This window comes from Rana temporaria, chromosome 1 (genome assembly GCF_905171775.1).
Source record: "Rana temporaria chromosome 1, aRanTem1.1, whole genome shotgun sequence".
Taxonomy (NCBI): domain Eukaryota; kingdom Metazoa; phylum Chordata; class Amphibia; order Anura; family Ranidae; genus Rana; species Rana temporaria.
In genome coordinates this window covers 10,724,813-10,865,880 of record NC_053489.1, presented here as the reverse complement: position 1 = coordinate 10,865,880, position 141,068 = coordinate 10,724,813, and the positions used below count along the sequence as shown (strand labels likewise).

At 47.7% G+C, this 141,068-nt stretch overlaps 2 protein-coding genes across 2 annotated transcripts; one reads left to right on the top strand and one right to left on the bottom strand.

The window, feature by feature from the left end:
- Positions 1–38,149: 38,149 nt before the first annotated feature.
- LOC120924779 (olfactory receptor 1009-like) lies at positions 38,150–39,109 on the top strand. Its single transcript, XM_040335797.1, has one exon. It carries the CDS (start codon positions 38,150–38,152, stop codon positions 39,089–39,091), a length of 942 nt encoding a protein of 313 aa, XP_040191731.1. The 3' UTR covers positions 39,092–39,109.
- Positions 39,110–46,559: 7,450 nt separating this feature from the next.
- LOC120924706 (disintegrin and metalloproteinase domain-containing protein 10-like) lies at positions 46,560–101,424 on the bottom strand. Its single transcript, XM_040335723.1, has 16 exons — positions 101,270–101,424; positions 98,448–98,598; positions 94,741–94,859; positions 91,688–91,834; positions 87,663–87,748; positions 86,084–86,206; positions 74,121–74,213; positions 71,147–71,315; positions 70,039–70,205; positions 68,868–69,039; positions 67,413–67,557; positions 66,133–66,316; positions 63,157–63,256; positions 61,541–61,758; positions 54,938–55,034; positions 46,560–47,189 (listed from the first exon to the last, which is right to left on the bottom strand). Exons 1-16 carry the CDS (start codon positions 101,418–101,420, stop codon positions 47,056–47,058), a joined length of 2,256 nt encoding a protein of 751 aa, XP_040191657.1. The 5' UTR covers positions 101,421–101,424; the 3' UTR covers positions 46,560–47,055.
- Between the last annotated feature and the right edge of the window lie 39,644 nt (positions 101,425–141,068).

The following is a 141,068-nucleotide window of genomic DNA, read 5'->3' as shown; positions in this document are numbered from 1 at the left end:
AAGTGTCCTTCATCCTCTGGAATCCCCCTGATCACATTGTAGCAGGAAGTGTTCCTCATCCTCCGGGACCCCCTGGTCACATTGTAGCAGGAAGTGTTCCTCATCCTCCGGGACCCCCTGATCACATTGTAGCAGGAAGTGTTCCTCATCCTCCGGGACCCCCTGGTCACATTGTAGCAGGAAGTGTCCTTCATCCTCCGGAACCCCCCTGGTCACATTGTAGCAGGAAGTGTTCCTCATCCTCTGGGACCCCCTGGTCACATTGTAGCAGGAAGTGTTCCTCATCCTCCGGGACCCCCCTGGTCACATTGTAGCAGGAAGTGTTCCTCATCCTCCGGGACCCCCTGGTCACAATGTAGCAGGAAGTGTTCTTCATCCTCCGGAACCCCCCTGGTCACATTGTAGCAGGAAGTGTTCCTCATCCTCCGGGACCCCCTGGTCACATTGTAGCAGGAAGTGTTCCTCATCCTCCGGGACCCCCTGGTCACAATGTAGCAGGAAGTGTTCTTCATCCTCCGGAACCCCCCTGGTCACATTGTAGCAGGAAGTGTTCCTCATCCTCCGGGACCCCCTGGTCACATTGTAGCAGGAAGTGTTCCTCATCCTCCGGGACCCCCTGGTCACATTGTAGCAGGAAGTGTTCCTCATCCTCCGGGACCCCCTGGTCACATTGTAGCAGGAAGTGTTCCTCATCCTCCGGGATCCCCTGGTCACATTGTAGCAGGAAGTGTTCTTCATCCTCCGGGACACCCTAGTCACATTGTAGCAGGAAGTGTTCCTCATCCTCCGGGATCCCCTGGTCACATTGTAGCAGGAAGTGTTCCTCATCCTCCGGGATCCCCTGGTTACATTGTAGCAGGAAGTGTTCCTCATCCTCCGGGATCCCCTGGTCACATTGCTGGCACAGTCTCCTCTCCCTGGGCTTGTAGGTCTGTCTGTATTTCCAGGCTGTGGGCGCTCAGTCTGTACGGCTCATTGTCTGTCTTTGGGGTCTTGTAGCACATCCAGGTACGGGGCCAGTTTGTAGTCTCTCTGCAGTGACTGGTTTGTTATTTCGTGTCTCCATTCTCCAACATGTTTTTCTTTGGAGTTATAAATTATGATTTTTATTTGAGATTTTGTCAGGCCGCATTGTTGAGAGTTTGGGATAGACAAGGTGTTGATGAGTTGTTGCAGGCCACACGGCTTAAACTGGTTCTTACTGTCCAGTAAGGCAGGGTTCGACTAATTCCGGGCGCCAGGTCGCCGTTGCGCCTAGAATTAGCGACCTGGTGCCTGGGTCAGCACAGCCAAATTAATCTTAGATCGTCGGCCGCACTGGCCGGTAATTGAGGCCGCGGCTTTGGAGCCTGCTGGAGCGAGATGCACTGGCGCCCTCTTGTTGTGGCTGATGCTGCGACAAGCAAGACTTGCAAGACACACCCCTAGCTATTTCCCGCCGATACGTGACGCTACGGTGGAGTCCCGACACACCTTCCACCATCCACAGTGTACAAGGCATCGGAGCGACCCCAGCACTGCACCCCCTCCATTACCAGACACACCAGGGGCCGGGATGCAAGGTGGCAATGTCCCCCCAGGCCGTCCTACTCAAGCGCCCTGTGATTGGCCGACCAGGGTCATGTTCGGCCACACGCTATCATACCTCCAACTTTTCAACTTCAGAATGAGGGACAAATGAGCATACCCCCCCAAACGAAGTTGTTGAGCGGGGGGAGGGGTCCGCGGATCAAAGTTGTTGAGCGGGGGGGGGCGGTCCGCGGATCAAAATTGTTGAGCGGGGGGGGGGTCCAAGGATCAGAGTTGTTGAGCGGGGGGGTTACCGCGAATCGCAGGACCACGGGATTTGGCGCAAATCACGGGGGGCGGGAAAATACCACTGCTCGCGGGACCACGGGATTTACCGTGATTCGCGGGACATTCCCGCGAAATCCGGGACGGTTGGGAGGTATGCGCTATGGCATTCTGGCAAGGCCGATCCGCCCTATAGGCTCACTATGCAAGCCGCTTAGGGCCCCGCAAAGCTGTGGAGGGCCCCCCAAATTATTAGAGGTCCCGCCTGGTGAGAAGTATTTTTCGGACCCTCACCCCCACTTCTCAACTCGCTGGCTGCATGGGAGAAGAGGTAAGAAGTCAGCACCCCCTCACTTTACTGTAAGATGTAATTCCCGACAGCAGAACACCCCCCCCCCTTCTCAACTTTATTCTTTAATGTGACATGTGCATGTCACTGCTGTCGCAGCGCCCCTCCCCCACTTGTCAACTTTAATGTGACATGTCATTTTTGGCAGCCCCCCCGCTGCTTAGGGCCCCAGGGAGGTCAGGATCGGCACTGCATTCTGGGATTTGGAGTTCACACGAGCGGCGCGCCCTGCGATTGGCTCGGCCGAGCTTGTCATGTGTGGATGCGGCCAGGCGGGGCCGGTCTTGCAGGAGAAATGAAGAAGGGAAGGGACAGTCTGAATGGAGAAGAGAGAGACATGGGAGGATACAGAAGATCTGAGAGGAGAAGGAAATTACATAGGAGGTGATGGGCAATCTGAGAGAAGATACAAGAGATGATGGAGAATGGATAGATACACGCCTGTCCCTCTGTCCACCCATCCCTCTCTGCCCGCCTGTCCCTCTGTCCACCCATCCCTCTCTGCCCGCCTGTCCCTCTGTCCACCCATCCCTCTCTGCCCGCCTGTCCCTCTGTCCACCCATCCCTCTCTGCCCGCCTGTCCCTCTGTCCACCCATCCCTCTCTGCCCGCCTGTCTCTCTGTCCACCCATCCCTCTCTGCCCGCCTGTCCCTCTCTGTCCACCAATCCCTCTCTGTCCACCAATCCCTCTGTCCGCCCATCCCTCTCTGCCCGCCTGTCCCTCTGTCCACCCATCCCTCTCTGCCCGCCTGTCCCTCTGTCCACCCATCCCTCTCTGCCCGCCTGTCTCTCTGTCCACCCATCCCTCTCTGCCCGCCTGTCCCTCTCTGTCCACCAATCCCTCTCTGTCCACCAATCCCTCTGTCCGCCCATCCCTCTCTGCCCGCCTGTCCCTCTGTCCACCCATCCCTCTCTGCCCGCCTGTCCCTCTGTCCACCCATCCCTCTCTGCCCGCCTGTCTCTCTGTCCACCCATCCCTCTCTGCCCGCCTGTCCCTCTCTGTCCACCAATCCCTCTCTGTCCACCAATCCCTCTGTCCGCCCATCCCTCTCTGCCCGCCTGTCCCTCTGTCCGCCCATCCCTCTCTGCCCGCCTGTCCCTCTGTCCGCCCATCCCTCTGTCCGCCAGTCCCTCTATCAACCCTCTCAGCATTCACCACAATACACAGCCTGGGATGGGGACTAGAAGTCCCAGCATTCACCACAATACACAGCCTGGGATGGGGACTAAAAGTCCCAGCATTCACCACAATTCACAGCCTGGGATGGGGAATACAAATCCCAGCATTCACTGCAATACACAGCCTGAGGTCATGGGGGACTACAAGTCCAGACATAGCCAGCTGTATACTGAGGACCTGTCATCCACCTGCTCAGCTTTATTGTACATTTTCATGTGACAACAAAAACATGTTGTGTACCATGCAGGATTGTTTATACTGAATAAAGAAATTATTTACAATAATAAAGTTGAATACATTTGTGTGTTTCTTTATGATGATGATAAACAAAATGTATTTTTTTCTATGTGATTTGTCTTTTTTTTCATATTCACAGACGCTGTAAGTGAAGGTGCCTCGTGTGTGACATTATGAACGGATGATGTCATAACGGGATCTACATGTCTCCACCATTTGCACAACCCTAAGGCCCCTTTCACGCGGTCGGACCGCTCAGGCCCACCTGTCAGTTTTGTCGGCGGACCTGAACGGCTGCTCCATGCATCTCTATGGAGCGTCAGATGTCACCCGACCCGATCTGCTAAAATCAGACGGAAGGGCGATACGTCCCCAATCCGTCCAGATCGGATCGGGTGAGACGCTGTCCGTTTTCGTCGGGTGACATGCTCTCCATAGGAAACAGCGGGGGGCTCGACTAGCCCCTCTCCTGCTCAGTGAGCGGAGAGGGACCTATCCGCCGGCTTAGCGGAGATCAACGGACCGATCTCCTGCTGAGGTGGTGGACTCCGTAGCGACGTGCCTTGTGTGGAAGGGGACGAAGAGTACTTTCGCACTGGGTGCGTCGGCGGTAAAGTGCCGCTATTTTTAGCGGTGCTTTACCGTAGTTTTTGCTGCGATTTTGGGCTGCTAGCGGGCCACTTTTAATCCCCCGCTAGTGGCCGAAAAAGGGTTAAAACCGCCCGCAATACGCCGCTGCGCGCCCATTGATTTCAATGGGCAGGGGGCGCTTTAGGAGCGGTGTATTCGCCGCTCCTACAGCGTCTCAAAGATGCGGCTGGCAGGACTTTTTTTACCGTCCTGGCAGCGCACCGCTCCAGTAGGGCTTTATTTTTTTAACACCTGAAAGGCATAATGAGCTAGTATGCACCGCATACTAGCTCATTATGAAATACTTACCTTGGAATGAGGCGTAGGGAACTTACCTGGTCCACGCCGAGGGACATGTCATCATGCCTCGTCGTGTCTTCCGGGTATCGCCGCTCCAGCGCTGTGATTGGCTGGAGCGGCGATGTCGTCACTCCAGCGCTGTGATTGGCTGGAGCGGCGTTGTCGTCACTCCAGCGCATGCGCGTGGGAGACTTTATTCCGGCAAAGTCCGGCGGCTGCCGGCCCATTAGCCGAGGATCCCCGCTGCGCAGGTTTAGGAGATATTCTTTATACCTACAGGTAAGCCTTATTATAGGCTTACCTGTAGGTAAAAGTGGTAGTAAAGACTTTACTACCCCTTCCATACCGGGCATTTTCACCCCCTTCCTGCCCAGACCAATTTTTAGTTTTCAGCGCTGTCACATTTTGAATGGCAATTGCGCGGTCGTGCGACGTGGCTCCCAAACAAAATTGACGTCCTTTTTTTCCTACAAATAGAGCTTTCTTTTGGTGGTATTTGATCACCTCTGCGGTTTTTATTTTTTGCGCTATAAACAAAAAAAGAGCGACAATTTTGAAAAAAAAACACAAAATCTTTTACTTTTTGATTTAATATCATAATTTTTTTTAAAAAAAACTTTTTTTTTTCCTCAGTTTAGGCCGACTTCTACATATTTTTGGTAAAAAAATCGCAATAAGCGTATTTGATTGGTTTGCGCAAAAGTTCTAGCGTCTACAAAATAGGGGATAGATTTATGGCATTTTTATTTATTTTAATTTTTTTACTAGTAATGGCGGCGATCTGCGATTTTTATTGTGACCGTGACATTGCGGCGGACACATCGGACACTTTTGACACATTTTTGGGGCCATTCACATTTACACAGCGATTAGTGCTATAAAAATGCACTGATTACTGTGTAAATGTGACTGGCAGGGAAGGGGTTAACACTAGGGGGCGCTGAAGGGGTTAATATGTTCCCTAATGTGTGTTCTAACTGTAGGGGGAGGGGGACTCACAAGGGGAGGAGACCGATGTGTCTTCCTCTGTACTGGGAACACACATTGGTCTCCTCACCGCTGACAGGACATGGTTCTGGGTGTTTACACACACAGATCCATGGTCCTGCCGTGATTGCGGTAAATCGCGGGTGCCCGGCGGACATCGCGGCCGCCGGGCACGCGCGCCGGGTCCCGAGGAATGTGGCGGGAAGCTTTCGTCCTTCAGACTGGACGTTAAATGACCTCCTTGCTTTTCTGGCCGCTGGGCCGGAAAAGCAAGGACGTCATATGACGTCCAGTCTCGAAGGACGAAAGGTTCCCGCCGACGTCATTTTACTATGACTCGGTAGGGAAGAGGTTAAAGGTTACATATATATATCAAAAAAGAACTAGCTCCTTCATAGTGAACCGTCTGGTTCCCATTCTTATACATAACCTGACCACTAGGGGGCAAAAAGGTTATTCTGTGGGATGGGAACTAGCCTGTTCACACTGAGCAAGCTAGTTCCCATCCTCAGAATTGACTAGGTTCATCTGGAAGATGGGAACTAGTCGCAACCCACTCTTCTCCTTCACACAGCCCGTGTCCTCTTCCCTAAGGGCCCTTTCACACTGGTGCGTTTTTGCGTTAAAAATAGCGCTATTAAAACGCTCCCCATACCCCTCTCCATTGAAATAAAGTAAAAACGCGGTGTTTTACCGCGATTTTGACGCTCCGTTTTTACAGCGGTTTTTAATTCATTTCAATGGAGGGGGCATGGGGAGCGTTTTAATAGCGCTATTTTTTTCAGCGAAAACGCGACAAAAACGCACCAGTGTAAAAGGGCACTAATTATTATTTCGTACTGTCCTCACATTACAAGCCATTTTGCCTAAGCTCTCTCCATAGACTTTAGTTCATGTTTGGTCTTCAGAAACATGGCCGCCAAACCCCCCCCCCCCCACCCATTCATTGGTTATGGAGAGCCCGCAAAATCGCCGACACAATGGCTCCGTGGCTGAAGACAATCTTAGAGGCCAAAGCGAGGGTTGACGCTGGAGTCTCCCCGTCGGTGCGCGGCCCCCCTCTGCCGGTCGGATGTATTTATTACACTTATCGATAAGTGATGTTTGATTTTAGAGCACGGTTATAAGAATGATATTATTACCCGTTACAGTTTTTTTTCTCAGTCACACCGGGAATGAAGAGGTGACAGAAACACCCAGAAAAAATAAATGACATTCTCTGGTGATCCCACCGGGACGTTACTGAACTTTACAGAGGGCCAGATTCAGAAAGGAGATACGCCGTTGTATCTCCGGATACGCCGTGGTATCTCTGCGTGTGCGGCGTTGTATCTATGCGCCTGATTCATAGAATCAGTTACGCATAGATTTCCCTAAGATCCGACAGGTGTAAGTGACTTACACCGTCGTATCTTAGGCTTCATATTTACGCGAGGAATATGCTAATTAGGTAGATACAGCGATTCAGAAATGTACGTCCGCCCTGCGCATTTTTTAGGCTTTTTCCGGCGTAAAGTTACCCCTGCTATATGAGGCGTATCCTATGTTAAGTATGGACGTCGTTCCCGTGTCGAGTTTTGAAAATTTTACGTCGTTTGCGTCAGTCGTTCGCGAATAGGGCTGTACGTAAGTTACATTCACGTCTAAAGCAATGAGGATTTGCGGCGTAATTTGGAGCATGTGCCGTTCGTAAAATACATTAAATATGTGGGGTCACAGTGAATTTAAATAAAACACGCCCACATCAAACACATTTGAATTAGGCGGGCTTACGCCAGACGACACATGTTACGCCGCCGTAACATAGGACGCAAGTTCTTTCTGAATACGGAACTTTCGCCCTAATTTACGGCGGCGTAACGTATCTGAGAGACGTTACGCTGGCACATAGCTACACAATTGTATCTGAATCTAGCCCAGAGTGTTTATTTGTGCTGCTGTAATTATACAAAGTAGCCACTAGATGGAGACATTGTACCACTTATTATTACTGCACTGTAAAGGCTTTTTATTTTTTTTTAATTATAAAGCAGCTTTTTGTGATAATTATTTATATTGAACATCCATAACAACCAATGCAGTCTGCTGAAGATATATATATATTTTTTTAATTAAATGTGTTTTTTTTGTGTGTGTGTATATATATATATATACACAATAAATAAATAAAAACATTTAATTAAAAAAAATTATATATATATATAAAAACAAATAATCTTTTAATAAATAAAAAAAAAAAAAGAGCTCTGCTGTTAGACCCAATAACCTGGTTTGGGGCCAAACATGTGCTGAAGTGGTCCTGAAGCTGAGGCTGCCCGGTCTGGAGGAAGCTGTGCCAAGGAGCATGCTCACAGTGTTGCCTGGTCTGCTTAAAGTTTCTGACACTGTGAAGCTGGACATTGATCTGGGTCTGGAGAGCCTGTAAGTGATCTGCCATTGTATCTGGGACTCCCTCCCCCCCCCCCCCCAACCCTTATCTCCTTAGGCCCCATGCACACGGGACGCTGTTAAACTCGCGTTCAGAGCCAGTTGGACACTTTTTTTTTCCACTTCCCCCGGAACTCATTCAGCGTTATCCTATGTGACCATGTACACTGCCTCGTTTATTGCCATTTATATGCAGTTGTGTTTAACCTCGTTTTTCTGAAAGCAAAAAAAAAAAATGAGTTTAGCCGCGTTTGCATTCATAAGCATTTTTAAAGGTGACCATTTTTTTTTACATCGGAAATCTCAAAAAATGATGGCAAATGATGAAAAAACATTAAAAAAAAAATATAGAAAAAAAAACCTGTAATTGCTTGCATTGCATTGTGGACAATTCACAACTTGTGGCAGGTGACGTAGCCAGGTGATGGCAAATGATGAAAAAACATTAAAAAATATATAAATAAAACCTGTAATTGCTTGCATTGCATTGTGGACAATTCACAACTTGTGGCAGGTGACATGGCAAGGTGATGTGGCCAGGTGGACAATCAACAACTTGTGGCAGGTGACGTGGCCAGGGGGCAATCCACAACTTGTGGCAGGTGACGTGGCCAGGGGGCAATCCACAACTTGTGGCAGGTGACGTGGCAAGTGGACAATCCACAACTTGTGGCAGGTGACGTGGCCAGGGGGCAATCCACAACTTGTGGCAGGTGACGTGCTAAATACAAGTACACTGCTGCTCTCTCAGCTGCTACTCACTCTGGTCTCACAAACTGTCTGAAATGGTTAAATAATACTGTTTTTTGAGCTTAGGGAAGGTCTTATGATTTTTCTTAACTAAACGCTTATAAACGCAAACGCGGTAAAACGCCGCCACTCCTATTAGCCTACTAGCTTAGTGGGGAGTATTTTTTCTCAAGTCCCGGCCAGCCGCCTGCCTGCTTATCTCCATTCCTTCCCTGGCGGGTTGATCTTCCACCGCTCCCCACCCAGTAGTAGCCGGGGCCCGGAGAGTGAGATTTGACACGCTGTGAGGCGCGGGGCAGAGAGTTGCTGATTGCCGCCATTACTAGTAAAAAAAAACAAAAATATGTCCCCGGATTTCATTTTAAAAATCTGGTCGCCTTTTTTATTATTCATTGAAGGGCACAGCCAGATCATTAGAACAACCATAGGGTATGGCGCCACCTGCAGTGAGTAGGATGCTTGGTATAATGAAAAAAATAGAACACAACCTAGGGGTGGCGCCCTGTTTTTTGCCTAGTGCTCAGGAGTTAGGGCCCAGAATTTTATTTGTATTTTTTATTCTGTTGCTTATTTTTTTTTTTCTGTTCCTGTCATTTGGATTTTTGCTGTCAGTCAACTGCAGTGATGGGTGACAGGCCAGACATATAGGGCCAGATTCTTGTAGATTCCGCGGCGGCGTAGCGTAAGCCATTTACACTACGCCGCAGCAAATTACTGGAGCAAGTGCCGTATTCTTCAAGCACTTGCTCCGTAATTTGCGGTGGCGTAGTGTAAATGGCCCGGCGTAAGGCCGCGTAATTCAAAGGGGGCGGCTTGTATTTAAATTAAGCACGCCCCGCGCCGATCGAACTGCGCATGCGCCGGGCGGAAAAATAGCCCAGTGCGCATGCTCCAGCTCACGGCGGAAAACGTCAATAACGCCGATGTGAGCGTCATTGACGTAAAGTCGTATTCGCGGACGACTTAGGAAAACGACGGAAAAAGCTGACGCTGACCCGACGCCATACTTAACATGGCATATGACGGACCTTCGTAAACTTGCCCCTCATATAGCAGGGGCAAGTTTACGCTTACGGAAACGTCGTAAATTCACTGCGTCGTCCGCGCGTACGTTCGGGAATCTTGCGTAAATAGCTCATTTGCATAGACGACGGGGAAAACGACGAGGCGACACCTAGCGGCGGGAAAAAAATTGCATTTAAGATCTGACAGCGTAAGAGCCTTACGCCTGTCAGATCTAAGGGATATCTATGCGTAACTGATTCTAAGAATCAGTCACATTGATACGACGGCCCAGATTAGGACTTACGACGCCGTCATAAGCCCTTAGAGAATCTGGGCCATAGATTTTGGTAGCCCCTCCATCACTGCCATCAAACGCATAAAGGACCGGCTGCGACATCTCTGCGTGGAGTGCCGAGAAGGTATTTACCCTTGGTGGGAATGTACGATGGATCCAACCTAGGTTCTCACAAGTGGGTAAGAGATGTCTGGATCTCTATCGAGAGGTCATCGCAAACCCTGGAGACACCAGATGTCATAGGATCCTGTGGAACTCTTATAATCATGGGCATCCGCAGGTAAGGGCAAGTGCCCCGCCCCCCCCCCCTCCCCTGGAATCAGGCATCAGAAAGGTGTCCGCCATAGGGGTGTGCATGGGTTGTGCCCGGACACACCCTAATCACCTGAGCGCCTGGAATCTGCACCCTGTACATGGCACACGCCTGGAATCTGCACCCTGTACATAGCACGCGCCTGGATTCTGCACCCTGTACATGGCACGCGCCTGGAATCTGCACCCTGTACATGGCACACACCTGGAATCTGCATTCTGTACATGGCACATGCCTGGAATCTGCACCCTGTACATGGCACATGCCTGGAATCTGCACCCTGTACATGGCACACGCCTGGAATCTGCATCCTGTACATGGCACATGCCTGGAATCTGCACCCTGTACATAGCACATGCCTGGAATCTGCACCCTGTACATAGCACATGCCTGGAATCTGCACCCTGTACATGGCACATGCCTAGAATCTGCACCCTGTAAATGGCACATGCCTGGAATCTGCACCCTGTACATAGCACATGCCTGGAATCTGCACCCTGTACATGGCACATGCCTGGAATCTGCACCCTGTACATGGCACATGCCTGGAATCTGCACCCTGTACATGGCACATGCCTGGAATCTGCACCCTGTACATGGCATATGCAAATGAGCCGATACGCCGATTCCCGAAAGTTTTTGCGCCGCTTTGCCGTAGTTTACGTCGTTTCTGTAAGCGTAAGGTTACCCCTGCTATATGAGGGGTAACCTGACGTCGGTCCGCCGTATGCCATGTTAAGTATGGTCGTTTACGTAACTCGTCGCGAATAGGGCTGTGCGTTAATTACATTCACGTCGCAACCAATGTATTTGTGGCGTACTACGGAGCATGCGCAGTGGCCTACGTTTAAGGCCGGCGCATGCGCAATTCATTCGGCACGGGGGCGCGCTTAATATAAATACAAGCCGCCCCCTTTGAATTACGCGGGGATACGCCGGGCCATTTACACCACGCCGCTGCAAATTACGGAGCAAGTGCTTGGAGAATACGGCACTTGCTCCAGTAAGTTGCGGTGGCGTAGTGTAAATAGCTTACGCTACGCCGCAATGTACGAGAATCTGGCCCCCATAACTGTACTGCGTCGGCCGGGCGTACGTTCGTGAATTTGCGTATCTAGCTGATTTACATATTTCTAGGCGTAAATCAGCGTACAGGCCCCTAGCGGCCAGCGTAAATATGCAGTTAAGATACGACGGCGTAAGAGACTTACGCCGGTCGGATCTAATAGAAATCTATGCATAACTGATTCTAAGAATCAGGCGCATAGATACGACCGGCCGGACTCAGAGATTTCAGGGGGGGCATCATTTTAACCACTTCCATACCAGGCACTTACGCCCCTTCTTGCCCAGGCCAATTTTCAGCTTTCTGCGCTGTCGCTGTTTTAAATGACAATTTGCGCGGTCGTGCTACACTGCACCCAAACAGAATTTTTATCATTTTGCTCCCACAAATAGAGATTTCTTTGGTGGTATTTGATCACCTCTGCGATTTTTATTTTGTGCTATACAAATAAAAAAAAAATTGATGGGCATTAATAGGCGGCACTGATAGGCACTCATGGGTGGCACTGATAGGCGACACTGATGGGCACTGAAAGGCTGCAATGGTGGGTACTTATGGGTGGCATTGATAGGCGGCACTGATGGGCACTAATTGGCATCGATGGGCACTGATATTCAGCACTGATGGGTATCCCTGGTGGCACTGACAGGGATTTTGAATGGGCACTGGTTGGCAGCTGCCTGGGCATTGATTGGCAGCTGCCTTGGCACCGATTGGCATTCCCTGGTGGTCTAGGGGGCATACCTGGTAGTCCAGTGTGGATGCCCATCCCTGGTGGTCCTAGGTGGCATGCTGGTGGTCCTGTGTGGTGATTCGAGGGGGGGCTGCGCTGATAAACTATCAGCACAGACCCCCCCTGTCAGAAGAGCAGCCGATCGGCACTCCTCTACTCTCGTCTATCAGACGCGAGTGAGGAAAAGCCGATCTGCGGCTTTTCCTGTTTACATTGTGATCAGCCGTGATTGGACACGGCTGATCACGTGGTAAAGAGCCTCCCCCAGAGGCTCTTTACCGAGATCAGTGTAGCGGTGTGTCAGACTGACACACCGCATCACCGATCGCCGCAATGCATGCCCCCCCCCCCCCCCCGGCATGCGGCGGCTGTTGTACAGGGTGCAGATTCCAGACGTGTGCTATGTACAGGGTGTAGAATACAGGCGTGTGCTATGTACAGGGTGCAGAATCCAGGTGTGTGCTATGTACAGGGTGCAGATTCCAGGTGTGTGCTATGTACAGGGTGTAGAATACAGGCGTGTGCTATGTACAGGGTGCAGAATCCAGGTGTGTGCTATGTACAGGGTGCAGATTCCAGGTGTGTGCCATGTACAGGGTGCAGATTCCAGGCGTGTGCTATGTACAGGGTGCAGATTCCAGGCGTGTGCTATGTACAGGGTGCAGATTCCAGACGTGTGCTATGTACAGTGTGTAGAATACAGGCGTGTGCTATGTACAGGGTGCAGATTCCAGGCGTGTGCTATGTACAGGGTGCAGATTCCAGGCATGTGCCATGTACAGGGTGCAGATTCCAGGCATGCGCCATGTACAGGGTGCAGATTCCAGGCATGTGCCATGTACAGGGTGCAGATTCCAGGCATGTGCTATGTACAGGGTGCAGTTTCCAGGCATGTGCCATGTACAGGGTGCAGATTCCAGACGTGTGCTATGTACAGTGTGTAGAATACAGGCGTGTGCTATGTACAGGGTGCAGATTCCAGGCGTGTGCTATGTACAGGGTGCAGATTCCAGGCGCGTGCTATGTACAGGGTGCAGATTCCAGGCGTGTGCTATGTACAGGGTGCAGATTCCAGGCGTGTGCTATGTACAGGGTGCAGATTCCAGGCGTGTGCTATGTACAGGGTGCAGATTCCAGGCATGTGCCATGTACAGGGTGCAGATTCCAGGCATGTGCCATGTACAGGGTGCAGATTCCAGGCGTGTGCTATGTACAGGGTGCAGATTCCAGGCGTGTGCTATGTACAGGGTGCAGATTCCAGGCATGTGCTATGTACAGGGTGCAGATTCCAGGCATGTGCCATGTACAGGGTGCAGATTCCAGGCATGTGCCATGTACAGGGTGCAGATTTCAGGCATGTGCTATGTACAGGGTGCAGATTCTAGGCATGTGCGGATCAATCCCAGCGGATAGATCCGGTCGTGTGTACGGGGCCTAGGAGTCGTCGTCACTTTCTTCAAGGCGGTAGCTTATGTGAAACATCACTCCAGAACATGACCGCCACATTTACATCGGCAGAATGGCACGGCTGGGCACATGCACGTATAGGTACGTCCTGTGCTAGTGCCCAGCCGTGGGTCGCGGGCACGCACACGCGAGACCCGGTCCGAAGCTCCGGGACCCGATCACCGCCGGAGTCCCGCGATTGGTCCCCGGAGCTGAAGAACGGGGAGAGGTGTGTGTAAACACGACTTCCCCGTTCTTCACTGTGGCGGCTGCATCGATCGTGTGTTCCCTTTTTTAAGGGATACACAATCGATGACGTCACACCTACAGCCACACCCCCCTACTGTTAGAAACACAGATTATGTCACACATAACCCCTTCAGCGCCCCCTTGTGGTCAACTCCCAAACTGCAATTGTCATTTTCACAGTAAACAGTGCATTTTTAACACATTTTTTGCTGTGAAAATGACGATGGTCCCAAAAATGTGTCAAAATTGTCCGTAGTGTATTCCCCTTAGATCCGGCGCAGATGGGCTGCCAGGGGAGATGGAGACAGAGGGGGAGAGACACCCCAAAAACAAAAACAAAAAAAAAGGAGAGGGGAAACCCTAGTGAGTTGGGGAGAAGCGGGTAAGACAATATACAAGATGAATAGAATAAATATCACCTCCTATAATGTCAAGGGGTTAAATATCCCAGAAAAAAAGATCTAAAACAGTAATGGAACTAAGGAGGCTTAAATCACAAATTATTTTCCTACAAGAAACCCATTTTAAAAAAGATAAAATCCCAAGGTTAAAGAGTCTGGGATTTCCCGTGGTGTATCATGGTGCCTCCCACACCTCAAAAGCAAACGGAGTAGCAATACTATTGGCTAAAAAGTTAGTATGGAAGGAATCCAAAGTAATAACAGACGATGAGGGACGTTTTCTCCTGGTAAAGGGGACATTGAATGGAAACAAGGCCACCCTAGTAAATATATACCTCCCAAATGAAGACCCTGTCCCCACACTGGAGAGGTATCTGGACTTGGTAAATCAAAACAAAGAAGGGGCGTTGATTCTGGGGGGGGGGGGATCTGAATATGGTATTGGAACCTTGTTCAGACTCCTCCAAGGGATTGTATCATATATCTAACATAAAACTACGGAGAGCTAGGAAAATCTTACAATAGTTACAGTTAACAGATAGCTGGAGGACTTCACATGTACATGAGAGGGATTATAGTTTTTACTCAGGAAAACATAAAACATATACAAGAATTGACTATATATTTTTAGATCAAAACATATTGTTAAACTTACGAGAAGCATCAATGGGTTCATTTACTATATCGGATCATGCGCCAGTGACTTGTACCATTGAATGGGGGGAACCAGGCCCAAGGGAGTGGAATTGGAAGATCAATGAAACGTTAATCAGAGATCCAGAATACGAGGATAAGATAGCACAAGAAATAGAATCCTTTTTTCTAATAAACGACTTTGACGGTACAACGCAGCTATGTAAATGGGAGACACACAAATGTTACATGAGGGGAATTCTTATCTCACTAGGAGCTCATCGAAAACGTGCCCTGACGGCAAAGTTAGATGGCCTTCTGGGGGAGATCCATATATTAGAGAATAAACATAAGAAAGCGCAAAGAGCAGATATTGAAAAAAGGCTAATGAGCTTAAGAGATGAACTGAACTTGTTATTGATGGATAAGGCAAAGGCCAAACTAAGCCGCTGCAGGAGGGCGTACTACGAATATGGGAATAAGCCAAGCAGGATGTTGGCAAACGCATTAAGAGAGACGAGAGCAAAGAACCATATTGAAAAAAAAAAAATTCAAGGGGATAACATAGTTAGCTCGTCACAGCAAATAGCGAAAGCTTTTAGAGATTTTTATAGCAGATTGTATCAACTAGAGAAGCAACCAGTAACAGGGATGAGACAGAGCAGAGAAGAACAAATAAATGAATATATAATGGACTCAGGGATACCCAAGATCTCAGAAGAAAGTATTGGGAGTATAGAGGAACCAATTACAGCTGAGGAATTATTAGAAGCCATTAAAGCAATGAAACCGGGCAAATCCCCGGGACCAGATGGATATACTCTACTTTACTATAAAAATTTCTATGAAAAGTTGGCACCAAAATTTTTGACTGCATTTAACTCATTAAGAGAAGGTCAACCGATGCTAAGGGAAACACTAATGGCCCATATAGCAGTAATCCCTAAAGAGGGGAAAGACCCCTCCCAGTGCACTAGTTATCGTCCAATTTCCCTGTTGAATGTTGACCTGAAGATTTTCTCAAAAATACTTGCTAATAGACTAGTGTCATATATTCCTTCCTTAATACATCCCGACCAAGTAGGGTTTACGCCCGACAGAGAGGGGAGGGAAAATACACAAAGAGTGCTGAGTTCTATCTATCTATCCCAACTTCACCAAAATCCACTAGTGTTAGTATCGACTGACGCAGAGAAAGCTTTTGATAGAGTTGATTGGGGATTCCTGAGAGCCATTCTACAACATATAGGCCTGGGGGAAGGGATGCAAAATTGGATCACAAGCCTGTATTCATGCCCAACGACCAGAGTAAAGGTAAATGAAGTAATGTCCGATCCCTTCCCAATAAGGAACGGAACAAGGCAGGGATGCCCACTCTCTCCGTTAATCTTTACTCTTGTTCTTGAACCATTCCTGAGAACTATATGAGCAAATACGGATATTAGAGGCATCCGGATAAAAGGAGAAGAATATAAGGTTGCTGCATTTGCAGATGACTTACTGTTCTCATTAAAGCGGATCTCCACCCTCAATTCAACTGCAGCTCCATATTCCTACCGCTCCAAAATAATGATGAATTGGCTAGTTTCATATAATTTAGTAATTGTGTACCTTATTAATCAGCCAGGCTTCCGGTCTGCCCCCCCTTGGGTTTCCGACGGGTTTTCTCCAGTTTCCTGTGCCGCGCTGTGTGTGCTGGGAGCCAGTGTCAGAGCTCCCTAATTATAATATTCCACTCTGTTGCCAAACATCGCGCGACTTCGTTACATCTGAGGGGACTGGAACGCCAGCCGTTGTTAGGGGAACAGAGACGCTGACGCCGCCGCTCCCTGCTAAGAGTGCGCATGCGCGAGATCGCGCGGTGCATGCTGGGGTTACAGCGTCAGCGAAAGCAGGAAGTCGCTGCTGGTGGGATTCTAATGCCCACAGTGAAGATGGCAACGGCGCAGACAGATGAATATAACTAATTCTTGCAGACTGAAAACTAAAGGAGCAGACGTTTAAACAGCAAAACGTGAGTTTATTTAACCCTTCCTAATATCCGTTTAACTACCCCCCCAAAAAAAAAAACATTTTGGCATGGGAGATCCGCTTTAACGTCCTCGGGGCTATCTTTACCAGCGTTGTTGAAGGAAATAAGAGACTATGGCAGCCTGTCCAATTTTAAGGTGAACTATAGTAAATCAGAGGCGATGGGGGTCGAGGTAAACGAACACACGCAGCAGTTACTGGCTGTAAATTTCCCTTTTAAATGGACGGGCTCTCATATATCTTATTTGGGAACGAAAATATCAAAAAATTTGAATAGAACCTTTGAACTAAATTTTATACCACTGAGGAGATCGATTAAAGTGGATTTCCAACGATGGGATAGGGAGGTTTTCACATGGTTCGGAAGAATCAATATTATTAAAATGAACGTGATGCCGAGACTTCTTTACTTATTCCAGACTTTACCGATAAGGATCCCTTTGGGTTTCCTGAGAGATCTGAGATCTAGATTTACTAAGTTTATTTGGGCAGGAAAATCAGCGAGAATAAGGAGGGAAGTCTTGACATTACCGAAAGAGAAGGGAGGAGTGGGTTTTCCAGACCCAATGAGCTACCATGATGCCACTCATATGGCCCGGGTGGCAGAGTGGTGTATATCCATCAAAAGGAAAAACCATGGATTCAAATAGAACAAAAGATAACGAACATTCCCTTAGAGGGTATGGCGTGGATCTTAGATGTGGATATTCCACAAGAAGTGAAAAAACACCCTACAGTGGGAGCTACGATAAGAGCTATAAAAAGGCTATTTAGGAAGACGAAAATTTGTAAATACCCAAGTCCATTGTCACCGGTCCTTGGGAATCCGAGCTTTGAACCAGGCCTAACAGACCTGTACTTTAACAAGGTAAGACGATTGGGAATGAGTAGACTCATACACTTTAGGAAGGATACTCAAAGAACAAACAGTGGAGAAAGTGAAGAGAGAATCAGGAGGGAATTAGACCCGATGAGACAATTACAATAAAAGGATGCTATTCGAACAATGAGTTTACAAGGGGAAGTGAACCGAGAACTGTCAGATTTTGAGGGAATATGTCATAAGGGAGAACCAGTGAGACATGGTCTATCAAGGATGTATAGTCTCTTAGTAGAATCAGAAGCCCCTCAAGACCTGACATTTATTCAAGCATGGGAAAGAGATCTGGGGACTACATTCTCGGAGATTCAAAAAACCAAAATTTTTGGATTTATACATAAAGCCTCGTTGGCCACTAGATATCAGGAAGCTGGGTACAAAATCCTAACTAGATGGTATAGGACCCCGGTAGCGTTGAAGCGAATATTTCCCCAGGTGTCAGACCTATGCTGGAGATGCGGGGAAGTGGAGGGCACCATGATACATCTATTTTGGGAGTGCTCGAGACTTAGGGATTTTTGGAAAATGGTAGTCAATACAATAAAATAAATTACTGGGGTGAATTTGGGAGATGATCCGGCAGCACTTCTGCTAAACGTGTTTCCAATCTCTATGGTAAACTATAAAAACTCATTGATTAGACATTTACTTACAGCAGCAAAAGCTTGTATACCAATTTTGTGGAAAAGCACGAGTTCTCCGACAAGACAACAATGGCTGGGCAGGGTAACTGAAATACAGCAGATGGAAAACCTGACAATGGGAATGAGAGAGCAGGAAGAGAAATACAGACAGGTCTGGGCGCCATATATCGGTTACAGGGAGCAGAACTCCTGAGGCGAGGGGGGGGGGTGGAGGGGGAGGGGAGGAGACAATAGGTTCCTTTTTTTTTTTTCTCTTTTTTTTTCTTTTTTTTTTTTTTTTTTGGTTTGATTTTTGTTAGGTTTGTCGTAGGTTTATTTTGTGGTAATTCAGGTTTGAGCCCGGTGGTAGGGGAATTGGGTAGCTACTATGGTATGGTATGGTAAATAATACATGTTGAATTAAGGTTTTCTCTTTTTTTTTTTTTGGGGTAATCAAAGGAAGGAAAATTGTATAGTTAAAATTAAGAACAAGATAGTTGGAATGTTAATACATTCCAACTATCTTGTTCTACAGTATAATTACTGTACCTGTTTGTTTTTCTATGTATGATATATGGAGAAGTGGAAGAAAAAGTATATAAAATAAAGAATTATAAAAAAAAAAAAAATTGTCCGTAGTGTCCGCCATAATGTCGCAGTCACGAAAAAAAACGCTGATCGCCGCAATTAGTAGTAAAAAAAAAAAAATGCAATAAAACTATCCCCTATTTTGTAAACACTATGGGCTAGATTCAGAAAGATTTTACGTTGGCGTATCTATTGATACGCCGCGTAAATTCAAAGCTGCGCCGGCGTATCTTCTTTCTGTATTCAGAAAGCAAGATACGCCGAAATTAGGCTAAGATCCAACTGGCGTTTGTCTGTTACGCCGTCGTATCTTAGTGCATATTTACGCTGGCCGCTAAGTGGCGCTTCCGTCGATTTCAGCGTAGAATATGCAAATGAGCTGGATACACCGATTCAGAAACGTGCGTGCGCCCGGCCGATTTTTTTACGTCGTTTGCGTAAGGCTATTTCCGGCGTAACGTTGCTCATGCTATATGAGGCATAGCCAATGTTAAGTATGGACGTCGGGACAGCGTCGAATTTTGCGTCGTTTGCGTAAGTCGTTCGCGAATAGGGCTTTGCGTAAATTACGCTACGTCAAAAGCATTGACTATTTGCGACGTGAATAGGAGCATGCGCACTGGGATACGTTCACGGCCGGCGCATGCGCCGTTCGTGAGAAATGTCATTTACGTGGGGTCATGTTTTATTAACATAAAACACGCCCACCTCTTGACAATTTGAATTCGGCGCGCTTACGCCGGCAGATTTACGCTACGCCGCCGCAACTTACGGAGCAAGTGCTTTGTGAATACTGCACTTGCCTCTCTAAATTGCGGCGGCCTAGCGTCAATAACATACGCTACGCCCGCACAAATTTTTTTTTTTTTTAACAGAAGGAATATTTATTCAAGAAAATCAAACGGTTACATGCTCATATCATTCAAATAATACAAAGAGGGCCGCAAGGCCCAACCATTGGTTACAGACAGTGCAGGAAAAAACAAATGCATTTAGAGGACATCATGAAAACTTATCCAGACCGGAGAGGAGGGCAGGAAGGGGGAGAGGTAGGGGGAGAGGGGAGAGGTAGGGGGGGGGGGGGGCCCATATCCCATCCAGCAAGCCATATGAGGTGACCATACCGCATAACACACCGTGCACCCACTGCGTCTCCCAAGCATATCACCCCCACCAAAGAACCCAATCGTGGGGGCTCCGCCAACCCAAATCACGGACCCAGGAGGGGTAAGCGCCCGCACAAATTTACGTCGCCCTACCTGAATCTAGCCCTATAAATTTTGCGCAAACCAATCGATAAACGCTTATTGCGATTTTTTTTTACCAAAAATAGGTAGAAGAATACGTATCGGCCTAAACTGAGGAAAAAAAATAATGTTTTATATATTTTTGGGGGATATTTATTATAGCAAAAAGGAAAAAATATTGCATTTTTTTCAAAATTGTTGCTCTATTTTTGTTTATAGCGCAAAAACTAAAAACTGCAGAGGTGATCAAATACCACCAAAAGAAAGGTCTATTTGTGGGGAAAAAAAGGGCGCCAATTTTGTTTGGAAGCCACGTCGCACGACCGCGCAATTGTCTGTTAAAGCGACGCAGTGCAGAATCGCAAAACCTGGCCGGGTCCTTTAGCTGCCTAAAGGTCCAGGTCTTAAGTGGTTAAATAACTTTATACACATTTCCAATACTTGGTGGTCTAGAAGACCACCCCTCTCAACTTGGACACGGGGACAACAATTATTACCTTGGCCTCAGTCGCAAGACACCGACTGAGAGGCAGTATAACCGTCCGCAGTGACCTAACATTTTAACCCCTTCCTGGTTAACCCTCGTTAACCGAAAGGTACCCAATAACCCCCATACCACCTATGGGTACAACCTTTTTCCTACCCCAACTTCCCGCCATTTCCTTGTCTTCCATAGACCCAACACGGCCCACAGAAAGCCTAAAACCAGGGAGGGTGGGTGGGCAGCTTATCTATCTGCTACAAATGGAAACGTCACTTCCTCCGCGCCAACAGCCTCTGCCGCCCCCGCCCACTAACAGGCTACCCCTTCCCTTCCACCAACAGGAGCCTATCTCCTACGGCCAGTCCCACCCTGTCATGTCGTCCCTCCCCCAACTTCGTTTTCTCCGTGACTCCCTCTACAGAGGGAGATTCTGACTAAATAAAACAAGCTTTGGAATTCTTTGGACGGGATTATTCGATTCTTCTAATGCCGCGTACACGCGATCGGAAATTCCGACAAGAAATCCGTGGATTTTTTTTTACGACTGAATTTTGGCTCAAACTTGTCTTGCATACACACGGTCACACAAAATTCTGACCGTCAAGAACGCGGTGACGTACAACACTACGACGACAAGTTCAATAGGCGGTGCGGCTCTTCTGCTTGATTCCGAGCATGCGTGGATTTTTGTGTGCGTCGGAATTGCATACATTTTTGTTGTTTGAAATTCCGACAGAAAAAATCCGATGGAGCCTCGACACGGACAGAATTTCCGTCCAAAAGCTCACATCGGGCTTTTCTTGTCGGAACTTCCGATCGTGTGTACGCAGGATAAGAAGCGGGTGGATACACTGCCCCCTTATGTTGGGTGGACAATCCTTTCTCTCCCTCAGTTGGAAGATCCTCACCAGAAATACAAATGTCTAATCAGCTCTTCATCAACCTTTTAGAACTCCGAGCAATTAATCTCTCTCTCTGTGTTTCACTGGATGTTCCTTCTTGCCAGATTGAGGTACAATCGTAAATTGTGGCCCAGTGTTGCCAACCGTCCATATTTTTACGGACAGTCCGTAAAAACTGGCATTTTTCCCCCCGTTCGTAAATGTCTGTGGTTTACTGTGCCAGTAAAAATAGCAGAGATCGGTTCGGCTTGGAACTGCGCATGGAGATTGAATGCAGGGGGTGATGGTGGCTGCGGTGGCACCACAGAGGGGGATGGAGGCAGGGGGTGTTAGTGGCAGGGGGTGATTGGAGGCAGGGGGGTGTTAGTGGCACCGCAGAGGGGGATGGTGGCACCGCAGAGGGTGAGGGATGGAGACAGGGGTTGTTGGTGGCACCGCAGAGGGGGGTGGAGGCAGGGGGTGATTGGAGGCAGGGGGCCTGGGGGAGATTGGAGGCAGGGGTAGATTGGAGGCAGGGGGTGTTAGTGGCACCGCAGAGGGGGATGGTGGCACCGCAGAGGGTGAGGGATGGAGACAGGGGTTGTTGGTGGCACCGCAGAGGGGGATGGTGGCAGGGGGTGATTGGAGACAGGGGGCCTGGGGGAGATTGGAGGCAGGGGGTGTTAGTGGCACTGCAGAGGGGGATGGTGGCACCGCAGAGGGTGAGGGATGGAGACAGGGGTTGTTGGTAGCACCGCAGAGGGGGATGGAGGCAGGGGGTGATTGGAGGCAGGGGGCCTGGGGTAGATTGGAGGCAGGGGGTGTTAGTGGCACCGCAGAGGGGGGTGGCACCGCAGAGGGTGAGGGATGGAAACAGGGGTTGTTGGTGGCACCGCAGAGGGGGATGGTGGCAGGGGGTGATTGGAGGCAGGGGGCCTGGGGGAGATTGGAGGCAGGGGGTGTTAGTGGCACTGCAGAGGGGGATGGTGGCACCGCAGAGGGTGAGGGATGGAGACAGGGGTTGTTGGTGGCACCGCAGAGGGGGATGGAGGCAGGGGGTGATTGGAGGCAGGGGGCCTGGGGTAGATTGGAGGCAGGTGGTGTTAGTGGCACCGCAGAGGGGGGGTGGCACCGCAGAGGGTGAGGGATGGAGACAGGGGTTGTTGGTGGCACCGCAGAGGGGGATGGTGGCAGGGGGTGATTGGAGGCAGGGGGCCTGGGGGAGATTGAAGGCAGGGGGTGTTAGTGGCACCGCAGAGGGTGAGGGATGGAGACAGGGGTTGTTGGTGGCACCGCAGAGGGGGATGGTGGCAGGGGGTGATTGGAGACAGGGGGCCTGGGGGAGATTGGAGGCAGGGGGTGTTAGTGGCACTGCAGAGGGGGATGGTGGCACCGCAGAGGGTGAGGGATGGAGACAGGGGTTGTTGGTAGCACCGCAGAGGGGGATGGAGGCAGGGGGTGATTGGAGGCAGGGGGCCTGGGGTAGATTGGAGGCAGGGGGTGTTAGTGGCACCGCAGAGGGGGGGTGGCACCGCAGAGGGTGAGGGATGGAGACAGGGGTTGTTGGTGGCACCGCAGAGGGGGATGGTGGCAGGGGGTGATTGGAGGCAGGGGGCCTGGGGGAGATTGGAGGCAGGGGGTGTTAGTGGCACTGCAGAGGGGGATGGTGGCACCGCAGAGGGTGAGGGATGGAGACAGGGGTTGTTGGTGGCACCGCAGAGGGGGATGGAGGCAGGGGGTGATTGGAGGCAGGGGGCCTGGGGTAGATTGGAGGCAGGTGGTGTTAGTGGCACCGCAGAGGGGGCGTGGCACCGCAGAGGGTGAGGGATGGAGACAGGGGTTGTTGGTGGCACCGCAGAGGGGGATGGAGGCAGGGGGCCTGGGGTAGATTGGAGGCAGGGGGTGTTAGTGGCACTGCAGAGGGTGAGGGATGGAGACAGGGGTTGTTGGTGGCACCGCAAAGGGGGATGGAGGCAGGGAGTGATTGGAGGCAGGGGGCCTGGGGTAGATTGGAGGCAGGGGGTGTTAGTGGCACCGCAGAGGGGGGTGGTGGCACCGCAGAGGGTGGGGGATGGAGACAGGGGTTGTTGGTGGCACCGCAGAGGGGAATGGAGGCAGGGGGTGCACCATAGAGGTAACATGACACCCAGAAATAACCAGCAGCTCCTCCGTGGGGGCTCGTCCGGGATAGGCTCTTAAAGCGGAGTTCCAACCACAATTAGCATTTTTTAAATGTATGTCCTTTCATCCTGCATTTATATAATATAAATCCGGTCACTTACTATTTTACAATCCGCTGCCGATCCGCATAGATATTCAAAAAAGATAGTTTATAAAACTATATCTACACCGTTGTCATTTTGCTTGTGGGCATTGTGAAGCCTACAGGCACTTACTTCCTGGAAGTCTTGGATGGGGAGTGATAATTGGACAGCGCACTGCATCCTGGGAAATGATGACACACATTTCCCAGGAGCATTAGAGGGAGATGATGTCAGAATCCTAGGTGCTTTCAAAGACAGATTTTGTAGGACCGCATAGCAACAGGCATTTCCAGATGAGTAAAAAAAAATATTTTTTTTTTTTCTTTTTTAGGTGTAAGCTACAGTTTAAAGCAAAATTGTTTTTTTGATGGAACCTCCACTTTAACTTTAGCTACGGAATTGGAATATATTACGTTTATTGAGAGTCTGAACTTTTAAACTGTGTTCGCGAAAAGAGGGGGTTAAGGTCAGGTTGCTTGGCGGAGACGTCGGTTACACGTGGAGCGACGTGCCAAAAAAAGCGGAGTCCCCCCCCCCTCCATGGGTGAGACGCGTGTGTTTTCAACTGAGAAAACTGACAATTTTTGGGAAAAATAAGGTTGTTTGGAAATTGATGGCAGCAACATGCCTCAAAAAAGTTGGAATAAGGCTATGTTTACGACGGCGTAGCATCCCTTCTTCCATCGAGAGAGCAATGTTGTCCCATTCTTGCCTGTGCATATGCTGCTCTAAAATCTGGATCTATCTTTTAGTGTTAGTAGCTGCTTTCCAAATGTACAAGCTGCCCATTCCATACCATCAGAGATGCCAACTTTAAAACTGAGCGCTGGTAACAAGCCAGAAAGGTCCCCCTCCTCTTTAGTCGGCGTCCATCCATGGTTGTTAAAAAGAATGTCATATTTGGATTCATCTGACCACAGAACAGTTTTCCACTTTGCAACAGACTTTTTTAAATGAGCTTTGGCCCAGAGAAGAAGGTGTTGTTTCTGGATCATGTTCAGATAGGGCTTCTTCTTCTTTCCATGACAGAGCTTTACTGTTCACAGACAGTGGGGTAGATTCAGGTAGCTTTGCGCAGTTTTTACAGAGGCGCAGGGCATCGTTTTTGCCCTGCGCCCCCGCAAATTATCTGCGCTACCCTTGATTCACGGAGCAGTAGCTCCGTAAATTGCGTGGGCGCTCCAGCAAAATGCCCGGCGTAAGCGCGCGCAATTTAAATGATCCCGTAGGGGGGGGGGAATCATTTAAATTAGGCGCGTTCCCGCGCCGAGCGTAGGGCGCATGCTCCGTCGGGAAACTTTCCCGACGTGCATTGCGGCAAATGACGTCGCAAGGACGTCATTTGCTTCAAAGTGAACGTGAATGGCGTCCAGCGCCATTCACGATTCACTTACGCAAACGACGTAAATTTCAAACTTCGCGATGCGGGAACGACGGGTATACGTAGCATTGGCTGCCCCTGCTATTAGCAGGGGCAGCCTTACGCAAAAACCGATGTACGCAAACGACGTAAACTGCGTACGCAGGGCTCGCGTAGGGTTGTAAATCGGTGTTAGTATGCAATTTGCATACTATACGCTGAGCACAACGGGAACGCCACCTAGCGGCCTGCGTAAGAATGCAGCCTAAGATATGCGGGCATAAGAGCCTTATGCCAGTCATTTCTTAGGCTGCAGTCGGCGTATCGAGGTTCCTGAATCAGGAGCATTCGTAACGCCGGGGCAAATAAGCAATTGCGCTGCGTAACTATGGTTACGCAGACGCAATTGCTCTTTGAATCTACCCCAGTGATTTCTGCTACTATTCCTGAGCCCATGCAGCGATGTCCATCACAGAATCACGCCTATTTATCTTACGTTTATTGACGGGCACAGCTCTTCTGAATCTTGACCATCAGGTTATATCGCCACCTACTAGAGTAGGATACAGGGCCGATCCTAGGGTCACAGATGCCTGGGTGCAGAAATATTTCTGGCGCCCCCACATGGTCAGAGACTGCAGACATAGTACAGGAGATGGTCAGAGACTGCAGACACAGTACAGGAGATGGTCAGAGACTGCAGACATAGTACAGGAGATGGTCAGAGACAGCAGACACAGTACAGGAGATGGTCAGAGACTGCATATATAGTACAGGAGATGGTCAGAGACTGCAGACATACTACAGGAGATGGTCAGAGACTGCAGATATACTACAGGAGATGGTCAGAGACTGCAGATATACTACAGGAGATGGTCAGAGACTGCAGATATACTACAGGAGATGGTCAGAGACTGCAGATATACTACAGGAGATGGTCAGAGACTGCAGATATAATACATGATATGGTCAGAGACTGCAGACATACTACAGGAGATGCTCAGAAACTGCAGATATAATTCAGGAGATGCTCAGAGACTGCCGCTGTGGTCTTCCGGCTTCTTCACTCTCCTCCTCTGGCAGGGGGAGGGAGGGAGGGAGGATGGACTTGGGCAGGAAACACAGTGGCTGCAGGTCCTTCTCTGATCTGCTCCAGTCAGTTGCTGGCGGAGAGAGCTGCCTCTGGACACAGACAAGAAAAGGAGGAGGAGGCAGAAGGGGAGCACTCTGGCTTTTCAGTGCCCCCACCTCTGTGGCGCCTGGGTGCGCTGCACCCCGTGCACCTGCCCAGGATCGGCCCTGGTAGGACACTAGGCAGAAAAGAACTCGGCAGTGCCCATGGCAAAAAAAAACCCTCTCTCTGCGATTGGCAGTCCAGTATTTTTCTGCCTAGTGTAAGGAGTAGGAACCAACGCCCCACTGGGACCTCAGATTCCCTTTTTCTGGGATCTTTTCCTGCAGGAGTCTTCAATCAACAGCCAGGCTGGGCGTTGGCTGCATAATTTAGATCCAGTGGTCACCCAAGTCTGGTCAACAAGCGCACGCAGACCCTTAGCTAAGCGCTGGGTAGGCCACATCATGCCGACCTTGCCCTACAGCGGGAGTGCGCTGGGCGTGATCACGAGAGGACGTCATATAATGGGCTCCCAGAGGAGTGTCCTTATTATCAGTGGGGTGGATTCAGGTAGGGGCGCGTACTACTACGGAGGCGCAGCGTACCGTTTTTACGCTACGCCTCCGTAAATTACTTGAGCTACGCTTCATTCACGAAGCATTTGCTCCGTAATTTGCGGGGGCGTTGCGTAAAAGTGGCCGGCGTAAGCGCGCGTAATTGAAATGATCCCGTAGGGGGCGTGGATCATTTAAATTAGGCGCGTTCCCGCGCCGAACGTAGTGCGCATTCTCCGTCGGGAAACTTTCCCGACGTGCATTGCGGTAAATGACGTCGCAAGGACGTCATTTGCTTCGACGGGAACGTAAATGGCGTCCAGCGCCATTCACGATCCACTTACGCAAACAACGCAAATTTCGAAAAACGCGGCGCGGGAACGACGTCCATACTTAGCATTGGCTGCGCCTCCTAATAGCAGGAGCAGCCTTACGACGGAAGCGCCGTACGCAAACGACGTAAAACTCGAACGCCGGGCGCGCGTACGTTTGTGAATCGGCGTGAGTATGCAATTTGCATACTCTACGCTGACCACTACGGGAACACCACCTAGCGGCCAGAGTCAGAATTCAGCCTAAGATACGACGGCATAAGAGACTTATGCCAGACTGCCAGTCGTATCTTAGGCTACAGTCGGCGTATCGAGCTTTCTGAATACAGAAAAGTCGATACGCCGGCGCTACTTAGCAATTACGCTGCGTATCTATGGATACGCAGGCGTAATTGCTACCTGAATCTACCCCAGTGTAGATGTCCCTTTTACAAAAGATGATTATCTGCTCTCTTCTCCGTTCCTCATGCTGACAACACGAGGAAAGGAGTGCCAATGACTGGCTTTTGTCTACATTCGTGATCAGCTGTAATTGGACACAGCTAATCACATGTGACGTTATATGACGTCCTCTCGTGATCACGCCCAGCGCACGCCCGCTGTAGGGCGAGGGCGGCACACTCTGTGATCACAGTGTCCTCTGGACACAGCTAACCACAGATTGAGGTAAAGAGCCAATCAACCAGTGATCAGCTGTGTCCTGAGGACACTGTGATCACAGAGTGTGCCGCCCTCGCCCTACAGCGGGCGTGCGCTGGGCGTGATCACGAGAGGACGTCATATAACGACCTCCCAGAACTAGCCGTCTGAGCTGTAGCCGTCATACGGTTGTAGTGCGGTCGGCAAGTGGTTAAAAATGTGTTATGTTTTCTATTGTGAATAAATATCTTTGCTTATGAGACTTTCATATAATTGCATTTTATTTTTATGTACAGTTTTTTTTTTTGGAATTGGGGTTGTGTATGATTAACCACTTCAGCCCCGGACCATTTTGCAGCTAAAGGACCAGGCCACTTTTTGCGAATTCGGCACTGCGTCGCTTTAACTGACAATTGCGCGGTCGTGCGACGTGGCTCCCAAACAAAATTGGCATATTTTTTCCTCCACAAATAGAGCTTTCTTTTGGTGGTATTCAGGGCTGGACTGGGACAAAAATTTGGCCCTGGACGTTATCCAGACTTGCCCACTTTGACAGGTCTCTCCCATGGCGGCCGGACAACTCCCACCCCCCCCCCCGGCCACCCAAGCCCCCCTCTCCCCCTTCACTAGCCACTAGCCGTTCTACTTTATTACAGTAGAACGGCTGGAACTGGTACTCTTATAGGCAATACCAGTGGGGAAGCTAGACATTATTTCACCCGGGCAAGGAATCAGTTTGGTGCCCCCCCTTATGGGACAAGATTAGGCAGAAGTGAGAAACTCCCAGACCATAGCTGTTGAGTCTGCTGTCTGTCCCCTCCCCCATGCTCCTCCGTCATCGTCCCTGCTCCTCTGGTCCTCCCCCTGCTTCTCTGTTCCCCCCAGGTGAGCGCTGTGGGGAGGGAGAGACAGAGGCGCGGAGGGGGGCAGCGGTCCGCTGTCACTGAAGCCGGCCCACTGAGCCATCGGCCCACCGGGAAACTCCCTGTAGTCCCAATGGCCAGTCCATCCCTGGTGGTATTTGATCACCTCTGCGGTTTTTATTTTTTGCGCTATAAACAAAAATAGAGCGACAATTTTGAAAAAAAATTCAATATTTTTTACTTTTTTACTATAATAAATATCTCCCAAAAATATATATAAACTATTTTTTTTTCCTCAGTTTAGGCCGATACGTATTCTTCTACCTATCATTGATTAAAAAAATCGCAATAAGCGTTTATTAATTGGTTTGCGCAAAAGTTATAGCGTCTACAAAATAGGGGATAGTTTTATGGCATTTTTATTAATAATTTTTTTTTTTTTTTACTACTAATGGCGGCGATCTGCGATTTTTATTGTGACTGCGACATTATGGCGGACATATCAGACACTTTTGGCACTATTTTGGGACCATAGTTATTTATAAAGCTATAAGTGCTATAAAATGCACTGATTACTGTGTAAATGACACTGTCAGGGAAGGGGTTAAGTGTGTCCCAGGGAGTGATTCTAACTGTGTGGGGGGGTTCGCTACCAGTGACACAACATGGTTACTGTGAAAATGACACTGGCAGTGAAGGGGTTAACCACTAGGTGGCGCTGTAGGGGGTTAAATGTTCCCTATTGAGTATTTGTTACTGTAGGGGGGATGGGCTGTGTGTCACATGACACTGATCTCCGCTCCGAGTACACAGAGCGGAGATCGGTGTCATTGTCACTAATCACTATACCTCCGTGAGAGGATCGCGGGGATGCCCCACGGCGATCGAGTCCGCGGGACCCGCTATCCGACTCACGGGGAAGGCAGCAGGGTACGTGACCACACGGCGGCATCTTAAAGGCGACGTACCTGTACGTGCCTTTGCCTGTCCGTGCCATTCTGCCAACGTATATCTAAAGGGGCCGGTTCTTAAGTGGTAAAGTGCCAGTTCACACTACAGCGACTTGAGATCCGACTTGTCAGACCCCAAGTTGCCCCAAGTCGCGTGACATGAGAAATTCAGTTGAAGTGAATGAGAGCGGTCTTATTGTACACTACTGGAGTCGCTCCAACTTCAGAAAAGGTTCCTGTACTACTTTAAGGCGACTTGTACCCATTGATTTTAATGGAAGTCGCCTCCAAAGTCGGATCTCCATCTTAACTGAAGCAACTTTACAGGAAAAAGAAAATAGTTTACCCAGGCAAACCCCTCCCACAGAGCTCATTATTCTGTGATTGGCCACAGCCAAAGTCGCCTGTCCTGAAGGCAACTTCAAGTTGCGTTGTAAGTTGCTCAAGGTCAGATGGTCAGCGCTCATGTCCGGCCATCTGAATAACGGCAGCTGGTTGGCTGTACGGAAGTCTTTTCCAGGTACAGCCCTCGGGTCCCGGAAGCTTATACATGGAACGCACTAAGGATGCGCTCCTTGGATAAGACTGACAGGCGTCTCAGCCAATCAGGTTGGCCGATTCTGGCTACCGGTAACTTGATTGGCTGAGACGCCTGTCAGTCATCGAGGGCGGTAGAAGACATCGAGGGATGTGGATGGCTGACTCCAGTAAAGGTAAGTGCCGGGCAGGGGGGGGGGGAAGGGGCACTTTACAGGGCACAGCGGCGACGAAGGGCAAGTCAGTGACATCAATGGGCACAGTGGCGACAATTAAAGGGCACAGCGGGGACAATTAAAGGGCACAATGGTGACAATTGATGGCACAGTGGCTGTGTTTGATGGCATGACACAGTGGCTGCGTTTGATGGCATGGCACAGTGGTGACAATTGATGGCACAGTGGCTGCATTTGATGGGCACAGTGAGGCTGCAATTTTTTTTTTCGTTTGCGCCCCCCCCAAAAAATTTGAGCACCAGCCGCCACTGCTGCAAGGACTGCGCAGGCGCCACTTTCCTTAAATTCCACGTCGCCCTGGATGCCGGCCGAGGTTCGGAGATTTCCGTCGGCAAGGATTGCGCCTGCGCAGTCCTTACAGGAACTATCTCGTTAGCCGGAAACCATATTGGCACTCAGCCATGATACAACATACATATACCGCACATACATTGTACATGACAATATTACATAACACACGCTTCGCCGGTGTGAAATTCATTTCTTGTAAAAACGGTTAAACTCGGGAGTCCCTCTGGAGGAGTCATAATTGTTGGGACACAAATAACATTTTTATGATGATGCTCCGGGGATTAGGGATGTGGAGACAAGATAATAAGCCAATTAGTTGATGAAAGACATCAGACATGATTCACAGCCGAGTATAATTACAAGGTCTGTTCTTCCCTGTCCCCCGATTCCTCAGTAAAGCGCCGCGCAGCGCGCTGGTAAAGATTTCCCGCTTAGCTGATATCCACTTATTATTATCCTTCATGATAATCTGCAATAGAGGAAAGAACAACGAGCACAGGAAGACATAATAGAGGGTCGGGGGTCCATAGCGGAGTCCAGGGGCGTTGCTAGGAGGCAAAAAGACCAGGGGCTTCAGCCCGAAGTCCAAGCCTGGGAACCGGGGGGGGGGGGGGGGGGGGGGTTTGTATGTCACGTGGGCTTTTTTTGGGCTAGCAGGTGACCTACATACACTGACCTACTTACACTGACCTACATACACTGACCTACTTACACTGACCTACATACACTGACCTACCCGACCTACATACACTGACCTACATACACTGACCTACATACACTGACCTGCATACACTGACCTACATACACTGACCTACATACACTGACCTACCCGACCTACATACACTGACCTACATACACTGACCTACATACACTGACCTACATACACTGACCTACATACACTGACCTGCATACACTGACCTACATACACTGACCTACATACACTGACCTACCCGACCTACATACACTGACCTACATACACTGACCTACATACACTGACCTACATACACTGACCTACCCGACCTACATACACTGACCTACATACACTGACCTACCCGACCTACATACACTGACCTACCTGGCCTACAAACACTGACCTACATACACTGACCTACATACACTGACCTACCCGACCTACATACACTGACCTACCTGGCCTACAAACACTGACCTACATACACTGACCTACATACACTGACCTACATACACTGACCTACCCGACCTACATACACTGACCTACCCGACCTACATACACTGACGGTAGTGACCTACATACACTGACCTACATACACTGACGGTAGTGACCTACATACACTGACCTACCTACATACACTGGCCCAGATTCAGATAGGAGATACGCTGTCGTATCTCTGAGTGCGGTCGGTCGGATCTATACGACTGATTCATAGAATCAGTTACGCATAGATATGCCTAAGATCCGACAGATGTAAGTGACTTACACCGTCGGATCTTAGGCTGCAATCCCAGGCCGGCCGCTAGGTGGCGCTTCCGTGTCTTTTACGCGTCGAATATGCTAATGAGCATGTACGCCGATTCAGAAACGAACGCCCGCCCGTCGCTTTTTTTTTTACGTCGCTTGCGTTGGGCTTTTTCCGGCGTATAGTTACCCCTGCTATGTGAGGCGTATCCTATGTTAAGTATGGCCGTCGTTCCCGCGACGAGTTTTGAATTTTTACATCGTTTGCGTAAGTCGATTCAGAATACGGCCTGACGCAAGTTACGCTCACGCCGAAACCAATGACGTCCTAGCGACGTCATTTGGAGCAATGCACGCTGGGAAATTTAGCCGGCGGCGCATGAGCAGTTAAATCGGCGTGGGGACGCGCCTGATTTAAATCGTACACTCCCCTTAGCTGCGGAATTTTAATACCGCCAGGGGATTTACGATAGCCCGCCGCAAGTTTTGAGGTAAGTGCTTTCTGAATACAGCACTAGCCTTTAAAACTTGCTTCGGCGGATCGTAAATCAGATAGATTACGCGGATCTAGAGATCCGCTAATCTATCTGAATCTACCCCACTGACCTACATACACTGACCTAACATACACTGACCTAACATACACTGACCTACCTGACATACACTGACCTACATACACTGACCTACCTGACATACACTGACCTACATACACTGACCTACCTGACATACACTGACCTACATACACTGACCTACCTGACATACACTGACCTACCCGACTTACATACACTGACCTACATACACTGACCTACCCGACTTACATACACTGACCTACATACACTGACCTACCTGCACTGACGTTAGTTACTAACATACACTGACCTACTGACACTGATCTACCTACACTGGCCTACCTGACATACACTGACCTACCTGACATACACTGACCTACCTGACATACACTGACATTTACATACACATTATTACACTGTCTGACGGTTCTGACCTACCTCAGCTCAGCGGTGTCACAGCAGCAGGCAGTCATGGCCGGACCCCATACTTAGCACACATATAGCCCCTTTCCTCTACAAATGCGCAAAGTTTGTTGCCCGGGGAACCTACGGCCGGGGAGCTCCGATTTTTCAAAGTTGGGCACCCCTTCCATAGACTCCCATGTTAAACTGTAACTTCTCAGATAAATTTGGGTACCTGGTGCCGACCGTAGGTCCCCTGGACCCGAAACTTGGCACACATGTAGCCCCACTCTTCCTCTACAAGTGTGCAAAGTTTGTTGTCCAGAGGACCTACGGCCGGGGAGCGCTGATTTTTCAAAGTCGGGCACCCCTTCCATAGACTCCCATGTTAAATGGTAATTTCTCCAGTAAATTTGGGGACCTGGTACCTGCCGGCCGTAGGTCCCCTGGACCTCATACATAGCACACATATAGCCACACTTTTCCTCTATAAGTGTGCAAAGTTTGTTGTCCGGGGAACCTACGGCTGGGGAGTACCGATTTTTCAAAGCCGGGCACCCCTTCCATAGACTCCCATGCATGGGCGTCCGCTCCATAGGGCAAGGGGGGTCAGTTGACCCCCCCTGGAAAATCGAGAAGGTATTGAAGAGTTTTGCGGCCACGGGCTGTCTGAGCGGTCCCGGGTTGGATGTCACACAGGCACAGCGAGCAGAGTGAAGTCACCCCCCCTCCAGTGTTTATGTGTACACAGTGGGAGGGAACCTGCTGTGCCTGCACTGCACTGATGGCTGATCTGAGGTACTGAATAGGATGGGAGAGGGGGGTTTGTGCTGAATGGGGGGTTCATCTGTGCTGAAGGGGGGGTCTGTACTGAAGGGGGGTATGTGCTGAAGGGGGTCTGTGCTTAAAGGGGGTCCATTTGTGCTGAAGGGGGATCTGTGCTGAATGGAGGGGTCTGTCCGGAATGGGGGGTATGTGCTGAAGGGGGGTCCATCTGTGCAGAATGGGGGGTATGTGCTGAAGGGGGGTCCATCTGTGCTGAATGGAGACAGGCATGGACACAGTGAGGCATGGGCACAGTGAGGCATGGACACAGTGAGGCATGCACATGGACACAGTGAGGCATGCACATGGACACAGTAAGGCACAGTGATGCATGCAGATGGACACCCTAGGCTTATACTTGACCCATTTTTTTTCCAATTTTTTTTGTGGTAAAATTAGGTGCCTCGGCTTATATTTGGGTCGGCTTATACTCGAGTATATACGGGTAATTGAATGTCAGTATTGCCAAAAGAAAGCTTTGCGTGTCCCCAAATAAAATTGATATTTTTATTAAATCTTCACCGCAAGTAATGAAAAAGTTACTGCTGAATCAGTAGGCTCATATCTGAAGACTTGTAGCTAGATTCAGGATGGCGAGCGCATACTTGCTAAGTTACGGCGGCGTAGCCTAAAGCGGGCGGGCGTAAGGGCGCCTAATTCAAATTTGTCTGAGGGGGGCGTGTTTTATGATAATGAGGCTTGACCCGACGTGATTGACGTTTTTTTTTTCAACTGCGCAGGCGCCTACATTTCCCAGTGTGCATTGCGGCTAAGTCCGCCGCACGGGCCTATTGATTTCGATGTGGACGTAAACTACGTAAATCCCTATTCACGGACGACTTACGCAAACGACGTAAAATTTTTGAAATTTCGACGCGGGAACGGCGGCCATACTTAACATTACTATTCCAGCTATTTGATGGAATAACTTTAGGCCTGATAATGCGTTACGTAAACGGCGTATCTGTACTGCGTCGGCCGGGTGTACGTTCGTGAATAGGCATATCTACTGATTTACATATTCTATGCCGACCGCAATGGAAGCGCCACCTAGCGGTCAGCCTAAAAATGTCACTTTAGGATACGAGGGTGTAAGACACTTACGCCGCTCGTATCTGAGCCTAATTTAAGCGTATCTGGTTACCAGAATACGCTGAAATTAGCGCCGACGCAAATTCTGACTTAGGCTGGCGTATCTACTGATACGCCAGCCTAAGTCTCTCTGAATCCGGCTATTGATCTCTTCAACTCTCCATGTTTTAGGCTTTACCATAAGGAAAAAAAAAAAAAGGAGAGGATCAAACCCTCAAAACATTTTGGTTGCACATATTGGAGTAAAATGAGGTTCCCGGAAAGAAGAAGAGCCACGGGTTGGAATCAGGCCCGGATTTCCCACAAAGCCACTGAGGGGTTCGGTTGGCGGGGAGGGGGTGCATTGTGGAACCTGGCCTTGGGGCGGCAGGGAGAGAAAATCCGGCCCTGGTTGGAATACAGATTTCCTGGAGCCTTCCATGGCAGCATACATATGGTTGGTTACTCCGCCCCTAACCAACCCACAGGACCAATTAGAACTCTTTAAAAGAGTGTCAACCCCCCCCCCCCCCCCCATACACCATTTATTATTCTGTCCTTAAACCTGCAGGGTCATGGATCACCTGGATCAGCCCTTACTATGCCGTTATATGGCGCAACCATTCCAGGTTCATGCTCTCCTCCTGTATATGGAGTCCCATGACTGAGGCTGCTAAAGGCGCCAAAAAGTTTGGGAATCCATTTTTCTGTGGATCTTTTCTGCTTGTCTTATCCCCTTCTGAGGCAAAGTCGTGTGTCGGAGACGTGACGTCATCGGGAGCATGCGCGGTAGCTTCAGGAGGCCGGTGGCGGCCATCTTGGTACACCCCGGAGAGCTTCTGTATAAATGAAGCTGAGTGCCTTCATTGTGGCGGCAGCATTTATCAGAGGAACACCTCCTATATTATTATTTTTTTGTATTCTCTTTAGGAAGGAAATGCATTAGCTGACATTTCTTCATATTCCGGGACCCACATTCTATAGCAAAACCACCTTCATTAACCACTTGCTTACCGGGCACAGTATGACACTGGATGGTGTCAGTCAGTAGAGCAGAGGTTGGTGTCAGCAGGGCAGAAGTTGGTGGAAGTAGGACAATTTTGGTTTGTCAGTAGGGCAGAGGTTGGTATCAGTAGGGCAGAGGCAGGTGTCAGTATGGCAGAGGCTGGTATCGGTAGGGCAGAGGTTGGTGTCAGTAGGGCAGAGGTTGGTGTCAGTAGGGCAGAGGTTGGTGACAGCAGGGCAGAGGCAGGTGTCAGTAGGGCAGAGGCAGGTGTCAGTAGGGCAGAGGCAGGTGTCAGTAGGGCAGAGGCTGGTATCGTAGGGCAGAGGTTGGTGTCAGTAGGGCAGAGGTTGGTGTCAGTAGGGCAGAGGCTGGTATCAGTAGGGCAGAGGCTGGTATCGGTAGGGCAGAGGCTGGTATCGGTAGGGCAGAGGTTGGTGTCAGTAGGGCAGAGGTTGGTGACAGTAGGGCAGAGGCTGGTATCGGTAGGGCAGAGGCTGGTATCAGTAGGGCAGAGGTTGGTGTCAGTAGGGCAGAGGTTGGTGACAGCAGGGCAGAGGCTGGTGTCAGTAGGGCAGAGGCTGGTATCGGTAGGGCAGAGGTTGGTGTCAGTAGGGCAGAGGTTGGTGACAGTAGGGCAGAGGCTGGTATCAGTAGGACAGAGGCTGGTATCGGTAGGGCAGAGGTTGGTGTCAGTAGGGCAGAGGCTGGTATCGGTAGGGCAGAGGCTGGTATCGGTAGGGAAAAGGTTGGTGTCAGTAGGGCAGAGGTTGGTGACAGTAGGGCAGAGGCTGGTATCAGTAGGGCAGAGGCTGGTATCGGTAGGGCAGAGGTTGGTGTCAGTAGAGCAGAGGTTGGTGACAGTAGGGCAGAGGCTGGTGTCAGTAGGGCAGAGGTTGGTGACAGCAGGGCAGAGGCAGGTGTCAGTAGGGCAGAGGCAGGTGTCAGTAGGGCAGAGGCAGGTGTCAGTAGGGCAGAGGCTGGTATCGTAGGGCAGAGGTTGGTGTCAGTAGGGCAGAGGTTGGTGTCAGTAGGGCAGAGGCTGGTATCAGTAGGGCAGAGGCTGGTATCGGTAGGGCAGAGGCTGGTATCGGTAGGGCAGAGGTTGGTGTCAGTAGGGCAGAGGTTGGTGACAGTAGGGCAGAGGCTGGTATCGGTAGGGCAGAGGCTGGTATCAGTAGGGCAGAGGTTGGTGTCAGTAGGGCAGAGGTTGGTGACAGCAGGGCAGAGGCTGGTGTCAGTAGGGCAGAGGCTGGTATCGGTAAGGCAGAGGTTGGTGTCCGTAGGGCAGAGGTTGGTGACAGTAGGGCAGAGGCTGGTATCAGTAGGACAGAGGCTGGTATCTGTAGGGCAGAGGTTGGTGTCAGTAGGGCAGAGGCTGGTATCGGTAGGGCAGAGGCTGGTATCGGTAGGGAAAAGGTTGGTGTCAGTAGGGCAGAGGTTGGTGACAGTAGGGCAGAGGCTGGTATCAGTAGGGCAGAGGCTGGTATCGGTAGGGCAGAGGTTGGTGTCAGTAGAGCAGAGGTTGGTGACAGTAGGGCAGAGGCTGGTATCAGTAGGGCAGAGGTTGGTGACAGTAGGGCAGAGGCTGGTATCAGTAGGGCAGAGGTTGGTATCGGTAGGGCAGAGGTTGGTCCCAGTAGAGCAGAGGTTGGTGACAGTAGGGAAGAGGCTGGTATCAGTAGGGCAGAGGCTGGTATCAGTAGGGCAGAGGTTGGTGACAGTAGGGCAGAGGCTGGTATCAGTAGGGCAGAGGTTGGTGACAGTAGGGCAGAGGTTAGTGTGAGTCAGCAGAGCAGTACACGTGTCAGAAGCACAAGGGATGGGTCAGTAGCACAGTGGGTGGTGACAGTAGGGCGGAGGCTGATGTCAGTAGAGCAATGAACAGTGTCAGTAGGGCCATGGATGGTGTTCATAGTTTTTTTTATTTATCTTATTTTTTACAATATTTTTTTTTTTCCTGGGGGTTGGCAGGGAAAAATTTACGGTCTATTCGTCACCTGCCCGTTATTGATGGGTAGATTATGATCAATGGGTTTTTGAGCCAAGGGAGTGCCCAGGCACACCCGACGAACCCTGTGTTCCTTTAAAGAAACCCTATGGTTCTTTTATAGAAAGCTCAACACAATTAAAACAATATTTTTTTTTACATTTTTACACTTGTTTTTCAGCAAAATGAATGACCTCAACCAGACGGTAGTTGCCGAATTCGTGCTGATCGGCTTTCAGAGCCTTCACAAGCTCAGAATCGTTCTTTTCACCAGTTTACTCTTAATTTACATTGTCATTTTCAATGGAAATGTTTTCATCTTTAGTTTGGTGCCGGCGGTTAGTCACCTCCACACGCCCATGTATTTCTTTCTAAGCAACCTCTCTTTATCGGATGTGCTAATAACTTCCGACCTTGTACCCAACATGCTCCGAATACTGTGGACGACGCGGGGAAATATCGCCGTCTCCAGCTGTATCCTTCAGTTCTACGTATTTGGTTCTCTGACCGCGTTGCAGTGCTTGCTTCTGACCGCCATGTCTTACGACCGTTATCTCGCTATTTGCCAACCTTTAAGATATCCTTCCATCATGACCTCTGAACTTTGCCGAAACCTCATCATTTTCTCCTGGATAGTCGGTTTTACTCCCACATTCCCAGTGGCGACTTGCCTATCCAAGCTCCGCTTCTGCCACCTGAACGCCATTGACCACTTCTTCTGCGATCTGGCTCCCTTCCTGGACTTGGCCTGCTCAGACGTTTCTACGGTCAAACTGTTGGCCTTCTCCTTCTCGTTCCTCGTCACCTTCTTCCCGTTTCTCTTCATCGTGGTGTCCTACACTTCTATCATTCGAAGCATCCTCGGGATAAAGTCGGAGAACGGTAGGCAGAAGGCCTTCTCAACCTGTAGCTCCCACCTGGCCGTGGTGTCCTTGTACTACGGAACTCTCTTCATTCTGTACGGTGTCCCCTCGAAGAAACGGTCTCTAAATGTTAACAAGATTTTATCTCTCTTATACACCGTTGTGACGCCAGTCCTGAATCCAGTGATCTATTCCCTTAAGAACCAGGAGATTGGCAGAGCGGTTGCAAAAGTTCTAAGAAGAAGAAGAAGAACACCCAAGTGACCTATGACCCCTCCGATCAATTAGCCTTCAACCAAATGGTGTTCAGTCCAAATAAAAACAGATACAATAAAAACATCATTTAATTGAATTTTATATTGATTAAAATATATTATTTAATTTTTTTAAATGCAGTTTGCCTTTTGTCTTTAACCACTTCCTTACTGGGTACATAGGGCCAGATTCACGTAGAATCGCGGCGATAAGTTACACCGCCGCAATTTTTCATCGCAAGTGCCTGATTCACCAAGCACTTGCGATGAAAACCCTACGCCCGCGGCCTCCGGCGCAAGGCGGGCCAATTCAAATGGGCGTGTGCCATTTAAATTAGGCGCGCTCCCGCGCCGGACCTACTGCGCATGCTCCGTTTCCTAACTCCCGCCGTGCTTTGCGCGCCGTGACGTCATTATTTTGAACGGCGACGCGCGTAGCGTACTTCCGTATTCCCGGACGGCTTACGCAAACGACGTTGATTTTTAAATTTCGACGCGGGAACGACGGCCATACTTTAGACAGCAATACACTTGCTGACTAAAGTTAAGGCACCAAAAAAAAAGTGTAACTATGCGACGGGAAAATATACTAGCGGCGACGTAGCGAACGCAAAAAACCGTCGTGGATCGGCCGTAACTCCTAATTTGCATACCCGACGCTGGTTTACGACGCGAACTCCCCCCAGCGGCGGCCGCGGTACTACATCCTAAGATCCGACAGTGTAAAACAATTACACCTGTTGGATCTTATATCAATGCGTAACTGATTCTATGAATCAGCCGCATAGATAGAAACAGAGATACGACGGAGTATCAGGAGAAACGCCGTCGTATCTCATTTGTGAATCTGGCCCTTAAACCCCCCTTTCAGCACTGACGCAATTTGAATGACAATTGGGCAGTCATGCAACACTGTACCCAAATTTTTATAATTTTTTTCCACAAATAGAGCTTTCTTTCAGTGGTATTTGATTACCGTATTTATCGGGGTATACCGCGCGCCGGCGTATAGCGCGCACCCCAAACTTAGCAAGGTATTTTTAGGGGAAAAAAAACTTGAATTTTTTTCCTGCGTCCATCGGCGGCCTTGTCCGGCATCCGTCTGTGGCCTTGCGCGGGGTCCGTCCAGCCTTGTGGGTGTCCGTCTGCGGCTTCCTTGCGCGGGGTCCGTCCAGCCTTGTGGGTGTCCGTCTGCGGCTTCCTTGCGCGGGGTCCGTCCAGCCTTGTGGGTGTCCGTCTGCGGCTTTGGAGGTGTCCGTCTGCGGCTTCCTTGCGGGGTCCGTCCAGTCCATCCGCAGCTTGCCCGGGGTTGCAGTGGTTTGTTTTTGGACTTGGCGCCGAGAGGAGCCGGATTTCCTGTGTGTTCGGCTCCTCTCGCGTGGCTGCGGGCGGAGTACAGAGTACACTCGGCTTGGTCTATTTCGGCGGCGCCCGGGAACAGCAGTATCGGCGTATATCGTGCACCCATGATTTTCCCCTGATTTTAAGGGGGAAAAAGTGCGCGGTATACGCCGATAAATACGGTACCTCTGCAGTTTTAATTTTTTGTTAAAAAAAGACAGATTTAAAAAATACAAAACCGTTTTATATTTTACTAGCTGAATACCCGGCCTTCCTATCTTAACCTTTTGGGGAGGAAAATCATAGTAATATAAATATACCCATCTTTTATATAAGGGTGTAGGTAAGGGTTAATGTAACTGTCATATATTTTTATTTGGCATATAAGTAATATGTATAGCAGGTATTATTGAAATATCTCCAGGCGTACAGAAGTTATGTGGGAACATACATTTCCCATTGATTTGCATGGGACTTTAAACAAAAACCCCGACCCTCACAAATGGGGGCAGTTAAGGGATAAATTAACTATCCTATAGTTTAAGTGGACATATAAGTAACATGTGACCAAGTGTTATGGAAATATCTACAGCCGTTTGGAAGTTATGAAGTAACATGTATTTCCCATAGAGTTGAATGGGACTTTAAAGGAAAACCCCGACCATGGCAAATAGGGGTGGGTAAGGGTTAAACCACCTATCCTATGTTTGTTGCTGACATATAAGTAACATGTGTGCCAAGTTTCATGTTAATATCTTTAGCCGTTTGGACGTGATGCTGGAACATACATACATACATACATACATACATACATACATACATACACACACACACGTTGAGTTTTATATATATACAGGCATACCCCACTTTTAAGTACACAACGGGACCAGAGCATGTATGTAAAACGAAAATGTACTTAAAGTGAAACAATACCCTTTTTCACTTCTAGGGTGTAGTGGGGGGTCAGGGGCTGTATTTGGGGTGTCAAGAGCTGTAGTTGAGGTCTCAGGGGCTGTAGTGGGGGTGTCAGGGGCACACTGGAACAGGGCGGGCTATACTCTCGGAGCTTCAACTCCTTCGAACGCGGGTGCAAAATGTCTGTACAGTGCTTGTAAGGCACTTTACATACACTCGGGGGTATGTCCTTACTCGCGAGTGTATGTAAAGTGAGTGTACTTAAAGCGGGGTATGCCTGTAGATTATAAAAATTTGCAAACGGGTAATTTTTCTCCTTCATTGATGTACACTGATGAGGCTGCACTGATGGGCACTGATAGGCGGCACTGATGGGCACCGATGGGCTGAACTGATAGGCGGCACTGGTGGGCACCAATGGGCTGCACTGATGGGCAGCACTGGTGGGCACCAATGGGCTGCACTGATGGGCACTGATAGGCGGCACTGATAGGCGACACTGGGAGGCGGCATTGGTGGGCACTGAGAGGTGACACTGAAAGGTGGCACTGAAGGACATTGATAGGTGGCACTGGTAGGCACTAATAGTTGGCACAGATGGTTGGCAATGATGGGCACTGATCAGCACTGGTAGGTGAGACTGACAGGCAGCACTGCTAGGTGGCACTAACTGGCACCACTGGCGGGCATTGATAGGTGGCACTCGTGGGCATTCATAGGTGGCACTTTATTGCACTGGTGGTCACTGGCAGGGGGCACTAGCAGGCGGTACTGGTGGGCACTAATGAGGCTGATGTGCCTCTTCCACTGGGTACCGATGTCCCTTACACAAGAGCTGGTGATCGGCTTTTTGCTGTCAGCGTGAGGAGAAAGAAAACACGATTACGAGCTTTGTTTACATCACGTAATCAGCTGTCATTGGCTGACAGCTGATCATGTGGTAAGGGGCCTGGACCGGCCCCTTACACGGATCCGTGATCACCCGAGTCTCAGTGATCACAACAGGGGGTGGGGCGCACGGGGCATGTGCAAAGGGGAGGACTTCTATTGGCTGCCTCCTGACAATTGAGGTCCGCGCTGTAGCCGTCATTTGACTATAGCGCTGACGCCTAGTGGTTAAAGCGGGAGTTCACCCGAAAAACAATTTTTAACATTAGATTGAGGCTCATTTTGTGAAGGGGAATCGGGTGTTTTTTTTTTTAATCAAAGCTGTACTTACCGTTTTAGAGATCGATCTTCTCCGCCGCTTCCGGGTATGGTCTTCGGGACTGGCCATTCCTATTTGATTGACAGGCTTCCGACGGTCGCATACATCGCGTCACGAGTAGCCGAAAGAAGCCGAACGTCGGTGCGGCTCTATACGGCGCCTGCGCACCGACGTTCGGCTACTTTCGGAAAATCGTGACGCGATGTATGCGACCGTCGGAAGCTTGTCCATCAAATAGGAACGCCCAGTCCCGCAGCCCATACCCGGAAGCGGCGGAGAAGATCTATCTCTAAAACGGTAAGTACTGCTTCAATTTTAAAAAACCACCCGATTGTGCTTCACAAAATGAGCCTCAATCTAATGTTAAAAATTGAGTTTTTGGGTGAACCTCCACTTTAATTTAGCTTCCTGTATTGCAAGACCCCAAATGGGAAATCGAGGAGCAGTACACCGAGTCTATCAGGCTTTACTTCATTGCAGTGATGTAAGCACACTTAAAGCAATGATTTATCAAGTCCATTCAGGAGAGTGGGGAAAGGTCCTTGACCACGTTGTACTGTGTTGGAGATCAGGCGCCTGGCTGGGGAACGTGGGGGGGGACACGCACTTCCGGCATCTCTAGCACTGAAGTTGCTAAGGGGCGTCTTATATATATTGCTGGGGGGTCAGTTGTTGCTTGGAGGGATCTGGAGAGAGGTCTATTGTTGCATGCTGCTGGAGGATCTGTTGTTGCTCCTGGAGTGGATCTATGGTTGCTGAGATGGTATTTTGTAACAGGAGCCCATTGTTGCTGGCAGGGTATCATTTTGTGTGACTGATCTATTGTTGCAGGGGGATCTATTGTTGTTGGGTGGATCTGTTGTTTCTGGAGTGGGGTCTTTTGTTGCTAGGTGGATTAATTGTTGCTGGGGGGATCTATTGTTGATGGGGTGTGGTCTGTTGTTGCTGGGGTGGGGTCTATTGTCCCTGGGTGGATCTGTTATTGCTTGGGATGTTTTAGTGTGGCTGAGATGGGATCTATTGTTGCTGGGGTGGTGTCTATTATTGCTGCCTGCTGGGGGATCTACGTTACTGCTTCTTTTGTTATCATTAACAAATTGCATACAAATTACTGAACACCACACAGTAATACTTGGTTCTGTATTCTTTAAAATGGGTGGTACTGGGAGGTGGGTAGGAGGTGGAACCAAGGGATGGTACTCGGAGGTGGGTAGGGGGCGGAGACAAGGGGTGGTACTTGGAGGTGGGCAGAAGGTGGAACCAAGGTATGGTACTCAGAGGTGGGTAGGGAGTGGAACCAAGGGATGGTACTCAGAGATGGGTAGGGGGTGGAACCAAGGGATGGTACTCGGAGGTGGGTAGGGGGTGGAACCAAGGGATGGTACTCGGAGGTGGTAGGGGGTGGAACAAAGGAATGGTACTCAGAGGTGTGTAACCAAGGGATGGTACTCGGAGGTGGGTAGGGGGTGGAACCAAGGGATGGTACTCGTAGGTGGGTAGGGGGTGGAACCAAGAGATGGTACTCGTAGGTGGGTAGGGGGTGGAATCAAGGGATGGTACTCGGAGGTGGGTAGGGGGTGGAACCAAGGGATGGTACTCGGAGGTGGGTAGGGGGTGGAACCAAGGGATGGTACTCGGAGGTGGGTAGGGGGTGGAACCAAGGGATGGTACTCGGAGGTGTGTAGGGGGTGGAACCAAGGGATGATACTCGGAGGTGGGTAGGGGGTGGAACCAAGGGATGGTACTCGGAGGTGGGTAGGGGGTGGAACCTAGGGATGGTACTCGGAGGTGTGTAGGGGGTGGAACCAAGGGATGATACTCGGAGGTGGGTAGGGGGAGGAACCGAGGCATAGTACTCGGAGGTGGGTAGGGGGTGGAACCTAGGGATGGTACTCGGAGGTGGGTAGGGGGTGGAACAAAGGGATGGTACTCGGAGGTGTGTAGGGGGTGGAACCAAGGGATGGTACTAGGAGCTGGGTAGGGGGGCAGATTTCCTCCGGCCCTGATGAGATCTACCTGGAGGAAATCAAAGATCCCCTCATCTAGGTCCCAGCTATGCTAAGCTGGGGGGCTTATTTCTAAGCTAAAGAAGGGGAGTTGCACCTGCTATCCGGTCTGGAGAGTCCACTAATGAAATGTCTGCCTGACACTGGAAGGAGGAATTCAAATTCTCAAGGACTTGTGAGTACAGACCTGAGTGTGGGATCTGGGTGACTGTTGCTGCCTGCGGTCTGGCTCTCTTCCTGGACTTGTCTTGCTCAGATGTTTCCATAATAAAAATTGTTGGTGTTTTCTTTAAACATCCTGGTCTCCTTCTTCTCGTTTCTTATCATCATGGTGTCTTACACTTCCATAATTCACACTATCCTCAAAATAAAGTCAGAGGAAGGCAGACAGAAGGCCTTCTCAACTTGCAGCTCCCATTTGACTATGACCCCTTTTTGGAAAGTAGACAGTCCAAGGTATTTAGTAAGAGGCATGGAGAGTTTTTTGACATTTTTATTTTTTTTGTCAAAGTTTTTGAAAAATTAAGAAATTCCAGTTCCCAACCAAACAATAGCCAAAAGACGTCCACAGCGCGGTAGACCAGTTCTGGGAGGACGTCCAAGGATGTCCACCCCCCCCCCTGCACAATTCATCGGGCATGTACCTGGCACGCTCTGTGGACGCTGTATCCTTCCAACACAGCTGATCGTAAATTTGAGAATTCATAAATTCATAATTCGTAAATTTGAACATTCGTAATTCGTAAATTAAAAAATTCTGAATTTGTAAATTTGAAAATTCGGAATTCATAAATTTGAAAATTCGTAAATTCTAAAACTCAAATTCGTAAATTTGAAAATTCGTAATTCGTAAATTTATAAATTCGAAAATTGAAAATTCGGAATTCAGAAATTCTAAAATTCGTAAATTTGAACATTTGGAATTCGTAAATTTGAAAATTCTGAAATTCTAAAATTCTAAAACTCAAAAATTTGAAAATTTGGAATTCGTAAATCCGTAAATACGTAAATTCTGAATTCGTAAATTTGAACATTCGTAAATTTGAAAATTCTAATAGGTGGATTCAGAGACAGCGCCGCAACTTTAAGGCGGCGTAGCGTATCGTATTTACGCTACGCCGCCTTAAGTCAGAGAGGCAAGTACTGTATTCACAAAGTACTTGCCTCCTAACTTACGGCGGCGTAGCCTAAATGGAGTCGGCGTAAGCGCGCCTAATTCAAATTAGGCTGAGGGGGGCGTGTTTTATGTTAATGGGGGGTGACCCGACGTGATTGACGTTTTTTACGAACGGCGCATGCGCCGTCCGTGTACATATCCCAGTGTGCATTGCTCCAAAGTACGCCGCAAGGACGTATTGGTTTCGACGTGAACGTAAATTACGTCCAGCCCTATTCACGGACGACTAACGCAAACGACGTAAAATTTTAAAATTTCGACGCGGGAACCACGGCCATACTTAACATTGACTAGTCCAGCTATTTGATGGAATAACTTTATGCCTGAAAACGCCTTACGTAAACGGCGTATCTTTATTGCGACGGGCGCACGTACGTTCGTGAATAGGCGTATCTAGTCATTTACATATTCTACGCCGAACTCAACAGAAGCGCCACCTAGCGGCCAGCCTAAATATTGCACCCTAAGATACGACGGAGCAGGCTGACGTATCTTAGCTATGTTTAAGTGTATCTCAGTTTGAGAATACACTTAAACTTACGACGGCGCAGATTCAGAGTTACGTCGGCGTATCTACTGATACGCCGGCGTAACTCTCTCTGAATCTGGCCACATATTTGTAAATTTGTAAATTTGAAAATTCTGAATTCGTACATTCGTAAATTGGAAATTCGGAAATTCGAAAATACAGAAATTCGAAAATCCGAAAATAAAGGAAAATTAGAAAGAACGGAAATCTAAAAATTCGATATAATAACTAACTAATCATAACTAACTATTAAATTATAGGTTTTGGAATTTCCTCTCAAATTTGTCTGTTAGTTAACGTAACGAATACAAATTTATCTGAAGTTTATCCAAAATAAAGAATGGACCGAAACAAAATAATAATTTTTGGATTTTCGTTCTAATTTTTGGATATCCAAATCTCCGAATTTACGAATCTCCAAATTTACGAATTCTAAATTTCTGAAATTTAGAATTTTCGGATTTCGGAAATTTTGACATCTTCTGAGATTCGATTTTCCGAATTTCAAATTTCTGAAGTTACAAATTTTAGAAAATTTGGAAAAATTAAAAAAATTAGGATATTAATTATAAAAATTCGAAATTTGGAATTAACAAATTTGTCTAAATTTGTTGAAAAACGTATTTTGAACTAAAGGAATTGCACATGTCAAGCCAGTAATGCCCTTTTCCTGAACAAATCTTGCAACGTCATCCATGATCGCAGATTTCATCATCACCCGAGATCTGGTGGTGATCCCCCCCTCCCCGGGGTCTCTACTTCTTTGGGTGATCTCTCGGAGTCAGGATCCTTCTGGATGTCACAGCCGTGTCTCGCTCAGCCCATACGCTGCTGTCATAGAGAACTCTTCTTTTTCCCAGTAGACGACTTCTCTGCGACGGGCACTGGGTCGGTTTTGTTTTACTTTTACTGATGTCTTATTTTCTTTTATCGCTGGAAGAGATAATATATTACGGTCTTATTTGGGCAGCCTACGTCCATACATGTCACAAGAAGCATTGTCAAACATAATGAAAAAGTATTCATACCCCTTGAAATTTCCCAAATTTTCTCATGTTACAACCAAAGACGTAAAGATATTTTATTGGGATTTTATGTGATAGACCAACACATGGTGTCACATAATTGTGAAGTGGAAGGAAAATGAAAAATGGTTTGCAATTTTTTTACAAATAAATATATGAAAAGTGTTGGGGGGGGGGGGGGCATTTGTATGGCGCCCCCCTTTACTCCGATACCCCCAACTAATATATGTAGAGGAACCAATTGCCTTCAAAAGTCACCTAATTAGTAAATAGAGTCCACCTGTGTGTAATTTAATCTCAGTATAAATGTAGCTGTTCTGTGAAGCCCTCAGAGGTTTGTTAGAGAATCTTAGTGAACATCATGAAGACCAAGGAACACACCAGACAGGTCAGGGATAAAGTTGTGGAGATGTATAAAGCAGGGTTAGGTTATAAAAAAAATCTCCCAAGCTTTGAACATCTCACGGAGCTTCTGTTCAATCCATCATCCGGAAATGGAAAGAGTATGGCACGACTGCAAACCTACCAAGACATGGCCGTCCACCTAAACTGACCGGGCCGGGCGAGGAGAACATTCATCAGAGAAGCAGCCAAGAGGTTCATGGTAACTCTGGAGGAGCTGCAGAGATCCACAGCTCAGGGGGGGGGGGGGGGGAATCTGTCCACAGGACAACTATTAGTAGTCTCTCCACAGATCTGCCCTTTATGGAAGAGTGACAAGAAGAAAGACATTGGAGAGAGAAATACATAAGAAGTCCTGTTTGCGGTTTGTGAGAAGCCATGTGGGGGAGGGGACACAGCAAACATGTGGAAGAAGGTGCTCTGGTCACATGACACCAAGATTTCACATTTAAACACTATTAGGTAGATTCAGGTACAATCGTGTAAAGTTACGGCGGCGTAGCTTAGCCTGTTTAGGCTACGCCGCCGTAAATTAGCGAGGCTAGTAATGATTCTCAATATACTTGCCTGCTAATCTATGGTGGCGTAGCCTTAAAGCGGGCGGGCGTAAGGGCGCCAAATTCAAATGACTTGGAGGGGGGCGTGTTTCATGGTAATGAGGCTTGACCTCACGTTTTTGACGTTTTTTCTCACTGCGCATGCGCCGGGCGCCTACACTTCCCAGTGCGCATTGCGGCTAAGTACGCCGTACGGGCCTATTGATTTAGACGTGGACGTAAGCAACGTAAATCCCGATTCACTGACGACTTACGCAAACGACGTAAAAATTTCAAATTTTGCGGTGGGAACGGCGGCCATACTTGTCATTACTACCTACTGCCTACTGATAAGCCGGCCTAACTCTTTGTGAATCTACCTATATGTGTGGCGGAAAACTAACACTGCACATCACCCTGAACACACCATCCCCACTGTGAAACATGGTGGTGGCAGCATCATGTGGTGGGGATGCTTTTCTTCAGCAGGGACAGGGAAGCTGGTCAGAGTTGATGGGAAGATGGATGGAGACAAATACAGGGCTATCTTAGAAGAAAACCCTTTAAGAGTCTGCAAAAGACTTGAGACTGGGGGGGGGGGGGTTCACCTTCCATCAGGACAACGACCCTAAACATACAGCCAGAGCTACAATGGAATGGTTTAGATCAAAGCATATTCATGTGTTAGAATGGCCCAGTCACAGTCCAGACCTAAATCCCATTGAGAATCTGTGGCAAGACTTGAAAATTGATTGTAACATGACAAAATGTGGAAAATTTCAAGGGGTATGAATACTTTTTTTTTCAAGGCACTGTATATACCGTAACCACTAACAATGAACTTCACTTTTTGGTCCCTTTTGACCTTTTATAGATACCATTGAAAACGTTCTTTAACATTTATCACTTTTGGAGAGTGTCATTTACCACACACCCCTCTCACCCCAACTAATGACATCAGAGCCCCTCCCAGCCAGTGTTATTAGTACAGTGACAGTGTACAGTATTATCACTGATCACCGTTCTAGTGTCACTATGACATCAGAGCCCCTCCCAGCCAGTGTTATTAGTACAGTGACAGTGTACAGTATTATCACTGATCACCATTCTAGTGTCACTATGACATCAGAGCCCCTCCCAGCCAGTGTTATTAGTACAGTGACAGTGTACAGTATTATCACTGATCACCATTCTAGTGTCACTATGACATCAGAGCCCCTCCCAGCCAGTGTTATTAGTACAGTGACAGTGTACAGTATTATCACTGATCACCATTCTAGTGTCACTATGACATCAGAGCCCCTCCCAGCCAGTGTTATTAGTACAGTGACAGTGTACAGTATTATCACTGATCACCATTCTAGTGTCACTATGACATCAGAGCCCCTCCCAGCCAGTGTTATTAGTGTTGGCTGGTGCAGATGATGCAAAGAATAATCAGACATATATGGATGGCTGCAGTTTACTTGGATTCATTTGTATTGAAGAGACATACAGCAGAGAGCATGGTGCTCATGTTAGCACACAAGATATAGAAAAACAACAACCATAGATAACAGGAAAAATGCAGTAACAGATAGTTAACACATAGAACATTATGATAGAGTATCTGTGTATAGTGACATCTAGTGGTCATACTCCAAATACACAGGGAAATAAACCAAGCAATGTATAACATAGCATGAAACAATGTTCAGTCTCCAACACCCCTTCTCATTGTGAAGTGCTTAATTAGACAAACCGATTCTTCTTGTTAGATCCATATGTCTCTTTGCAGGCAAAGGCTTAGTAAGGATGTCTGCTAACATTTCCTCAGTGGGACAGTATTGTAGATCCATCTGTCCTTGCTCTTGTAAGTCTCTTAAGAAGTGATATCTCACGTCTATGTGTTTGGTTCTCGGGTTTATCCGCTCTGTCTGTGCGAGTGCTATACATCCTTGATTGTCCTCATAGATTGGCGTGGACTCTTTCTGGTTCTGATCTAGATCTTCCAGTAATTGTCTCAACCAGATTACCTCTTGCCCTGCTTGTGATGCGGCCACGTATTCTGCTTCGGTGGAGGACAGTGTCACTGTGGACTGTTTTCTGGTGGTCCAGCTGATCAGGCCGTCTTTAAATAGAAACAGGTGTCCACTGGTGGATTTCCGATCACTGGGGTCACCTGCCCAGTCTGCATCCACATATCCAGTCAGACCACTCTTCCCTGTTGATGAAAGTTTCAGTTTAAAGTCTATTGTTCCCTTCAAATAGCGTATGATCCTTTTTGCTGCGTTCCAGTCCATCTGGGTTGGCTGGGATACTTTTCTGCATAAGAATCCCACTGCTGTAGCTATGTCAGGCCTTGCCACTGTAGCAATGTATAGTAACTTCCCCATTGCCCTTCTGAATTGTGAGTCATTTTGCAAGGGGTTAATTGAGTTGTTTAATTCTTTAAGATAATTTGTCTCCATAGGCGAGTTGACTGGTTTGGCATCATTGAGCCCATAAGTTTCAATTACTTCCTGTATTTTGTGACTCTGGTTAATAAGAAAACTACCATCTTCTTCTCTTTCTATCTGCATTCCTAGGAAGTGTTTGACATCACCTAGATCTTTTGTTTCAAAGTCCATGTTTAAGACCTCCAGCAGTCTGGAACAATCCCCTTCTTGCTCATAACATACTAACAGATCATCTACATAAATGAGTACAAAGATCCACCTACCATTTAGTTTCTTGGTGTATAGGCAGGGATCGGCCTTGCTCCTCTGAAAGGAATCTCTCAAAAGCGCCTCATTAATCTTCATGTTCCATGCTCTGGCTGCTTGCTTGAGCCCGTAGATCCCCTTCTTAAGTTTACACACCTGTTCTGGCTTTTGTGGGTCTACAAAGCCCTCTGGTTGCTCCATGTAGATGTCTTCTGTTAAGTCACTGTGTAGGAAAGCGGTTTTTACATCAAAGTGCTTTACTAGCATTTGTTTTGTAGTTGCAACTGTGAGTAGAGCTCTGATTGTGGTATGTTTGACGACTGGGGCAAATGTCTCATCGTAGTCTTCTCCATATTTTTGGGAGTATCCTTTGGCTACGAGTCTCGCTTTATATCTCTCAACTGTGCCATCAGTGTTGTACTTGACCTTGAAAGTCCATTTACACCCAATTGCCCTCTTTTTGGCCGGCAGTTGCGTTAGTACCCAAGCCTGCGTGTCCTGTAGTGAGATGATTTCTTCCTCAGCTGCCTTTATCCATCTCTTGGCTTCCCTCTCTGGGAGTTGTGTTATGTCTTTCCAACAAGTGGGTTCTCTTACGCAGGATGTTTCTACTTTGTACGAGAGTCTGTTGGGGGGTTTACCTCTGTTTTCCCTCATTGAGCGTCTTGGTTCAGCGTCATTAGCTGGTTCAGTTTGTTCCGGTCTTTTCTGTGACACAGTATCACTTTCGGGGGTTCGTTCCATAGGAAAGAAAACCTGATCAGCGTTATTTGGTTCTTCTGCTCTTGGCATGGCTGGCTCCGTTACTTCATTTCTCGGGTCCTCGATAAATGTTACGCTGCTGCTGATTGTCACTTTATCGGTCTTCGGGTCTATGATTCTGTATCCTTTGGTGTTGTCGGCATAACCAACAAAGACACCTTCAATTGCTCGATTCTGGAGCTTGCTGCGCTTTTCTCCCGGAATGTAAGCAAAAGCTTTGCTTCCAAATACCTTGAGGTGTCCTATGCTTGGTTTTCGACTGTGCCATAGCTCGTATGGAGTTTTGGTTGTTGCCTTGGAGTGTAATCTGTTTTGTAAGTAGGTGGCCGTTTGTGCTGCTTCTCCCCAATATTTTTCAGGGAGTCCAGAATCAGTCAACATGCATCTGATCATTTCAGTCAGGGATCTGTTTTTCCTCTCTGCTACCCCGTTCTGCTCTGGAGTATATGGGACAGTCTTTTGATGTTCTATTCCTAGTTCCCTGAGTGTATTCTCAACTTGAAACCCGGTGTACTCCCCACCATTATCACTTCTGAGTACTAATGGTTTTCTGTGAAATTTATTGCTTACTTTGGTAACATAGTCCTTCAGCTTGTCGAATACTTCTGACTTATTCTTCATTAGGTATGTCACTGTAAACCTTGAGTAGTCGTCTATAAAAGTTAATATGTATTTATTTCCTCCTGGGGTGGTTGTTCTCATAGGCCCGCATACATCTGTGTGTATTAGGTCGATCGATCTTGTTGCTCTGCTTTCACTTGCCTTTGGTGGGGTTACTCTGGTGGCTTTGGCCTTGATGCAGCATTCACACCTTAGCGTGTTTGGGCAGCCTGTTAACTTGAAGCCTTTCGTTAAATCCCGTCTGGCCAGCTCCTGTATGCTGTCAGGGTGCCTGTGGCCCAGACGTCTGTGCCATAAATGAATACAGTTCTTGTGTTTATGTGTGCAGAGCTTTGTTTCTTGCTCAACAACATCAAGTTCATAAAGGTGCTTGCCCGCTTTAGCTGTTGCTATCACTCTTTCCCCATCTTGGATAGTGCATTGGTCACCTTTAAACGTTGTGGTTAGTCCTTTGCTTGCCAGTCGCCTGACTGATATAAGGCCGCCATTGAGTCCGGGAACATACAATACATCCGTCATTGGTATTTTTAACACTTGTCCATCCTCATTTTTACAAGTGACTATTCCATGTCCTGTTCCTTCAGCAGTTGTGCAACTCCCGTCTGCAAGATATATGGCTTCTTTCTTGTCTGGATTGAGCTCTACAAAGAATTCTCTGTCGTTAGTCATGTGACTTGTTGCTCCAGAATCTATATACCATTTATGGTTGGTGACGGCATCTGTCACTTTAAAAGTTCCGTGCCACGCTGCTTGGTCGTTGTTTTTCATCATGGTTATGAGTGCCTGATTGGGATCTTTTTCCCTCTGCTCATTCCTCCACAATGGACAGTCGCGCTTGAAATGCCCAGCCCTGTTACACCGGAAACATCGTTTGGCCTTCCAGTTTGGCATCTTAGTGTCTGTTGCTTTAAGTGCTGCTCCTGTATCGCTCTCTTGCCTGTGAGAAGTTTGCTCCTTTCTGCGCTTGTATTCATCTGAAAGTCGAGATTTCACTAACTGTAATGTGAGTTCTGCTTCAGATCTTGTCTCTAATGCATTAATCAGAGGGTTGTATGACTCTGGCAGGCTGCATAAAAGTATTGCTGTCACATGGTTATCTTTGATCTCCTCTCCGAGGTCCCTGAGTTGTGCAACAATCTCCAGCACGCTTCTTATATGTTCTTGCATATCCCCTTCTGGAGTCAGTTTGGACTGGTACAGCTTCCTTAGTAAATATAACTTGTTGTTTAAGCTAGAGCTCTCATGTAATCTACGGAGTGCATTCCACATACCTTTGGCAGTATCTTCCCCTTTTATGTGGATAAGCTGTTCATCTTCTACCAGTAGGGCTATTGTGGCTCTTGCCTGTCTGTTTTTCTTATCCCACTCCTGGTTGTCTACATCCGGCCTGTCTGTGGTGAGGACATCCCATGTGTCATCTTTGCTCAGCAACATCTCCATCTTGAACTTCCACATCTGGTAGTTGTCACTATTTAGCTTAGTGATCCCCAGTTTAAGATCCCCGCTGCTAGCCATGATTAATGTACCTTGCTCGTATTCCAAGCGCCTGGATACCTCAGAGCAGATTTCCTCCGCAGCTTGATCAAAGATGGTGTGCAGGTGAAGACTAGGCCTCTGTTCCAGCTGTCTGATGATTCACGTTGTCTGGGCCCATAACCTTTGTTGGCTGGTGCAGATGATGCAAAGAATAATCAGACATATATGGATGGCTGCAGTTTACTTGGATTCATTTGTATTGAAGAGACATACAGCAGAGAGCATGGTGCTCATGTTAGCACACAAGATATAGAAAAACAACAACCATAGATAACAGGAAAAATGCAGTAACAGATAGTTAACACATAGAACATTATGATAGAGTATCTGTGTATAGTGACATCTAGTGGTCATACTCCAAATACACAGGGAAATAAACCAAGCAATGTATAACATAGCATGAAACAATGTTCAGTCTCCAACAATTAGTACAGTGACAGTGTACAGTATTATCACTGATCACCATTCTAGTGTCACTATGACATCAGAGCCCCTCCCAGCCAGTGTTATTAGTACAGTGACAGTGTACAGTATTATCACTGATCACCGTTCTAGTGTCACTATGACATCAGAGCCCCTCCCAGCCAGTGTTATTAGTACAGTGACAGTGTACAGTATTATCACTGATCACCGTTCTAGTGTCACTATGACATCAGAGCCCCTCCCAGCCACTGTTCTACTGTCACTATGACATCAGAGCCCCTCCCAGCCAGTGTTATTAGTACAGTGACAGTGTACAGTATTATCACTGATCACTGTTCTAATGTCACTATGACATCAGAGCCCCTCCCAGCCAGTGTCATTAGTACTGTCACAGTGTTCAGTATTATCACTGTTCTATTGTCACTATGACATCATAGCCCCTCCCAGCCAGTGTTATTAGTACAGTGACAGTGTACAGTATTATCATTGATCACTGTTCTAGTGTCACTATGACATCAGAGCCCCTCCCAGCCAGTGTCTGTTAGCATCACATTGTCCGCCACACTAGTATATGTTTTCTCTTTCAGAAAGTGGATAAGGGTGGGGGTGGCCATGACGAAATCCATAGGGGTATGCAGGCAGATTGTTGTATGTATGTGCAGCTTCTTTGTTTTAAAAAAATATATATATACCTATTTTGGAGTCAAGTGTCCTGCCAAAAATCAGAATGGTTCCAGACATCAAAGCCGCCATGGATAATATAATTAGGAGTATGGCCCACCAGCGTGTCTGTGAAAAGAATTACATGTCAAGGGTTTGTTTTCTGATTTGTGTACAGATATCAGCAAACCTGTCCAGTCCACCATACAAGGCAAAAACAACAGGTTCTCTTTAACCCAACCAACCAACCCTCCAACACCACCACCACCACCACCAGCAGCATTATTCTTCTGCACATATTCACCCCCCCCCCCCCCTCCACTCCATTCAGCCCCAGAATCCGAAGGAATTAGCTGGTACTTATGAGTATGGAGGAACCATGTGACTTAATCCATGTGGCAGCATTGGACCAATCAGCGATCTCACACGGGTCATCTAAACCCCTGTGTAAGCTTTTTTTTTTACCTTATCCCTCACTGCCCAGCAGAAGGCGCTCTCTTCTTTCTTTCCTTCCCTCTGGGTTGTAGACGCGCGCCCTTGGCTTCCTTACTCACAATGCAGGACTGCTGGTCCTGCACTGTACATGGTGATGTCAGAGTGTGAACAATGGAGTATCAGAATTTTCGGATTTCCGAAATTTCTCATTTCCGAAACGTCTCATTTCCGAAACGTCTCATTTCCGAAACGTCTCATTTCCGAAACGTCTCATTTCCGAAACCTTCTCATTTCTGAAACCTTCTCATTTCTGAAACCTTTCATTTCCGAAACGTCTCATTTCCGAAACCTTCTCATTTCCGAATGTCTCATTTCCGAAACGTCTCATTTCCGAAACCTTCTCATTTCCGAAACCTTCTCATTTCTGAAACCTTCTCATTTCCGAAACCTTCTCATTTCTGAAACCTTTCATTTCCGAAACGTCTCATTTCCGAAACCTTCTCATTTCCGAATGTCTCATTTCCGAAACGTCTCATTTCCGAAACCTTCTCATTTCCGAAACCTTCTCATTTCTGAAACCTTCTCATTTCCGAAACCTTCTCATTTCTGAAACCTTTCATTTCCGAAACGTCTCATTTCCGAAACCTTCTCATTTCCGAATGTCTCATTTCCGAAACGTCTCATTTCTGAAACTTCTCATTTCTGAAACTGCTCATTTCCGAAGAGAAGCTGCTATTGGGGGGGGGGGGGGGGGGGTTCACAGAAAGGAGGAGCCTGGGGGGAGCGAGGGATAAGGTGGGTAACACTGCTTTTTTAATGGTGCCCCAGGCAAAAACTGAGCATTTAATCCTTGCAGTGCAGGGGACACCCCAATGCAAAGGGTGAGATGAATAAGGGGTACCACAGGCAAGGCCGTCTTTAACACAGGGCAAAAGGGGAAGCTGCCCTAGGCCCATTCGTTGTTGTGGGGCCCAAAGCAGATGCCCCTTGAGCCCGCACAATAGTTGGTAAGTGGATTCGGGGGGGGGAAGGGCAAGAAAATGTTTGTCAAGGGTCCAATCATTATTAAAGATGTCCTGTACGGGGCCCGGGTCAGCAGGGAGGCCCAGATAGCAGGAGGAATCAAATGAGGGCAGGGTTGGACATCAGCGCCATACAGGATTCCCCTGTATGGTTCTCTCTACTGCAGCTTAAATCCGGCTTCTTCTCCTCTACCCACGCCGGCTTTCAGCTGCTGCAGAGAGAACCATGCAGGGGATCAGTTCCAGTAATTACCCCCCCTCCCCCGCCACACACACATATCACCCTCCCTGTGCAACATATGTTCCCCCCTGCTGCCTAGGCCTCCTGTGTTCCTCCTTACCCCCACAGTGCTCTCTCTCCTACCGGCAATGGGATCATTTAGGATGGAGAGTGGGGGAAGGTTACGGTAAATATGTCATAATTACCATCCCCTTCTGTCCGGAATGAACACAATGAGTGATCGGTACCAATCATTCACTGTATTCATTCATAACTGAAGCATAGTAAACTGTGTTTATTTAGGGGGTGGGGGGGTCAGGTTGGCTGTATCCCCATGGTTTCTAATAGCAGCCCTGCCCCCCACCCCAACAGTTAAAGATTACCTTTTAAATGCTTTTGGACCTTTTTTAGTGCCACACGGCAGCACTTACTTCTTCTCACCTAGGTAAGAATGACCAAGCGTTCCCTGCTGTCTCCTAGCATGTCCATGTAACACACACCAGGAGGCAGTTTTGCCAACATACAGTGGAATCTCGGATTGCAAGTAACGCAGTTAATGAGCGTTTCGCAATACGAGCGCAGTCTTTTTAAAAATCGGAAATTGGTTTGCGAGTGTTGTCTCACAAAACGAGCAGGATTCAGGCCAAAGCGGCCAAAGCAGTACCGTGTTTGGCCTTAGGTGGGGGGGGGGGCGATCGCAGCCGTTTTACACCGTTCAGAAATGCACGGAACATACACAGCTCGGCTGACTTTGGCAAGCTTCGGGAACAGAGTCTGAGGCAGCCGAGGTGTCCTCGGACCTTTACGGCCGTTTCCGCGACTCTCCGGCGCCCCCTCCCACCTCTGGCCACATGTGGTATTGCATGCCATTGAAGTCAATGTGGAACAAATTATTTTCATTTCCGTTGACTTTAATGAGGAAACTCGCTTTGACATGCAAGTATTTTGGATTACGAGAATTCTCCTGGAACGGATAATACTCGCAATCTGAGGTTCCACTGTACAGTACTCAGGATTCTGCACATGCAAAGATGCGGTAAAGGACTTTGGGACCCGGGAGAGTCATTCAGGGCATCTAAGGAGACTTCCAGCACAGACGTTAGAGGTGTGAAGGCCCCAGACAGGGCCACTGATAAGCCAGTACAACTGGTCCTGTTGTACTGGGCCCGGTCAGCAGGGGGCCCCGGGCAACCTGAACAGATAACTAATGTAGAAAAAATAAATAAATAATCCTCCAGCCATGACCGAACATCAACACCCGCCCCCCCCTTTACTTTTTAAGTTTTCTTTTTCTGACATCTATCTGCAGACTATCAATTGGCACTGTTTGTGGGTAGCACATGCATTGTGGCCCATAACGCATGTGCTGCCTGCAAAGACAGTGCCACCCATGCCCCCAATGCCATAATGTGCTGCAGACAGTGCCACCCATGCTGCCAATGCCATAATGTGCTGCAGACAGTGCTACCCATGCCGCCAATGCCATAATGTGCTGCACAGTGCCGCCCATGCCGCCAATGTCATAATGTGCTGCAGACAGTGCCACCCATGCCGCCAATGCCATAATGTGCTGCACAGTGCCGCCCATGCCATAATGTGCTGCACAGTGCCACCCATGCCGCCAATGTCATAATGTGCTGCAGACAGTGCCACCCATGCCGCCAATGCCATAATGTGCTGCACAGTGCCGCCCATGCCGCCAATGTCATAATGTGCTGCAGACAGTGCCACCCATGCCGCCAATGCCATAATGTGCTGCAGACAGTGCCACCCATGCTACCAATGGCATTATGCCATTAGTGGCATGGGTGGCACTGTCTGCAACACAATATGGCATTGGCGGCATGGCATGGGTGGCACTGTCTGCAGTACATTATGCGATTGGAGACATGGGTGCCACTGTCTCTCCAGCACAATATGGCATTGGCGGCATGGGTGGCACTGTCTGCATGTAGCACATGCGTTATGGCCCATAACGCATGTCCTGCCTGCAAAAGACAGTGCCACCCATGCCGCCAATGCCATAATGTGCTGGAGAGACAGTGCCACCCATGCCATGAAAAATAAATACCACTTGTAGACAAACCTGCACTTTGTTTCAAGGGCGGGGTCTGGGGAGGGGCCATGGGTGGGGTTGAAGGGGCCCCCGTCAGGTAGGCTGTATGGTGCCCCGTGATTTCTGGCCCCAAATACCACATGCAAGAGAAACCTCCCTTCCCCCCCATGTGCGCAGACATGCCTCAGGGCCCTGCCAGGTCCTAAAGAACGGGCAAAGATCTTCTGCACATCCAAGATGGCGGCATGGGAGAGGAGAGACGGGACCACTACATTGGGGGGGCTACATTTCCCGCCGTACGACTATATACATCCTGCCTTTGAAGAGGAATAACTTTGTTATGGTAGCAGCTAGCTACCATAAGCCCGGTATCCTCTTCAAGGGCCGGCGGTTCTCTTTCAGATAAAAGTGGTCTCTGCGGCAGATTCACCCCAAGATCACTTTTATCGGCGGCGGGAGACACACCAAGCTTGCGTGCAGAAGCGAACGCATACAGTATGTGAGCAGCGCCTGCATATGAAAGCGGTGTTCAACCCACACATGTGAGGTATCGCCGCGATCGATAGAGCGAGAGCAATAATTATAGACCTCCTCTGTAACTCAAAACAGGCAAGCTGTAGAATTTTTTAAGCGTCGCCTAGGGAAATTTAAAAAAAAAAAAAAAATTGTAGCCATTTAACGAGCGGAGCGCAATTTTGAAGAGTGACATGTTGGGTATCAATATACTGGGCATAACATTATCTTTCACAATATATCAAAAAAAATTGGGCTAACTTTACTGTTGTTTTATTTTTTAATTCAAAAAAGTGATTTTGTTTTTTTCCCCCCCAAAAAAGTACGCTTGTAAGACCGCTGCGCAAGTACAGTGTGACAGAAAGTATTGCAACGACCGCCATTTTATTCTCTAGGGTGTTAGAACCCCCAAACATTATATATATATATATATATATATATATATATATATATAAATATATATATATAGGGGCAGATCCACAAAGAAGTTACGCTGGTGTATCTATTGATACGCCGCGTAACTTCTAGTTTGCTCCGGCGTATCTTTATTTTGTTTCCACAAAACAAGATACGCCTGAAGCTGGGATAGATCCGACTGGCGTACGTCTTAGTACGCCGTCGGATCTAAGGTGCATATTTACACTGGCCGCTAGGTGGCGTTTCCGTCGATTTCCGCGTTAAGTATGCAAATTATCTAGATACGGCGATCCACGAACGTACGTCCGGCCGGCGCATTTTTTTTACCTCTTTTCCGTAAGGCTTTTTTCGGCGTATAGTTACCCCTGCTATATGAGGCGTATCCTATGTTAAGTATGGCCGTCGTTCCCATGTCAAATTTTTTATTTTTTACGTCGTTTGCGTAAGTCGTTCGCGAATAGGGCTTTATGTAGAATGACGTTCACGTCGTACGCATTGGCTTGTTGCGGGTTAATTTTGAGCATGCGCACTGGGATACCCCCACGGACGGCGCATGCGCCGTAAAAAAAAAACGTCATTTACGTCGGTGTCAAGACGTATTTACATAAAACACGCCCCCATCACATCTATTTGAAGTGCGCGCCCTTACGTCGCCAAAGTTACACTACGCCGCCGTAACTTACGGCGCAAATTCTTTGAGGATAAGGAAAATACGCTGTAAGTTACAGCGGCGTAGTGTATCAGAGATACGCTACGCCGGACGCAACAATGCGCCAGGCTACGTGGATCTGGCCCATAGTTTTTAGTAATTTGCTAGCAAAAAAAAATGTTTTTAACTTGTAAACACCAAATCTCAGAAAAAGAGGCTCGGGACTGTGGTGGTTATATTAAACACTTAAGGACCGCCAACTGCAGATATATGTCGTCAGAATGCCACGGCTGGGCACAAGCACCTACCTGTACCTCCTTTTTAAGTGCCCAGCCGTGGGTCGCGACCCGGTCCGAAGCTCCGTGACCGCAGCCGCGGACCCGATCGCCGCCGGTGTCCCGCGATCGGGGCCCCGGAGCTGAAGAACGGGGAGAGCTGTGTTCTTCACAGTGGCAGCTTCATTGATCGTGTGTTCCCTGATATAGGGAATCACAATCGATGACGTCACACGTCCAGCCCCGCCCCCCTACAGTTAGAAAAACATATGAGGTCACACATAACCCCTACAGCGCCCCCTAGTGGTTAACTCCCAAACTGCAATTGTCATTTTCACAGTAATCAGTGCATTTTTATAGCATTTTTTGCTGTGACAATGACAATGCTCCCAAAAATGTGTCAAAATTGTCCGATGTGTCCGCCATAATGTCGCAGTCACGAAAAAAATCGCTGATCGCCGCTATTAGTAGTAAAAAAAAAAAATAATAATAAAAATGCAATAAAACTATCTCCTATTTTGTAAACGCTATACATTTTGCGCAAACCAATCGATAAACGCTTATTGCGATTTTTTTACCAAAAATAGGTAGAAGAATACGTATCGGCCTAAACTGAGGAAAAAAATGTGTTTTTATATATTTTTGGGGCATATTTTTTTATAGCAAAAGGTAAAAAATATAGAATTTTTTTCAAAATTGTCGCTCTATTTTTGTTTATAGCGCAAAAAATAAAAACCGCAGAGGTGATCAAATACCACCAAAAGAAATCTCTATTTGTGGGAAAAAAGGACGCCAATTTTGTTTGGGAGCCACGTCGCATGACCGCGCAATTGTCAGTTAAAGCGGCGCAGTGACGAATCGCAAAAACTGGCCAGGTCCTTTACCTGCATAAAGGTCCGGGTTCTTAAGTGGTTAAACCCTTAAGACCTGTGCTCATCTAATACCCATGATAGATAACACTTTTTGGGGGCACTGCTACTAGAAAAATGAACCTATTACATAACTAAATGTCCGGCTTTGGCCAATATTTGTATTTGGAAGAGCTTACCTTCATCCACGCCGCCGGGTCCCGCTCTATCACCCTCAGGAAGGAATTCTTCAGTCTGGCTATGGGCCCATCGGCATCAACAAAGCGGCAGATGTGGAATTTATCACAGTAGCCTTGCCTCTGTCCACAAGGGGCCCCTGGCGAAAGGATTATCGCGGCCCTATTGAAGAAGTGGGACAGCCCTGGAGATTTCGTACTTTTGCAGGAGGACGGGTCGTCTGTTAGAGAAGAGCGAAAAGATAATGGTCGCAATTTATGGTATAAGGACATCCAACTGCCCTCATCCACCTCATTTAACAGCGGGCACATGCTCCCTTATGCCTCGTACACACGGCCGGACTTTCCAAGAAAAAAAGTCAGACGTTTTTTTTTTCCTCGGAAAGTCCAGCCGTGTGTAGCCTCCATCTGACTTTTTTAGTCGGAAGTCCAACGGACCTTATATAGACAACCTGTTCTCTATCTTTCTGATCTTTTTGGTGCCGATTGTAAATTTTGGCATCCTGCCAGTAAATTTCACTTTGGTGGGGTTGCCAACACTGCCCTTACAGGGATGTCGTTTCGCGCAGACGGGCCGCCTTGCCGCAGTAAATGTGCGTAAGGCGGTATGGAAGAGATTAACCACTTAAGGGACGCCTCCTGCAGATATACGTCGGCAGAATGGCACGGCTGGGCACAAGCTCGTACAGGTACGTCCTCTTTAAGTGCCCAGCGACCCGGTCCGAAGCTCCGTGACCGCGGGACCCGCGCACCCGATCGCCGCTGGATTCCCGGATCGGTCCCCGGAGCTGAAGAACGGGGAGAGGTGTGTGTAAACACAGCTTCTCCGCTCTTCACTGTGGCGCCGTCATTGATCGTGTGTTCCCTTTTATAGGGAACCGCAATCAATGATGTCACATGTCCAGCCCCGCCCCCCTACAGTTAGAAACACAAATGAGGTCACACCTAACCCCTTTAGCGCCCCCTTGTGGTTAACTCCCAAACTGCAACTGTCATTTTCACAATAAACAATGCAATTTAAATGCATTTTTTGCTGTGAAAATGACAATGGTCCCAAAAATGTGTCAAAATTGTCCGAAGTGTCCGCCATAATGTCGCAGTCATGAAAAAAATCGCTGATCGCCACCATTAGTAGTAAAAAAAAAAAAATTATAAAAATGCAATATAACTATCCCCTATTTTATAAACGCTATAAATTTTGCGCAAACTAAACGATAAATGCTTATTGCGATTTTTTTGACCAAAAATAGGTAGAAGAATACGTATCGGCCTAAACTGAGGAAAAAATAAATTTGTATATATGTTTTTGGGGGATATTTATTATAGCAAAAAGTAAAAAATATTGCTTTTTTTTCAAAATTGTCGCTCTATTTTTGTTTATAGCGCAAGAAATAAAAACCGCAGAGGTGATCAAATACCACCAAAAGAAAGCTCTATTTGTGGGGAAAAAAGGACGCCAATTTTGACCGCGCAATTGTCAGTTAAAGCCACGCAGTGCCGAATCGCAAAAACTGGCCGGGTCCTTTAGCTGCCTAAAGGTCCGGGTTTTTAGTGGTTAAAGGAGACTTCATCAGGGTGCAAAGCGTAGCCAGCTTCATTGCCAGTCACTTTGTGGTTACCTGGCATCTGGCAGCACAGCTGGCACATCTCAAACGTGTTCTCTGTGGCACAATCACATTGTTCTAAACCGAATTTCACACAAACAGACTTGCTGCACACCTAAGGAAAAAAAAGAAGATGCAATACAGTCATTGGTGGGTAATAAAGCAAAACTCCGCCCCAAAATGAAAATCTCATCCACTAAGAAGGTTACATTGTAACATCATATATTCATTTCCACATTGTATGTCCATTATCTCCAGACTTCTCCTATAACTCTGAACGATCCTGAAGTTTCAAAATTTTGAATTTCCAAAATTTCACATTTCCAAAATTTAGAATTTTCGAATTTCCAAAATTTAGAATTTTCGAATTTCCAAAATTTCAAATTTCCAAAATTTTGAATTTTCCAATTTCCAAAATTTCGAATTTCCAAAATTTCGAATTTTCCAATTTCCAAAATTTCGAATTTCCGAATTTCCAAAATGTAGAATTTCCGAATTTCCAAAATTTGGAATTTTCGGAAATTTGGAATTTCGGAAATTTGGAATTTCGGAAATTTGGAATTTCGGAAATTGGGAAATTCAAAAGTTCTATTGCATATGAACATTATCTTTCCCCTACCCAGACAGTACATGGCGCTCTCAGTTAATAGAGCTTACAGAGCTCAGTAGCTCAAGTAGAAATAAATACACACATGAGTTGTTACTCCTCCCCCTCCTCCCTCCCTCATTATAGCTTTGTCTGATGTTTTAAATTGTGTCCTGTGAATCCAAAAAATTATAAAATTGACTTAGAACAGGAACACGTAGACACACGTAGGCCATATAGAGTAATATGTAATTACACAACTTATCCTATAATATGCAACAACAAGTAAATTAATAAAAATGTGTCCTGTTGTACGTGATAAATCAATCAATAATTCGATAGTAACTAATAAAGTCCCATAGGATAAGTTGTGTAATTACATATTACTCTATAGCGCCCCCAGTACACTTTTTAGCACGCATCAGATAGAAGTCACATACACTTCATCACTTTCTAGGGGAGCAGCTTAGCACACATTGGGCTAGATTCAGCAACCAGATACGGCGGCGTATCTCCAGATACGCCGCCGTAATTTCAAATCTGCGCCATCGTATCTTTACGCCGATTCTAAAAGGCAGATACGTTGAAAAAATAGGCTTCCTCCGCCGACGTAACTTGAATACGGCAGCGTATAATTGTGTGCAATTTTACGCTGGCCGATAGGGGCACTTCCGTTGTTTTCGGCGTAGAATATGCAAATTACCTAGATACGCCGATTCACAAACGTACGTACGCCCGGCGCAATTTAGTTACGTCGTTTACGTTGGGCTTTTTCGGCGTAAGGTTACTCCTGCTATTAGAAGGCGCAGCCAATGCCAAGTATGGACGTCGTTCCCGCGTCGAGTTTTGAAAATTTTACGTTGTTTGCGTAAGTCGTTCGCGAATAGGGCTGGACAAAATTTACGTTCACGTCGAAAGCAATGACGATTTGCGGCGGAATTTCGAGCATGCGCACTGGGATTCTTTCACGAACGGCGCATGCGTAAAATACGCAGGGTCAACATTAATTTAAATAAAACACGCCCCCCTCATCCTCATTTGAATTCGGCGTGCTTACGCCGGCCCCATTTACGATACGCCGCCGTAAGTTAGGAGGCAAGTGCTTTGTGAATACAGCACTTGCCTCTATAACTTACGGCGGCGCAGCGTAAATACGATACGCTGCGCCGCCGTAATAATGCGCGCAGCTACCTGAATCTAGCCCATTGTGTGTTTGGGACCTTTACATGGACACCCAAATTATTGTTTAATAATATAAATAAATATTTTTTTGGGCGCGGAATTGTTTTTTATATTTACACGTAGGCCATACTTACATTTAACACTTTTACTTTTTAGAATTCTGAAATTTCAGAAAATTTAAATTTTGGAAATTCAAAAATTTCGAAAATTGGGAAATTCTGAATATGAAAATTCAAAAATTTGAAAATTTGGATTTTCAAATTTTTCCGAATATTTGAATTTCCAAATTTCCCTATTCTAAATTTTTGGATTTCCGAATTTTTGAATTTCCGAAAAAAGCTAAAAAAAACAAAAACGAATGAAACTGAAACGAAAATGAACAAATTTTTCAGCAGTGCACATGTCTAGTGGGTATCATGCAGGTATCACTGGGCTGGATTCAGGTAGAATTGCGCTTTTTTTACAGAGGCGCAGGGCAACATTTACTGCGCTGCCCTTGATTCACGGAGCAGTAGCTCCGTAAATTGCGCGGGCGCGCCAGCAAATGGCCGGTGTAAGCGCGCGCAATTTAAATGATCCCGTAGGGGGCGGGTCATAGAGCGCATGCTCCGTCGGGAAACTTTCCCGACGTGCATTGCGGCAAATGACGTCGCAAGGACGTCATTTGCTTCAAAGTGAACGTGAATGGCGTCCAGCGCCATTCACGAATCACTTACGCAAAGTACGTAAATTTCTAATTTTGCGACGTGGGAACGACGGGTATACGTAACATTGGCTGTGCCTGCTAATAGCAGGGGTAGCCTTACGCGAAAACCGACGTACGGAAACAACGTAAACTGCGTACGCAGGGCTCGCGCAACGTTGTGAATCGGCGTTAGTATGCAATTTGCATACTAGACGCTGAGCACAACGGGAACGCCACCTAGCGGCCATCGCAAGAATGCGGCCTAAGATATGCGGGCATAAGAGCCTTATGCCGAGCATATCTTAGGCTGCAGTCGGTGTAACGAGGTTCCTGAATCAGGAGCATTCGTTACGCCGGGGCAAGTAAGCAATTGCGCTGTGTAACTTATGGTTACACAGGCGCAATTGCTTCTTGAATCTGGGCCAGTGATTACAAAGCCCCCAGGCATACGCACTCAGACTACATACACACTGCGTTGTATACTGATAATAGCAGAACATCCGGAGAAATGACTTCTAATAGAGTTTTATCCTCTTACCCCATTCAGACATATTCTGGTCCCGTATTTGCACAAGGTGTAGTTGTTCTTCTGGGTGGGGGCGGGGCATTTGGCTGACACTCCTGTGCAGACGTCCGCAAAAGTGCATTCCGCCTCATCGCGACATCGTTCTCCTTTAGCTTTGAGCTCACACAGCTGACTGCAGCATTGTCCTTGGCTGGGACTGAAGGGAAGAGGTTATAGACTACTAGGTATACATTACATATATATATATATATATATATATATACACACAGTGTGTCAGGCTGCAAGTCCCCCACTAGATATACAATGTAATCATTATATGCAAATGTACAGTGTGTATATACAGTATATATATACACACACACACACACACACACACAGGTTTTATGCAGAATAAAGTTACAAAAATAAATATTAACAACTTTATCAGTGCCCATCAGTGTAGCCTCACCTGTGCCCAACAATGCTACTTCACCTGTGCCCAACAATGCCACTTCATCTGTGCCCAACAATGCAGCCTACCTATGCCCAACAAGGCCACTTCACCTATGCTCAACAATGCAGCCTACCTGTACCCAACAATGCAGCCTAACTGTGCCCAACAATGCCACTTCACCTGTACCCAACAATGCACCCTACCTGTACCCAACAATGCACCCTACCTGTACCCAATAATGCAGCCTAACTGTGCCCAACAATGCCGCTTCACCTATGCTCAACAATGCAGCCCATCTGTACCCAACAATGCAGCCTGTGCCCATCAATGCCGCTTCACCTGTGTCCATCAATGCTGCTTCACCTGTGCCCAACAATGCAGCCTAACTGTGCCCAACAATACAGCCTACCTGTGCCCAACAATGCAGCCTACCTGTGCCCAACAATGCAGCCTACCTGTGCCCAACAATGCAGCCTACCTGTGTCCAACAATGCAATCTACCTGTGCCCAACAATGCAGCCTAACTGTGCCCAACAATGCCGCTTCACCTATGCCCAACAATGCAGCCTAACTGTGCCCAACAATGCCGCTTCACCTGTGCCCAACAATGCAGCCTTACCTGTGCCCATCAATGCAACCTACCTGTGTCCATCAATGCAACCTACCTGTGTCCATCAATGCCGCTTCACCTGTGCCCAACAATGCAGCCTACCTATACCCAACAATGCAGCCTACCTTATTGCCTGATACCTGTCCTGACAGGGGGAGAATCCAAGCAAATAACAAATTCCAAGTAATTCTTTAGCGGTGAGGCTACATGATGTCGATGTTTCCAGAAGCTCCTGATGGCGTCACCCACCTGCACTGCTTTCCTGGTTTTAATGTACACTGCAGACCCTCCTCAGCATTGGCGCTGTGACAACAGGTGTCATTGTCATTGAACCCCGCGTCACATTCTTCCCCCGCTTCTACAATCTGGTTACCACACGTCGGCCGGTCACTCTCTGCAATGAGAAGTACATGTCATCCACTCAGACCAGAGCAAGAGTCTCCAAGATGCGAGTCGGGGGATGGATGCCTGCCATTACCTAACCCCTTGGGGCACTATTACTTCCACTGACACCAAAAAATGGGGCATAATTCCTTCCACTGACACCAAAAAATAGGGCATAATTCCTTCCACTGACACCAACAATGGGGCATTATTCCTTCCACTGACACAAAAAAATGGGGCATTATTCCTGGCACTGACACCAAATAAGGGGCATAATTCCTTCCACTGACACCAAAAAATGGGGCATAATTCCTTCCACTGACACCAAAAATGGGGCATAATTCCTTCCACTGACACCAAAAATGGGGCATTATTCGTTCCACTGACACCAAAAATAGGGCATTATTCGTTCCACTGACACCAAAAAAGGGGGCATTATTCGTTCCACTGACACCAAAAAAGGGGGCATTATTACTTCCACTGACACCAAAAAATGGGGCATAAGTCCTTCTACTGGCACCAAAAAGTGGGGCATAATTCCTTCTACTGGCACCAAAAAATGGGGCATGATTCCCTCCATTGACACCAAAAAATGGGGCATTATTCCTTCCACCGACTCCAAAAATGGGACACTATTCCTCCCCATAATATCACAAATTTCCAAATTATTTAATTTCCGAATTTCCGGAATTTCTAATTTCCGAAATTTTGAATTTCAGAATTTTCGAATTTTTGGGGAATTCAGAATTTTTGGAAGTTTGAAAATTCAAAAATTTCAAAAATTCTGAAATTTGAAATTTCAGAAATTTGAATTTTGCAATATTTACATGGAAATTAGAAAATTCCAAAATTAGGAAATTCCAAATTTGAAAATCGGATATTCGAAAATCGGAGATTAGAAAATTCTGAATTTCGGAAATTCTGAATTTCAGAAATTTAAAAATTCAAAATTTAGAAAATTCGGAAATTTTAAATTTCCAAATTTTTTACATTTCGGAAATTAGAAAATTGGAGATTAGAAAATTCCAAAATGAGAAAATCGTAAATTCCAAAATTCAGAATTTGAAAATCCGATATTCCGAATTTTCAAAAAATGTTTGGCAGTGCACATGTCTAGCAGGGAGGTTTTCTTTGAGCTGAACGCACCCCATTTGTTTTATTTTGGTTATTATTGGGAACATTTTGGTCCTGGATCGCGGGACGCTGTTAGGCCCAGTTCACACGTGACACCCCCGCCACATCCGGGACGGTTGGCACGCATGGCAGTATTATTGGTAGCGGTGGTGGAAGTTTTATACGCAGTCCTTTCTGGTGACTTACCGACAAAGCATTGATCCTTCTTTATTTTCAGGAGAGATGAAATGTAATTTATGGAGCAAGCAGAGAACTTGTCGTTGTTGTACTGATTTCCATCCACGGCGCGCGGAAACATCAAATAATTTCCATACGGACTATTCACAGCGTACTTCACACATTCTGTATCCCCATCATGCTGGAAGAGAAATAAAATGCTAAAATATCCAAACTATCCTCCAGTGATATAAATACGACTTTTATATTATTATGTCCGACTCTGGAGCTAGGGGCTTTCTGAGGTCTGTACACCCGCTGTGCCCCATTATGAGGGGTTCCCACCATCCCTGTGCTGAGTTCCCGGGTCTGTACACCCGCTGTGCCCCATTATGAGGGGTTCCCACCATCCCTGTGCTGAGTTCCCGGGTCTGTACACCCGCTGTGCCCATTATGAGGAGTTCCCACCATCCCTGTGCTGAGTTCCCGGGTCTGTACACCTGCTGTGCCCATTATGAGGGGCTCCCACCATCCCTGTGCTGAGTTCCTGGGTCTGTACACCCGCAGTGCCCATTATGAGGGGTTCCTACCATCCCTGTGCTGAGTTCCTGGGTCTGTACACCTGCTGTGCCCATTATGAGAGGTTCCCACCATCCCTGTGCTGAGTTCCCGGGTCTGTACACCTGCTGTGCCCATTATGAGGGGTTCCTACCATCCCTGTGCTGAGTTCCTGGGTCTGTACACCTGCTGTGCCCATTATGAGAGGTTCCCACCATCCCTGTGCTGAGTTCCCGGGTTTGTACACCTGCTGTGCCCATTATGAGAGGTTCCCACCATCCCTGTGCTGAGTTCCCGGGTCTGTACACCTGCTGTGCCCATTATGAGGGGTTCCTACCATCCCTGTGCTGAGTTCCTGGGTCTGTACACCTGCTGTGCCCATTATGAGGGGTTCCCACCATCCCTGTGCTGAGTTCCCGGGTCTGTACACCTGCTGTGCCCATTATGAGGGGTTCCCTCCATGTGCTGAGTTCCTGGGTCTGTACACCCGCAGTGCCCATTATGAGGGGTTCCCACCATCCCTGTGCTGAGTTCCCGGGTCTGTACACCCGCAGTGCCCATTATGAGGGGTTCCCACCATCCCTGTGTTGAGTTCCCGGGTCTGTACACCCGCTGTGCCCATTATGAAGGGTTCATTACTTACAGGAGCGCCCATGCTGTGCCCCAGTTCATGTGCCAGGGTGATGTGGACGACCCTCTGCGGTAAGTACTGCCCATACTTCTGTATTGTCACCACTCCTGTATTCAGAGATGCCTTTTCTGTGCTGTTTTGCATTTTAGCAAACTTAGAGCAGATCCCTCCTAAATTTCCTGCAAAAAAAGATAATATAAAAATGGCGATAATTCTCAATTCTGGTTCTATTTAGAAAATTTGGGGTGTAGTAAAAAAAATAAAAAAAATCCCAGAGCTATTTATCCTGTGAAACTGCATTGACTTCCGTTTTGTGTGAAGGTATGCAGGATTGAATGTTACCAGGCTATCTTCTCTCCAGGGTGAATGTTATTCATTCCTACAGCATTAAGTGAATCAGCAAAATACCACATTTTGGCCACTAGATGGAGCTGATAAATTTGTATTTGCTATGATCGTCAGCTCCATCTAGTGGCCATATTATGGTATGTTCCCAGGCCCCTCCATCTAGTGGCCATATTGTGGTATGTTCCCGAGCCACTCCATCTAGTGGCCATAATGTGGTACAATCCTGAGCCACGCCATCTAGTGGCCATAAATGTGGTATGTTCCCGAGCCCCTCCATCTAGTGGCCATAATGTGGTATGTTCCCGAGCCCCTCCATCTAGTAGCCATAATGTGGTATGTTCCCGAGCCCCTCCATCTAGTGGCCATAATGTGGTATGTTCCCGAGCCCCTCCATCTAGTGGCCATAATGTGGTACAATCCTGAGCCACGCCATCTAGTGGCCATAATGTGGTATGTTCCCGAGCCCCTCCATCTAGTGGCCATAATGTGGTACGTTACCGAGCCCCTCCATCTAGTGGCCATATTGTGGTATGTTCCCAGGCCACGCCATCTAGTGGCCATAATGTAGTACAATCCTGAGCCCCTCCATCTAGTGGCCATATTGTGGTATGTTCCCGAGCCCCTCCATCTAGTGGCCATAATGTGGTACGTTACCGAGCCCCTCCATCTAGTGGCCATAATGTGGTATGTTACCAAGCCACTCTATATTTTATGAAATAATAACGTTTGACCTGGAATAACATTTGGTTTTGCCACAGTTTTTTTTTTTTACCTGATCTCCCAACCCAGGCCAGCCCCAGGGTGCCACTGTAGTCACGGTTTGTCAGCAGATAGGAAAGGCAGACGTGGTTCCAGTTATTTCTGGAATGAAGCATCAGCAGCTTTTCTATCCCGATATAAGGAGAACTGAGAGGGTTGTCCGGCTGCTCCTCCTGCATTATCTATAGAGGAAGGAGAAATCTCTCATTGTCAGTGGATAAAATAACCACAATAACTAAAAGAACTACTCCAGTCCCATTCTAATGTGACAATCTGCTGGAAATGTATACCCCTTAGTCTTGACCTTTTTTTTTTTCTTATGCCGCGTACACACGATCGGTTCGTCTGATGAAAACGGTCTGATGGACGGTTTTCATCAGACGAACCGATCGTGTGTGGCCCCTATCGTTTTTTTTTCCCCATCGGTGAAAAAACGTAGAACCTGTTTAAAAATTATCTGATGGTTAAAAAAACGATAGAAAAAAACGATCGTGTGTGGGGAAATCCATCGGTTAAAAATCAAAGCATGCTCAGAATCCAGTAGACGCATGCTCGGAAGCATTGAACTTCATTTTTCTCTGCACGTCGTTGTGTTTTACGTCACCGCGTTCTGACACGATTGGTTTTTTAACTGATGGTGTGTAGGGAAGACTGATGAAAGTCAGCTTCATTGGATATCTGATGAAAAAATCCATCAGTCCGTTTTCATCGGATGAACCGATCGTGTGTACAGGGCATTAGAGTCTAGGGATATTTCATATGTTTTATATATTATGGTCAGCATTAAAAATAGTTAATTTTTTTTTTTGTAAATATAACATTTTGCGTATTAGACATGTGCACTGCCGAAAAATTTGTTCCTTTTCGTTTCATTCGTTTTTTAGCTTTTTTAGGAAATTCGGAAAATTCGAGAATTCGGAATATGGAAATTCGGAAATTTAAAAATTCGAAAATCCAGAGATCCAAATTTTCAGATTTTCACGTTTCTGAATTTTCTGATTTCCAATTTTCGAATCGCTCAATTTTCGTGTATTCGAATTTCCCACATTTTTAACATTTTTACGAATTTCCAAATGTATCTGTTTCCCAAATTTCGAATTTATGAAATTTTGAATTTCTAAAATTTCTAAAAAATTCGGAAATTTAGAAATTCTAATTTTCAGATTTCCAAATGTCTGAATTTTCGGATTTCCAGTTTTCAAATCGCTCAATTTTCGAGTCTTCGAATTTTCCAATTTTCTAAAATTTCGAAAACATTCGGAAATTTAGAAATTCTAAATTTAGGAAACTCTAAATTTCAGAAAATCCCAAAATTCGAAATTTCTGAAATCCGATAATTCGTAAATTGAAAGATTCGGAAATTTCGGAATTAACTAATTTGTCAAAATTTGTTAAAAAATTTATTCGGAACAAAACAAATTGCACATGTCTATTGCATATGAATATTATATTTTCCCCTGCCCAGCCAGTAGATGGAGCGCTCAGTTAGTAGAGCTTACAGAGCTCAGTAGCTCAAGTAGAAATAAATACACACATGAATCTTGACCTTTTTTTTCTTATAGCTGGATTCATATCAGTAGATACGCCGACGTAACTCTGAATCTACGCCGTCCTAAATTTAAGCGTATTCTGGAAACCAAATACGCTTAAATTAGGCTAAGATACGAGCAGCTTAAGTCTCCTACGCCGTCGTATCTTAGGGTGCAATATTTACGCTGGCCGCTAGGTGGCGCTTCCGTTGAGTTTGGCGTAGAATATGCAAATGACTAGATACGCCGATTCAGAAACCTACGTGCGCCCGGCGCATTTCGTTTACCTCGTTTACGTACGCCTTTTTTCGGCGTAAAGTTAGTCGAACAAATAGCTGGCCTAGTCAATGTTAAGTATGACCGTCGTTCCCGCGTCGAAATTTGAAATGTTTACGTCGTTTGCGCAAGTCGTCCGTGAATGGGGCTGGACGTAATTTACGTTCACGTCGAAACTAATACGTCCTTGCGGCGTACTTTGGAGCAATGCACACTGGGATATGTACACGGACAGGGCATGCGCCGTTCGTAAAAAACGTCAATCACGTCGGGTCACCAATCATTTACATAAAACATGCCCCCCCTCATCCTCATTTGAATTAGGCGCGCTTACGCCGGCCCCATTTACGCTACGCCGCCGTAACTTAGGAGGCAAGTGCTTTGTGAATACAGCACTTGCCTCTCTGACTTACGGCGGCGTAGAGTAAATACGATACGCTACGCCGCCTGAAAGATGTGCCGCCCTACCTGAATCTAGCTATTAGAGTCTAGACATATTTTATGTTTTATTTATTATGCTCAGCATTGAAAATTATTTTACATTTTATTTTGTAAATATAAAATATTACATATTAGACATGTGCACTGCCAAAGAAATTAGTTTGTTTTCGTTTTATTAGTTTTTTTTGGGAAATTTGGGAAATTTTCGAATTCTGATTCTTCAATTTCCGAAATCTTCAATTTCCAAAACTTCAATTTCCAAAATTTCGAATTTCCGGAAATTTTCAATTTCTGAAATTGAAAATTCCCGAAATTGAAAATTTCCGAAACTTTAACGAATTTGAACAAATTAGTTACTTCCTGAATTCCCTAATTTTACAATTTCCGAAAAACTTCAAAATTCCAGGAATCCTACAATTCTGAAAATTTCTGAATTAACCAATTTGTCAAAATTTGTTAAAAAAAACGAGTTCGGAACTAAACGAATTGCACATGTCTATTACATAAGACTATTATCTTTCCCCTGTCCAGCCAGTAGATGGAGATCTCAGTTAATAGAGCTTACAGAGCTCAGTAGCTGAAGTAGAAATAAATACACACATGAATAAGTCAGAGTGGTGACTCCCCCCCCCCCCCTCATTATAGTTTTGTCTGATGTTTTAATTTGTTTCCTGAGAATCCAAAAAGCTATAAAATTGTAGACATAGAAAATAAAACACGTAAACACAAGGCCATACTTACATTTAACACTTTTACTTTAAAGTTAATATACTTAATGCCATTAAAATTCACTTGCTCAAATATTGCGTTTACAGCCATCAAATATCCAGCAATCTGAAAGAAGGAAAATAAAATGTAGATTAATAAATATTCTTTGTTTTGGTGAACACATTATGAGGGCACCCTGTTAGAACTCCCATTAGAACTTGGTGGAGAATGCGGGCCGGGGCAGCCTTATATTGCCATACGCTAGCCAGCAACAGTGCAATGTTGTCCAACAGCATACTAGTCAGCTAGAGCAAGAGGCAAACCATTTAACCACCCAACAGCCAAAAGGACTACTTTTACTTAAACCTCAGGATGCCAAGAAGTATCCTACATAAAAAAAATCCTAATCAGGCTCAAGGTTACCATAACCATCCAATCGCAGCATGTGTGTCAGGACCAGGATCTGAACCTATGACCTCTGCTGTGTCCAGTAGTAGCTCTCTTTGCCAAGCCACCTGAGATGCTGGACAGCTTCCTGTCTGAACCCTTGGATAATCTTGTCTTGTATCTTGTTCTTGGGGAACCTTAAACTCTTTGCTCCTCCCATGAACTTCCTATTTAAGCCATGCTTTTGCACTTCATATTTGCCAAATGAATGTGCTCTCTCCAGCTGTCCTTATCTCCACTACCACACGTTAAAAGACCTTTGGCTTGTGCCTCGTCTGCACTTCTGCTTGATCCCAAGTTCTACAACCACTTATTACCAACCTTTGGCTTGTGCCTCGTCTACACTTCTGCTTGATCCCAAGTTCTACAACCACTTATTACCAACCTTTGGCTTGTGCCTCGTCTACACGTCTGCTTGATCCCAACCTACAACCACATATTACCAATCTTTGGCTTGTGCCTCATCTACACTTCTGCTTGATCCCAAGTTCTACAACCACTTATTACAAACCTTTGGCTTGTGCCTCATCTACACTTCTGCTTGATCCCAAGTTCTACAACCACTTATTACAAACCTTTGGCTTGTGCCTCGTCTGCACTTCTGCTTGATCCCAAGTTCTACAACCACTTATTACAAACCTTTGGCTTGTGCCTCGTCTGCACTTCTGCTTGATCCCAAGTTCTACAACCACTTATTACCAACCTTTGGCTTGTGCCTCGTCTACACTTCTGCTTGATCCCAAGTTCTACAACCACTTATTACCAACCTTTGGCTTGTGCCTCGTCTACACTTCTGCTTGATCCCAAGTTCTACAACCACTTATTACCAACCTTTGGCTTGTGCCTCGTCTACACTTCTGTTTGATCCCAACCTACAACCACTTATTACCAACCATTGGCTTGTGCCTCGTCTACACTTCTGCTTGATCCCAACCTACAACCACTTATTACCAGCCTTTGGCTTGAGCCTTGTCTACACTTCTGCTTAATCCAAACCTACAACCACTTATTACCAACCTTTGGCTTGTTTCTCGCCTACGCTTCCATTTGATCCCATCCTGAAACTGCTCGTTACCAACCTTTGGCTTGTTTACTGACTATGCTTCTGCTTGATCCCAACCTGATATATCTTCAACTGGACCCCGGCTGGCTCACCTCCTGGTGGGAAGATCCTGAGGACCGCCACCTGGTACTAACACACATTAAAACCCATCTTCACCATCAGGAGCTCTGGAGAATACCGGTTAGTACTTAGACCGTGGGACAGGAAATTGATTCTAGAAAACCGGTGAGGTTATTTCAACTGGAGATGCTAAACTCTGCTCAGATTGTGAAGCAAGTGGTCAGCAATCATTGCATAGGAGCCAAGCCAGTTCGTATACAATGGTACAATAGGCATACAAGCCTCAAAAATACCAGTTACACTTACCGGTAGCTGTTTTTCTATGAGTCTTACAGGACGGCACCTTGAGAGTAGACTGGCTTCACCTGACAGGAAACACAATCAAAAAGAGGTTTAAAAACCCTGCCCCTCCCCGTGCACCTCAGTTCGTGATAAAGTAACCACCATTAGAGCACGGGAACCAGTATATGAAAATACAAACCATACGAAGTCATCAGGGTGGGAAATAGGCCTGCCGTCCTGTAAGACTCATAGAAAAACAGCTACCGGTAAGTGTAACTGGTATTTTCTCGAATCGTCTTCCAGGACGGCACCTTGAGAGATAAGCAAGTAACCCTCAGGCCTACCTTAGGGTGGGACCACTGCCTGCAGGACTCTTCTGCCAAACGTCAAGTCTTGGGGTGACAGGAGTTCCACTCGGTAGTGTTTAAGAAAGGTGTTCTGGCTTGACCACGTTGCTGATCTACAGATTTGTTCCACTGAAACTCCTGCTCTCTCTGCCCAGGAGGTTGCTATAGATCTCGTGGAATGTGCCTTGACTTTAGGTACCGTTTTGCCAGCCTTACTGTATGCTAATGAAATTGCCTGTCTTATCCATCTAGATATGGAGGCTCTAGATGCTTGGCAACCCTTTTTCTGTCCTGAAAAATTGATTAGCAGGTGTGATGAGCGTCTGAACTGGCTCACCCTTTCTAAATAAATTAACAAACAGCGTCTTACATCCAAACAATGAAAGGTCCTTTCCCTTTCATTCTGTGGGTTTGCGCAAAAAGAAGGAAGTATAATTTCTTGTGACCTATGAAATTTCGTTGCCACTTTAGGTAGGTACAGGGGATCCTGACTTAGGACCACCCTGTCCTCGAATAAACGAAAATAGGGCTCTTTGATTGAGAGCGCTTGCATGTCTCCTATTCTTTTGGCCGTGGTGATGGCCAAAAGAAAGGAGAATTTAAATTCTAACAGCCTAACCGGAATGCTGTCTATCGGTTCAAACGGAGGTTTGGATAGCTGATCTAACACCAGGGAGAGGTCCCAAGGAGGAACTCTGGATATCTGTATAGGTGACAACCTATCCCTGGCTGTCAGGAACCTCTTGATAAGAGGATCCAGAGCCAGCCTCTTGTCTAAAAAGTAGGACAAGGCAGCAACCTGTACTCTTAGGGTTCTCGTAGCTAGTCCTAGATCTACCCCTTCCTGAAGGAACTCCAAGATAACTGATATTTCGGGTAGTGGAGCTTGTCTTGCCGCGCACCAGCGCGAAAACACTCCCCAGGTCTTGGCATAGATCTTTCTGGTAACTTCCTTACGACTCGCTAAGAGGGTGTTTATTACCTTCTCTGAGCAACCCCTCCGCTGCAGGTTCCACCTCTCAAGTACCAGGCCGTCAGATTGAAAAAGCCTGGCTCTGGGTGAAAGATCGGCCCCTGCCGCAGAAGGTCCACTCGGACCGGGAGAGGGAGGGGAGGAAGGACTGACCACTATTCTAACATTGCAAACCAAGATCTTTTGGGCCACCAGGGAGCGATCAGGATCAGCTTCCCTTGTGAACGACTCAGTTTCTGTAATACTCTCGGGATCAGATTCAGGGGAGGGAAGGCATAGGCTAGGTGAAATGTCCAGGCCTGGGCCAACGCATCCACACCCTCCGACCCCTGATCCCGGGAGAGGGAGAAGAACCTTTCTATCTTCCTGTTCCTCCTGTGAGCGAAGAGGTCTATTTCTGGGTTGCCGAAATGATGACGAACCCAGTCGAAGACCTCCTGACTTAGTTCCCACTCTCCCTGGAGAACGGGTTGGCGGCTTAGAAAGTCCGCTTCTAGGTTTAGGACTCCCCTGATGTGAACTGCTGACAGGGAGAGGACTCTCTGTTCTGCCCAGCCTAGAATTTCTAGAGACAACCTTAGGAGCGAACGGGACCTGGTGCCTCCCTGATGGTTTAGGAACGCCACCGTGGTCGCGTTGTCGGAGAGAATCTGTATTTCTTGGTTCAGGATTCTCTCCTCGAACGCCTCCAAGGCTCTTCCGACCGCTAATAATTCTCGGAAGTTGGAAGAGGATTCCCTTTGGTGTCGATCCCAAGAACCCTGGGCCTGCAGGCCTGCCATGTGGGCTCCCCATCCCCAGGAGCTGGCATCCGTGGTTATCCTGAGGGGGTTTGACTGGTTCCACTGAAGGCCCCTTCCCAGATTCTGAGGAATGAGCCACCACTTCAGAGTGCTCCTTACCGACTCTGGAATGGAGACCCTGGAGTCTAGGGATGTTTCCTTCCCGTCCCAGGAGGAGAGGAGGAAGGCCTGTAGCGGCCTGTAGTGGAGCTGAGCCCACGGAACCGCTGGGATGCATGAGGTCATAAGTCCCAACAACCTCATGATCTCCCTGAGTGAAATATCTGCTGTTCCCCTGACAGACCTGACCACTGAGATGAGTTTCTGGACCTTGTCTACTGGTAGGAGAAGCTTTTTCTCTAAGGAATCTATAAGAAACCCCAGATAGATTTTTCTCTGTTCTGGGAGGAGAGAAGATTTTTCTCTGTTTATGATCCATCCTAAGGACTCCAGTGTAGTCAGGACGGTGGTCAGGTCCGTGAGAAGAAGTGCTCGACTGGGATTGAAAAGAAGCAGATCGTCGAGGTAGGGGACAAGGGAGATGCCTTTCAGGTGTAGAAAGGCGACCACCTCTGCCAGCACTTTCGTGAAAACTCTTGGGCTGGAGGCAAGCCCAAAGGGGAGAGCGGTGAATTGCCAGTGTTGGATCCCCTGAGGGGAAACAATGGCGAATCTCAGGAATCTTTGATGGTCCTGGTAAATCGGGACATGGAGGTAGGCGTCCTTCAGGTCTATGGTTATCATAAATACCCCTTCTAAAAGAAGTCCCTTGAGACTGTAAATGTTCTCCATGCGGAACCTCTTGTAGAGGAGATAAGTATTCAGGGGTTTTAAATTGATAATTAGACGGAATTTCCCCCGAAGGTTTGGGCACTACGAAGATGTGAGAGTACACCCCCTGACCCTGTTGGTCTACCGGAACTGGGACTATGACCCCCTGTTGTGCTAGGTCTGTCACATTCCCTAGAAGGCTTGCCGCCTTGAGGGGATTTTGGGGTAAATGAGTGAGGAGAAAAATTGGTGGAGGAAGATGGCGGAATTCCAATCTGTAGCCCTCCTTCACTATCTGCAAAATGTGAGGACTCCGCGTTATGCTTTCCCAAGCTGGCAAAAATCGGGAGAGCCTTCCCCCGACTCTTGAGTCACTTGGAGTCCTTCCCAGCGTGTTTAGGATCAGGGAAAAGGATTCCCCCTTTTGGTTTATCTTTTCCCGTGATCCACCTCCTATTAAAGGCCGCTCTTCGGTCTGAAGGTCGGTTTTTGTTCTGGGGGCCTCGAAAAAATCTCCTCCTATTTTGTTTAGGTTTGGGAGGGAACCGCTTGCCCTTTTCTGAGGCTCTAGTTAGAGCCTGGTCTAAACCTGTCCCGAAGAGGAGGGATCCTTCGAAGGGCAGGGCACAGAGACGGGACTTGGAGGCCAGATCTCCTTCCCATGTTTTGAGCCATAGTGCCCTTCTAGAGGCGTTGATAAGAGCGCCCGTCTTAGCAGAGGCTCGAACGGTCTCAATTGATGCGTCTGCTAGATAGGCGACAGCGCTACCTATGACTCTAAGGGAATCTCGGATATCCTTAAATTTTGAAGTCTGCGGGATATGTTCCAACATCCTGGACAGCCAGGTATCCGTATTCCTGGCAATGCAGGATGAGGCCAGTGCGGGCCCAAGGGCTGCCGCATTAGCCTCCCAGGCCCTGCGAAGGGAGGTCTCTGCCCGTCTGTCTAGTGAATCTTTTAAATTCCCGGCATCCTCAAAGGAGAGGTCGGACTGTCTAGACAGTTGAGCTAGGGAAGCATCTAGTTTAGGGACTTTGAAAAATTTGTTTTCTAGTTCTTCCTTAAAGGGACAGTGCCTTTTCCAGGTTTTCTACCTTAGTAACTTCTTTTCAGGTTCGGCCCATTCTCTTAGAACTATGTCTTGAAGAGATTGGTGAACTGGGATAACCTTTGGCTGGGGTTTAGCCAAACCCTGGTACATCTTATCCTGTGCTGACACCAGCTCGGCCGGCTGCTGAATCCCCTCAGAGGTATAGACAGCCGCCAGTGGTTTTTAAGACTTCCTTAAATTCCTTTAATGTGGAAAGCATCTCCGACTGGACCATTAGGAATTCTTTCATCATTAGAGAAGTTTCCTTCCCTGTGAGCTTTTGAATGCACTTAGTACACAAAAGCTTGGAATAGTCTGTGGCTAGCTTAATGCTACAATTCCCACATATTTTAGCTTTAGATGTATGTTTTGCAGAAACACTAGAAGCCTCCCCCTGGGCAGTAACCTCTTCCCCTGTAAGTAAAAGACAGAGGCTTCAATACAAAAAAAGTGTAGGGGAAGGGAAGGGGGGTGTGTGGGGAATAAGGACCCAGTCCAAGTGCCCCAATGAAGTTTTAGAGGTAGACTCACCCCTGGTGGCTTCCTCTGCAGCAGCGGTTAGTGCCGGGCGGTCCTCACGCTCCATGGCACCGTCAAATCGGGCGCCACTCTCTCCCCTGCTGCGCTCCGTGTGTGTGTGCTAACGCCGATGGCGGCCGCCATTTTGGTGAAGACCGGAACCGGAAATACGTCATCACCGCGCGCCGCCATCGACGCAGCGTCGAATGCTGGCTCCAACGAGAAACGAGCCTGGGAGAACAGCAGCCGAGTCCACAGCAAGGAGAAGCGTCTTTACCCGGCCCAGCAGGTAGGAAGACGCTCGGGAGAGAGGGATTCCAGCCTCCTAGGCGTTCTGAGGTAGCCACTATCCCAGATACTCCTAGCAGGGGGGGTTTTCCAAACTTAGTTTTCTTCAGCTCCCCCCCCGTACAACATGGGGAGACCCTCTGGACAGGCACTAGCCTCACTGAGCCCAAGGCCTCCCAGGACCCACGGCTCACATTCCAGGAGGGGGACCACCAGCCCCAGGCCTTAGGTCTTTTAGAAAAAACAAAAAAACGTTTCGCTGGGGGAAACACAATCATGAACTGAGGTGCACGGGGAGGGGCAGCTTTTTTCGACCTTGTGTAGGCTCCATCAGACATTTGCTGTCGGAATTTCCGACAACAAAAATTTGAGAGCTCAATTTTTCCGACAGCAAAACTCGTTATCCATGTGTATCCAATTCCGCCGCACAAAAATCCCTACGCAAGTTCGGAACTTAATTTTTCTCGGCTCGTTATAGTGTTGTATGTCACTGCGTTCTTGATGGTCGGAATTTCCAAGCAACATTTGCGTGACCGTGTGTATGCAAGACAAGTTTGAGCCGACATCCGTCGGGGAAAAAAAAAACCACGGTTTTGTTGTCGGAAATTCCGATCGTGTGTATGCGGCAAACCACTGTTTTCTAATGCCGCGTACACACGATCGGTCAAACCGATGAGAACGGTCTGATGGACCGTTTTCATCGGACCAAACCGATCGTGTGTGGGCCCCATCGGTTATTTATCCATAGGTTAAAAAAAAGCAATCTTGTTTTGAATTTAACTGATGGATACCTAAACGATAGAAAAAAACTGATCGTTAGTAGGCACAACCATCGGTTAAAAATCCACACATGCTCAGAATCAAGTCTACGCATGCTTGGAAGCATTGAACTTCGTTTTTTTCAGCACATCGTTGTGTTTTACATCACCGCGTTCTGACATGATCGTTTTTTTAGCCGATGGTGTGTAGGCACGACTGACCATCAGTCAGCTTCATCGGTTAACCGATGAAAACGGTCCATCAGACCGTTCTCATCGGATGGACCGATCGCGTGTACGCGGCATTACTGTTTGTGGAAAAAACATGAAAATTAATCTGAAATTAATGATGTCATAATTTTGCCTGAACTTGAGGGGGAGGTTGACAACTCTACGTCTTCCTGACAACCTCCCACTAGTGGTCATTGTTGTGGCATCAGAGGAAATATAACATATGCCGGAATATAACAAATAAACTCGCTGTGATGCAATTGCCTATATGCTTCAGTCTAATGCTCTCCCTGCTAACTTAATGCTGTTGGTTACAGGTAACAGGTGTTTTATGTGTGATTCATCTCTCTCTGTAAGGACTGTTCATATGTTAAATAAGGCTAGCTTTTGAAAGGCCTTTAATTGTGTGATAACCCTGTCTACAACCTAGTGATTCTCAGAGGTGTTAATAGGTGTCAAACTGGAAGCAGACGAAACGTCTGCTTAGGAAACTCAAGTGTGTGAAGGTGGTTTGTTGTGTAAGGAATGTGCAGTGATTAGACATGATAATTGTCGGTCGGTGCCGACCTGTCTGGAATGTTTTAGTAATTAGCCTTAGTGTGTGATTGGGTTGGGTGGAGATTTCATTGTTGCTTCAATGTCTTGGACTGTATAAAAAGCTGAGAAGAAAAACCATTAAAGTCTGTGTTGTTCAAGCAGTAAGCTGGTCTCATGTGTGGCTTTCTGGGCGATTCCAGGGATATCCCTCCTCGTGGAATATTGGGGTGATTTTCGTTATGGGAAGAAGGGAACGTTGACGGGGATATCATACCGATACCGTCACAATTGGTTGGTAGCAGTGGGATTTTTCCCTTCTATTCCCCTTCACACCCGGATTCCAAGCAGACACTGGAAGAACTACTGGAAGTTCGTGGAAGGATTGCTAGCAACAAAACCAAGCGGGTCATCATAGCAGAATCAATGGAGCTAGACCAGGAGGACGGGATTGCAGCAACGCCAGCGGTACAAGAGATGGAGACACCAGTGATTCAGGAGGAGGAATCGCCAGCCAACAAGCTAATGAGAGAGAAGCTAGCGTGGTTCGGCCCGAACCCAACGCCAGATGTGGTACTGAAAGTGATGGACATGTTAGTAAACGCAGAGCTACAGTTAAAACTGGCAGCAGTCCAACAAGCAGCCGCACCTTCTACGAACAGTGAGTACAGCACAGCAGACGCAAGGAAGATTCCGTTTAGCGCTTTTAAAGCTTTTGATGAAAAGGACTGTGAGATTGATAACTTCCTGGCGGATTTTGAGCGACAATGTAACCTGCACCGAATAGCTAGAGGAGAGTGGGTTGCAATATTGTCAGGCAAACTGTCAGGCAAAGCTTCTGATGATTTCCGGACCGTGCCAGATCAGGATATCCATAGCTACGCCCGGGTTAAAGAAGTGCTCCTGGCTCGTTATGCAGTAACCCCAGAGTCCCACCGACAGAAGTTCAGGGACTCACGCAAAACCACGAAAGACTCTTATGCGGAATGGGCATGCCAGTTGTCCCGGTCGGCCTCTAACTGGGCTAACAGCAGCCAGGCCACCACCGCAGAGGACATTTTGCAACTAATGCTCCTGGAGCAATTTTACAATCACATCCAGACGGACGTCAAGGATTGGGTGAGAGATCGCAGGCCCATGACTCTACCAGAGGCCGCGAAGTTGGCGGATGAATATGCGGATACTCGCAAGACAAACCAGGTCACACCACGGGTACAACCCCCACAACCAATGGCGCCCTCACACCCACCAGCCGCTAGATACCAACCGCCTAACAGACCGATGACATATAGCCCTCGCTACCCACGCCAGGAGGACAACGAACAACGCTGCTTCCGGTGCAAACAGTTGGGTCACTTCAAGCAGAATTGCCCCATGAATGACAACACCAGGTCAAATTGGTCTCAACCTGGGTACCGCCCACCAGCAGCAGCCCATTGTGTAGACTCGGCTTGGGATCCCCAGGAGCTGGGTCAGGAAGAACCATTGGGCACCCCTTACGAAGCCCTCATGGTACAATCTGTTATTACGGACAACAGGGAACACCATTGTCAGCTGGTCATGGGCGACAGCCATGAGCCGGAGGGGCCTTGGAGGGAGCTGGGCAGAAAGAGGCACCGCCAGCTACCCTCCAAGAAGAAGAGGTCCTGGAAGTCATATAACCAGCGGACCTGGGAGGAGAAGAAGCGACTGGAGGAGATGGAATCGCAGCGGGCGCCCCAGATGCGGGCCGAGATGTTCGCCAAGGGCCCACCGGTGGCCCCTTACACCACCACCCAGTTCCTGATGATGAAGGACCACGTTGAAAGCCTGCAGGACATGAGCAAGCAGGATCTGATCCGTGAGTACATAGAGCTGGAGGAGTGCATAAGCCGCATGGAGGAGGAGAACAACCACCTGAGGTCACAGCGGGCTGACCCCCCCAGGCTCCATGAACTGGAGATGGAGCTGGAAAAGCTCAAAGAGGAGAACCGGCGGCTGCGGAGGGAGCAGGGGGTGGCTGACCTTATGGGGCTCTGAGTCCCCTCTCCCCCCCCCCCCCCCCCGGACTCTGAGCACCAGTGCTACAGCACTTCAACAAATATAACTTTTTCTTTTTATGAATCTCCTGTGATTGTCACTTCAGAGCCATAACCTGCCCCTCCCATAGCGGGACACCTAGATGGCGGCGCACAGACCCATTCGCCATCTTCACACTGACTTCTGGTGACTTTGCAGATCGCACAAAGACTTGGGGACTGACCGACGTGTGATCTGAAGACCCGGTGGCATACCTGAGTCTGAAGCAGTTGCCAAGGGAGGTCAGTCACGCCAAACGGAGTTAACCTCGGACTAAAAGCTCTGAACCCGTCAACCCTACTGGACCAGGGAAGGTCCAACCGGGTTTGCCGGAGCAGGGAGAAAAGGGGGGGCCATTGTGATGCAATTGCCTATATGCTTCAGTCTAATGCTCTCCCTGCTAACTTAATGCTGTTGGTTACAGGTAACAGGTGTTTTATGTGTGATTCATCTCTCTCTGTAAGGACTGTTCATATGTTAAATAAGGCTAGCTTTTGAAAGGCCTTTAATTGTGTGATAACCCTGTCTACAACCTAGTGATTCTCAGAGGTGTTAATAGGTGTCAAACTGGAAGCAGACGAAACGTCTGCTTAGGAAACTCAAGTGTGTGAAGGTGGTTTGTTGTGTAAGGAATGTGCAGTGATTAGACATGATAATTGTCGGTCGGTGCCGACCTGTCTGGAATGTTTTAGTAATTAGCCTTAGTGTGTGATTGGGTTGGGTGGAGATTTCATTGTTGCTTCAATGTCTTGGACTGTATAAAAAGCTGAGAAGAAAAACCATTAAAGTCTGTGTTGTTCAAGCAGTAAGCTGGTCTCATGTGTGGCTTTCTGGGCGATTCCAGGGATATCCCTCCTCGTGGAATATTGGGGTGATTTTCGTTATGGGAAGAAGGGAACGTTGACGGGGATATCATACCGATACCGTCACACTCGCGGTCAGGGAAGATTTTGGGACCACATCCCAATTTGACAAATGTATGGAAATCCATGTCAAGATCCATGTTCATTGTGTGTGATGGAAATAATGGCCCGGATTCACATACATTGGCGCATATTTATTCCGGCGTAGCGTATCTAATATACGCTACGCCGACGTAGCGCAGAGAGGCAAGCACCGAATTCACAAAGCACTTGCCTCCCAAACTGCGCTGGGTTCCCTCGGCGTAAGCCGGCGTAGGTGGAAGTGGGCGTGAGCCATGCTAATGAGGCGTGACCCCATGCAAATGATGGGCCGAGTGCCATACAAGTACTTAAAACGAACGGCGCATGCGCCGTCCCGTGGACGTATCCCAGCGCGCATGCTCAGAATCACGTCGGAACTACTCCCTAAGATACGACGGATCACTGCCTACGATGTGAACGTAACCTACGCCTAGTCATATTCACGTACTACGTAAACAACGTAAAATACGACGGCTTGTGTTCCCTTTGCATGGATGCTGCTTAGTTACACCTCCTTTATGGGGCAGAACTTTGCCCCGGACGTATGACTTTACGCACACTGCGTCGGACGGACGTATATTCGTGAATCGGCGTATCTCCCTCATTTGCATATATGAATAGAAAATCAATAGGAGTGCCACTTGCGGCCAGCGTAACTATGCGCCCACTCTACGCCGGCGTAGGAAAGTTACGTCGGTCAATGAAGCCTATTTTCAGGCGTATCTTAGTTTTGTAGGCACGGCGTACAGATACGACGGCGCATATTTGCACTTACGCGGCGTATAGCGAGATACGTCGGCGTAAGTGCTTTGTGAATCCGGGCCAATTGGATACAATCAAAAGCATACCTGAGAAATTGCTGCCTGTAAGTTTCTAAAACTCCTAAAAAAGTAGTAATCGGCCTTCAAATGGAGGAGACAAGATGTACGAGATAAATCCAAACTTCTTTTGGATCTGTTGAGGGATTCCTCCTGAATGGACAAAAAGTCTACATTAAAAAAAATGAAAAATACAAATATACTTATAAATGAAATATTTATTATATGTTGGAGCAACTGGCACGCTCTCCTTGTCCATTCTGTACATTTATAAATTTCTGACACGCAGTGATAGCATTAATGTTAATAACTTATAATGAACAAGTCGCTCCAAGCTGGCTCTATGTACCTACTTGAGGAAAGGGGATCAAAAGAATACAGCTTGCAACAAGATAGAACACGAAAGGCACATAGCGGAGGAGAATAAAAAAATAAATAAAAATTCTTTAACCACTTCCATACCGGGGCACTTACCCACCTTCCTGCCCAAGCCAATTTTCAGCTTTCAGCGCTGTCGCATTTTGAATGACAATTGCGCGGTCATGCTACACTGTACCCAAACAATTTTTTATAATTTTGTTCCCACAAATAGAGATTTATTTGGTGGTATTTGATCACCTCTGCGATTTTTATTTTTTACGCAACAACTAAAAAAAGACTGAACATTTTGAAAAAAATAAAGTTTTTATTTTTTTCTGTTAACTTTTTTGTAAATAAGTATGTTTTCTTTTTCAATTAAGGGTACCGATGATGTGGCACTGATAGGACCGATGATGTGGCACTGATAGGACCGATGAGGTGGCACTGATGAGCACTGAGGAGGTGGCACTGATAGGCGGCGCTGGTATGCGGCACTGATGGGCACTCATAGGCGGCATTGATGGGCACTTATGGGTGGCACTGATGGGTACTTATGGGTGGCACTGATGGGTACATATGGGTGGCACTGATGGGTACATATGGGTGGCACAGATAGACACTGATAGGTGGGCACTAGGCATAGATGGGCACTGAGGGGTGGCACTGATGGACACTGAGGGGTGGCACTGATGGACACTGAGGGATAGCACTTGTTTATTTAGTATTTTGCCAATCAGTGCCCATGTTGCCAGTCAGTGCCCATTTGTGGGCACTAATTGGCATCTATTGTGCCTATTTGTTTACATGTGGATGGCCATGGGGGATGTACCTGGCCATCCACACGTTTCCCCCTTCCCTGGTGGCCCTGGCGGTCATCAGGTCCTGGCGATTCCCCTTCCCTGGTGGTCTAGTGTGGGCATCCGAGGGGGGGGGGCTGCGCTGATAAACAATCAGTGCATATCCCCCCTTTCAGGAGAGCGTACAGGTACGTCCCCGTTAATTTGCAGATACCCTGCAATACATGAATTATCATTACTGTCCCATCTCATGTAATATCATTTCTCAGTCATCCTATGCCCCTAGTGGACATAGGATGACCGTAGACCCAAGAGTCATTGGTGAAGCTGGCACAGGAGTACCCCGCATCCTTCAAGAGCCTCTGGGTATCACGGGCCATTCCATTACACCATTTTCCATTTTTTCCTTTACAACCCCTTAAAATAAACCAAAACATGTATTGACTACTGACCTGCGGTTTCCATCTCATATTCTCCAAATAAGTGTATTTTTTCAATGCCAGGTCAAAAGAGTTGACATCTTTTAAAAGGGAGTAGTCTGAAATGAAAGGAATAAATCTATTTAAAAAGTGGATGTAAACCCCAATTTTTTTTATTTATTTTTTTGATGTCACAATGTAGAGTATACGATTTCCTATCATCTGTGCCCAGTCTTGCCACACACAGTTAATCCAGCTCTGAGTAATCCACTTTTATCGTTCAGTGAAATAAAACGGACTTACAGAGAAAAACCTTAGTCCGTTCCGCCCCCCTTGCTGTGAGTGACAGGTGATTTACATATCTCATGCACTAGCCTGGAGACAGGCATTATTTTTTAATTCCCACCCCCACCAAAGTGGAGAGTCAGGAGAGTCAGGACGCCCACTAACACACATCTCCTTTCTCTATCTGCAACGTAGACAGCGTCCTGAATCTCCTGAAGTCCAAGGGAGGGGGCGAGCATGACACTCCACACCAGGGAGAAAGCCTTGCATTACTGTGTGGAGTGACAGACAGAAGAACAGGAAGTGAGGATTTCTCAGAAGAAATAAGGACATTTAAAAGCAAAATGGAAGGATGAGGTAAGTGAAGGAGGACTGCACTAAGGGAAAGGTATTTAGGAAATTTTTTTTTACCTTTACAACCCCTTTAAGGGCTATCAAGCTTTGGGTGGCCAATTTTCATGACTAGCCCAGAGAGTGTAGGAGGAAGGAGTCCCAATAGATAAAGTTTTGGATGAAGGGGAACATCCATCTCGAACAGCCGCCGGAGAAGATCCCGAACCGAACACCAATAAGGATGTAGAAACGGGCATTGCCAGTATACATGGAGTAAAGTGCCCCCGATCTCAGAGACATCTCCAGCAGCGAACCGAAACTGATGGGTATATAGTAGGGTTGTCCCGATACCACTTTTTTAAGACCGAGTACAGGTACCGATACTTTTTTTCAAGTACTCGCCGAGACAGAGACAGAGAAAGGGACTAAGGACACAGATTCCCCAGTCCCTTTCTCAGCTGCACTGGAAATGAATGGACAGGAGACAGAAGCTCCTCTCCATTCATAAACTGAAGCATCGTAAACACAGTTTAAGATGCTTAGTCATATGAATGGACAGAGTCAGTGATCACTGACTCTGTTCATTCGGAAAAGGTAGGAGCCGGGTTTAGCAGCTCCTACAGCCGCTTTCCATTCTGACAGAGGGGGCGGAGGAGGACATGGAGGGGGACACAGAGCACGGAGGGGGGAAGCAGCAGCACGGAGGGGGGACACGGAGCATGGAGGGGGGAGAGCAGAACAGAGGACAGCAGCCGCACAGAGAGGGATAGCAGAACGGCAGCAGCACGGAGGGGGGACACGGAGCATGGAGGGGGGAGAGCAGAACAGAGGACAGCAGCAGCATGGAGGGGGAGAGCAGAACGGCAGCGGGACGGAGGGGGGACACGGAGCATGGAGGGGGGAGAGCAGAACGGAGGACAGCAGCGGCACGGAGGGGGGACACGGAGCATGGAGGGGAGAGCAGAACAGAGGACAGCAGCAGCACGGAGGGGGAGAGCAGAACGGCAGCATCACGGAGGGGGGACGCGGAGCATGGAGGGGGGAGAGCAGAACGGAGGACAGCAGCGGCACGGAGGGGGGACACGGAGCATGGAGGGGAGAGCAGAACAGAGGACAGCAGCAGCACGGAGGGGGAGAGCAGAACGGCAGCGGCATGGAAGGGGAACACAGAGCATGGAGGGGGGAGAGCAGAACGGAGGACAGCAGCGGCACGGAGGGGGGACACGGAGCATGGAGGGGGAGAGCAGAACAAAGGACAGCAGCAGCACAGAGGGGGAGAGCAGAACGGCAGCGGCACGGAGGGGGGACACGGAGCATGGAGGGGGAGAGCAGAACGGAGGACAGCAGCAGCACGGAGGGGGAGAGCAGAACGGCAGCGGCATGGAGGGGGAACACAGAGCATGGAGGGGGAGAGCAGAACAGAGGACAGCAGCGGCACGGAGGGGGGACACGGAGCATGGAGGGGGAGAGCAGAACAAAGGACAGCAGCAGCACGGAGGGGGAGAGCAGAACGGCAGCGGCACGGAGGGGGGACACGGAGCATGGAGGGGGGAGAGCAGAACGGAAGACAGCAGTGGCACGGAAGGGGAGAGCAGAACGGCAGCGACATGGAGGGGGGACACGGAGCATGGAGGGGGAGAGCAGAACGGCAGCAGCACAGAGGGGGGACACGGACCATGGAGGGGGGAGAGCAGAACGGAAGACAGCAGTGGCACGGAGGGGGAGAGCAGAACGGCAGCGGCACGGAGGGGGGACACGGAGCATGGAGGGGGAGAGCAGAACGGAGGACAGCAGTGGCACGGAGGGGGAGAGCAGACTGGCAGCGGCACAGAAGGGGGACACAGAGCATGGAGGGGGGAGAGAAGAACAGAGGACAGCAGCGGCACAAAGGGGGGACACAGAGCATGGAGGGGGAGAGCAGAACAGAGGACAGCAGCAGCATGGAGGGGGAGAGCAGAACAGCAGCGGCACGGAGGGGGGAAACGGAGCATGGAGGGGGAGAGCAGAACGGAGGACATCAGCGGCATGGAGGGGGAGAGCAGAACGGCAGCGGCACGGAGGGGGGGGGACACAGGAGCATAGATGGGGGAACTGGAGGAGGATACAGGGAAAGTCAGGTATCGGTAAAGTATCGGAGCATTTTCCCCGAGGACAAGTACTCGGGGAAATGCTTGGTATCGGTCCCAATACCAATACTAGTATCGGTATCGGGACAACCCTAGTATATAGCATGTAAACGGGTTGGTGCCATGTACTAAGAAAACAATACTCTTGGCCACCCGGGACCATATAGTTTGCCACTGTTCCAGGGGGGGGACTTCTTCTCCAAGAGCCTTCTCCCGTTTAGGTCTCAGACTATTTATAAGCTCTTCAGCCACCTACTGGGCACACCTAAATACCACAATAAATATTAAAGGCTGCCTATTTGCCTTACTCGACCTGCTAAGTGACACAAGTCTCTAGAAGGCAGGGCAAAGCAATCAAACCTGAAGCCTGGGAGCTCCAGAACAGCCAAAAGCAATCAACAACTGCTGCACTGATTACAGAGGAGCCAAAAAGGAGACTGTAACATATTAGAATTCCCTTCACTTTCTGACTTGGTGGCAGGTGTCACCAGGACAAATAAAGAAAAAAGAGGGCAATTGCTCCCCCCCCCCCGAGCAGGGATTCTGGGCCAGATTCTCAGAAGAGTTACGCCGGCGTAATTCGAATTTCCCGCCGGCGTATCATTATTTTGTATTCACAAAACATGATATGCCGGAATTAGGCTAGGATCCGACTGGTGTAAATCACTTACACCGTCGGATCCTAAATGCAATACAACGTCGACCGCTAGGTGGCGTTTACGTTCAGGTCTCATTTGTTTATGCAAATGAGCCTGATACGCCGATTCCCGAACGAATTTGCGTCGCGTAGCCATCGCTTACGTCGTTTGCGTAAGCGTAAGGTTACCCTTGCTATATGAGGGGTAACCTTACGCCAGTCCGCCGTATGCCATGTTAAGTATGGCGTCGGGTCCGCGTCGTCTTTTCCCGTCGGGTACGTCGTTTTCCTATGTCGTTCTTGAATACGACTTTACGTCAATGACGCACACGTCGGCGTCATTGACGTTTTCCGTCGAGAACTGGAGCATGCGCACTGGGCTATTTTAAGCCCGGTGCATGCGCAGTTCGATCGGCACGGGGGCGCGCCTAATTTAAATACAAGCCGCCCCCTTTGAACTACGCGGGGATACGCCGGGCCATTTACACCACGCCGCCGCAAATTACGGAGCAAGTGCTTTGCGAATAAGGCACTTGCTCCAGTAAGTTGCGGTTAGCGTAGTGTAAATGACTTACACTACGCCGGCGGCGTATCTACGAGAATCTGGCCCACAGACAGCGGTCTAATCTTCACATACACTTAAAAGTTACTGATTGGTTGACTTCAAAAGTACTTACCGATATCTGACTCATGATAAATATAAGGATCTATCGAGCCGTTGTGATTTTCTTCATATTCAACATAAAAAGTGCCATTCTTTGTGTGGATGGATCCACTGAAATAGCCATCGATGATGGAACCGTGACAAAGAGAGCCGTTCTCACCTAAGGGACATAAACCGAAAAAAACGGTATTACATAACAGCCTAAAAATCATGTAAATGTGAATTACAATATACATTCTGGTGTAGATTCACGTACCTGCGCTTCTTGTTACGGCGGCGCAGCGTATTGTATTTACGCTACGTCGCCGTAACTTACAGGAGCGAGTGCAGTATTCACAAAGCACTTGCTCCGTAAGTTGCAGCGGCGTTGCGTAAATGGGGCCGGCGTAAGCGCGCGTAATTCAAATGGGGAAGGGGGGTGTGTCTTATGCTAATATGTGATGACCTGACGTGATTTACGAATGGCGCATGCGCCGTCCGTGTACATATCCCAGTGTGCATTGCTTCCAAGTACGGCGCAACAACGTATTGGTTTCGACGTGAACGTAAATGACGTCCAGCCCTATTCGCGAACGACTTACGCAAACGACGTAAAAAATTCAAATTTCGAAGAGGGAACGACATCCATACTTAACATTGGCTGCGCCTCCTAATAGCAGGAGCAACGTTACGGCGAAAACGACTTACGCAAACGACGTAAAAAAAACTACCGCCGGGCGCGCGTACGTTTGTGAATCGGCGTATCTAGGTAATTTGCATATTCCACGCCGAAAAAAACGGAAGCGCCCCTAGCGGCCAACATCAGATTGCACACAATTCTACGCCGCCGCATTCAAGTTACGTCGGCGGAGGAAGCCTATTTTTAAAGCGTATCTGCCTTTGTGAATCGGCGTTAGACCCCATTCACACCTAGGCGTTTTTACGCCTGTAGCGCTACGCCTCTGCCGCCAGAGGGCTGGAAATACATGTCCCTCTATGGAGATGGTTCACATCTCCACGCCGAACGCCGGACGCCTGTCGCCTGCGGCGTGAAAAAAGGTCCCGGACCTTTTTTTCAGGCGTCTTCGAGCGTTCGGCTAGGAGATGGCAATCATCTCCATAGAGGGGGTCATCTTGGGGCACATCTAGGCGGACAATACCCGCGTTTTGTCGCCGCAAATCGCGGTACAAAACGCCGCTATTTTTACCGCGATTTGCGGCGACAAAACGCCGCGATTTCGTCCGTCTAGATGTGAATGCAGCCTAAGGATACGCCGGCGCAGAATTCAAATTACGGCGGCGTATCTGGAGATAAGTCGCCGTAAATGCTACGTGAATCTACCCCTCTGTTGCTGGACATCAGACTGAGGACATCTAGTGGCAGATAAGAAGAACTGCAGGGGAAATCTCTGCATTGAAAGTGAATATTGCTGCATAAGCAGGTTCCCGTATTTTAGCTTTTAGATTTGAATTTCATCCAAATTTTTTTATTTGATATTTTTTGTTATTTCGGATTAGTTTAAATTCGTTACTATTGTAATTCGGAAAACATGCAACCTCCATGCAGGTGGCGCCGTGGTGAGGGCTGCTGTTAGAAATCCCAGGCCCCCCCCCAGGCCCCCTGTCCGAAATACATCAAAACAAAACAAATACACTAAAATCATTGGTCCGGATTCAGTAACAATTGCGCTTTTTTTACGGAGGCGCAGGGCAACGTTTTTGCCCTGCGCCCCCGCAATTTTTTTGCGCTGCCCTCGATTCACGGAGCGGAAGCTCCGTAAATTGCGCGGGCGCGCCGGCAAAATGCCCGGTGTAAGCGCGCGCAATTTAAATGATCCCGTAGGGGGCGGGAATCATTTAAATTAGGCGCTTTTCCGCGCCGATCGTAGAGCGCATGCTCCGTCGGGAAACTTTCCCGACGTGCATTGCGGCAAATGACGTCGCAAGGACGTCATTTGCTTCAAAGTGAACGTGAATGGCGTCCAGCGCCATTCACGATTCACTTACGCAAACTACGTAAATTTCTAATTTCGCGACGCGGGAACGACGGGTATACGTAACATTGGCTGCCCCTGCTAATAGGGGCAGCCTTACGCAAAAACCGCTGTACGGAAATGACGTAAATTGCGTACGCAGGGCTCGCGCAACGTTGTGAATCGGTGTTAGTATGCAATTTGCATACTATACGCTGAGCACAACGGGAACGCCACCTAGCGGCCATCGCAAGAATGCAGTCTAAGATATGCGGGCATAAGAGCCTTATGCCGCGCATATCTTAGGCTGCAGTCGGCGTAACGAGGTTCCTGAATCAGGAGCATTCGTTACGCCGGGGCAAGTAAGCAATTGCGCTGCGTAACTATGGTTACACAGGCGCAATTGCTTCTTGAATCCAGGCCATTATTAGCGGACACAAAGAGAACCCATGTGAATTATCCCTTTTTAAAATCGTTTTTTTAAAAAATCTTTAAACTTTTTGGGCTGGATTCACGTAGATCGGCGCATTTTTACAGCGGCGTAGCGTATCATATTTACGCTACGCTGCCTTAAGTCAGAGAGCGCAAGTGCTGTATTCACAAAGCACTTGCCTCCTAAGTTACGCCGGCGTAGCGTAAATGGGGCCGGCGTAAGCGCGCCTAATTCAAATGAGGATGAGGGGGGGCGTGTTTTATGTAAATGATTGGTGACCCGACGTGATTAACGTTTTTTACGAACGGCGCATGCGCCGTCCGTGGACATAGCCCAGTGTGCATTGCTCCCAAAGTACGCCGCAAGGACGTATTGGTTTCGACGTGAACGTAAATTACGTCCAGCCCCATTCACGGACGACTTACACAAACGACGTAACATTTTCAAATTTCGACGCGGGAACGGCGGCCATACTTAACATTGGCTAGGCCACCTAGGGGGCATCTTTATCTTTACGCGGCGTACCTCTTACGGAAGCGGCGTATCTTTACTGCGACGGGCAAGCTACAGGAGGGCTGGCGGTCCCTCCCCCCCCTATCAGCGTCCCTGGCCGTGGTTGGGATTCAAACTAACAACCCCAGTGTTGCTATGCAGAAGTGCTAACCACTTAGCCACTCTTACCTTTAAGGCTGCCCTTGTAGACAAAAGAGATATCCACCGGCATTGGCTGATCATGTGACATGACGGTAAAATCATCCGCAAAAGCGCTGCCGTCTCTTCTTAACATCAGTGCAAAGTTTCTGGAAAGAAATACATAGATATACACAGTTCATGTCCAATATGTGTACCCCGGGGGTTTTCCTAAAGTGTGAGGGGCAGATTCACATACAATTGGACAGGCGCAGCGTATCAGAGATACGCTACGCCGCCGTATCTTACCTGGCTTAAATTCGAATCCAGGAAGAATTTGCGCCGTAAGTTACGGCGGCGTAGTGTTTTTCTGGCGGCGTATTTGAAATTGGGCGGGTTGGGGGCGGGTTTCATTTAAATGAAGCGCGTCCCCGCGCCGAATGAAATGCGCATGCGTCGTTCCTAGATTTCCCGCCGTGCATTGCGCTAAATGACGTCGCAACAACGTAATTTTTTTTTAACTTAGACGTGACTTACGTCCATCTCTATTCACGGACGACTTACGCAAAAAAAAAAATTCAAATTTCGACGCGGGAACGACGGCCATACTTAACATGGCAAGTCTATCTATACGCCACAAAATAGCAGCTTTAACTATACGCCGGAAAAAGCAGACTAGAGACGACGTAAGAGAATGCGACGGCCGCGCGTACGTTTGTGGATCGTCTGAAAAAGCTCATTTGCATACCCGACGCGAAAAACGACGCAAACTTAACCCAGCGGACGCCGAAGTATTGCATCTGCGATCCGAAGGCGTACGAAGCCGTAAGCCTGTCAGATCTTACCCAGATGCCGTCGTATCTTGGTTTGAGGATTCAAACTAAAGATAAGACGCAGGAAATTTGAAAGTACGCCGGCGTATCAGTAGATACGCCGGCGTACTTGCTCTGTGAATCTGCCCCTGTATACGCAATAGACATGTGCATTGCCAATTCATTTGTTTTCTTTCGTATTTAGCTTTTTTTCAGAAAATTCGGATTTCGGAAATTTGGAAATTCAAAAATTCGGAGATTCGGCAAATCGAAAATTCAGAAATTCAGAATCCGAAAATTCAGAAATTCAAAGATTCAGAATTTATAAAATCCGAAAATAAGAAGGGAATATCCAAAACTTTGAAAGAACGCATATCCAAAAAAAATAGCTAATAATAACTAACTATTGAATTATAGGTATTGGAATTTCCTTCGAAATTTGGCTGTTAGTGAACGGAACGCATACAAATTTATCTTGTAAATTTTTTAATTCTTAATTTTTGAATGTCCGAATTTTCGAAATTTCTGATTTTCGAATTTCCGATTTTTTTAGTTCCGAATTTTTGAATTTTCGAATTTCCAATTTTCGAATATTCGAATGTCCGAAATTCCGAATTTGCAAAAATTCCCGAAATTCCGAATATCGGGAAATCCGAAAGTCCAAAAATTGAAAAATTCGGAAATTTTGGAATTAGCTAATTTGTCAAAATTTGTTAAAAAAATTTTTGGAACTAAACGAATTGCACGTATCTAATTTGTATCTAATTTGTAACAAATCATTGCTTAACCATCTGCCATCTGGGCCAATTCTGATACTTCTCACATACATGTAAAAAGCTAAATCACTTAAAACCTCAAAATATTGGGCCAGATTCACGTAGATGGGCGTATTTTTGGGCGGGCGTAACGTATTTGATTTACGTTACGCCGCCGCAAGTTTTTTTGCTTTAATCACAAACACTTGCCTGTAAAGTTGCGGCGGCATAGCGTAAATCACCGGGCGGAATTCAAATTCGGCGGGTAGGGGGCGTGTTTCATTTAAATGAAGCGCGTCCCCGCGCCGAACGAATTGCGCATGCGCCGTCCCTAAAAAATCCCGGCGTGCATTGCTCCAAATGACGTCGCAAGGACGTCATTGGTTTCGTCGTGAGCGTAACTTACGTCCAGCTCTTTTCTGAATCGACTTACGTAAAATTTCAAAATTCGACGCGGGAACGACGGCCATACTTAACATTGGCTGCGCCTCATAGACCCAGGGGTAACTATACGCCGGAAAAAGCCGAACGCAAACGACGTAAAAAAAATGCGCCGGGCGGTCGTTAGTTTCTGAATCGGCGGAAATCCACATTTGCATAATCGTCGCGTAAAAAAAACAAAACGCCAACTAGCGGCCGGCCTGGAATTGCAGCCTACTTACACCTGTCGGATCTTAGGAATATCTATGCGTAACTGATTCTATGAATCAGGCGCATAGATACGACCGGCAGAACTCAGAGATACGACGGCATATGATACATGCGATGATACATCGCATGTGTGGTGCGATTACTGCTTACATATGCGCGCGCGACTTACGTATGCAATCACTACTGCGCGTAAGAACGGGGGAATGTGGGCACTTTCTTTTATTTTCTTTAAAATAATTTTTTATACCGCCTCTTTCATTTTTTTTTTGTATTAACTTTATTGCTATTACAAAGGGATGAACAGCATTCCTTGTGACAGCATGGGCCGTGACAGGTCCTCTTTATGGAGAGATCTGGAGTCTATTAGTACCCAAATCTCTCCTCTGGTCTCCAATGCGGCTGATCATTGATGTAGGTTCTTTACCATGTGATCCGCTGTGCCCAATCACAGCTGATCACAGAGTAACTATGAAGTGCCGGATATCACATTCCTCGATTCATGCCGACAGTGTGTGTATCGTTGCCCATCAGTGCCTCCTATCAGTGCCTATCAGTGCCCATCAGTGCTGTATATCAGTGCCCACCAGTGCTGTATATCAGTGCCCATCAGTGCTGTATATCAGTGCCCATCAGTGCTGTATATCAGTGCCCATCAGTGCTGTATATCAGTGCCCATCAGTGCTGTATATTAGTGCCCATCAGTGCCACCTATTAGTGTCCATCAGTACTGTATATCACTGCCCATCAGTGCCGCCTATCAGTGCCCATCATTGTAAACTATCAGGCCCAGATTCTTGTACACTGGGCGTATCTCTGCGGCGGCGTAACGTATCCGATTTACGCTACGCAGCCGCAAGTTTTTCAGTTTTTTTTTTTTTTTTACAAAGCACTTGCCTGTAAAGTTGCGGCGGCGTAGCGTAAATCACCCAGGGGAATTCAAATTTGGTGGGTAGGGGGCGTGTATCATTTAAATGAAGCGCGTCCCCACCCGCCGAACGAACTGCGCATGCGCCGTCCATAAAATATCCCAGTGTGCATTGATCCAAATGACGTCGCAAGGACGCCATTGGTTTCGACTTGAACGTAAATGACGTCCACCCCCATTCACGGACGACTTACGCAAACGACGTAACTTTTTAAAATTTCGACGCGGGAACGACGGCCATACTTAACATTGGCTGCGCCTCATATAGCAGGGGCAACTTTACGCCGGGAAAAGCCTAACGTAAACGTCGTAACTTTACTGCGTCGGCTGCGCGTACGTTTGGGAATTCCGGTATCTAGCTAATTTGCATACTCAACAGGGAATCCGACAGAAGCGCCACCTAGCGCTTGTAGTTTAGATCCGACGGCGTAAGAGCCTTACACCTGTCGGGTCTAATGGATATCTATGCGTAACTGATTCTATGAATGAGTCGCATAGATACCACGGGTCGGATTAGGACTTACGACGGCAAAATGAAACAGAAATACGAGAAGAAAAAGGAATCCCAGAGCTCATCGAAGAACTCAACCAAAGAAGAAAAAAAAAGCTCAGTACCGATTATAGGCGGCGAGGTCCAGGGTTACTGTTCTTTCTTCTTCATTCGTCGCTCTTTTTGACCGCTGATGACTCTGGAGAAGCCTCGTCCTGTCGTACGATACGGTTTCATAATATTTTAGAAATGGTCTACTGTTTTCACAGCTGCTTCCTAACGAGGAAAAGAAGATACGTGATTTATAATAGAGCCAATCACTCTTCGGGAACTTCAACATGTCAGTCAACTAAAAACAAACTGATTAGTTATAGAGCCTACAGCACAGAGAGCCTACAGAACCAGACGCAGCACAGAGAGTGTAAAGAACCAGATGCAGCACAGAGAGCCTACAGAACCAGACACAGCACAGAGAGCCTACAGAACCAGACGCAGCACAGAGAGTCTACAGAACCAGACGCAGCAGAGAGAGTCTACCGAACCAGACACAGCACAGAGAGCCTACAGAACCAGAACCAGACACAGCACAGAGAGTCTACAGAACCAGACACAGCACAGAGAGCCTACAGAACCAGACACAGCACAGAGAGCCTACAGAACCAGACACAGCACAGAGAGCCTACAGAACCAGACGCAGCACAGAGAGTCTACAGAACCAGACGCAGCACAGAGAGCCTACAGAACCAGACACAGCACAGAGAGCCTACAGAACCAGAACCAGACACAGCACAGAGAGTCTACAGAACCAGACACAGCACAGAGAGCCTACAGAACCAGACACAGCACAGAGAGCCTACAGAACCAGACACAGCACAGAGAGCCTACAGAACCAGACGCAGCACAGAGAGCCTACAGAAACAGGCGCAGCACATTGAGCCTACATAACCAGACACAGCACAGAGAGCCTACAGAACCAGACACAGCACAGAGAGCCTACAGAACCAGACACAGCACAGAGAGTCTACAGAACCAGACACGACACAAAGAGCCTACAGAACCAGACGCAGCACAGGGAGCGTACAGAACCAGACGCAGCACAGAGAGTCTACAGAACCAGACGCAGCACAGAGAGCCTAGAGAATCAGACGCAGCGCAGAGAGCCTACAGAACCAGAACCAGCACAGAGAGCCTACAGAACCAGACACAGCACAGAGAGCCTACAGAACCAGACACAGCACAGAGAGCCTACAGAACCAGACACAGCACAGAGAGCCTACAGAACCAGACGCAGCACAGAGAGCCTACAGAAACAGGCGCAGCACAGAGAGTCTACAGAACCAGACGCAGCACAGAGAGCCTACAGAACCAGACGCAGCACAGAGAGCCTACAAGAACCAGACGCAGCACAGAGAGCCTACAGAACCAGACGCAGCACAGAGAGCCTACAGAACCAGACACAGCACAGAAAGCCTACAGAACCAGACACAGCACAGAGAGTGTAAAGAACCAGAGGCAGCACAGAGAGCCTACAGAACCAGACTCAGCACAGAGAGTGTAAAGAACCAGATGCAGCACAGAGAGTCTACAGAACCAGACGCAGCACAGAGAGTCTACAAAACCAGACGCAGCACATTGAGCCTACAGAACCACACGTGGCACAGAGAGCCTACAGAACCAGACACGGCAGAGAGAGTCTATAGAACCAGATGCAGCACAGAGAGCCTAGAGAACCAAACAAATCACAGAGAGCCTACAGAACCAGACGCAGCACAGAGAGTCTACAAAACCAGACACAGCACATTGAGCCTACAGAACCAGACACAGCACAGAGAGCCTACAGAACCAGATGTGGCACAGAGAGCCTACAGAACCAGACACAGCACAGAGAGCCTACAGAACCAGACACAGCACAGAGAGCCTACAGAACCAGACACAGCACAGAGAGCCTACAGAACCAGACATGGCACAGAGAGCCTACAGAACCAGACATGGCAAAGAGAGTCTACAGAACCAGACACAGCGCGGAGAGCCTACAGAATAAAGAACCAGAGACAGCACATAGAGCCTACATAACCAGACACAGCACAGAGACCCGACAGAACCAGACACAGCACAGAGAGTCTACAGAACCAGACACAGCACAGAGAGCCTGCAGAACCAGACACAGCACAGAGAGTCTACAGAACCAGACGCAGCACAGAGAGTCTATAGAACCAAATGCAGCACAGAGAGTCTACAGAACCAGATGCAGCACAAAGAGCCTACAGAACCAGACACAGCACAGAGAGTCTACAGAACCAGACACAGCACAGAGAGCCTACAGAACCAGACACAGCACAGAGAGCCTACAGAACCAGACACAGCACAGAGAGCCTACAGAACCAGACGCAGCAGAGAGAGTCTACCGAACCAGACACAGCACAGAGAGCCTACAGAACTAGACACAGCACAGAGAGTCTACAGAACCAGACACGGCACAGAGAGCCTACAGAACCAGACACAGCACAGAGAGTCTACAGAACCAGACACATCACTGAGAGCCTACAGAACCAGACATGGCACAGAGAGCCTACAGAACCAGACACGGCACAGAGAGCCTACAGAACCAGACACAGCACAGAGAGCCTACAGAACCAGAGACAGCACAGAGAGCCTACAGAACCATACACGGCACAGAGAGCCTACAGAACCAGACGCAGCACAGAGAGCCTACAGAACCAGACACAGCACAGAGAGCCTACAGAACCAGAGACAGCACATAGAGCCTACAGAACCAGACATGGCACAGAGAGCCTACAGAACCAGACATGGCACAGAGAGCCTACAGAACCAGACATGGCACAGAGAGCCTACAGAACCAGACGCAGCATAGAGAGCCTACAGAACCAGACACAGCACAGAGAGCCTACAGAACCAGAATAGAGAATGAGTGAACTAATTTGCTTACCTTTTAGGAAAAGAACTGCAGGTATAAGAAGACCCTGTATGTAGTGAAATGAGAGCATGGTTCTTGTGTGTATGATCGGCTCCAGTGTCAGTGCCTGCAGGGGATCAGGAAGCGCATTGACAAGCCCTGAAACACATGCAGAGACTTGCATGCATCGCTTACAGAGAAAAATAAGAATATGTACAGATACTTTATGAATCAAAGAGGATTGTTTTTCCCTTAGGAATGACGTCACTGCCGAAAAATCTCCTTCTCATAATGCTAGTTGCCTGGCTGTTATGGTGACCCCCTGGCCTCGGTAACTCACTGATCCCGAGCAGACTTCTGACTATTCTCTAACTTCCCTTTACTCTCGTTTAGCAACTAAGACAGTATTGAAGCCAGAGGACCAGCTTAACAGACAGGCAACTAGCATTTTCAGGAGTCTCCTTTTTTCCCTTATTGATTTTAAAACAGAATTCCAGCCAACAAAACAAAAAAAAATCAACATTTAAAGTGATAATGATTTGTGACAAGTTCATTATCAAGCGACTTAACCACTTAAGACCCGGACCAAAATGCAGCTAAAGGACCTGGCCCCTTTTTGCGAATTCGGCACTGCGTTGCTTTAACAGACAATTGCGCGGTCGTGCAACGTGGCTTCCATACAAAATTGGCGTCCTTTTTTCCCCACAAATAGAGCTTTCTTTTGGTGGTATTTGATCACCTCTGCGGTTTTTATTTTTTGCGCTATAAACAAAAATAGAGCGACAATTTTGAAAAAAATGCAATATTTTTTACTTTTTGCTATAATAAATATCCCCCAAAAATATATAAAAAAGATTTTCCTCAGTTTAGGCCGATATGTATTCTTCTACATATTTTTGGTAAAAAAAAAATCGCAATAAGCGTTTATCGGTTGTTTTTCGCACAATTTTTTTAGCGTTTACAAAATAGGGGATAGTTTTATTGCATTTTTATTAATTATTTTTTTTTTCTACTAATGGCGGCGATCAGCGATTTTTTTCGTGACTGCGACATTACGGCGGGCACTTTTGGGACCATTGTCATTTTCACAGCAAAAAATGCATTCAAAATGCACTGATTACTGTGAAAATGACAATTGCAGTTTGGGAGTTAACCACAAGGGGGCGCTGAAGGGGTCATGTGTGACCTCAAGTGTGTTTACAACTGTAGGGGGGTGTGGCTGTAGGTGTGACGTCATCGATTGTGTCCCCCTATAAAGGGGATCACACGATCGATGACGCCGCCACAGTGAAGAACGGGGAAGCTGTGTTTACACACAGCTGTCCCTGTTCTTCAGCTCCAGGGACCGATCGCGGGACTCCAGCGGCGATCGGGTCCGCGAGTCCCGCGGCCGAGGTCACAGAGCTTCAGGCCGGCTCACGGGTGCGCGCCGCAGGCACGCGCCCGCGACCCACGGCTGGGCATTATACAATCACATACAGGTACGTGATTGTGCCCAGCCGTGCCATTCTGCCGACGTATATCGGCGTTAGGTGGTCCTTAAGTGGTTAAAGTGGTTGTAACCCTCATATATACCCAATGAAGTGATTGGTCTCAGGTGATACACAGAGATGAAAAAAAAACTTCCTACAAAGTTGTACCTATCAGTATCAGTAGATGTGCCGGCCTAAGTCTGATTTTGCGCCGGCGCTAATTGAAGCGTATTCTGGAAACCAGATACGCTTAAATTAGGCTCCGATACGAGCGGCGTAAGTGTCTTACACCGTCGTATCCTTAAAGTGTAATTTTTAGGCTGGCCGCTAGGTGGCGCTTCCATTGCGGTCGGCGTAGAATATGTAAATCAGTAGATACGCCTATTCACGAACGTACGCCCGGCCGATGCAGTACAGATACGCCGTTTACGTAACGCATTATCAGGCCTAAAGTTATTCCATCAAATAGATGGAATAGTAATGTTAAGTATGGCCGTCGTTCTCGCGTCGAAATTCGAAAATTTTACGTTGTTTGCGTAAGTCGTCCGTGAATAGGGATTTACGTCATTTACGTCCACGTCGAAATCAATAGGACCGTGCGGCGTACTTTGCCGCAATGCACACTGGGAAATGTAGGCGCACGGCGCATGCACAATTAAAAAAAAACGTCAATCACATCGGGTCAAGCCTCATTATCATAAAACACGCCCCCTCAGACAAATTTGAATTAGGCGCCCTTACGCCCGCCCGATTTAGGCTACGCCGCCGTAACTTAGCAGGCAAGTACATTGTGAATCATGTACTTGCCTCGATAACTTACGGCGGCGTAGCTTAAATGCCTTAAGCTACGCCGCCGCAAGTATGCGCTCACCATCCTGAATCTAGCTAAAAGTATGGCCGCCGTTCCCGCTTCGAAATTCCAAAATTTAACGTCGTTTGCGTAAGTCGTCCGTGAATAGGGATTTACGTCATTTACGTCCACGTCGAAATCAATAGGCCCGTGCGGCGGACTTAGCCGCAATGCACACTGGGAAATGTAGGCGCATGCGCAGTTCCAATAAAACGTCAATCACGTCGGGTCAAAGCATATTAACATAAAACATGCCCCCTCAGCCGAATTTGAATTAGGCGCGCTTGCGCCCGCCGCATTTACGCTACGCCGCCGTAAGTTAGGAGGCAAGTACTTTGAGAATACAATACTTGCCTCTCTGACTTAAGGCGGCGTAGCGTAAATACGCTACGCTCCGCCGCCTTAAAGTTTAAGGAAATCTCTGTGAATCTAGCTATAAGACAGTATTGAAGCCAGAGGACCAGCTTAACAGACAGGCAACTAGCATTTTCAGGAGTCTCCTTTTTTTCTCTTATTGATTTTAAAACAGAATTCCAGCCAACAAAACAAACAACGTAAAAATAAAAAAATAAACATTTAGGGCCAGATTCACAAAGGTTAGCGGATCTTTAGATCCGTGTAACCTATGTGTTTTAAGATCCGCCCTCGCAAGTTTGTGAGGAAAGTGTCAAATTCACAACACACTTACCTCCAAACTTGCGACGGCGGATCCTAACTCCCCCGGCGGAATTCTAATTACGCGGCTGGGGGAGTGTACTATTTAAATCAGGCGCGCTCCCGCGCCGATTTAAATACGCATGCGCCGTCCGGGGAATTTCCCGGCGTGCATTGCTCCCACTGACGTCAATAGGACGTCAGTGGTTGCGAAGTGAGCGGGACTTGCGACGCGCGTGTTCGTGAATCGGCGTACGCAAACGACGTAGGAAATTTCAAATTCGACGCGGGAACGACGGGCATACTTAACAATACTTACCCCTGCTTTTAGAAAGGGTAAGTATACGACGGGTACCGCGCTACGGAAACGACGTAAGAACACAGCGTCCGGTCCGTGTACGTTCGTGAATTTCGCGTATCTCGCTGATTTACATATTATTCAGTGTAAATCAGCGGGAACGCCCCCCGGCGCCATTTTTAAATCCAAAAAAAGATCCGACAGTGTAACACATTGTAACACTGTCGGATCTCAGCCATATCTATGCGTAACTGATTCTATTCCTCATCAGTGCCAAGTAGCAGTGCTGATCAGTGACCATCACTGCCACCCATCAGTGCCCCCTATAAGTGCCACTTCTCAGTGCCCACCTATCAATGCCTTTCAGTGCCACCTCTCAGTGCCCAGCAGTGCCGCCCATAAGTGCACATCAATGAAGGAGAAAAATTACCTGTTTGCAAAAATGTTATAACAGAATATAAAAAATATATATAATATTTTTTTTTTAAAACAGTCGTTTTAATTTTTTTTTAGCAAAATACCACCAAAAGAAAGCTCTATTTTTGGGTGCAGTGTTGTATGACCGCGCAATTGTCATTCAAAGAGTGAGAGCGCTGAAAGCTGCCTCCGGCACTTGGACCCCCTTTCACACTGGGTCGGTTTGCAGGCGCTACAGCGCTAAAAATATCGCCTGTAAACCGACCCGAAACGGCCGCTGCTGTCTCTCCAGTGTGAAAGCCCCGAGGACTTTCACACTGGAGCGGTGCGCTAGTACAGCCCTCAAAAAATCCACTCGCCGGCTCGCATTTTCTGAGTGGATTATTTTGAGGGCTGGCAAGGAAGGGGGGGAGGGGGGGGCGAGCACCTCCACCCCGCAGGTTGTATGGGAGTCCTTCGCCCAGCGCTGGCGGAGGGGGAAGAGAGAGCCGGCTGGTTGATCAGAGAGCGGAAAACATCACTAGCGGCTTTCATTTCAATAGCCGGGTGTTCCCCGCACTCGCTGTCACACAAAGCTCCGCCCCCTGGTCCCGGGGAAATTTGATAGACAGATCACCTGTCCAATCCCGGGACAAGTGACGTTTATCAAAGTTCCCCGGCCAGGGGGCGGGGGCTGTGTGTGTCGCCGAGCGGCGAAAAATTGAAATTAAAGCTGTTCCAGTGGTGTCCCTCTGCGCTCTTATCATCTGGCAATGTTCTTCCTCTCCTCTGCTCCCCTGCATTGGTGGACACGGGTGAGGCTGCATCGGTGGACACGGGCGAGGCTGCATTGGTGGACACGGGCGAGGCTGCATTGGTGGACACGGGCGAGGCTGCATTGGTGGACACGGGCGAGGCTGCATTGGTGGACACAGGCGAGGCTGTCGCCACTGTGCCCGCTTGCCACCCATAGCCTGCCACCAGATGCAGTGCCGCTTGCCACCCATAGCCTGCCACCAGATGCAGTGCCGCTTGCCACCCATAGCCTGCCACCAGATGTAGTACCGCTTGCCACCCATAGCCTGCCACCAGATGCAGTACCGCTTGCCACCCATAGCCTGCCATGCAGATGTAGTGCCGCTTGCCACCCATAGCCTGACACCCATAGCCTGCCACCAGATGCAGTGCCGCTTGCCACCCATAGCCTGCCACCAGATGCAGTACCGCTTGCCACCCATAGCCTGCCATCAGATGCAGTGCCACTTGCCACCAATAGCCTGTCACCAGATGCAGTACCGCTTGCCACCCATAGCCTGCCACCAGATGCAGTACTGCTTGCCACCCATAGCCTGCCTTGGTGGACACGGGTGGAGGCTGCATTGGTGGACACGGTTACAGTTGCTTAATTCTGCATAAAACATTTAAGTGTCATTTTAAGAGATAGTTTATGAGGGCGTGTTTAGGGGCAGAATTAGGGGCGGGGCAGGGTAGGGGTTGGGTGGGGCAACTGGTGGCGAGTAACCCTTGAGGCCTGGCTAGTCGCTCAGGACTTGAAATTTTGAGCCCTAGCAGCGCTTTACCGCCCTCGCCCCAGTGTGAAAGGGCCTAACAGCTCTCTGGCAGTGGCGGCTGGTACAAACGAAAAAAAAACCTCAATTGCAGCCTCACTGTGCCCATCAAACACAGCCACTGTGCCCATCAAACGCAGCCACTGTGCCATGCCATTGTCGCCACTGTGCCCATCAATTGCCGCCAGTTTCCCCCGTAAAATGCCGCCAGATTGCCCCCTCGCCCGGCACTTACCTTTCTCGGTCAGCCATCCTCCACGATACCTCAATGTCTTCTCCCGCCCTCGATGTCGCTTCAGCCAATCAGGTTATCGGTAACCAGATCCGGTGAACCTGATTGGCTGAGATGCGTGTCAGTGTTAACCAGGGAACGCCCACACCCCGTGCCTCCCCTGGCTAACTATTTGGAAGCCGATTACAGCCCACAGGCTGTGATCGGAAAGCCTATCAGAGCCGCTGGCACCGATAGACACTTCCACAGCCAACCAGCTGCCGTTATCCAGGGGGCCGGCCATCTGAATAGTGGGCGGCAGCGGCGACGGCGACAATACATACATTAATGCAATGCATGAATCTATGTATTGTTTTCAGTGGCGGTGCAGGAGAGCGAGGGGGTGGCACTCCTGCGCTAGGGTGACCACATTTCCAAACTGCCATTCAGGGACACACTCCCTCTCTCACTTTCCCCAAAAAAAGATGAGGGGGGTGGGGGGGAAATGTAGTCTCGGGGTTGATGGGAAATTTGGCGGCGGGTTATTTGTCAGGTGAATGTACCACTTGCTACCAGATGCAGTGCCGCTTGCCACCCATAGTCTGCAACCAGATGCAGTGCCGCTTGCCACCCATAGCCTGCCACCGGATGCAGTACCGCTTGCCACCCATAGCCTGCCACCAGATGCAGTACCACTTGCCACCCATAGCCTGCCACCAGATGCAGTACCGCTTGCCACCCATAGCCTGCCACCAGATGCAGTGCCGCTTGCCACCAGATGCAGTACCACTTGCCACCCATAGCCTGCCACCGGATGCAATACCGCTTGCCACCCATAGCCTGCCACCAGATGCCGTACCACTTGCCACCCATAGCCTGCCACCAGATGCAGTACCGCTTGCCACCCATAGCCTGCCACCAGATGCAGTACCGCTTGCCACCCAAAGCCTGCCACCAGATGCAGTGCCGCTTGCCACCAGATGCAGTACCGCTTGCCACCCATAGCCTGCCACCAGATGCAGTACCGCTTGCCACCAGATGCAGTACCGCTTGCCACCAGATGCAGTACCGCTTGCCACCCATAGCCTTCCACCAGATGCAGTGCCGCTTGCCACCAGATGCAGTACCGCTTGCCACCCATAGCCTGCCACCAGATGCAGTACCGCTTGCCACCCAAAGCCTGCCACCAGATGCAGTGCCGCTTGCCACCAGATGCAGTACCGCTTGCCACCCATAGCCTGCCACCAGATGCAGTACCGCTTGCCACCAGATGCAGTACCGCTTGCCACCAGATGCAGTACCGCTTGCCACCCATAGCCTTCCACCAGATGCAGTGCCGCTTGCCACCAGATGCAGTACCGCTTGCCACCCATAGCCTTCCACCAGATGCAGTACCGCTTGCCACCAGATGCAGTACCGCTTGCCACCCATAGCCTTCCATCAGATGCAGTACCGCTTGCCACCCATAGCCTTCCACCAGATGCAGTGCCGCTTGCCACCAGATGCAGTACCGCTTGCCACCCAAAGCCTGCCACCAGATGCAGTGCCGCTTGCCACCAGATGCAGTACCGCTTGCCACCCATAGCCTGCCACCAGATGCAGTACCGCTTGCCACCAGATGCAGTACCGCTTGCCACCAGATGCAGTACCGCTTGCCACCCATAGCCTTCCACCAGATGCAGTGCCGCTTGCCACCAGATGCAGTACCGCTTGCCACCCATAGCCTTCCACCAGATGCAGTACCGCTTGCCACCCATAGCCTTCCACCAGATGCAGTACCGCTTGCCACCCATAGCCTTCCACCAGATGCAGTACCGTTTGCCACCAGATGCAGTACCGCTTGCCACCCATAGCCTGCCACCAGATGCAGTGCTGCTGTCACTCCCTCTGCATGAGACGCGTGTGTAGAAGGAAAGGAGTGGAGTCACTCTCTGGAGAGTGAAGATCACACCAGTCCCTGCTGCTTGCCGCTGGGTGCCAAAGAAGGAGGAGGAGCCTAGGTGGGCGGGGACAGCAGTGCTGCACTAGGCGCAGGCCTCGCTCCCGGTCTTACTGTCCTGAGAGTAAATTGTCACTGGTTGCAAGATGCCAGACAGCGCCGGCCCTAGCAACAAGTTCCAGAAATGTAGTTATTAGTTAGCAGGGGGGTGGCTGTGTCCTCTATTTCATTCCGGGACATTGTATTGTCCCAGAATGAAGGTGCCCGGGACCCGGGACAGACATGTCAATTGCGGGACAGCATACCTCCCAACTTTCTGAGATGGGAATGAGGGACACCTATCAGCAAAAGTATGCAGGCAGAGGACACACCCCCTTGCCACGCCCCCTTAAAGGAGAATTGTACAAAAAGCAAGATTGGTTAAACCCACAAGTGCTTTTTTTTACCACTACTATTCCTTTATATTGGCTTTTATCATTTACAAATGCAGCAATTTACAAATCAGATGAAAGGTTTAGCACTGTGAAACACTTTTTGATAGTTAAAAGTGCATTTAATATACATCTATATAGATCAGATCAAAATGAGGGACAAATGAGGAGGAATGAAGGACAGAGGGACAGTGCTCCAAATCAGGGATAGTTGGGAGGTATGGGATGGTCCCGGGCAATCCGGGACACCCTATCCTGCGCCCACTATGGACGCACCGCCACGGCTCTCTGGTCTTGGCCATTGTGGAGAGGTTGGAGTCTGTTTGATTGAGTGTGTGGACAGGTCTGTCTTTTATACAGGTAACAGGTGCAGATAATACAGGTAATGAGTGGAGAACAAGGAGGGCTTCTTAAAGAAAAAATAACAGGACTGTGAGAGACGAGAATTGTTACTGGTTGGTAGGTGATCAAATACTTATGTCATGCAATAAAATGCAAATTAATTATTTAAAAATCATACAATGTGATTTTCTGGATTTAGATTCCGTCTCTCACAGTTGAAGAGTACCTATGATAAAAATGACAGACCTCTACATGCTTTGTAAGTAGGAAAACCTGCAAAATCGGCCGCGTATCAAATAATTGTTCTCCCCACTGTATATATATACAGGGCCACCATCAGGAATCATGGGGCCCCTTACACAGCTTCAGGCATGGGCCCCCTGGAGCAGAGAAGCGGGGGGCTGCCGCAAATTGAAAATCAGGGGGGGGGGGGGCCTTTACAAAAAAAAGAAGAAATAAAGAAAAATATTATTAAAGCGGATGTGCCACTAAACAAATATATTAAAAGCCAGCAGCTACAAATACTGCAGCTGCTGACTTTTAATATAAGGACACTTACCTGTCCTGGAGTCCAGCGGTGATCGCAGCAGATGACGAGCCGATCGCTCGTCACCCTGCTGCTCCCCCCTCCATCCACGGTGAGGGAACCAGGAAGTGAAGCGCTCCGGCTTCACTGCCCGGTTCCCTACGGCGCATGCGCGAGTCGCGCTGCGCCCGCCGATTGGCTCCCGCTGTGTGCTGGGAGTCGAGTGTTCACAGCATACAACGGGGGACGGACGGGAAGCGAAGAAAAAACCCGTCTTTTGCCCGTATCGTAGGGCCGGAAGTGGGTGCAAATACCTGTCTGTAGACAGGTATCTGCACCCCCCTCCCCCCTGAAAGGTGTCAAATGTGACACCGGAAGGGGGGAGGGTTCCGATCAGCGGGACTCCACTTTAGAGTGGAGATCCGCTTTAAAAGGGGGGGTAGCCATCCAGGGCCCTGGGAAACTCTGGGCCCTTTAAAAAAAAGAAAAAAGAAGAAATAAAAAAAATATATATATAAAAAATATATATATATATATATATATATATATATATATATATATATATATATATATATATATATATAAAAAAAAGAAGAAATAAAGAAAAATATATATAAAAAAGGGGGTAGCCATGCGGGGCCCCCTAGGAAACTCTGGGGCCTTTAATAAAAATAAAATAAAAAATATATATAAAAATATATATATATATATATATATATATATATATATATATATATATATATATATATATATATATATATATAAAAAAAATAAAAAATATATATATATAAAAACGGGTGTTAAAAAATGTTATATATATATATATATATATATATATATATATATATATATATATATGTAAAAATAAAAAAATAAAAAATAAAAAGAAATTACAAAAAAGGGGGGGTTTCCATCCGGGACCTCTGGGCCCTTTAATAAAAAATAAATATGTAAAAAATAAACATTTATATAAAAAAAAAGGGGAGTTGCCACATGGGGCCCTGGGGACCTCTGACCCTTTTAATAAAAATATATATATATATAAAAAAAGAAAAAAAATAAATAAAAAGAAAAAAGAAAAAAAAAAAGAAATAAAATAATATATAAAAACAAATGTAATTTTTTTATATAAAAAAAGGGGGGTTGCCATCCGGGGCCTTGGGGACCTCCGGGCCCCTTACAGGTGTACTTCCTGTACCCCCCTGGTGGCGGCCCTGTGTATATAATATAATATATATATATATATATATATATCAACAGGTATTCAGGACGCAGCAGGATTGCCTCTTGAGGCTGCATTTACACTGCAATTTTAGTTGAGCGATTTGCATGCGATTTCACGCGCATCACGCGTCCATGGGCTGCCCTATGCGCGATTGTCACCCAAAAATAAACTCATGCTCCTGCTGCTTTCTGGCCGTCAACCGTAGCGCGTTCTGCAGCGATCACATCGCATTTGGGGGTGCCATTAAAGAATTATGGCACCCCCCCAAAAAAAACACGTTGCATGTTCTGCTGCGATTTAGGGGGTCGCAGGCAGGATCTCTGCGATTCCAAATCGTGAGAAGCGAACGAGGGGGGGGGGGCCTGAACGTCTTACAGCGGCGACTCCACGCAGATCGCATGGAGTCGCCGCTCAAGCTTTAGCCATCGCTGTCCAGTATCTCCCAAACACTGAAATATAATTTCCGATTGGATTAAACCTTTAAATGTTAAAAAATAGGGGTCCGGGGGACCCTTTTACTTCTTAAAGGCGCAGCCCCGCGTGCGTCCGGTTTAACGCGCAATCGGCTGCGGAGTTGGAAGTGACAAAAGACTGAGCGTGCCAGGAGTGTGTGATCCAGCCAGCACTAGGACCCAGGCGATCCGGCGCCCCGCCGATTGTGCTGCACCAGGACTGAGATGTCAGACTCAGCATCAGCTGGCCGTCAGCAGCAGCAGCAGCACAGTGCTGGGGGGGCTCCATTCTCCTCTACCTTCCCAATCCCTGAGAGATATATATATATATACAGCCTCTGCCTGCATGATCAGAGCCCACCCTACAGCCTGGCACTGCCACCAGCAGCCATGCTTCACCCGCACATAGAGGAATAACCTGTAATACCGGGCACAACACCCACCAGCATGGCCCAGAACAAGAGGCACAGTTACAGCCGGGTGAGTACCAGCCCCCTTTTATCTAACCTACCCATTTTTATTTTTATTTTTTCTATAGATGCTGATTCGGGGGTGGGCATGCTGTATGTGGGCGGAGGGGCACACGAGTGGCATGATGTAAGGCGAAGCGCGAGCTGATCGGAGAAAGCCAGCGACTTGGGACGTCATATAAATGAATAATGCGTGGCTCCCCGACCTTCGTTATTTTTTTTATATGCCGCACATTTCTGTAAAATTAGCACAAGGGCGCTGCATGGTCGCCGCATTTCATCGCAAACGCTTGGCGCGGCGTGGCATACAACCTATATGGTGGTATCGATAACCTGCTTCACGGGGTGGGGGGGCGCCAAATGGCTTGCGGCAGAGAAATGGTTAACGCAGTGGGGTTAATGGTGACGCAGCATATGTGTGTGACATGAGCCCGGCTTCGTGGGATCGATCGCAGATGGAGCAAGGGGGACCCTGCGGGGGTGAAATAGTTAAGACTATGGCGTGGCTGCGCAAACTGTTGGCGCTATATAAATCCTGAATAATATTATTATTAATAATAATAATAATAACAGCATCCAGAGGGTTTTGATTATTGGCGGAAGTCCGGGCTTGGCATTGTGGATAGGCGTGGGGGCGGCAAGTGTTAATGCTGGGAGATTAGGTGCTGCGGTGTGGGAAGCTAGGTTAATGGTGGCAATGGATGTTATTGGGTTACCTGGATACTGCAAGGGGTTAATAGTGGAGGCTCGGTTCTTTAATGCAGAGATTTGTCATAGTAATGATTCACAAGCAGCCGAGTTGGGGGGGATGTAATGGCTCCGTAGCTTGGATACCAGTGGCAATGGAAGTGAGACCAAGCATTGAGAGGAGACCTGTGGCATAGGAGGTGAGACCAAGCATTGGGACCTGTGGCACTAGAAGTGGGACCAAGCATTGAGACCTGTGGCATTAGAAGTAGGACCAAGCATTGAGACCTGTGGCATTAGAAGTGGGACCAAGCATTGAGACCTGTGGCATTAGAAGTGAGACCAAGCATTGAGACCTGTGGCATTAGACGTGAGACCAAGCATTTAGACCTGTGGCATTAGAAGTGAGACCAAGCATTTAGACCTGTGGCATTAGAAGTGAGACCAAGCATTGAGACCTGTGGCATTAGAAGTAGGACCAAGCATTGAGACCTGTGGCATTAGAAGTAGGACCAAGCATTGAGACCTGTGGCATTAGAAGTGAGACCAAGCATTGAGACCTGTGGCATTAGAAGTAGGACCAAGCATTGGGACCTGTGGCATTAGAAGTAGGACCAAGCATTGGGACCTGTGGCATTAGAAGTGAGACCAAGCATTGAGACCTGTGGCATTAGAAGAAGGACCAAGCATTGAGACCTGTGGCATTAGAAGTGAGACCAAGCATTGAGACCTGTGGCATTAGAAGTGAGACCAAGCATTGAGACCTGTGGCACTAGAAGTGAGACCAAGCATTGAGACCTGTGGCACTAGAAGTGAGACCAAGCATTGGGACCTGTGGCACTAGAAGTGAGACCAAGCATTGGGACCTGTGGCACTAGAAGTGAGACCAAGCATTGAGACCTGTGGCATTAGAAGTGAGACCAAGCATTGAGACCTGTGGCATTAGAAGTGAGACCAAGCATTGGGACCTGTGGCACTAGAAGTGAGACCAAGCATTGAGACCTGTGGCATTAGAAGTGAGACCAAGCATTGAGACCTGTGGCATTAGAAGTGAGACCAAGCATTGAGACCTGTGGCATTAGAAGTGAGACCAAGCATTGAGACCTGTGGCATTAGAAGTGAGACCAAGCATTGGGACATGTGGCACTAGAAGTAGGACCAAGCATTGGGACCTGTGGCACTAGAAGTGAGACCAAGCATTGAGACCTGTGGCATTAGAAGTGAGACCAAGCATTGGGACCTGTGGCATTCGAGGTGATACCAAGCATTGAGACCTGTGGCACTAGAAGTAGGACCAAGCATTGAGACCTGTGGCATTAGAAGTGAGACCAAGCATTGGGACCTGTGGCATTAGGAGTAGGACCAAGCATTGGGACCTGTGGCATTAGGAGTAGGACCAAGCATTGGGACCTGTGGCATTAGGAGTAGGACCAAGCATTGGGACCTGTGGCATTAGGAGTAGGACCAAGCATTGGGACCTGTGGCATTAGGAGTAGGACCAAGCATTGGGACCTGTGGCATTAGAAGTGAGACCAAGCATTGGGACCTGTGGCATTAGAAGTGAGACCAAGCATTGGGACCTGTGGCATTAGAAGTGAGACCAAGCAATGGGACCTGTGGCATTAGAAGTGAGACCAAGCATTGAGACCTGTGGCACTAGAAGTAGAACCAAGCATTGAGACCTGTGGCACTAGAAGTAGGACCAAGCATTGAGACCTGTGGCATTAGAAGTGAGACCAAGCATTGGGACCTGTGGCACTAGAAGTAGGACCAAGCATTGGGACCTGTGGCATTAGAAGTGAGACCAATCATTGAGACCTGTGGCATTAGAAGTGGGACCAAGCATTGGGACCTGTGGCATTAGAAGTGGGACCAAGCATTGGGACCTGTGGCATTAGAAGTGAGACCAAGCATTGAGACCTGTGGCATTAGAAGTGAGACCAAGCATTGGGACCTGTGGCATTAGAAGTGAGACCAAGCATTGGGACCTGTGGCACTAGAAGTGAGACCAAGCATTGGGACCTGTGGCATTAGAAGTAGGACCAAGCATTGAGACCTGTGGCATTAGAAGTGGGACCAAGCATTGGGACCTGTGGCATTAGAAGTGAGACCAAGCATTGGGACCTGTGGCACTAGAAGTGAGACCAAGCATTGAGACCTGTGGCATTAGAAGTAGGACCAAGCATTGAGACCTGTGGCATTAGAAGTGGGACCAAGCATTGGGACCTGTGGCATTAGAAGTGAGACCAAGCATTGAGACCTGTGGCATTAGACGATGTGATACCTGTGTGGACGTGGTATTGTATGGCGACATAACTGGGATACACAAGATAACGTAGCGCACATTCATATGCTGTTCCCTTAGGACAGGGGAAATACCTGGGGGCATTGCAGCTGTAAAACTTAGAAATTGCAATGCCTGTGGCAATGTAGAGGTTAATAGCAGGTAAGATCACAGGTAAGATCTCAGGTGTACCAACACAGGTGTGTCTGGGGTTCATTTATTAGTATCCAGGTAGAGGTAACAGATGATGGTAATAGAAGATCCATGGCATTGCAGCATTTAATAGCAGTAAGTGTCTGGTAGCCGGGGTATTACCTGTGGCATGGTGAGGTCTGATAATAGCTGGGGGGTGACGGATGGCGCTGACATCCCGTACAATCTATCCTGGAATACCCGGCGGGCATTGTACAGATCTCTCATGGTAATGCCTGCAGTGTGGCCAGCAGAGAAAGTTTCATAGGAGTGTTTCATGTGGTTTTATCATCAATGCAGTGCAGGTGACGAGGGTAATATTACCTGATGCAGTATAAAATAAATGGTGGAAATACTTGTGGCATTTGAGTTAATATGTAGTGTAATGCCCATAGTGTCAAGAGATTCAATCCCTGTGTTATTATTATAATACCCCCATATAATACCTGTGACATTACACAATGTCTAGACTATAATACCTGTGGCATTATTATTATTATACCCCCATATAATACCTGTGGCATTATTATTATTATTATTATTATTATTATACCCCCATATAATACCTGTGGCATTATTATTATTATTATTATTATTATTATTATACCCCCATATAATGCCTGTGGCATTGCATTTTTTTATTATTATTACTACTACCATCCCATATAATACCCGTGGTATTGCATTATTTTTATTCCATATAATACCTGTGGCATTGCATTATTACCCCCCCCCCCATATAATATTTGTGGCATTGCATTATTACCCCCCCCCCCCCATATAATATTTGTGGCATTGCATTATTACCCCCCCCCCCATATGATACCTGTGGCACTGCATTATTATCCCATATAATGGCTGTGGCAACCCCAAAGTCGCGCAATTTTGCTGTTTTGTTTTTTTTTGCCGCGATTTTGATGCGACTTGAAGCAATGCCTGTGTGTTCTTGAGGTCCTGGGCCTCAAGTCGCATCAAAGTGGGACCAAAGTAGTGCAGGGGCTACTTTTGAAGTCGCACAGTCATGAACGGTACTCATTGGAAATCATGGGGGGGAATGATTTGTCATGTGACTTTGCACTCTCAGGTCGCATGATAAATCGCACTTAGTGGAAGCCGAGCCTTGGCCAAAAAAGGGACTACAGTACCTGGTGGCATTGCAAGATTTATTAGAGGTACTATATAATGCCTGTGGCATTTCAGGATTTAAAGGGTCACTAAAATATTTTTTTTTTTTTTTTTAGCTAAATAGCTTCCTTTACCTTACTGCAGTACTGGTTTCATGTCCTCATTGTTCGTTTTTGCTTTGAAGTAGCTGTAATTCTGCTGTGATCTCCACACTTCCTGCTTGTCTGTTTCCTTATAACCATCATACTGGGAGATTTTCACGGTGGTCTAAGCTGTCATTACTGTGTGTCTAAAACTCCTCAGAACCAATCAGATTAATTTTAAAAACAAAACACTGCCCTGGATTTGTTTGTTTTTGTTCTGTGTGTCTTCCCGACTCACCTCTCACCCGGAACTTCATGTATGTACCTTTAAAACCGAAAGTGAACTAGAGGCACATTATATGATAGATTAAATTACATTTTTAATCATTTTTAAAAGCAATCAGTTAACTTTTATGTCTCTATACCCAATAAACAGTCATTTCAGCAAAACATTTTTTTTCCTTTAGTGACCCTTTATTAACCACTTGACCACTGGGCACGTAAACCCCCTTAATAACCAGACCAATTTTCAGCTTTCGGTGCTCTCGCAATTTGAATGACAATAACTCAGTCATACAACACTGTACCCAAATGAAATTTCCGTCCTTTTTTTCACACAAATAGAGCTTTCTTTTGGTGGTATTTAATCACCGTTTGGGTTTTTTATTTTTTGCGCTATAAGAGAAAAAAGACTGAAAATTCTGTAAAAAAAAAAAAAAAAATTTCTTTGTTTCTGTTATAAAATTTTGCAAATTTAGTATTTTTTCTTCATTCTTTTGCATAAATGTGAAAGATGAAGTTACGCCGAGTAAATAGATACCCAACATGTCACCCTTCAAAATTGCACACGCTCGTGGAATGGCGCCAAACTTCGCTACTTAAAAATCCCCATAGACGACGTTGCAGGGCATTGCGGAGTATTGCGGAGTATTGCGGAGTATTGCGGAGTATTGCGGGGTATTTTGGGGCATTGCGGAGTATTTTGGGGCATTGCAGAGTATGGGGGCATTGCAGAGTATGGGGGCATTGCAGAGTATGGGGGCATTGCAGAGTATGGGGGCATTGCAGAGTATGGGGGCATTGCAGAGTATTGCACAGGGAGGGATAGATGGCTAGATCTGTGACTGCATGTGTCACAGATCCAGCCCGCAGCAGCTGCTGCTGCTTCCGCTCACTCCCCTCTCCTCTCTCACACTGTACCGTTCGGTACAGAGAGGAGAGGGAGGAACCGGCGTCATCACATAACGCCGGTTTGTTTACTAGTGATCGCTCCATCATTGGACGGAGCGATCACGTGGTAAACCGCCGCTATCAGCGGCGATTTACCGTGATCCGTGATTAGCCGGGTCCGGAGGACCTGGCGGTCACGGAGACTCCCGTGTGCGCGCCCGATTCTGGGAGGACGTACATTGACGCCCTCCCAGAGTTAAGCAAACGCCTTAGGGCGGTTGCTAACTGGTTAATGGAGGTACTATAATGATATTGCAATATGTAATAGGGGTTCTATAATGCCTGGGGCATTACAGGATTTAAAAGGGGTTACTGGAATACCTGCGGCATTTCAAGATGTATTGTGGGTACTGGAACACCTGTAGCTTTAAAAGACAAAAAAGAAAAAGTGTAATACCTGTACGGTGTAAGGTTTAACCACTTCCATACCGCGCCTATTCTGGCACTCCTCTCCTACATGCAAAAATCATATTTTTTTTGCTAGAAAATTACTCAGAACCCCCAAACACTATATATGTTTTTTTTTAGCAGACACCCTAGGGAATAAAATGACGGTCATTGCAACCTTTTTTATCTCGCACAGTATTTGCGCAATCATTTTTCAAATGCCTTTTTTTTGGGGGGGAAAAACATGAATTTAAAAAAATAACAAAACAGTAAAGTTAGCCAAATTTTTTTTTGTATAATGTGAAAGATGATGTTACGCTGAGTAAATAGATACCTAACATGTCACGCTTTAAAATTGCGCACACATAGAATGGCGCCAAACTTCAGTACTTAAAAATTTCCATAGGTGACGCTTAATTTTTTTTTTTTACAGGTTACCAGTTTAGAGTTAGAGAAGGTCTAGTGCTGGAATTGTTGCTGGCACTCTAACGCACGTGGCGATACCTCACATGTGTGGTTTGAACGGCGTTTACATATGTGGGCGGGACTTGCGTGTGTGTTCACTTCTGAGCGCGAGCTACCAGGATAGGGGCGTTTTAAATAAAAAAATTGTTTATTTTATTTTACTTAATTTATTTAATTCTTACATTTATTTTTATTTATTTTTTTAAATGTATCACTTTTATTCCTGTTGTAAGGAATGTAAACATCCCTTGTGATAGGAATTGTGTGTGACAGGTCCTCTTTATGGAGAGATGCGGGGGGGTCAATAAGCATGAGATTGTGAAAAAAAAATCACGGATCTCATGCTTTTAGCCGCAATCGCGGCTTTGTTTACATTCCGGTACCCGGGCGTGACGTCATAACATCGTGCCCGGGCCTCCGACGATCATAGAGATGACTGGTGACACCTAAGGGTGTCTGTGTGTTTTTTTTTTTTTTTTTTTTTTTTTCAGTGTTTAACCACTTCCCGACCTCCGCATGTAAATGTACGTCCACAATATGGCATGTACAGGCACATGGGCGTCATTGTACGTCCTTGCCTATTAGCGGGTGGGGGGTCCGATCGGGACCCCCCCAGCTACATGCGGCGGTCGGGTCCGCTCGGGGAGCGATCCGGGACCACAGCGCGGCTATTTGTTTATAGCCGCTCCGTCGCGATCGCTCCCCGGAGCTGAAGAACGGGGAGAGTCGTATGTAAACACGGCTTCCCCGTGCTTCACTATGGCGGCGCATCGATCGTGTCATCCCCTTTATAGGGGAGACACAATCGATGACGTCATTCCTACAGCCACACCCCCCTACACTAGTAAACACACACTAGGTGAACCCTAACTCCTACAGCGCCCCCTGTGGTTAACTCCCAAACGGCAACTGTCATTTTCACAATAAACAATGCAATTTAAATGTATTTTTTGCTGTGAAAATGACAATGGTCCCAAAAATGTGTCAAAATTGTCCGAAGTGTCCGCCATAATGTCGCAGTCACAAAAAAAATTGCTGATCGCCGCCATTACTAGTAAAAAAAAAAAAATTTATAAAAATGCAATAAAACTATCCCCTATTTTGTAAACGCTATAACTTTTGCGCAAACCAATCGATAAACGCTTATTGTGATTTTTTTTTTACTAAAAATAGGTAGAAGAATACGTATCGGCCTAAACTGAGGGAAAAAAATGTTTTTATATATGTTTTTGGGGGATATTTATTATAACAAAAAGTAAAAAATATTGCATTTTTTTCAAAATTGTCGCTCTATTTTTGTTTATAGCGCAAAAACTAAAAACCGCAGATGTGATCAAATACCACCAAAAGAAAGCTCTATTTGTGGGGAAAAAAGGACGCCAATTTTGTTTGGGAGCCACGTCGCACGACCGCGCAATTGTCTGTTAAAGCGACGCAGTCCCGAACTGTAAAAACCCCTTGGGTCTTTAGGCTGCATATTGGTCCGGGGCTTAAGTGGTTAACCATGTTATCAGTTATCCTGACTGGGCGTCATATGACGTCCAGCAGGATATGCCGCGATTGCATGCCTGTGGGGGGCCACATCATGGCGATCGGTGGTGCGGTGTGTCAGTCTGACATGGCAATACACCGGTCTCGGTAAAGAGCCTCTGACGGAGGCTGTTTACCACGTGATCAGCCGTGTCCAATCACGGCTGACACAATGTAAACGGGAAGAGCCGTTTATCGGCTTTTCCTCACTTGCGTCTGACAGACTCGAGTAGAGGAGAGCCGATCGGTGGATGCCCACACTGGACCATCAGGGATGCTGCCAGGGATGCCACAGTGTGCCCAATATATGCCAATCAGTGCCCACAAATGGTGCCAGTCAGTGCCTATTATGAATGCCTGACAGATCAGTGATGCCCATCTGTGCCACCCATCAGTGCTGCCTATCAATGCCCACCAGTGCTGCATACCAGTGCTGCATATCAGTGCCTGGCATTGAAGGAAAAAACATACCGTATTTATCGGGGTATTGCGCGCTCCGGCGTATAGCGCGCACCCCTAAAGTGGACCCGCAATTCCTGTAAAAAAAAAAGATTTTAGTACCTCCAGTTTTGGTGTCTTGCGCGGCGTCCATTGGCAGGCTCGTCGGGTCCGGCGTCCGTCTGCGGTGGTGTCCTCCTCGTCGGGTCCGGCGTCATTCTGCGTTGTCCTCCCTGCTCGATCCCCGCTTCCCGCGCTGAGTTTGAACTACTGCGCCGGCATATACCGAGCGCAGTACGCGTTTATAGTCGGGCAGGCTCGGCTCCTCTCGCGCTCACGTCCTGTACGTCCAGGACGTGAGTGCGAGAGAAGCCGAGCCTGCCCCGACTATACCCGAGTGTACTGCGCAGTAATTCAAACCCGGCGCGGGAAGCGGGTATCGGCGTATATCGCGCACTCACGGCAAAAAAGTGCGCGGTATATGCCGATAAATACAGTACTTTATTTACAAAATTTTATAACGGAAACAAAGAAACTTTAGAAAAAAAAACTTTCTGACTTTTTTATTTGTTGCACAAAAAATAACCCCCAACAGTGATCATATACCACCAAAATAAAAGCTCTATTTGTGGGAAAAAAACAATGTTTGGGTACAGTGTTGTGTGACCGCGCAATTGTCATTCAAATTGCAACAGCGAAAGCTACAAATTGGCCTGAGCAGGAGGGGGGGGTGTAAGTGCCCCGGTATTGAAGGGGTTAAAAACCTTGACAGAAAATGATTGCAATATACAACACGTCTAATAAAACAATAAGGAAATATCGGCATGTTTCCTTTTTCAGAAATGGCAAGAATTACAACACGGCAAAATGTCCCCACGCAACGGGATGCGTTTGTTTGTTTTCCAATGTACTGACTCTTCAGTCCTTTGAAAGTAGCAAAACCATTTAGTTCCCCAATAGCCGGCATTGGTGAAGATACACAGTAACTTGCTGAGGCTCGGGAAGGATCCATCCGGAGACCTTGTCCAATATTATCTTACAGAATTTGTGCTTTGTCTTTTGGTTTATAAAACTCCTCCACAAGTGCAACGCCAGCATTCCTGCGACTTCTAACTTTGTTTATACGCATCTAAACATGCTTTGGAAGTACGATTCTTTTTGAGTTTAATAAATTTTTATATACGGAATTATGCTATGGTCCGTTTTCTTTCTGCATCTATGAAAAACGTCACTTCTGCCCAATGCTCTTAGGCCCCATACACACGATAGAATCCATCCGCAGATAAATCCCAGCAAATGGGTTTCTGCGGATAGATCCTATGGTGTGTACACGCCAGCGGATCTGTTTCCGCGGATAAATCTCCTCTGGGATGGATTCCAGCAGATCGGATATTTGCACAACAAATCCATCTGCTGGAATCCATTCCAACGGATGGATCCGCTCGTCTGTACAGACTCACCGGATCCATCCGTCCAAAGGGATTCCCCGCACGCGTCGTAATGATTTGACGCATGCGTGGAATTCCTTATATGACAGCGTCGCGCCCGTCGCCGCGTCATAATAGCGGCGACGGCGCGACACGTCATCGCCAGAGGATTTCGGCGCGGATTTCAATGCGATGGTGTGTACACGCCATCGCATAGAAATCTTCTGAAATCCTCGAGAGGATTTATCCGCGGATACGGTCCGCTGGACCGTATCTGCGGATAAATCCTCTCGTGTGTATGGGGCCTAAGGCTCCATTCACATCTAGGCGTTTTCACGCCAGACGCCCGCCGCTCGTGCCGCTGGAGGGGAGATTTCACATTGGTGTCTATGGAGATGGTTCACATCTCACGCCGAAACGCCGTACTCCTGCGGCGTATTTTGCCGCTACAAATGGCGGCGTATTTAACCCGCGATTTGCCGCGACAAAACGGGTCTTTTTTTTTTTTTGACAACACATTGTTGTCTATGGCCGAACGCCAATGCCGCCTGAAAAAAAGGGTCCGGGACTTTTTTTCAGGCGGCATTGGCCATAGACAACAATGTGTTGTCAAAAAAAAAAAGACCCGTTTTGTCGCGGCAAATCGCGGGTTAAATACGCCGCCATTGGTAGCGGCAAAATACGCCGAAATACGCCGCGTTACAGTGTGAATGCGGCCTTAGAGTAGGGTGACCAGACATCCCCGGTTTCAGGGGACAGTCCCCAGATTGATGACACTGTCCCCGAGATGTCACCTAGGATTTCTGGGAGGAACAGGCCTCTCTCACAGACCCAGGTCGGGCCTCTGCCACGGGCCAATTACAATAACTGAGCTAGGTAGATGGAGCGAATCCTCCCAGAAGATTTCTGCGTTGGTCACCAGATGACAGCAAACATACCTATCAGTCAGGGGCGGACTGACCATTGAGGCACTCGGGCACTGCCCGAGGGCCCCATGCCACTGGGGGGCCCCCATAAGGGTTGCCAGGCTCAGTAAATCCAGGGACAGTATGTAAAAATCTGTGTTTTTTTTTTTACATCTGTCCCAGATATGTCCGAAACCAACATGCTTTTGATGTGAAAATCCTGAGATTTTAGCTGCCCCGCCTCTGTAATGCCTCCTGGCCATCTGTAAGCCCTGGGGCCTCATAATCTTCTATTGCCCGGGGGCCCCATAATCTTCTATTGCCCGGGGGCCCCATGAGTTGTCAGTCCACCCCTGCTATCAGTACTCTGGTCACCGGATCGGCAATAGGTTTGTTCAGGCTCTGTTGTACGACCCGCCTCCGGGTCCTCCTCAAACCGACTCCCCAATTGAACGGCACCCAGCCTGGGATCCTTTCAATAGAATCGGGAACCCAGCATGTCACTGGGGTCCCCTTGTACCTCCGGATGAGGTCCCAAGTAGTCTGCAACTATGGCCAGGTGGGCCGCGCTGGCGGGGTCCATGGATGCGCGCACCCTGAAGGTGGATGCCGCACCTGGAACGGGACCCTGCGAAGATTTTAGAACACATGACACCTGTCACAGATATACTCCTCTCCAGCACGCCCCGCAAGGAAAAAACTCCTCTGATTGGCCGCTGGAGAAACTTACTCTGCCAGAACCCCTCTGGCGCCAACTGCTGGCCAGGGATGACATTGCATCCCCGGACCACAGACTGACCCAGTGAACATTTCTGGAATGACAGAAGTCCAAAAATGTAAACAAATAGTGAATGGGAGCAAAGTAACTCTCCCATTCCCCACTAACTTTAGCGTAGTGCCCATACTGAAAGTAAGGGGGCGCTACATGTGTATGTCAGGAATTCAACAAAGTGTTCTCACCTCCTCCCCTATACACCATCAACATATACAGTTCTCACCCCCCCCCCCAATACACCATCCATCCATAAAGACCCCCCCCCCCACACCATCCATCCATAAAGACCCCCCCCCCATACACCATCCATCCATAAAGACCCCCCCCCCCCACACCATCCATCCATAAAGACCCCCCCCCACACCATCCATCCATAAAGACCCCCCCCCCCATACACCATCCATCCATAAAGATCCCCCCCCCCACACACACACACCATCCATCCATAAAGATCCCCCCCCCCACACACACATCATCCATCCCTAAAGATCCCCCCCCCCACACACACACCATCCATCCATAAAGACCCCCCCCCATACACCATCCATCCATAAAGACCCCCCCCCCCCACACCATCCATCCATAAAGACCCCCCCCCCATACACCATCCATCCATAAAGACCCCCCCCCATACACCATCCATCCATAAAGATCCCCCCCCCCCCCACACACACACCATCCATCCATAAAGATCCCCCCCCCCACACCATCCATCCATAAAGATCCCCCCCCCCACACCATCCATCCATAAAGATCCCCCCCCCCACACCATCCATCCATAAAGATCCCCCCCCCCCCACACACACACCATCCAATTTCTAAGAAGTACCTTTTTTTTTTTTTTTTTTATCTCACGGGTGAAATGTGAGAAATGAACTCTATCTCTAACTATATCATACAATCATTCCATAAACACATACCACATACACTGCATATATCATTTGAGGAAAATATGCTCATTAAACCGTAAATTTTCCCAAAATAAAAAAATGTCCCCGGATTTAATTTTTAAAATCTGGTCACCTTATCTTAGAGGGACACGTGACTCCAATCAAAACTTCTTGTTATGTAGTCAGATTTCTTGTTTGAATTATAAGATGAAACCTGGTTGTTTGTTAAAGCGGGGGTTCACCCTTAGAGGGCACTTTTCCCCCTTAGATTCCTGCTCGTTATTACTAGGGGAATCGGCAATTTATTTAAAAATATGTGCAGTACTTACCCGTTTACGAGACGCATCCTCTCCGTCGCTTCCGGGTATGGGCTTCGGGAATGGGCGGTCCTTCTTGATTGACAGGTTTCCGAGAGGCTTCCGACGGTCGCATCCATCGCGTCACGATTTTCCGAAAGAAGCCGAACGTCGGTGCGCAGGCGCAGTATAGAGCCGCACCGACGTTCGGCTTCTTTCGGCTACGAGTGACGCGATGGATGCGACCGTCGGAAGCCTCTCGGAAGGCTGTCACTCAAGAAGGAACGCCCATTCCCGAAGCCCATACCCGGAAGCGACGGAAGAAGATGCAGCTCGAAAACGGGTAAGTACTGCACCTATTTTAATATAAATAGCCGATTCCCCTAGACCGAACGAGCAGGAAGCTAAGGGGAGATTTTTTTTTTTTTTTTAAATGGGTGAACTCCCGCTTTAAGAGCAATAGCCATTATTTATTTATTTTTAAATGAGGTGATTGTAACAGTATTAGGCCCCTTTCACACTAGGGCGGGAGGTGCGGTGGCGGTAAAGCGTCGCTATTTTTAGCGGCACTTTACCGTCGGAATTGCAGCAATATTCGGCCGCTAGCAGTGCGGTTTTACCCCCGCTAGCGGGCAAAAAAGGTTAATACCCCTGGCAATGCGTCTCTGCAGAGGCGCATTGCCGGCGGTATAGCCGTAGTTTCTCATTGCTTTCAATGGGAAGGAGTGGGGGAGGAGCTCCAAAGATGCGGCTAGTAGGACTTTTGGAGCGGTCCTGCTAGCGCATCGCTCCAGTGTGAAAGCCCTTGGTCAGTTTGCAGGTGCTTTTTTTTTTTTTGTTTTGCCGCAATAGCGCCTGCAAACCACCCCAGTGTGAAAGGGGTCTTAGTGCACTTGCGACAGAAATTCTTTTTTTATTACATACTTTTTTTTTGTTTGTTTATTATTTAAATTACATTATTTTTTTTTTATTTTTATTTTTTAGATCACATACTTATTTATACATTTTTTGTAATTTTCAATTGCATATTTTTTTTATTTTTTTTTGCATTTTAGCGTAAATATGAGATGTGACGTCTTTTTGACCCCCAGATCTCATATTTTAAGAGGACCGGTCATGCTTTTTTCTATTACAAGGGATGTTTACATTTCAAAAAAAAAAAAGCGCGCGTCTCGACTAGCTCGCGCATATATGTGAGCAGCGCCCGCATATGAAAACGGTGTTCAAACCACACATGTGAGGTATCGCCGCGATCGTCGGAGTGAAATAAAAAATTCTAGACCACACTTTAAGGGTAAAAGTTTGTCGCTATTCCACAAGCAGACACAATTTTGAAGCGTGACATGTTGGGTATCAATTTACTCGGCGTAATATTATCGTTCACAATATAAAAAAAAGAAAATTGGGCTAACTCTACTGTTGTCCTATTTTTTTTTATTTATTTTTTTTATAAAAAAAAGGGCATTCCCCCCCCCCCCCCCCCCCCCCAAAAAGTGCGCTTGTAAGACCGCTGCGCACATACGGTGCGACAACAAGTATTGCAAAGTAGGGGTGCAACGGATCAAAAAACTCACGGTTCGGATCGTTCCTCGGATCAGGAGTCACGGATCGGATCATTTTTCGGATCGGCAAAAAAATAATCTCCCCCACTGTAATATCCACATGTCCCCCCCCCCCACCAACTATAGTACCCCCTCCTCTCAGTACAGTGACCCCCCCCCCTTCTCTCAGTACAGTGACCCCCCCCTTCTTTCAGTACAGTGACCCCCCCCCTTCTTTCAGTACAGCGACCCCCCCCCCCCCTCTCTCAGTACAGCGACCCCCCCCCCCTCTCTCAGTACAGCGACCCCCCCCCCCCTCTCTCAGTACAGCGACCCCCCCCCCCCTCTCTCAGTACAGCGACCCCCCCCCCCCTCTCTCAGGACAGCGACCCTCCTCTCAGGACAGCGACCCCCCCCTCCTCTCAGGACAGCGACCCGCCTCCTCTCAGGACAGTGACCCCCCCCCCCCAGCTAGTACCGACAGACACTCCCCGAGCGGTGTGTCCCACGAGTGCGGGCTCCTCCTCTGTGGGTGTAAACAGAGGAGGGCCGCCGCCGGGTGTACCAAGATTGCCGCGGCTCCGGAGCTAGGCCGAAGCCACGGCCTTTCCTAATGTTGCGGCGGCTCCGGAGCTAGGCCGAAGCCGCGGCCTTTCCTAGCGTTATGATCGCGGCTTCGGAGGTAGGCCGAAGCCGCGGCCATAACATTAGGAAAGGCTGCGGCTTCGGCCTAGCTCCAGAGCCGCCGCCGTAACATTAGGAAAGGCCGCGGCTTCGGCCTAGCTCCGGAGCCGTGGCAATCCGCGGATCACAGTGTGTTCCGATCCGAAGGGGGTGACCCGTTCGGATCACGGATCAACTGTGATCCGTTGCACCCCTATTGCAAAGACTGCCATTTTATTCTCTAGGGCAGTGGTTCTTAACATGGGTTCGATCGAACCCCAGGGGTTCGGTGAGTGAGTCTCGGGGGTTCGGCAGAGGTCACACAGGGCCGCCGGTACAAGGCAGGGGCGGACGGGTGTCCTGGGCGATACCATTTCGAATAGGAGGGGGGGCGCAGCCGCAGGTGAAGCCCTGCCACGGCCGCCAGCACTGTACAAATTGTGTGCCGAGTGCACTCCTGCATCCGGGACCGTCGTCTCCCGGCTCCCTTTGCTGTCTGCTGCAGCCTGTTTACTCCCCCTATGAAGGAGTCTCTTGGTCCCTTCCAGCGGCGTGACGTCACTCCACTCACGGCCGGAAGGGGGGGACTCAGAGTGCTGCGCAGAGAGCTGTGTGTCGGCGCTGCCTGTGACGAGCTAAAGAGGCAAGGACTAGTCTCGAGGAGCCTGCCTGACTAGAGGAATTTGAACCTAGCAGACAGTGTGCTAAAAAAGACTACTGAACTTGTTTAAAAGTAAGTAGAACCTGTTAAGCGCATATAATTAAATGGCTGGGTTGGGGGGAGGGGAGGAGGCTGACTGAGGTGAGGTGACCAGCACTTTATTAATATAAAATGGCAGATAAAAAAATGTTTTTGTGTTATTTTAAATGAGCCTTCTCTGACTAGCAAATATATATATATATATATATATATATATATATATATATATATATATATATATATATATATATATATATATATATATATATATATATATATATATATATATATATATATATATATATATATATTGCAGCCTCACTGTGCCCATCACAGGCAGCCACTGTGCCCATCACACGCAAAATCATATTTTATTTTTCAAATTAAGAAGGGTTCGGTGAATGCGCATATGAAACTGGTGGGGTTCAGTACCTCCAACAAGGTTAAGAACCACTGCTCTAGGGTGTTAGAAAAAAAATTAATGTTTGGGGGTTGTAAGTAATTTTCTAGCAAAAAAATAAATAATGATTTTAACCACTTCCTTACTGGGCACATATACCCCTTCCTGACCAGGTGAAATTTCAGCTTGTGTCACTGCGTCAATTTAACTGACAATTGCGCGGTCGTGCGACGTGGCTCCCAAACAAAATTGGCGTAATTTTTTTCCCACAAATAGAGCTTTCTTTTGGTGGTATTTGATCGCCTCTGCGGTTTCAATTTTTTGCGCTATAAACAAAAATAGAGCGACAATTTTGAAAAAAAAATAACAATATTTTTTACTTGTTGCTATAATAAATAGCCCATTTTTTTTAAAAAAAAAACATTTTTTTTTCTCAGTCTATGCGATACGTATTCTTCTACATATTTTTTGGGGGAAAAAAATCGCAAGAAGCGTCTGGTTTGCGCAAAAGTTATTGCGCTTACAAAATAGGGGACAGAATTATTATTATTTTTTATTATTTTTTTTTTTTACTACTAATGGCGGCGATCAGCATTTTTTTCGTGACTGCGACATTATGGCGGGCCAACATCGGACACTTTTTTGGCGCCATTCACATTTATACAGCGATCAGTGCTATAAATATGCACTAATTACTGTATAAATGTGACTGGCATTGAAGGGGTTAACACTAGGGGGTGAGGAAGGGGTTAAATGTGTACCCTAAATTGTGTTCTAACTGTAGGTGGAGGGGGGTGACTGGGGGAGGTGACCGATCTATGTCCCTATGTACAAGAGACACAGATCGATCTCCTCTCTCCCTGACAGGACGTGGAGCTCTGTGTTTACACCCCATCATTACACACAGAGCTCCACGTCTTGTCCCTGTAGCCGCCGATCGCAGGTACCTGGCGGACATCACGGCCGCCAGGCACTCGCATCGCCATCTCCAGCGATGCGGCGAGTGCGCGCCCGCGCCGCTGGATGCGCCCGCAGGCCGTAAAAACACGGCCAGTTAGAGATTCGGAACCACCCCGCGGTCGTATAAAGTCGTACGGCCGTCGGGTAGTGGTTAAACAACAAATCTCAGAAAGAGGCTCGGAGCTTAAGTGGTTAAAGCCACCCCCTGTACGCAGCATACAAATTTAAATGCCTGCGTGGGCACATTGGCTCGTTCAGAGGTATAATAAAAAGAAAACACCGGCCGCCTCTAAAAGTAGGATGTGGTGTGTTTGTTTTTTCTTCACCGGTGTGCACGAGGCCTTATTATTCTAGTTTAAAGAAACAAACCCTTTGGTACATCTGTTTAGATTGATGAAGATTGCGGAAAGGAAGGTGCGACTGTTGCCCGTGGCAACCAGACACGTTACCTCATGTAGCCTGTGCAGGGTAGGTGATGCAGTTGCTATGGTAACAGGCTGTGTTTACCTGGCCTTCAGACCCACCAGCTCTGTGCACACAGCACTGGTAACCTTCTGGCCCCATTAGGCCACTGATGAACCACATGTCCCAGCATGCCCTGTCAGCAGCTGCAACACTTTTTTTTTGGTGAAGGGGGGATGTAATGGGACATCTGCGTGTCTGAAGAGGGTTTCCCGGGGTCATGGTGAACAGAGGTGTGATTGTTTCCCCGGGGGTGATATGGGTTTCACAGAGGACTTGCCACCACAATTGGGTTTTGTGTGTATTGTAACATCCAGTCAATGAGGCCTGGGAGGGTCGCCATGGTAACGGAAGCGGGGGGATGAGTGGAGATAATTGGGCCGGTCGCTGGGTAGGGAGACTCCCCCCTCCGGCTTCACTAGGAAGCAGATAGACTGATGACTGAGAAAATTATAACGAGTGTAGCGCTACCCCCGGAGGAGCCGCTGGTTAGATTTGGGATCGGCGTATTTAAGTTACCTCTATACTGTGTCTAAGGGTGGTGGTGGTGCCGAGAGCAAAAACAGAATGTCCAGAACCGTTGGTTGACGTTTTCAATGCTTTATTCTCCAGTCAAACACGACCAACATGTCAACTTGAGGTAGACAGGACAGGTTGGTGAAGGAAGAGCAACTTTGCAGAATCAGGCTATGGATAGTAAAGGCAGTCCTGCCCTTTAGCAATTGTATTTGTTTACGTCGCCACTCCAGGCGGAGTGGGTAAAGTGCCCCTGGACAGACCTCTCTCACAGGCCTGGCAGCCAGAGCGCCACTTAGAACTTCTGGGAGGAACAAGTCTCTGCCACCAACTTGGCTCTGATCAAATTGGGATGTTAAGGTGGGACCTCTGCCACAGGCCTAGTGCTTGCGAATTAGAACCAGGGATGGACTGGCCATTGGGACTACATGGAGTTTCCCAGTGGGCCGATGGCTCAGTGGGCCGGCTTCAGTGGCAGCAGACTGCCTCCCCCCTCCGCTCCTCTGTCTCTCCCTTCCCACAGCGCTCACCTCCTCTCCCTCCCCTGCAGCGTTCACCTGGGGGGACCAGAGGAGCAGGGGGAGGACCAGAGGAGCAGGGGGAGGACCAGAGGAGCAGGGGGAGGACCAGAGAAGCATGGGGGGAGGGGACAGACAGCTGACTCAACAGCTGTGGCCTGGGAGTTTCTCACTTCTGCCTAATCTTGTCCCATGGGGGGGGGGGCACCAAACCGATTCTTTGCCCCGGGTGAAATAATGTCTAGCTTCCCCACTGGTACTGCCTATAAGAGGACCAGTACCAGCCGTTCTACTCTAATAAAGTAGAACGACAAATGAAGGGGGAGAGGGGGCTTGGGGGGGTGGGAGTTGCCCGGCTGCCATTGGAGAGACCTGTCAAAGTGGGCCAGTTTTGATGAAGTCCAGGGCCAAATTTCTGTCCCAGTCCAGCCCTGATTAGAACGATAGAGCAAATCCTCCCAGTATATCTTTGGGGTCACCGACTGACAGTTTGGATGCAACCTGTCAGCGTCCGGTCACCCAGATCCCCGGTGGTTCGTTCAAGTCCTGTTGGATCACCTGCCTCCGGGTTCTCCTCAGACCGATCCCCCAACGAACAGCACCCAGCTTGGGATCTTCTCAATAGGTATGGGAACCCAGTAAGTCACTGGGGACCCCTGGCAGCATACGTTGCTCCGGGCTATGAGAGCCCAGAGTCAGGAACTCCGCGCAGCACGCGACCCCGGCCTGGTAGGCCATAGTGGTGGGACCCGTGATGTGCGCAAACGCTAAAGGTAGGTGCCGCACCTGGAACCCGTGGGAAAGAGCCCCGAACAACGGCCTCCGCCACAGAAATACCCCTCCCCAGCATGCCCCGCAAGGGAAAACTCCTCTAATTGGCTGCTGAGAAGAAGCGGCTCCGCCTGAACCCCCTCTGGCGCCACCTGCCGCCCAGAGATGAGACTGCATCTCTGGGGCACAGACTGACCCACAGGACAATCCAGATTTGGTGACAGACAAATTTAACAAATGAAGGAATGAGAGCAACATAACGCTCTCCTTCCCCCCACTAAATTTAAATATAGCACCTGTACGAAAAGTACACAGGCGCTACACAGGTATGGAGGCCGTCCTGAGAGCTGCGTGTCATTCCGTCCACGGGATGCAGGCCTCAGTCTGTATTGTGTGTGTGTGTGTGTATGTATGTATGTGTGTATGTATGTGTATATATATATATATATATATATATATATATATATATATATATATATATATATATATATATATATATATATATATATATATATATATATATATATATATATATATATATATATATATATATATATATATATATATATATATATATATATATAATATGTGTGTGTGTGTGTTGTTTTTTTTTTTTTATATATATATATATATATATATATACACACACATACCTCCCAACTGTCCCTGATTTTGAGGGACTGTCTCTGCTTTGGAGCAATGTCCCTCTGTCCCTCATTCTCCTCATTTTGGTCTGATCTATATAGATGTATATAAAATGCACTTTTTATCTATCAAAAAGTGTTTCCCAGCGCTAAAATTTCATCTGATTTCTAAATTGCTGCATTTGTAAATTCCAAAAGCCAATATAAAGAAATAGTAGTGGTAAAAAAAGCACTTGTGGGTTTAACCAATCTTATTTTTTTGTACAATTCTCCTTTAAGGGGGCGTGGCAAGGGGTGTATCCAAGTTGGGATATATATATATTATAAAAAATAGTGTGTGTGTGGCCAGGCTCTGCTTCCCTTTCTTGTTACACAATGGCCAGGTTCTCCTGATACTCTGGACAGGGTCTGTCTAATAGAAAGCAATGGACTCCCCGCTGCCTCTAATGAACTAAAACACCCACAATGTCCCTGGTACCCAGATAACGTGTGTGGGTGTGTGTGTGTGTGTGTATAATGACCGTATAAGCCAAGTTTTTTTTTTTTTTTTCAGCACTATTTATTTATTTATTTTTTGTGCTGAAAATGCCCCCCTCGGCTTATACTCACCTTTTTGTGCCTGATCTCCCGGACCCTGTATTAGCAGTTTTGAGCAGTAAACAAAACCCAAAACTAGTGGGTTCTGAGAGATGTTTTTTCAGCTGTAAAAACGCTCTAACGCTGATAAACGCTCAAAAACGTCACGTTTTTGACCCATTAAAATAGATAAATACATTTTTTCTTCAACAAAAAAATGCTAACGTGGAAAAACGCAAAAAAACTGCTAATAAACGCAAAAAAACGCTATTACAAAAACGTTGAAAAAAGTTGAAACACTCATTGCAAAGCTACTGGCGTTTTTATAACGTCCAGTGTGCATGAGGCCTAAAGGCCTTATTATTCCACAGGATTTATATAGCACCAACAGTTTGCGCAGCACTTTACAATCTAAAGCAGGGGTCTTCAAACTATGGCCCTCCAGTCGTTCAGGAACTACAATTCCCATCATGCCTGTGAATGTCAGAGTTTTACAATGCCTCATGGGATGTGTAGTTCCGCAACAGCTGGAGGGCCGTAGTTTGAGGATCCCTGATTTAAAGGAAGACAGTACAGATACAATAAAGTACAAAAGGGTTAAGAGGGCCCAGGAGAGCTTACAATCTAAGGCCCCTTTCACACGGACGGATAGAATGGTGCTTTTGGCTGCAGATTTTCTAGTTTTCTACCGCAGCTAAAAGCACACAATGCTTTCCTATGGCCCCATTCACACACTGCGTTTATCTGCGATTTCGTTACATGCGGTTTGGTGCGAACATAAAAAATAGAATTTAATGCGTCCAGGAGCGATTTAGCGCAGCTATATGCACATAACCGCAGGTAATCGCAGTCCTTTGTATCAACTGCGGATAGCAGCGTAAGGGGGAAAAAAAAAACAGGAAGCACATCATGATCAAAAAAATAAAAAGGGTTGCTATGGGAATGACTACCTCAGCTAAACGCGGCCGCACGTAAATGTAGGTAATCGCAATGTACAAATGCAGCTAATCGCAGTGCCTGGAGCCTTGAATTTTCACAGAACATTTACATGCTTTTAACTGCGGCAAAACAGCCGTCCGCGTGAATGGCGCCTAGGTACAAGTGGTACAAAAGGTTTTATAACTGTGGCTGATGGAAGGGATAAAACTTCAGTTAGTTGGGAGGCATGATGGGCAGCAGAGATCACCTAAAGAGTAGGAGATAGCTGGGACAGATTGGGGTAGAGAGTTCCAGAGGATGGGGGAGGCTCTGGAGAAGTCCTGGAGATGAGCATGGGAGGAGGAGACAAGGAAACTAGAGATCGGGAGGTTTTGGGAGGAGCGGAGAGGGCGGTTTGGGTGATATTTGGAGACAGGATTGGTGATGTAGCTCACGGCAGAGTTGTAAATGGCTTTGTATGTTGTTGCTCGTATTTTGAAATTTCATGGGCGATCAGAAGCCAGTGGAGGGATTGGAGGAGAGAATTTAACCACTTCCATACCAGGCACTTACGCACCTTCCTGCCCAAGCCAATTTTCAGCTTTCAGCGCTGTCGCAATTTGAATGACAATTGCGCGGTCGTGCTACACTGTACCCAAATGAACTTTTTTATCATTTTGTTCCCACAAATAGAGCTTTTTTTTGTGGTATTTGATCACCTCTGGGATTTTTATTTTTTGCGCAACAACTAAAAAACAACAACATTTTTGAAAAAAAATTTTTTTTTTATTTTTTCTGTTAATTTTTTTTGTACGTTTTTTCTTCTTCAATTATGGGCACCGATGAGGTGGCACTGGGCACCGATGAGGTGGCACTCATGGGTGGCACTGATAGGTGGGCACTGGGCATAGATGGGCACTAAGAGGTGGCACTGATGGACACTGGGTGGCACTGATGGACTATGACTAAGCATTGAGGTTCAATGTGAAACGCGTCAGTGGTTTATTTCCCACTGTATGCTGTTTTTTGTAGTGCATTTTGTTTTTACCCAATAAAGGGCACGTCTTTTTTAGACATTGGAGTGCGGCTGTCCAAATACATTCCTTCCTTGGCACTGATGGACACTGAGGGGTGGCACTGATGGCATTGCTGGGCATCATTACAGTCAGTGCCCATTTGTGGGCACTGATTGGCATCGATTGTGTTTTATTTTTTGCTACATTTGGCAACCGGGGGGCACTCCCTGGTGGTCCAGTGTTGGCATCCGAGGGGGGGGGCTGCGCTGATAAACAATCAGCGCGAACCCCCCCTGTCAGGAGAGCTGCGGATCGGCTCTCTTCTACTCGCGTCTGTCAGACGCGAGTGAGGAAGAGCCTATCAACGGCTCTTCCGGTTTACATCGTGATCAGCCGTGATTGGACACGGCTGATCACGTGGTAAAGAGTCTCCACCGGAGGCTCTTTACCGAGATCGGAGATGCAGGGTGTCAGAATGACACCCCGCATCACCAATCGCCGCGCGGGCCGGCATGAAATCCTGCAGGACGTCCAGTCAGGACTTCACAACCACTTCCCGGACGTCAATTGTATATTGACCGGGCGGGAAGTGGTTAAAATAATTAATAAAAATGCTTATCCTTCAAATTAATTTAGGAATTGCTGGTATGACTCCTGTGAGTCCTCCTAGGTTCGCACATATGCAGTGTGGGTAAAGCCGCAACTGCTACGCCTTTTCCCACACCCAATCGCAATACACTGCGGGCGGCAATACAAAGTAAATGACACCCCAAACAGAGAGCGTGGTTTGCCTGCACGGGATCGCGTGGTACAACACCATGCAATTCAGTTGCAGTGCGGCTGCAAAAAAAAAGAAAAAGATGCCTGCACTTCTTTGGTGCGATTTGAGCCCATTCAAAATGAATAGACTCAAATCGCACTACACTGAATCGCATGTAAATTGCACAGGAATGCAGCGCTGTTCTTGTGTGATTGATTGATTTATTTATTTTTTCACATGCTGGTTATAGTTGGAATGGGGGCTTAACATAGGAGTTTATGGGGCTGAAATCGCACTGGAGGCGCACCAAAGTGTAGGAATCTCTTCCAAAATCGCTTTGATTTGGATGGGCAGCATTGTGATTTTTTATTTTTTTTTCCCTGTTATACGATTTGTCCCATGCAGAAAAAATGCAGCATGTTCTGCTTTGTTGACTGCACTGGTGTGAATTATGCCGTTGTACTCCAATGCCACGTGCACATGACCGTTTTATCATGACGAGAAATTTTTTAACTACTTAAGGACCGGACCAATATGCTGCTAAATGACCCAAGGGGTTTTTACAATTCGGCACTGCGTCAGTCACTTTAACAGACAATTGCGCGGCCGTGCGACGTGGCTCCCAAACAAAATTCACGTCCTTTTCTTCCCACAAATAGAGCTTTCTTTTGGTGGTATTTGATCGCCTCTGCAGTTTTTATTTTTTGCGCTATATACAAAAATAGAGCGACAATTTTGAAAAAAAAATAATATTTTTTACTTTTTGTTATAAGAAAAATCAAATAAACTAAACATTTAGGCCAAAATGTATTCAGCCACATGTCTTTAGTAAAAAAAAAAAATCGCAATAAAAATAAATAGCTACCTAGCGGGAACAGCGACGCTAATACAGCGATCAGAAAAATGATCGCTTAGTGACACTGGCAATAGGGACTGAAAGGGTTAACTAGGGCAGTGATCAAGGGGTTAAAACTTTATTAGGGGGGGGGGTACGGGGGCTACTTTGGACCTAACACTAACTGCCTGTCACACTGACACTAAATGCAGTGATTAGTACATATATGATCACTTCATTCAGTGACACTGTGACAGGGGGGTGGGGGGGGGGGGTGATCCCAAGGGGTTAAATGTGCCTATGTGTAGTGTGTGTCAGTGTAGTGTTGTGCAGACTTACTGTGTGATGTGATCTCTCCTCAGCGGCGGTTGAAAATACTGCCGAGAGGAGAGATCACATCACTTCCTCCTCCTGTGTTTACACAGGAGGAGGAAGTGACACGCAGGGGGAGCGCGCGGATTGGCTGAGAGCGATCCGGAGGGGGCGGACAAAAACAAACCGCCGCCCCCTCATCCCCGATCGCTCGGACAGCCACGGGGACCACCGCAGGTACCGGGGGGGGGGGTCCCGATCGGACCCCCGACCTACGTCTAGGCAGTGCCATTCTGCCGACGTATATGTACATGCGGCGGTCCGCAAGTGGTTAAATTGGTCGGGAAAAACGGTCGCATGTGGGCTCCAGAGCATTTTTCTCGACAAAAAAAATGGGCGTTAAAAATTTAGAACCTTCTCTATTTTTTCACGTCGTTTTATTTCACGATGTGAAAAACAGTCGTGTGTGGGCTTTAACGATGAGGGGGGGGGAGGGAACGCGCATGCTCAGAAGCAAGTTATGAGACGGGAGCGATTGTTCTGGTAAAACTAGCGTTTGTTGTGGAGATAGCACATTCGTCGCGCTGTAACAGACTGAAAAGCGCAAATCGTCTCACCAAACTTTTACTAACACGCGGAAACACTAAATCCACAAGGGTGGCGTCATCCGAATGGAACTTTCCCTTCATAGTGCCGTCGTACGTGTTGTACGTCACCGCGCTTTGCTAGAGAATTTTTTTCGCGATTGTGTGTATGCAAGGAGGGCTTGACAAGAATTCAGTCGAGGGGAAAAACTTTGTTTTTTTCCATGACATGAAATTAAAATATTTAATTTCGTATTTTTGTTTTCGTCCGAAAAATACATTTATTTAGTTACTCCTGAAATTCGTTTTTTAATTATTTCGTTAATAAAAAATGCATTCGTCCGAAAATCCAAATTAAGGTCGAATCTGTCATTGAAAGCTTATGGTGTCTGTGCATGTTCTAAGAAGAAGAGAAAAAAAATATGTATATTCAACAAAATCTTAAAAAAAAAAAAAAAAAGAAATTGGACTCTTCATCTATGTCGAATCTTCATGTCTCTCTATGTGGAATCTTCATGTCTCTCTATGTGGAATCTTCATGTCTCTCTATGTGGAATCTTCATGTCTCTCTATGTGGAATCTTCATGTCTCTCTATGTGGAATCTTCATATCTCTCTATGTCGAATCTTCATGTCTCTCTATGTGGAATCTTCATGTCTCTCTATGTCGAATCTTCATGTCTCTCTATGTGGAATCTTCATGTCTCTCTATGTGGAATCTTCATGTCTCTCTATGTGGAATCTTCATGTCTCTCTATGTGGAATCTTCATGTCTCTCTATGTCGAATCTTCATGTCTCTCTATGTGGAATCTTCATGTCTCTCTATGTGGAATCTTCATGTCTCTCTATGTCGAATCTTCATGTCTCTCTATGTGGAATCTTCATGTCTCTCTATGTGGAATCTTCATGTCTCTCTATGTGGAATCTTCATGTCTCTCTATGTGGAATCTTCATGTCTCTCTATGTGGAATCTTCATGTCTCTCTATGTCGAATCTTCATGTCTCTCTATGTCGAATCTTCATGTCTCTCTATGTCGAATCTTCATGTCTCTCTATGTCGAATCTTCATGGGTCTCTATGTCGAATCTTCATGGGTCTCTATGTCGAATCTTCATGGGTCTCTATGTCGAATCTTCATGGGTCTCTATGTCGAATCTTCATGTCTCTCTATGTCGAATCTTCATGTCTCTCTATGTCGAATCTTCATGGGTCTCTATGTCGAATCTTCATGGGTCTCTATGTCGAATCTTCATGGGTCTCTATGTCGAATCTTCATGGGTCTCTATGTCGAATCTTCATGTCTCTCTATGTCGAATCTTCATGTCTCTCTATGTCGAATCTTCATGTCTCTCTATGTCGAATCTTCATGTCTCTCTATGTCGAATCTTCATGTCTCTCTATTCTCTCTATGTCGAATCTTTTCACTCTATTCTCTCTATGTCGAATCTTTTCTCTCTTTTTCTCTCTGTCAAATCTTTTCTCTCTATGTCGACTCTTCTTCATGTCTCTATAATGTTGAATCTTTTCTCTTTATGTAGAATAATATTGGACTAATAGAGTTAGGGTTAGGCACATTCGACCGCAACGAAAAGGAAAATAAAGCATTTGTTTGTCGGATCTTTCGGTTTTCGTTTTCTGTGCTTTCGTTATCGTTTGTTAAAACGAAAATACCTGAAATTCGGAAGAAAACGAATGCACATGTCTAATGAATAACGGTCGCGTGTTGCTAGCCATACAAGTTTTGATGCAGATTGAAAACGCACTGGACCGCACGCGGTGTGAACCGGTAAAAGTTAGTTTCCCTTTAAAACCATCAACCTACATTATTTTGCATGACCCAAGAGGCCTCTCTGAGAACGATTTATTGGTATGGTAATTGATAGGCGACAAGAGAGCCGTGCCGGGTGATAACCCGCCTGGCGAGGGGATTTTTATTTACGGCTGATCCGAATAAATAATACAGAAGAGCATTTGGCGGTAATGAGTGGGGAAGGCTGGGAGTGATCAATAAACTCCGCGGTTACAGCTGAACAAAGATGACATTTATTGCTGTAATTATCTCCTCCCATCCCCCGTGTCACATCGCGTCTCTGATTTCCAGGAACAGGCCCTGGATAGAGCCGTCTGCGTCACTAAACCGCCTCGCTTTCTTGTCTCAGGCATGGCGGTTTGACTTTATGTTGTCCGCACACCTCGCCCCCACCATAGAATTCTGTTCATATTAATCATGGCAGTTTTTTTTTTTTTTTTTTTTTTGGTTTGTTTTTGTTTTTTGTCAAGTTGATAAAATTGCACAATAAGCATCAATGTGCAGGAATCTCTCACTACCGACGGTATGTTGGAAGGTTAAGGCCAGGTTCACACCTATGCGAATTGAGTGCGGCTTAAACCGCATCCAATACGCAGAACATTTCTAAATACATTGGGGGTAATCCACAAAGATCCGGCGTAACTTAATTTTTTCCATTTAAGTTACACTGCCTTAAAATCTCTACCTAAGTGCCCGATCCACAAAGCACTTACCTAGAAATTTTTGGCTGTGTAACTTAAATTCCGCCAGCTCAAGGCGTTCCTATTTTCATGGGGGCGATTCCCATTTAAATTAGGCGCACTCCCGCGCCGGCCGTACTGCGCATGCTCGTGACGTCATTTTCCCGATGTGCATAGCGCGAAATTACGTTACGCCGAGCTTTGTGGATTGCGACGGGTCAATAAAGTTGCGTCGGGGAAAAAAAAAAGATGCGGTGCGTTTGCAAACTAAAACTTACGGAGAAAAAACGAAGCTGAAAAGCTTCGTGGATCTCCGTAAGTGCTAATTTGCATACCCGAGGCGGCATTTCGACACGAAATGCCCCCAGCGGCGGCTGCGGTACTGCATCCTAAGATCCGGCAGTGTAAGTCCCTTACACATGTCGGATCTTCTCCCTAACTATGGAAAACTGATTCTGTGGATCAGTTCCAAAGATAGAAACAGGGATACGACGGCGTAACAGCAGTTACGCCGGCGTATCCCTTTTGAGGATCTGGCCCATTGTTTTCAATGAGGCTGGTTCACATATGTGCGATGCATTCGCACTGCGCATTGCAGTAAAACCGTGTGCGTCTTTTTGGCATTGCGGTGCGGCTCAGGTGCGAATTAAAGCCCATTATCTTCTATGGGTACGCAGCTGATTCGCAGATGTGTTCAGTTCTCTTCAGGAATTTCTCTCATTCAGCTCAATACACTTCTCCCCCACTCTCCTCTCACCCGTAACTTCTCCCAGGTCTCCAAATTCGCATCTAAAAAGTTGCTGATCTGCTGAACACTTCTCTTATCTCTCTGCAGAGATAAGAGAGCTGAAATTCGCACCGCACCGCACTAGTGTGATTCCGGCCTTAAAGTCAAACTTAACTACTTTAGACCCGGGCCATAGTAAAAAGACGGCCTCCGGGTGGCTCTATAAATCCGGGAGGCCGTCTTTTTTCCGGCCTCGGGTCCTGCGGGCACTGGGGGGCGCGTGCGTGCCAGGCGCGTCACCGATACGCGTGCCTGGCGGCTGCGATGTCCGACAGGTACCCGCGATCGGCAGTTTTAGAGCAGGGACGTGGAGCTCTGTGTGTAATGATGGTGTGTAAACACAGAGCTCCACGTCCTGTCAGGGAGAGGAGACTGATGCTGTGTCCCTTGTACATAGAGACACAGCATCGGTCACCTCCCCCAGTCAGTCCCCTCCCCCCACAATAAGAATCACTCCCAGGGTACACATTTAACCCCTTCCTCGCCCCCTAGTGTTAACCCCTTTCCCTGCCAGTCACATTTATACAGTAATCAGTGCATTTTCCCCTCCCGTCTTTCAGGACAGCCCACAATTGAGAGATACTCCTCCTCTTCCTCTAGGAAACACTGCGCCAGCCCATAAATTTCTCACTCCCCCTGCCAGACCTCAGTATTAGTGTTTCCTCCGGTGGGGAGACACTGTGCATGGGAACCTAGGCCAATTCAGGCAGAGGACTGAGGCCATCTATTTTACCTTAAGGAAGCAGAGGCTTCCAGGTGAATCCTGGTGCGGTGCAGGCCCACCATTAGCCACCCCTTCCACGCCGAGCGCGGCTCCTGGTTGCGGGGGAC

Coding starts and splice junctions, on each gene's coding strand:
- LOC120924706 (XM_040335723.1), bottom strand. CDS start 101,420: ATGCAAGTCTCTGCATGTGTTTCAGGGCTTGTCAATGCGCTTCCTGAT. Junction 66,317..67,412: donor AAACCAGGAAAGCAGTGCAG/GTGGGTGACGCC, acceptor TCTTCCCTTCAG/TCCCAGCCAAGGACAATGCT. Junction 61,759..63,156: donor GCTGTGCTGCCAGATGCCAG/GTAACCACAAAG, acceptor CTTCTCTAACAG/ACGACCCGTCCTCCTGCAAA.
- LOC120924779 (XM_040335797.1), top strand. CDS start 38,150: ATGAATGACCTCAACCAGACGGTAGTTGCCGAATTCGTGCTGATCGGC.